Source organism: Apostichopus japonicus, chromosome 12 (assembly GCF_037975245.1).
Source record: "Apostichopus japonicus isolate 1M-3 chromosome 12, ASM3797524v1, whole genome shotgun sequence".
NCBI lineage: Eukaryota > Metazoa > Echinodermata > Holothuroidea > Aspidochirotida > Stichopodidae > Apostichopus > Apostichopus japonicus.
Genome location: NC_092572.1, coordinates 27,579,777 through 27,691,757, shown reverse-complemented (window position 1 = coordinate 27,691,757; position 111,981 = coordinate 27,579,777). Strand labels below are relative to the sequence as shown.

Sequence of the window (111,981 nt, the reverse complement as noted above, 5' to 3'; positions counted from 1 at the left end):
CGCGCCATTTTAAAAATCCAAATGCTTTCATTTAGTCACCCAAGAAATCCTGCAGATGACCAACCATGTAGGCAAGGTTGAAATAAAAATTGTTTAAATGATTTTGAGCAAACGAAACCTACTGTTTTCTGCAGAATTTAAAGGTCATTTGAGGTCAGCAGAAGTCAAAGTCTGAATATCTCATAAAATCTCTAACGTAAAAAGGGAAACTTAGATTTACTTCATATTTAGTATGTTGATCAATGCACTTAATTGCACTTAATGCACTTAGTGTCTACAAAACTAAACTAAGTAATCTCTGAACAGTACTTTACTTTGTAATTGATGCTATCGTCGACCATATGGTAGCCTAACACCACACTAAGTCAATGGGAAAATCTAGCCTAACCATCGGATTGCCCCCCCCCCCCAAAAAATTACACTTTACGTAGGGTTGTTTACAACTTTCAATTAGCTGTAAATCGGCAGGTATGTGCTATGTCTTGAAGAGGGCTTGTAGTAGTATACATACACCATTGCTGTGGCGATGAATGGAAGGTTTTAACTTCAAGTGCTTTTCATCGGTATATATTTTTGTTTTCGGTGATGAGTGATTTTATCCGTACACGAAAATATACATGATTAAAATAAAGAGCACTTTCATGAAAGCAAACCTGCGTTTTTCTTTTTCAATTGATGGGTTCTGGGTTTTTCGTCGTATATTCGGTGGCTTGGCATTAATCGCGATAATAGCCTAACGATCTCAACTTTTTGTGGTTAAACATTTAATGTATTGCCTGTTTTACAAAATATCAACTACGTGAAGATTAAAAGTTTTCGGAATTTCCGATTCACTATGCCATCAAGCGAACGAAACAAACGGAATTGATACAATTTCGTTATGAAATCAAAAATAACAATTTGTAGTCTGAAACTTGTATATTTTTTGGTTATTCGAAATGAAATGGCCTAATGAGACACTTTATTGCTCATAAAATGACGTAAACATTGCACCCACCATAACTGCCGTTAGTGCCATTATTCGGATTCACTTTTGCCGTCATGCCCTTCCCATTTGCCGTAATAATAACTGCATGCCTGGACGGACAACATTAATTTGTAATTGCCAAGTTAAATTAGGAGAAACAATATGTCAGATCTAACACCTTCCACCAAATATACCCTCTGATCATTGTTTACTCCCATTACACACACACCGTTAACTGTTATAGAAACAACGCAATTATAATAATAATTTCTGTGTATTATATAACACTTTACATAAACGAATATCGGGAAGTACTTTAGATGGGGACTTTTGTAAATATTTTAAGAAGTACAAATTAAAGATATATACAGAGAAATAAAATGAATTAGTCAAGGTGAAATCAGAATAAAAACAAATAAGGAAAGCAACCAAGAAACCAATAAATCCATCAGTAATAAATAAGTAATAAATAAATAAGATTAAAACAAATACAAACAAGATCATTCATTAAAGTACATAACAAAACGGTGAGTTCTCAGTTTGGACATAAAGCATTCAAAGGTGGGTAAAAGACGAATTGACTGTGGCTGGGCGTTCCAGAGTCATGGTGCAGAAATAAGAAATGCCCTATCACCATAACTCAACTCAACTAGCCTCTTCGTGCCTTGTGGCACATAAGGCCATCACGCTCTGTTTCCACTTGTCCCTGGCTCGTGCACTTTCCCTTGCCTCATTCCAAGTCTTCCATCCGCCAAGCTTGCTTTCTTTCTCTTTCCACTGTCCTCCTCCACGTTGTTTTTGGTCTGCCAACTTTCCGCTTCCCTTCTGGCCGCCATGTCAGGGCAATCATACAATGGTGATCATTTGGTTTCCTTAAAACATGACCAATCCAATTCCATCTTCTTCTTTTGACTTCTTGACTTATTCTTGCAGTTTGGGTGTATTTATTGAGCTCATCCATTGAAATGATATTGGGCCAGAATAATTGTAGTGCCTTCTTCAAACACTGGTATTGGAAGGAATCCAGTCTATTTTCATCACTTTTGTTCATTTTCCAAGTTTCGCAACCGTAAAGAAGTACTGGTCTTACCAAAGTTTTGTATAGCTTGATTTTGGTTTTTCTTCCGTACTGTATAATGAAGATTGCCACTCAATGGATTGTTCAATAATATTTCTCAGTATCAAGATCTGTTCAGTTGTGCTCTTTCCTTGACGAAATCCTGCTTGTTCTGGTCTAAGTTTCTTGTCAATGCCTATTTTAATCCTGTCAATAACAATTCTTCCCAGTATCTTGCTAGCAATAGGCAGCAATGTTATCCCTCGCCAGTTTCCGCACTCAGTTAAGTCTCCTTTCTTCGGTAATTTCACGATTAGACCTTTCTTCCAGTCTTTTGGTATTTTTTCTTGAACCCAGATATCACATATAATGCTGTGTAACTTGTTGGCTGTTGTATCTATGTCTGCTTTTAACAATTCAGGTGTTAACATATCCACTCCTCCTGTCTTTCCATTTTTCAACTTTTTAATATACTGTAGATTTATTCTATGGTAGGTTAAGCCGGGGTTTTGAACAAAGAATCAGCCCATTACAACCCCATGTCAACAGTTCCACTCAAGTAGGTTGGCACCTTGCCTCTTAAATTTCAATCAAAGCATAACATTTTGGAAATGATTTGCTGCTTAATTGACAGCCAATGTAGTACTCTCCGTAACAGAGTCATCATATCATGGTTCTTGGTTTTAGTGACTAAACGAGCATCAGAATTCTAAATAAGTAGGAGTTTGTTCACTGGGAATCCAAACTTTTGCAATACCACCAGGTGGTATACTACTCCACATGTGCAAATCCTCAAAAGCTGACCCTGGGCGATATGTAGTGTTTGCAAACAACCAGCTCAGCGAAAATCACAGTAGGGTTACGTAAATCAGTTTTTACACAATGTCGATTAAAAAAATGCAATGGCTACTTTTCATGATGCATGAAGTACAATAGTTTACACATGAACGTTGCACCACACAAGTTTGAAGCACGTGGTCAAAGGGAGAGCGAAAAGGTTTGCAGAAAGAAACTACTGTGGTATGAACGTAAATTTTACATTAGCAACTCTCCTTGCGGAGAGAACAAACATAGTCTGAGATGAAAAATATTCCTTTTCAGTATCAGAGATGCTAAGCTCCCTACAAAATTGATAGATTCTCAACTTATAACAATTTCTGATCAGGACAAAGTTTCAAATATTAAGTGATAGTTTCATAAACAATTCAAGTGCATCTTCGTACCACGAGCCCTTGTTGTCGAAACGTACGTACTGTATGTGACAACAAAACATAACCTTATGATATTTGAGCGCACGTATATGATAGCCTATAGCACAAACTTGGCTATCTCTACACAGGGGAAAAGTAGTGTCACATCATGGACTATTTTTAGCATAAATGGAATGGAAATGTTTTTAACTCTGTACCTTGCTGGTCGATTGTTATGATTTATTTGTTTCCAATTAAATTCGATCATCTATAGGATAGGAAGAAATTTGTTTTGTTTTTTAAAGAAAGACAGAAAGATGTTCATTCAAAAATGTTTTTAGTTATCTTTTTCATCGGTCTAGTTGTGAGTGTGTGTACTTGGGGCTCGTTTCTCTAATACAAAAGTTTGCGTCTGCTAGGACACAAGCAATTTGAAACTTTGCTTCCGTGGCTAAAACAATGCGTCCCGCTCTTAGAATCCTGCGTTCGTAACAATGCTGATGTAACAGACTGTGCTGATGTGACAGTGATACCACTTAGCCTGCAAGTGACTGAGAGATCCCTTACCTGTCAGCGAAGCCATGCAAATATCCACAGAGCTACTGTAGAAAAGTTTAGACAACTTGGATTGTAATCTGGAAAGAAAATTGTTGCTTGAAAGGGACATAGATATAACAATTTAATACAAGTGGAATAACATATGAATTTTACAAAGTTCTCCTGTCAGTGAGCAGTGTTCTGTAAAGAATGACTTTGTTTGTTGGGACTGACTTTAAGGTAAAATAAGATTTTATCTTGCTAATTTTATCCTTGTGTTTTGTAATCGCTTTTGTAACTTTGTATTCTGCAATGGAAATGTCTGTTAGCAAACAGGCCTTAGTTAACTTTGTAATACCTGTCTTAAAAAAAGTGATAAGCATGTAAGTATAAGCACATCATTAGGATTGAGATTCTGCAGCATTGTTGCCCATTTTAAAATCTTTACCTCTCTTTCATTATACCTGATTATTCACAAAGCTCACACTATCGTTCTGATCGTCCTGGCACTTCTCTTTGGCCTCTTTGTCTGTGCGATAGGCTGTGACCAGGTAAGACATATCATGAAAGCAAATCAAGATAATTATTTGGAATGAAAAATATATGAAACTGGTCACAAGATCATCACATATTAAACTCACAGTCCAAGTTGGTTATGAAATTATGCTGTTCTTGTTCTTTTGGTTAATCTCAAGGTTGTTTAGAAGGAAATAGGCAGGGCTTGCTATAGTGAAAGTGTGTGGTACTCATGACCATAAACTACCTACATTATATTTAACCTTACCCTCATACTAGCTGATCTGGTTCCATAAGGTGAGTTGTATATTTTTGTGGCTGCTAACAGTTCCTGTTTCCTGTCAGCTATGGGTCTGTCTAGTTGAGGTACATCGTGCCATGCGAACAGGGCAGTGATGGTAACATTTATGAGGTAGCTTAAATCGTTAATGAGCTAGATTAAAATGTTTCAATTAAATACCTTCACAGCTGTAACATATTGTATCATTTATATTCCAAATCCAATAAAAGCCATGGCATATTCATCACATTTGAGACATGTGAAAATGTTTATTATTTTTTAATTTTTAAATAATAGTAAATCAAATTTGGTGAGATGGGGGGGGGGAGAGGGTAAGATGATAATTGCATTGCATTTACTTCCCTGTGCTTCTGGTGAGATGGGGGGGGGGGGGGTAAGATGATAATTGAATTGCATTTACTTCCCTGTGCATCTGGTGAGATGGGGGGGGGGAGTTTAAGATGATAATTGAATTGTATTTACTTCCCTGTGCTTCTGGTGAGATGGGGGGGGGGGAGAGGGTAAGATGATAATTGCATTGCATTTACCCTGTGCATATGCTGACCCTCTGTGTTGTTTTCATTTGTTGTTTACAATTGAAGATATAATGTTGTTAATGTACCCTTCTGCACTTTTTAAATCATAGAGAGTGGCCACACCCCTTGTCCATATATGATATCCCTCCCATCCCCCTTCCTTTCATGAGCCTTATCTAAGCACACAAATCAGTACCATATGCCCCTCCCCTTCACCTCCTTAGTAACATAAATTTAAATAACATGAATGTGTTGAACAATTACGGTTACTGCAGAATCCTTAATGCGTACAAACTCTCATATTTCTATATTTCCGATTATTAGAAGACATCATTTCGGTTTAATGTTGAGTGAGATTAGAGGTAGCACTAATATTTGTGACTTAAATCAATATGTTGTCTCCAAGAACGGCTAAGATTCATAAGTGAAGAACTCCACAAATTTGTTTGAGTCACTTCACTTTGGGAACTTATTGACTGGAGTTGTGACTTGGTACAACATATTTCCATTATAGCATATATGTATGAAAGTGAAAGCAAATATGTAGTGAGCATTGTCCATTAATATCACCACATTAAGAGAAAACCTTGATAATATATGTCACAGTTCAGAGAAAATGACTTTGTCTGCTACAACAATTTGGTAGCAGGTAAAACGAAGACCTTAACCACATTTGCTTTATACGAATCAGGGCAAACATTCTTTATATTTGATTGAAAGTTCAAACCAAGTGTGAGCTTATAACACCAGTTTGGAGAGTCAGTTTTCTCTTCATAATTGGTTTATTCTACTTTTTATCTCTTTTTATGCTTCAGATGTCGGCCATCTTTGATGATGAGACAGCAGTAGAGCAGGTGCAGCATAAAGGTGGTATCAAAGAAAAAACAGAAAAAACAACGATGCAACTACTGAGAGAAGTCTTTGGTAAAGGTAAGGCTTGCACCTAGACTTGCTTTAAGTAGTTTAATATGTGAGGATGTAGCAAGATTCTCTAATAATATTAGAAGATCAGTCATATCATATCATTAGGACTCCAGGGAGAAACTCAAGACGATGTAATGTTTGATCTGAAACTAGTCTGAATTACTCTATAAACATTGTAGTTCTTAAGGTGCAAGTATGTCATGATTTATGAACTTGGAGTGTTAAAGCAGTCCTACAATGTCATTAAAGGGGACACAAACACAACCGTAATCTTTGGCTGATATGAAAGTCATCTTTGGGAAGAACATCTCAAACAGGAAATATCTGGGAGACATCATAGGTTTAAAGTCTTCTCCTTCAATGTCTGAAAGAGGACACAAAACTAACCATCATCTTTGGCTGACATGACAGTCAGCTTTTGGAGAACAACTCAAACAGGAGACATTTGGGAGATATCCTAATTTATAGGTCATGTCTGGAATTGCTCTTACTTTGTAAATCTGTGATGTCATCACAATGTCAATATGGTCTGAAACATTTTACTTTCTCTTTGGTTTCTTTTCATATTTTCAAAGATTGTTATCAGTGTTTCACTGAAACCAGTTGCAACATTAGACCTTTTTAAGAGCTTCAGTATTTAAGAAACATTTTGGCATTTGAAAAACAAATGTACATTACAGACAGTAATCATTTTCAAAATAAAAGCAAACAACTGCAATAAATATTTGAAAATGAGAACACTTCTTTCCCATTTTACATAATACATGTTTTGTCAGATGCCTGCATATTTGCCCCCTTTCTCTCTCCACACCCTGCCTTCATTGCATACTAGTGTCACAGTAAGTCAATACGTCTAAATTATTGTTGTCTGTGGTTGGATTGGTGGACCAGGAGTAAACATTTCATGCAAAGATTTTGCAAGTCTTCATGTGTTACTATAATCACAGTCCCTATTAGTCCTAGGGCTGACTACACTTCGGTGTTCAACCGGTTTGTCACCCCCTTGGCTGATGCCTTTCTTGCCTTTCTACTCCGAGCTTGAAACTGTCATTCAGTTTATATGTTATTGTATCATGTTTTCTTTCAGGTCCTATTTACTGTTGGTTGTTACCTTGCCGTACCACCAGATACCCTTTACTGACACCACCTGGATATGATGTATGACATCTTATCTGGGTAATTGTTTGAACTTTGACATTTGATAATAGAGGATGACCTCAGGTGTAACAAATGAAGCCAACAGCCATCTCTCTGGAGCTGAAAAACGTGGCACTGTTTGAAGCACTTAAAAATGCCGAAAGATGCACCTGTTTCAGCCAGTTTTTGCTTCTCTTTTAGAGGGAAGAGACTGAAAATGACGTCTTTCAAAGTGTAGTAAGATGGTATTTTTGAATGGATTTACTTTGGTTTATTTTGAAGCAGCTGATCACGTGATGATCATTCATGATCTTGTGATTATCTTGTAGTCAAGAGCAAGTTTCACATAATTTGTATTATGTCTTGCACTTAAAGCAGCTCTTTGCATACTTTTCTGTGATTTTCTCAACCTCATTGGCATAAAGACATACATAACTACCTTATCTATTCAAATCTAACTTCAAATGTGGAATATAAGTCGAACAATTTCAAACTAGTGGATTTGGGGAACTGCGTCGATTCATTTTAAATGAGGAATTTGTCGGAGGATATTCCGTAATTACTTGCCAATGAATGCTGTTGGCAGGGGATTAAACTTGGCTAATATCTTAGTTTGCTGTTTTGTGATGAGTTCATGTAAAAAAACTTGACGAACATCTCAAAAGGGTGGGAAAACAAAGACAAAATACAAAAATCTGCTTTAAGTGGACAGCAGCTTGCAATACTGTGTAGAGGTTGAGTGTATTTAATGTGGATCGTCAGCAATGTGGATTCGTCTTAATGAATGTTATCTTTAATGTTAATACACATCTTTGAAATCCTAAGCAATCTATTTATGCTGGATTTAACACTGGGTGATTGTCTTGTTAAGGTTTCACTTGGCCGAACAAAAAGTGCTTTAGTAAGAACAAGTTAATGTGTGTAAACAATTAAGTTTGACTTTAATACTTACAAAGCATGTTTCCAGATAACTCTTCTGTAATTAGTACAATCGAAATTGTGTATACTACTATGATTAAACTCACAGTACCGTTATGATCTGAGACAATCAAAGATCGTGCAGATTTTCACGTGAACTGGATTGAACTAGATAGGACCGATGTGTCAGTGCCCTCTGTTGGTTTTGGGTGTAGCTGAAGAGCCATTAACAATTTCTAAGGGGAATTCCTTAGTTATGAGGTGGATGATTTCATGAGGATATTGGGTCAGGAAGCTTTGCTGTCAGGTTATAAATGAGAATTAGTGTTCTTTATTGAGATTTAAGTGAAGTCAAGTGGTTAAATCTAAGCAAGATGCAGACTTGTCACTGGAGGTGACACAAATGAGAGAGAAACCCTCCAGGGCTTATGTATTACAACTTACACATCGGATGGCTTCAATTTAAACATTTTAACTCAAATTTCAGATGGGAAACTTTAGATTGCTCTTGGATGAAAAACCCATCTCACTATGACCCGGAAGGGTATCAATCCCGGAAGCTCCCTAATGCTATAATGCTAAGCCTTTTTGCTTCAAATGCCACTTCCATTATCCACTCGGCAACAGCACAGCACATGGCCACACTACATGTTGTGTTAAGGGCAGTTTGAGAATAAGGTTCATAGATTGCCCTATTGGAAGATAGATTATAAACTCTCTGCACGTTCTATTCAAAATATCATGTTTGGCAAACCTCTGCAATATGAATCACTATGCCTTAAGCTTTGCTGCCATGATTTGAAAGCAAGTAACTGTGTAGTAATGCTTGCCTACAGGCTTTATACAGACTATATCTATTATTTACATATTTTGCACAGCGTCTCGAAAATAGGAAAGTAGGCAAATGGAAGACCTCTTTACTGGGACTTAAAAGTCCTTGAAGTTGAAATCTCTCTTACCTACCCCTCAAGCTCCTTGGTGAATTGTGTTTATTCCTGCTGCAGCTGCTTCATTAGCTAAGATAAGGAAGACAGCTTTGGATACTTCGTAGATCATGTGATACCCGGGAAATCAACGTTTTTTCCGGGTATAAACCAAGTGATGGCTAACCAGGTTGAACTTGTAATGTTTAAAGATTAAAATGTTGCCAATTAAGACCTTCATCATAATTTATGTTTTACAATATTAAAGGGAGATGCCTACATGAATTAATTGAAATTGTTTTTGTTCAAGAGCTACAAAACTAACCATCATTAAAACATACACTTTTGACAAGGAAGGAGCACAATATAACAGTTAATATATTTATGTAGCTGATTTCTAGCCACAATTCACCGATAAAGCCAAACATGCAGGTGTTAGGAGAGCTGTCATGCCAGATGGAGGACAGTGCACTGAATTGACAGCCTGTCTGTCCTATTTCCAGACATCTGGCCACCCCGATAAAATGTCAGCTAATTATCAGTTGTGTGGAAACTTCAACAAAAATTTGACAGTCACTATCAAAGCGTCTCCTTCATTGAAACAATTTTAGACTTTTCCATATATAATAATAACGTGGGTGGTCAGTGCTTCCATGAAAGTTATTTTGAGTCTTATTGGCATGCTAAATGAGGTCAGCGTACTGGTGATAGTGTTAGTGTTAGTTTGTAACATACTATTACCTCTATTTGAGTAAGGTGAGATACTAAGAATTATTCCGTAGGTAATCCTTTTGCTCATGAATTGATTTGCAATTTGTAAAAGATATCGAGCCCTGGCATCTAATATGATATGATCGGAAAGACTCTAGATCTATGTAACCAAGAATTGTCATCAGCTTAAATAACAATTGAGCAGACATTTTCAGAAATTTTATTTCCTGTATAAGACTTTCTCCATACATTGTCTTCTACATTGTACTTTTTAATCAGTTAGTTTCTCGCCAAGAAATCCAATTACATTGTTGAAGCAAGTTTGTCAACACCTTGAAGTGCAATGTATATTTTTATATGTATCTTTCGTTTATAGGGTGGGGTTAGCGGTAGATTCAAACTCTTTTGTTCTTTGACATATTCTATATGAAACATCTTTTTAGACCTTATGTTGACATTCATTTATGACATTATGGATTATTTTAATAGGTCTTTATTTCAGAATTCAGATCGATGCACGGTGACTGTATTGTGAAGTAAAGGATGTTTGTGGAATTGCTGTGTGCAACCAGGGAGTCGTTCTATAACAACTCCCTGGTGCAACTGACTGGAGATCATAGCTGTCATATGGCTGTTTATTTTGGCATGGTACTGTCTCCTGTTTGGGAAATGTGAATATATATGTATTGCTACGTGTGTTTGGTTTCAGTGTGTTGAACTCAAATGTAATACTCCAAGACAGGAAATAAATGGAAAGTTTCAAAAGTTATTACTAGCAAGTTTTAAGATGCTGACAAATTGAAGAAAAGAATTTAAGAAACATATCAACTGCCTTGAATGGAAAGGAATTGAAAACAATGGAATGAAATGGAAAACAATCAACTGCCTTGAATGGAAAGGTTGTGACAGATTTGCAGTGGTTGGTGCATAGACAGGGAAACAACCTGAGTCTCCAACTCTCAAAATCAACCACTCTCTTCTAAATTACATAACGTTGCTAATATACGTGTATGTGGTATGCCATAATACTTTCCATGATCTTTGGAGATAAAGGTGAGCAATTCAGATATTTTATTATGCTTGATGTGAGTATGCATGTTCGTATGGTTAGTTTAATTTTTAACTGCGTATATGCATCCTCTACTGTGTTAAGCCAGTGGGGATAACTTTTTTGTTCTGATACCACTCTATATTTTATACCGACGTGAAGCTTCAAAGCACTATTACTGACAGAATGAAAAGTTCCTAACCTACATTTGATTCTAATGCTAGTACCACTCTTTACTGTCCTACCATATCATGATTCAATGCGCTCGTACTGACAGTTGAAGCAATTCCTAGCCTTTATCTGATTCTAATACTAATATCACTCTATACTGTCCTACCATATCATGCCTCAAAAAACTCGTACTGACAGTATGAACAATTCGTCACCTTTTTCTGATAGAGACAGGATATAATCATACTGCTGTTACTGTAAAGCGCTTTGAAGGACATTAGCAGGACAAGTATAGATTATGAAAACAATTTTAATTACTTGGTGATTGTTTGTTAAAGGCATGTATGAGTTTGGCGTTTGTTCTGTGATAATTTGAAGAACAGGGTGTGGTGGAATAATTTGATGTTTTATGATTTGTTAAGTCTTGAGAGGTGCGAAACACATCTATGCAAGATGGTATATTCACAGAGTTTGGTTTAGTTTATAGGTGTAATGTATTCTTTAGGTACGGAATAAAATTATAATATAATCTTGACACATATTTTTGAGTATGATGGGTAATTAGCACAAAGAGGTCAAAGGCATAAACGGACAGTTTATAAATATTTAAACATTCTGTCAGTACATAACTCAAAAAGTGTTAGACCGCTACTGTATATTATGAGTCCTTGAAGCCCTGCACAAAGGATATGAAACCCAACAATGAAGCTGGTGTTGTCGTAGCAGTCTCCCAACGATTGTACAGTTTGACAAATAGACAGTCGGGGGGGTTGGGGAAGAGCTTTAATATATGTAAACTGCCAAGAAATATAATTCTAAGTTTCCATTTAGTTGAGCCGGCAAACGTGAGGAAACTATGGAAAGTTGCTGATTTTACTGATGGTTTAGAAATCTTTTTACTGCCATGTTGTTTGTGACACAACCCTGCGCAATATTTTTGGTTGTTACTTATCAGAGTTAATATCATGTAACAAACTTGCCAAGTTATGTTTTCTTATCTGAAGTAAAAGTTACTTACAGTATGCATTATCCAATACTTGTAATCGTGATTATTTCATACTAGTAATAAGAAATTTTAATATGGTGCAACAGATATTTTTGAATTGGTCAGATACAAAAAAGGCAAGATTAACTAAAGACATTTTATCAAACTGATTCCCATTTTAACTCTACAAATATTCTTGCACCAGGACAGAGTATACCAATGTTATATGTAAAGGCTCCTTCCAGGTATGTAAGCTACAATGTTTGCTACTGGTATTTGCTACCACTCATTTAAATAAACATTGTTCTTTGAAGGAAAGCATAGGTACCAGAAAATGTAATATATGGAAATGTCAGGAGCAACGACATTAGATTTATGTTGCAAAATTATAACTGACTTTTTTTTCAGATTTTGCACAAAATTTGTCAGGCTGTTACTTAAGTATTCAAACTTAATTTTAATATTTGGTATTTCTAGGTGTTTTAGCACTGACCACGCATTGAAACCCTGCAGTCAGTGTCGTTTTTAATTGCATGTACAAGTGTATGGATACTTGACTTTAATCTATGATTATTGTTTATGTTAATAGCTCTTGGGTGTGTAGGTCTCGTTTTAGTCATGTTCTCATATTGTCATTACTTTGAAAAGTGTTTAGTACTCAAGACGATTACACAACACTACTGTATGTAATGAAAGAAGATAGATTGAATGGATAATTGGAGATTAAAGAAAAAAGAGAAAGAAAGGGTTTCTCTTTTCATCTTTTGTGTAACTCGTCTAAAGTAACGTATTTATGCATTTTAATAACACGATTATCAAGGAATCCGATAAAAAATTATTCCAACGAAATGTTCGATTGAGCAAAGACACGCCCTTATTGATTAACATTAACGGGGACGTTTTTAAATTATATTTGATCTTCATTATTTTCGTTGCTCGACATATTCTCCTAATAGAGACGAACTGTTGAAAACTACGTCCTGCCACTTTCAGTAACAAATAGTTTCCTTAGTAAATCATGCAGGTTCCAATGTATATCTTAGGGTTTTGCATATGTAACTAGATTTTGATTTCGTTCATTAGAAGACATGTAGTTATAGGACATGAGTGCATTTGATATTAATACTGCTATATTGCAACACAATCAAAGACCGCAGCCTGGGTAGAACCCCTAGGGAGTATTTGAGGAACATCGATAAACATGTATCGTCCAAATGTTACATAGCGGTACCTTGATGGGCGTATATACCAGGGCCTTTTGAAAGAAATGTTAAGTGGATGGGCCATTTCCCAAAAGGGACCATGATGGTCCGCTGAGATAGTACTGTCATGCTGATCATGATACTATCGAAGCAGAGCGCCGCCATCGCTTGGCGCGTAGCGTAGCCCCGAAATTGTTTGCCAAAAATACCTCCTAAATTTCCGGAAATTGCACTTCTCAGATCTTGTAAGTTGCAGGCCTTCTCATGTTTTAATAATCCCCCCCCCCCCCCTCCAAGGAAAAGAAGGTCAAATAGAATTAATATTCGGTAAAATCACTTTGTAGGAGGAAAGAGAGGACTTGACGTTAGTCTTTAAGCTTTGCTTTTTTCACTGTTTTACACAGGTAATGAAGATATGCAGGCACGCTAGGACATTCTGCTATGAGCCATAGCCGATGTATGCTGAGGGGACGCCATTCGGGGGATTTAGGTGTAAATTAATTGTTAAGTTTTGAATTATCATTTTTTGTTTAACATGCCAAAATGGTACCTACTGGAGAGAGAGGGGGGGGGGGCATGAACTGAATGATTGGACCGTGTAGGGACTAGGGGCCGCGATTCCCCTAAAACAGGCCCTGGTATATATACGTAAGTTCACAGTGCCTCAATATTCTTAGATAAAACATGGGGTACTGATATAGGGGCTAACAATGAAATGCCAACATAAAATACAGGATTTAATTACGTTATCTGGCAAGACCCCAGGCCTAACTTTAGGAAGTTGTTGGTTCTATAGTAACAGTTAGAAACAGGCCGCAGTTTTATTGCTAGATTCTGCTAAGCTCGTCTTCAAACAGAAATGCTGACTATATCCTACAGTTCAATGGCTGAAGTTAAGAGCTAGATTTCAGGTCACTTGTCTTAGGCGCCGCAAATTGTGGGGACCCGAAAATGTCAACACTGTTTTTCTTGTAAATTTCCGTCTCAATTGCGCAACCTTTAGATCCAGCAATATAATTAGGGTTAGGGCACTCAGTGCAAGACAGATACAGGAATCGCCTAGTGCCCTTAAACTAAGCAGGCTAAATCTGGCCTATGGGCTAGCAAGAGGCCCCTTCAGTTCTTTCAAAAACATTTGTGTTCTAATTCAGAGCAATGTTCAGTATTCCTAGCTAGACATATATAGTAGAATAAAAATGTTGACTAACTGAAGTGTTGCAACCTAGCTTTAGCTTGCTTTGAGTTCGCGCCATCCCCGGGAGTGGGACGGGTCCCAATACACCAACAACAGACTTCTCGGAACCCTTCTCCTAGTTTAACATTTGCAGGTATAGGTCTAGATGGCCCTATAATTGGTAGGCAATTGTGGAATACCACACGTTACAACTATAAAGTTAGAACGGCCTCCAAAAGTTCAATCAAACAATAACCTAGTGAATACTAAAATGTAAATGTGTGCCGTATCGGGTATGCCTTGGTATCGCATAGCCTGGTTATAGGTCTTACTTTTATAACGTTATAGTATAGCCAAGGCTACCTAGTCCTGTTCGATCAAGAAATATTTGGTCTAGCGTTGGTAACGTTAGGCGTCGAGGCCTAACCTGGCTAGCGACAGTCTTATTGAGATGACCCTGGCCTTAAATAGCAAATGAAGCCTGGTTATAGGCCTTACTTTTATAACGTTATAGTATAGCCGAGGCTACCTAGTCATGTTCGATCAAGAAATGACCCTGGCCTTAAATATGCAAATGAAGCCTGGTCATATTTCTTACTTTTATAACGTATAGCGAAGGCTACCTAGGCCTAGTCATCAGCCTCAGCTCTGATCTCGGCTTCGATCTAACCATTATCAGACAGTTATTTACGACGTTTAAGCATGGAGTTAGAAGAACTCCATGGTTTTAGCGACCACGAATATGGGAGAATCCTGCGAGGGCTAATGGATTACAGGTTTCCAATTCAACACTTTCACTCAAAAGTTTTGAATTGTTTTCAAGTTAGAGTCATTTCAGATGGGGAAACCGTAGGTTGCTCTTGGATGAAAACCCGCCTTACTACGACCCGCCCGGGAATCGAACCCCGAACCTCCCGATTGCTAAGCCACATTTCTTCAAATGCCATCGCCTTTATCCACTCGACTCTGCCACAGCACCGGAGTGCAGTATAGCCCTAAGTGGAAATATATGACAGCACAGCACTTTTGCCATGCGCGCTAGTACATGGAATGTGGATGTATGTGCAAACACGTGCAGAAAGTAGAAACATACAAACGAAAAAGTCGGAGCATAGAAGTGTCCAAGGAGCACAAGTTGAGTCAATATCATGCGTGGTAGGTAAAAGCCCCTTAATGGGTATACTTTCCCTATTGTTTGTGGTTACCGTCTCGTGCATATTTATGAGTGCGTGTGGCTAAACGTAAAATTCTTATAATGTCAATATCTCTTCAATCCTATGTCCGATTTAGTTCATACGTGGTATGGTGATGTCAGTTGATGAAAGGTACATATAATCAAGATATTCATTCTTATCATTGTAAGGGTGTTAGCCACTGAACATAATTGTTTGTTCTTGTAAGATGGTCAGCTCTTACATAAAGTTTTCTTTTGTACCACAGTTTTACTTATTTATTAGTACACTGCACAGTGCTCACTGTACAGAGGGCTATGCATTTGTACAGTATATTTGTATGTTGTCTTGTGGCAGCAAAAGGGTGGTTTAACGCCTTACCTCTTCTGGGTAGCTAGGCACCTATCTTGTTCTTCCTGGAAATTAGCCTTCACAGGAAATGGGGTCTGTGTGTATATTTTATAGGAACAAAAGAGTTTGGTGAGGGGTATAGGGAGTCAGGCAGTTGGCTATGAGTATTGGGGCAAGGCAGTTGCAAAAGAAGACAACGTAGTTTTAATGGCTGGATAGTTTGTTTTAAACCTTAATTTACATAGTTCAAGTAACTGTAGTCCTTATTATTTTATGGAAGTTGTGATATATTCAACTGACAGTCTGGAACACTATTTATTTTAAATGATACTATTTACTATAAAGGATATTATTTTACAATAAAGGATATTCTGGGACACCATCACTTATAAAGGACATTACTACAAAGGAAATTGACATTATTTTACTGAAAGGATACCCTGGAACACTATTCCATATAAATTAAAGAATACTATATTGTTGGGATCGGACATTCATAATACCATTTATTCTGTTCAACTATACTGATGTCGTGGAAGATCTGATGTCGTGGAAGATCTGTACCAGCAGGCCAACTCACCAGAACGGACTGTTAAAGTAAGTGTTTTTACATTAACATTTGGATGCGCACCTCACGACTGTAGGTTATTTTATTTAATTCATTTCCTGTGAGGGCTAATTTCCAGGAAGAACAAGATAGTTGCCTAGCAACCCAGAAGAGGTAAGGTGTTAATCCACCCTTTTGCTGCCACAAGACAACATACAAATATACTGTACAAATGCATAGCCCTCTGTACAGTGAGCACAAGTTGCAGGAAGTTCAAATATGGTGTGTAGCTTGTAGTTGGTGAGTAGACGATCTGTACGTTTCTTCATGAGTGTCAAAGGTCATTTGAGGTCAACAGAGGGAAATAGGGTGAAAATCTTGTAAACATAAAATCTCAAGGAAGGTAGCCTATGCAGGTCTTATATTTGACACGCGGATTTCCTGTAACTAGTTCAGCGAACCTATTATTTGTGGTGGGGGTCAAAGGTCATATCGGGTTAGCAGAGAGCTAAATGTGAATATATCAAAAGTACAATATATCCAAAACCAGAACAGGGAAGGAGCTCATAAATGCGTGGTATCATAGCGTGGGAATTGTATACTTTGTACACGATTTGATGTAAGTAAGTGTTCATTTAAAGTCAGCAGTTGTCAAACTTGAACACTATGATACGGTATGTATGGCTATAGCTTCTCCATAATGTGTACAATAGCCCTATTGTTTGTGATGGAGGTGTACAGGTTATATGAGTGATTATAAAGATAGGCCTATTTCATGTTGTTCATAAAGGGACTGATGGGCAGGGGAGGGAAGGTTAGGCCGGGAATTTAGTGATGGCACCGGTCCCAAAAATCTGAACCATGTTTGCATCTCCGCGGTTCGGTCGGTCCAGCGGGTACGCGTTCATTACGTATTCAATCTAAAACTAAACTCGGCCAATACAATAACATGGGCCTGATGTTACTGCGTAATATAGGCTATGCGCGGGCCTTCCGTGACGTAATGATCATGAATTAAACAACTTTACGTTTAATTAAAGTAACCTGCGAACTGATTTATACATCTAACTTCTGTTCTTTCTTTCCTCTGCACGTTCTCTCGGAGGTTGCGGCTATCTATAGATTAGTTGGAAACGCCGTGTAGAAACTGTAATATTAATCAACCCTTATAATTAAATTGTTGTGTTCATTGCATAGTTACAAGACAACCAGTTGTTGCTTGATTCTTTCACGTAAAGAGAGATTCAGCTTATATATATATGAGCGCATGCTCACAAATGCCGCAACCATTACAATAGATGTTCATGTGTAGACTTTCGAGTAGTGACTAGATATATGGAAATTGTGTTCCCATTTAAGGCTGACACTGTGGGACAAATATACCATATTATGTACCCGTATTAATTCGAATGTATACACGAATATTTGATAAGCCCAACCAGATAGTCGATTTATATAGTTGTTTTAAATCGCATATATGCACGTATTAATTCGAATATACACACGAAATAAATCAGATGATAATACGTGTATATATTTGAATTAATACGCGTATACATTCGAAATTATACGCGTATATATTCGATTTAATACAACCATATAAATCGACCTTCTGATTGGCTAATCAAGTATCCGTGTATATATTCGATTTGATACGGGTACATAATATGGTATATTTGTCCCACAGGGTCAGCAATATGGCAAGCCATGTGGGACAAACACCGCATAATATATCCGAGTATTTATTAAAATATATACGCGTATATATTCGAATATATATGCATATTATTTGCCAATCATTATATCCGTGTATTAATTCGAATATAAACACGTATTAATTCGAATATATATGAGGATTAACTGGAATATGTACACATACTAATTCCAGTAAATACGTGTATTCGAGTATATACACGTATTAAATCATGCTGTTGTCTCTCATGTATTGCCCTGGAGAGGCTACAATGTGATATCACTCTCAACTCGTTTGTGAAAGCTATAGGACATGCCAATTGTCTGAAGTAATTCGCGTATATATTCGAACTAATACGCGTATATTCGTATTAGTACGCGGATATATTATACGGTGTTTGTCCCATATGGCTTGCCATAGTCGTGTGGCTACACAATAAATATCATATATCCATTCTACTGTGAAACTGAATATTGAAAGGGGAAATACAGGAAAAGAAAATCTACAATAGTTGACTTGACAAATGAACCTTTGAACCCAACTGTGGAGCTCAATGCACAGTCTGGTACGTGTACAGTGGGCGTTGTTTATCAGTCACGCGATCAGTATTGATATGTACAGTGCTGTGTAATAATCTGCTTTCATATTGCCTCTCTCACAACTCATTTCTATTTATCGTATTCCCATAACGTCATTCTTACTGCATTGGGGTAACTTCGTCCTCTTCGACTTGCATATCAAGATACTATTCGTGATCAGTTTCAGTGTGTTTTAACTTAGTTGACGAAGAAGGATTCAAAGGATCCTTGGTTCACACGGCAACATCACACAAGTGAATTAGAGAGGCTTTCAATGTAAGTGTTACCCTTTCTGTGTGTATTACAGCAGTACACAGTTATTCGTATTATATTTGTCAATGGCTATGGTTTAGAAGGTAGCGTTATGGGGTACTCCAGTAGCGGGTATACTATGACACACAAGTTTAAAGAGAAAGGTAGTCTATCGTGTTAATTAACAGAGACCACCATCTTAATACACTGCTTTTAACGCTAGATATAGTTATTTCAATGTATACCCTTTAACCGTTTCTACTACAGGAAGTGTAGGTTAACAACTTCCTGCTCATTCTAAGTAATATGTGTTTCATAATGGCAGATGATCTTGACAAGCTATTACAGTCCTGATATATAATGTTAACTAACATCATTACACTTCATAAATTGTTTACTTATTTATTGTATTGTTTTCGTACATTGTGCATGGAGAAACACAAACAATATAGAACTGTTGCCAGATACGTTCATCAAATTTTGTGATGAATTAAGATTTCCGGTGAATATTTTAGACAATGAAATTCAGTTCAGCTATGGGAATATTCTTTGACTGAATAGATATTAGTATATCATGTTTAAGCGTGAAGTTATTATAGCGTTATTACTGAAGCTTACATATCACTCCATAATAAAACATTCACTCTTAGTGAATGGTCAACCTCAATTCAGATGAAAAACTGTAGACTCCTCTTGACGCTCTTGCAGTGTAAGCCTATTGTCAACTCGTAAAATACTTAGTTCATTAATGGAAATCTTAATGAGAGAACTAACATGTTTGCATCAATATTTCTCACTGTTACACTATTTTGTTTATATACATCACACTAGTTATTTATAATACCATTTGATACTGCATTTGAGGTACATTTAAAAAATGATATTTCTACTAAATATGATTTAATTTGACTGTACTTAATTCAACACATTAATTCTTCCAAAGATTCAATCACTTCTGGGACGCACTTATTTTATGCTGTTTATTTCTCAACGTTAATGAAACATTGAATCTAAATTGTGGGTTCCGAAAGTAGCCTTTTGAACATGTCTACATAGAACAACAACGCTGTGCGTATGTTAGACATATTTATATACGGTATATAGTTTTCAAATCAGTATATGTTAAAGGTGCAATACTGCTTACTTATACAAAAGACAGAAACATTTTGCACTTGTATTATATGATTAGTATGAACCTTTACTTTAGTACTATTATTTCGGTTCAGTTGAGCAGGATCGTGCGCAACTTTGAGAAATCTGTCAGAAGATGGACACTAGAAAGCTTCCCATCATCACACCGTAAGTAATACCCTCTCTATTAACCCGCCTTAATCAATTGCCTCTAATGTGACCCTCCTCCCACTTTACCTTATTAAGTCCCCTGTTTAGACTGAAGGTTACACCCATCTCCCACTTAACAATGCGTTATTCTAATATGTCATAAATATATCCATGTGTTCCTTTCAGCGATGCTACGGTTAATTTCTTCCTCGGTTCTTTTTTCATTAAATTAGCGGAGGCATAAGGAATTTGTTTGATGGTGATGTCGTTATTTGTGCGGGTGCGTCCGAGTGTATGCGACACTGTGTTTGTAAACACAATAACTCAAAAAGTATATGATGGCCGAAGTTTATGCATTGTATATGGATTTGTCTTTAAGTTAGTAAAAGAACCCAATTAAAATTGGAGGATGCAAATAGACATACGACGTCAACTGATGTCGAAGTCTGAAAACTTTATAAACAAGATAACTCAAGAAGGAAGACAACGTCGTTAAACTTCTAGCCATAAGCCAAGCTCGGATGGACTTAATACTTAGTGTGTGTAATTACTTTAATGAGGACAATAATTTGTTGTTTTATATGGAGATTAAAGATCACTTGAGTTCAACACAGGTTACAGTCTGTAAACCTTGTAAAAACTATAAATTAAAGTTTAGATGAAATTCATACGTCGTATGTGAATCCATCTAAGCTAGTTCAAGAAACTTATTATGTTCTAATGAGGTCTAAAAATTACAACCTTGTAATAATAATAATAATAATAATAATAATAATAATAATAATAATAATAATAATAATAATAATAATAACACATAATCTTTATATAAACATAACTCCAAACTTAAAACATACGTTGTAAGACACTTTACCGTAGTGAGTACAAAGAAAGCATTTTGTTATGTTGGGGTCAAAGCTCATGTGAGGTCAATAGTGGTCAAAGTCTGATAATGTTGTTGTGACAGTGCCACAAATATTGAAACTTGAATGGGCTGAATGTGTGGTATAGAGATCCATATTAGTGAGTGCAAGAATCATTATGTATTTATAGTGGAGGTCAAAGATCAGTCTGAGAATCATGTAAACACCATAACTCCAGAGGTGCAACTTAAATGAACTTCATAATTTGTAAGTACTGTGTAATATGAATATTAGAAATAATGAGGAAAAATGCGAAATTTATATTTTTTGAAATTCAAAGGGAAGTCTTATAGTTTGTGTGTGTGTGTGTTAGGCTGTTCTGTTGAGATACATTTCATAGTTACAAGCAGTGCATTTGCTAATAAATGTAAACAGCCGTTTTCACTCTCTTGTGAGTTATTCATGTGACATTGGCGGCAATAAGCTGTTTTCAAAGCATCGTTTCCCGACAGCATATATCTTGAAGGAAACCTCACGATAGAGAAGAATATCAAACAAGACTTAGATACTGGCAGCTTTGTTTAACTTCACTAGCTTAGACATAGACATGATGGTAAATCACATGTTAATTTAGCGTCCCCCGCTGTTTTTTGCGAGCAATTTATCGGCGTCTGCAGAAAATATCTGAGCGGTCAAACAAACATCGGGATCTCGATAACTGGTTCATTGATTTACATTAAAAGAATCATCATGTTAACTGCTTAATCGTCAAATATATTAGAAAGAGGCCCGGCGGGGCTTAGAGGGCCAAGCCCTCAGACATTGAAGCGTTTTGAAATATTTAAGTGGCGTATAGCAAGGAGCAACAGCCCCCCCCCCACAGCCCCTCCCCCTAAATCGCTTTACTTACCATTTTGGTGGGTGTACGAAGAGACGTAAGAAAGTGATTTTTTTTAAACGTTGTCTTTGGCGGATGGGCGCAAGGTTATTTTATTTTCGTTGGGATCCGCCTTACCAGAATATTTACGCCGCGGTGTTATTTCTTTTCAAGAGGACCATTCCTTGGGATGTGTTTTTAGCCCTGGTGTCCTGGATCTGTGTAGGTTTGGATATTCTTGTTCTCGAATAGCGCTTTGAAACACACACACATATTACTTTTCAGAACGATTTTGTTTTATATCACTAGAATTTGTTTAATGCCCTGGTGGGGGGGGGGGTGACGAATTCACCGGAAGCTGTTAAAGTGTGAGAAATTCCTTCACAGAGACTTGGAAGCATATTAATGTATCATTTTACTTTTATTATTGATCTTATTGAATAGATGTCATACGGATAAAAGCCAGGTTTATCTATGAATCATTAGCCAGGTTTATTATTAACGTACCATTAATATACTTTGTCGTATAAATGAGGTATTTGTATGATTTGATTTGATTAGTGAACAATGAAGAGCTGTAGATATTTTAAACGAAAGTATAATTTAGCTTTAGGCATTTCTCATGCCATATACAACCATTAAATGTTTTTGAAATATCCATATTATATTGAACCAGAGGAACTTTTCGCAAGACCCCTTCCATAAATCTATTTTTTGTGGTTCGCATTTCGGGTTTGGAGCTCAGAAAACAGATTAACGCCGTACACGGGCAATATCATAAATTTTGGTAATTCACTACAATACTGCACAATATTTGAAATTCCCTTCTGGATGTGCTTCTTTGTGAAGGATATAAGCGTAGACAAGGGGTCCTGTTGTTCATGGAAATGCACTTTCTATATGATATATCCTTACAATTAAGCCTATCTTTGATAAGGATATGACGTCCCCTAATGCGAAAAGCACATTGCGGCCGCTTTGTAGAGTGTAAAACTTTATTTGATAATGAATTGTGGAAGCCCGCCATCTATTTTTACATTTTCGCTTTATTTACATTGGTATAGCGCCATCGATTTAAAAACTTTCGCTCCGTTGTGTATGTTTGCAAAATTGTGCAGAGGTCCTGGATCAGTTCTTTTCTGTTAGGTGTTGTACTTCTGATAGTTGGCCAGGGGACCAGTATCTTCCCACCCGAAATTAATTAATTAAAGCTTTTTGGAGAATTAAGGTCCGTAAAGGTCGGGACCGGTATAGTCAGTATATGCATGCCCCAAATTACAGCACGCTAAAATTGCTATAAGTATTCAAAGTATACTTTCCTTCAGGTTTTTACTATCAAAATTGTTCTCATACATTTTTAAGTAACACACAAGATGACTGAAAATCCGAGTGAGGAAAACTTCCTTGATTGCAATTAAAACTAAGAATTTTGACCAAAGGTGACCGGCATATTTGAATATATAACATATTTGGGGTCAACAGCTAGTATATAAATTAATTGTTTTACTTTTTTTACGTTCTTTTCTTAATTTGCAAGGGGAGGGGTCAGCCAGTTGAGAATATATACATAATCACCAGCGGCTATATATGCCTAGTTTCTGAGTAACCTATTTAAGCCCTCGCGCCTCATTGATCCACAATTATTTTTTACTTAATTTTAAACTAAGAAATCACAGCATATTGTTCACCCGTGATACGGGTGCTCAACGAAAGCCCGTTTTACGGGCCAGTCGCTTATTATACTGCATGTCCTATGAGTATGCATTGATACACTCAATCGTGTAAACAGCTATAGTATACTCCATATAGGGAACGGGCGGGTAAGAAAGATTTTGTATTATATCATAAATATTTCATCGATCGTTTCCATGTGTTGTTACTTTTCAGCACAATGTACGCCCGTGATCTGGGCGCTCGACGACAGCCCGTCTTACGGGTCAATCGCCTATTATATACTGTCATATGAATTAATACACTCAATCGTGTAAACATGTATCTCCTTATCTTATAGCTCGTGTTTAGAGCGAAAATTCTCTCAACAAACTCGATCCGTTAGTGTAATTGTTTGCTTATTTATTGATAGTTGTTTACAATTTATTCTGAATTGGCGGGGGGGGGGGGGGGGGGGCTTCGATCAGGTTCTGTAAATTTTTCCTGTTAATTCTTTTTTACGTTCTTTCTTAATTTGCACGGGGAGAATTTCAGTCTGAGAATATAATACACATAATCACCAGCGGATATGCCAAGTTTCTGAGAAACCTTATTAAGCCCTCGCGTCTCATTGATCCACAATTATTTTATTGTTTGTTTGATAATTTTAATAATTAATAAATCACAGCATAATGTTCACCCGTGATCCGGGTGCTCGACGAAACCCGTCTTATGGGCCAATCGCTTATACTGTATGTCATATGAATTGATACACTCAATCGTGTAAATAGCTATTTCCATATCCCAGAGCTCGTGTTTAGGGCGAAATTCCTCTCAACATGTTCGCAAATATACGATCCGTGAGTTTGTTTAGTTGTTTGTTTATTTCTTTATTTTTTGTTTATTATTTAGTATTGACACTTTGGGGGGAGCTGGGTGCTTCAGCTTCCGTTATTTTCTTGCTTTTGTTATGAAAACGTACATTCTCCAGCGACCATATGCATAGTGTCTGACAACATTCTCGTTACCATGGACACGGCCTTGTAAACTTGACCTAATATTGTACTTTTTTTTGCCTTGTATATAATAGAGTTCATCGTACGCGGTTGCCCAGGTTTACCGGTGAAGGCGACTCACAGCTGCGTGATGTGACGTTGGATTCTACCAAAGTTGCTGTTAGCGGTCACAACCAAGACACAAGGACATCATTCATAGACCTGTTTGCATTAAGTATTCCTGATTCTTCGTCGCCATTTATAACTCGGTTTTATTCTAAAGAATTTAAGAATTCTTCAAGATGGCCGCCTCGTTGTGTTTCATTCTTGGATGATTCTCGTATAGTCACTGTGTGTGGTGATCAGTTGGATGTCTTCAATATCAAGACAGACGACATACCCACACACAGTGATCAGTTACGCGATAGAGGAGCCATTTGTATGACTGTCAGAGAGGGAGAGATATTTATTGGTTTGATGTCTAACGAGGTGATTGTGTTTGATTTTAGATTAAATAAAATCAAGACAATCACCTTGGAAGGATCAGAAGGTGATTATCCTGATGATATAACAGTTCATGGAGATAATCTGTTTATATCTACATACAAGTATAGAGCCATTAGATACAACATGGAGGGAGTGATGTTACATAAATACATCACACCAGGCTTCTCATTTACACACAGTATCACTGTAAGCAGTGAGTTTGGTCTGGTGTTTGTATCATGTTGGTTCCCTGCTCCTGTTGTTGTTGTTGTTTTCTCTCTCTCTGAGAATCATACATTGTTTACTTTCCGAGTTATTGATGAGTCGTTGCGTAGAATCAGGATAAACGATGTAAACAGGTGTATGTTAACAACAACAAGAGAAGGAACACTGAGTGTATACAGCACAGTAAGTACAGTAGGATAGTGAAAAAAAAAGTAAACATAGGAATTTTATTTTACATCTAGAATCATGAAAATAGGCTAGAAAAGCTACCAAGTTAGGTATCAGTGACTGCGAACACTTCTGTAGATTACGTTTATTTGTACTGTTTTTGCCAGTCTTGGAAATAATATGAAATTTGAGACTAAAATTTTAATAGGATTGAAGCAGCAAAACCTCTCATAGCAACACATACATACAGTACAGGGCAAATAAATTTCAAAATCTTCTGAAATTACTTGCATTATAAAAAACTGTGTTGACCTCCAATAGAAACATATTTGGGTTCCGTGCATACGAACATCTCCTAAGAGCACACTTTTTGCTATTTTAAGGCAATATGAATGAATTTAGACAAAAAATGAGAAGATTTTTTTTTATAGGATTGAAGTAGCAAAACCTCTCATAGCAACACATACATACAGTACAGGGCAAATAAATTTCAAAATCCTCTGAAATTTCTTGCATTATAAAAAACAATGTAGACCTCCAATAGAAACATATTTGGGTTCGGTGCATACGAACATCTCCTAACAGCTCACTTGTTGCTGTTTTGTTGCAATATCAATAAATTTAGAGCAAAAATGCGAAGAAAGTGTTAATAGGATTGAAGTAGCAAAGCCTCTCATAGCGACACATGCATACAGTACAGGACGAATAATTTTCAAAATCCTCTGAAATTTCTTGCATCATAAAAAACTGTGTAGACCTCCAATAGAACATATTTGGGTCCGGTGCATGCGAACATCTCCTAAGAGCACACTTATTGCTATTTTAAGGCAATATCAATAAATTTAGAGAAAAAATGAGAAGAAAATTTTAATAGGATTGAAGCAGCAAAACCTGACATAGCAACACATACATACAGCACAGGGCGAATAAATTCCAAAATCCTCTGAAATTTCTTGCATTATAAAAAACTGTGTAGACCTCCAATAGAAACATATTTGGGTTCGGTGCATACGAACATCTCCTAAGAGCACACTTATTGCTATTTTGTGGCAATATGAATAAATTTATAGAAAAAATGAGAAGAAAATTTTAATAGGATTGAAGTAGCAAAACTTCTCATAGCAACACATACATACAGTACAGGGCGAATAAATTCCAAAATCCTCTGAAATTTCTTGCATTATAAAAAACTGTGTAGACCTCCAATAGAAACATATTTGGGTTCGGTGCATACGAACATCTCCTAAGAGCACACTTATTGCTGTTTTGTTTTAATATCAATAAATTTAGAGCAAAAATGAGAAGAAAGTGTTAATAGGATTGAAGTAGCAAAACCTCTCATAGCAACACATACATACAGTACAGGGCGAATAATTTTCAAAATCCTCTGAAATTTCTTGCATTATAAAAAACTGTGTAGACCTCCAATAGAAACATATTTGGGTTTGGTGCATACGAACATCTCCTAAGAGCACACTTATTGCTATTTTGTTATAATATGAATGAATTTAGAGCAAAAATGAGAAGAAAGTGTTAATAGGATTGAAGTAGCAAAGCCTCTCATAGCAACACATACATACAGTACAGGGCAAATAATTTTCAAAATCCTCTGAAATTTCTTGCATTATAAAAAACTGTGTAGACCTCCAATAGAAACATATTTGGGTTTGGTGCATACGAACATCTCCTAAGAGCACACTTATTGCTATTTTAAGGCAATATGAATGAATTTATAGCAAAATGAGAATTTTTTTTTAATAGGATTGAAGTAGCAAAACCTCTCATAGCAACACATACATACAGTATGTGGGTGAATAAATTCCAAAATCCTCTGAAATTTCTTGCATTATAAAAAACTGTGTAGACCTCCAATAGAAACATATTTGGGTTCGGTGCATACGAACATCTCCTAACAGCACACTTATTGCTATTTTGTTATAATATGAATGAATTTAGAGAAAAATGAGAAGAAAGTGTTAATAGGATTGAAGTAGCAAAGCCTCTCATAGCAACACATGCATACAGTACAGGGCAAATAATTTTCAAAATCTGAAATTTATTGCGTTATAAAAAACAATGTAGACCTCCAATAGAAACATATTTGGGTTCGGTGCATACGAACATCTCCTAAGAGCACACTTATTGCTGTTTTAAGGCAATATGAATGAATTTAGAGAAAAAATGAGAAGAAATTTTTAATAGGATTGAAGTAGCAAAACCTCTCATAGCAACACATACATACATACATACAGTACAGGGCGAACAATATTCAAAATCCTCTGAAATTACTTGCATTATAAAAAACAATGTAGGCCTCCAATAGAAACATATTTAGTTCGGTGCATACCAACATCTCCTAAGAGCACACTTATTGCTGTTTTGTTTTAATATCAATAAATTTAGAGCAAAAATGAGAAGAAAGTGTTAATAGGATTGAAGTAGCAAAGCCTCTCATAGCAACACATACATACAGTACAGGGCAAATAATTTTCAAAATCCTCTGAAATTTCTTGCATTATAAAAAACTGTGTAGACCTCCAATAGAAACATATTTGGGTTTGGTGCATACGAACATCTCCTAAGAGCACACTTATTGCTATTTTAAGGCAATATGAATGAATTTATAGCAAAATGAGAATTTTTTTTTAATAGGATTGAAGTAGCAAAACCTCTCATAGCAACACATACATACAGTATGTGGGTGAATAAATTCCAAAATCCTCTGAAATTTCTTGCATTATAAAAAACTGTGTAGACCTCCAATAGAAACATATTTGGGTTCGGTGCATACGAACATCTCCTAACAGCACACTTATTGCTATTTTGTTATAATATGAATGAATTTAGAGAAAAATGAGAAGAAAGTGTTAATAGGATTGAAGTAGCAAAGCCTCTCATAGCAACACATGCATACAGTACAGGGCAAATAATTTTCAAAATCTGAAATTTATTGCGTTATAAAAAACAATGTAGACCTCCAATAGAAACATATTTGGGTTCGGTGCATACGAACATCTCCTAAGAGCACACTTATTGCTGTTTTAAGGCAATATGAATGAATTTAGAGAAAAAATGAGAAGAAATTTTTAATAGGATTGAAGTAGCAAAACCTCTCATAGCAACACATACATACATACATACAGTACAGGGCGAACAATATTCAAAATCCTCTGAAATTACTTGCATTATAAAAAACAATGTAGGCCTCCAATAGAAACATATTTAGTTCGGTGCATACCAACATCTCCTAAGAGCACACTTATTGCTGTTTTGTTGCAATATCAATCAATTTAGAGCAAAAATGAGAAGAAAGTGTTAATAGGATTGAAGTAGCAAAGCCTCTCATAGCAACACATACATACAGTACAGGGCAAATAATTTTCAAAATCTGAAATTTCTTGCATTATAAAAAACAATGTAGACCTCCAATAGAAACATATTTGGGTTCGGTACATAGGAACATCTCCTTATATCACACTTATTGCTATTTTGTTATAATATGAATGAACTTAGAGAAAAAATGAGAAGAAAGTGTTAATAGGATTGAAGTAGCAAAACCTCTCATAGCAACACATACATACAGTACCGGGCGAATAAATGCCAAAATCCTCTGAAATTTCTTTCATTATATAAACTGTGTAGACCCTTAATACAGTATTATTACTAGGTTTTAAAAAGTCTTGAAAACTCGCTCAGAAAAACTTATGTCCCTGCAGTCCATGAAAACATGCCCTTTAAAATACCCGTACATGAACACACAATACTTAGCTATAATGACTCCTGACAAGATGTTGTGTGCCCAACAGAAGCCCATAGTTATAGGTCAAGAAAGAAAAATCAAATTTATGATGAATTTTGTAGCTAATTAACAACAACAAATGACTGTCAAGTTCAGGAGCGGGAAATTTTTCAGTAAACTCTAACGGGGAAATCCCTCATCTAGTAATAGTAACAACAAGTAGCACTTTAACCACTTTGGCCCATTTGCAACTTCTGACTTAGACAACAGGTTGCCATGGCAGCAAACACCTTTGTTTAGGCTGCATGTACCTAGGCAACCCCTTGGACTAAAAGTAGGCTACAAAGCAGAGACTATATCACATAGAATATCAGCTTTATCTGGTCTGATGATTATCTGTACCAATTAGGAGTGACTATTAGGGCTGCTAATACTTGCTAACATTCTAACAAAACCTTAATATAGCCGCAGTCCTATCTACTAAAATATATTGCTACAAATCTTTCAACCCAGAAGTTGATGGAAAGTTCAGCAAATCCTGTCACCATGGCAACTAGTAAAAGTGTAGCATTGCATCATGGGATCTAAACATAGCTCGAATAGGCGACACTTTTACCAACTGAAAAATAAATGTGAGTGCATTAGAGTGACGGGTAAAGCTCGACATAATCACAGCAATACATAATAAAACTTATAAATATCCCAATGTTGTTTCTCAATGGACCAATAACCTGAGGCACTTTCAATTCTCTCACATTAATTCAATGTAGGTTAGGACTTAACCATACGCACATTATGGCTGAGGGAATATAAGTGCCATAATCAACCCTGTAAACAGCTATTAAACAATGTTCAGTTAAAATGATACAGAATTTACACACATTACAATTTAGTAATAACTGTACCTGTAGACTCACTATAGCTGTTACAGGTATTAATTCCTAAATAATAAATTCATTCTTTGTGCATTCTGCCATCACAGGAGATCAATAAACTAATTAATTCAAATTACACTTAATAAGGGCTGCTACTCTGTGTGCACATGGTTATCACAGAACTAACCTGCATAGTGCATACATTCACAGGTAATATACAGAAGGTAGGCACAATTAAACTGACTAGGCTCCTTAGGGGTTTGGGGCAAAGTTAAAAGATGAACTCTTTACCTGTATTGAAATTAATGTAACTAATTTCTTACAGTTTTCTAGCTTGTCTCTACTGCACATGCATGACAGCTTGGAGTGTCTTGGTGAATGGTAGAGTTGCTTGCAAACTTGAGTGTTTTATAGAAATTTAAGGAAAAACAAAGAAGCTTTGAGAGAAATCATTTTCCCCACCCTAGAGACAAGATTTTACTTAAGCCTTGGTCACAAATTCTCCAGGAAGTAGGCAGACTGTCTTCCCATACCATTAACTTATTCCTCCAGAGATTACACAGAACATGAAATAACTGTAAAGACTTAATCAAGAACGAAACAAAGCCTGACCTATGAGTACTGGATTTGGAATTATCATCGCCACAGTCCTAGGGATGTTTGGGATGTTTTCATCCTATGATTCAGGAGAAGTGAATTTTTTAACCTTGCGCCAACTTAATATAATATGAATTGAACATTGGAGATCGGCAGTGACGTCATTGCTTCACTTCGTTGGGGTGGGGGGGGGGGGAAGGCTGCAGGGACGCTATCATTAGCAAGCTACACTGTAGCCAGGAAAGTTAAAATTGCTGAAGCAAAATAGGGTGTAGATGGAAATTTCCCTGTGATGTACACATTCCTGGCCAAGCATAGAGTGAGATCTTTTGTATTCACAGGCATATGCGAAGTCTATACACACTCCTGTGTAGCATATCAAGGCCAAGCCTAGAGTGAGATCTGATCAAGTGTGACCAATGTGATGCACTGACGTCACGTCTTGATGTAGGTTGGTCCTTAGATTCAAATTTTCTGGCAGGAAGAGTCAATGTTTCAAGCACTCTATCACAGAAACTACAATTCATCACATGGCAAGGCTTAATAGTGAAATACAAAGACAAAAGATGATATGACAGGAAGGACTGGCCCCCATTTTTTACTAGAAAATTCCTCTAACAAACAAGTCATAACAGCGCTTGTGTTAAAGCCTGCCAGAGACCACAAAGGGAACAGTGTGCTCCTCTTTAAAGCAAACAATGGGGCTAATGATCACAGAGTCACTGAACTCTGGGAACATGTAACTATATAGAGAACAATAAGGACAAAATGGGAAAAAAATGAATGTCTGCTTTATTGCCTGCCTAAATTTTGTTAAAACAAAATCAGTATGATCAGCACCATCACTTACTGTATATTTACCATTTGAGTTTGATCAGCTGCTGCAATGATCTACTCACATTTAACTGTACAGTTTACATGCAATGTGAACAAGGCTGCAGCATATTCCTTAGTAGCCCTACGGTATACAGTACATGATATCTCAAAATATGAAACATGGATGGATGGAATAATGGATGGATGGATTGTTTACTACTAGTATGTGGATAACTAATATTGAGTAGATGATTTCTCATATATATATTGGAGGGTCATTTGAGGTCAGCAGAAGTCACAATGTCAAGCCAATTAAAATGTAGTAGCCCAACAAGGAAAATTGAATGGATGTCAAACTTAGCAGGTGGATGTCATGAAGATATGAATCACAGTGTTTTTGGTTCCTTGCTTTAGCAAAAGGAACCTATGTAGTCAGCTTGGCATATGTGTGTGTCTGTAACACCTGATTGGGTGCACTGTAACTCAACAAGGAAAAGTTGAACTGATATCAAACTTGGTATTTAGATTCGCCATAGTGAGAAGGGGGGCCCTATTGTTTTCGCTGCTTGTAAAGGTCACCAAAGGTCAGTTAGGACCACAAAGCCAAAATAATAAACAAAGCAATAACTCCCATTGACAGGGTGTGACATGTTTGTTTTAGAACTAGTTGTAAATGGGGCAGGGGATCGTTTCAACCATAACAGTCGTGTGATCCAAGGTCATCAAAGGTCAATTAGGGGTCAAAAACTAGTATTTCTGCAATAGCTCGAGAACAAAATGTCTGAGTTACGCTATTGTAATCCATTAGTCATCTTTGTGACAGCTTCAACCTTCTGTTGACCTCTGGTGACCTGTGTTAGTTTCTTTGGTTATTTGAATTCTTGTGGCCATATTCAGATCTCAAATGGTCTTCCGATCAAAATTGTCCATGGGTTGACCCGTGTGTGATCTTCGGGTGTAAAGTTAATCAGAGGTTAAGGTTTTTATATAAAATATGCTAATTTTTAATAGGAGCTACAGGGCAAAGAAAAACAGTTTGTCAATATTTTATAGAGCTCTGTGTTCTATAGACGAAACGGTTATTAAGTTATTAGGCCCCAAAGGTTGGATTTGATACCTTTTTAGCAATAACATTGTGTGTGTACATTGGAGTGCATAACAATTATGCGAGAATGTGCACATCAATGAGGGGAACTTTTTAATAAAAACAGTCATGTCATCCAAGGTCGCTTATGGGCAAAAAATCTGCCCCACTTGCTCAATTTTTGCAACAACTTCCAATTACGAAATATAAAATAGCTGATATATTGGGACCAGTTGTGAATGAGGTAGGGGCACATTTTCCAAAATAACTGTTATGTAATCCAAGGTCACCAAAGGTCAATTATGGGTTAAATATGTTTTTTTTTTTGGACTAGTTGTGTAAAGGGTAAGCGATCGTTTCCAAACATAACGGTCATGTCATCCAAGGTCAACAAGGGTCAAAAACTCAATCTCCAAACTGATCAAAATTGTCTATGGCTGACCCCTGTGTGACCTTCATGCGGTATTGTTTGGTTTTGAGAGGTGGACCTCTGTTGACCTCACATGACCTTGGAATAGTGCCTCCAGTGACCTGTATTAGTTTTTTGTTGTTGAATTTTTGAATTTGTGTGGCCATATTTTAAATGTCCATGGGTTGACTCCTGTGCAACCAAAGTTATTAAGTAAATTTAGGATGATTCTGCAAGTTTATATAAACAAATCTAACAAAAGTCAACTGATTCTCAAAAGGACCAATCATTGATTTGTGATATTTATGGCAATGATATTGTGTGTGTACATTAAACCCTGAAATAACAATTTTAGGATAGTGCTTCTAAAGTCCTTATAAGCAAGGAACCATAGTGCCCTTGGGCTCTTGTTAAGTAATAAGATGAATCCTGCTTTCATGAAGGTCAAAAATGGGAAATTCTTGTAAAAATATTCAATACTCTAGCCAGTTTCTTAAACTTTACACATGCAGTTGACAATGCCATCTAGACAGAGTTTGAAGTGGGAGAGGGAGTCTGATGTCCCCCTGAAAGAGGGGTCTCAGACACAGTATTGTCCACCCCTTGGATAATTTCTTTGGGTTAGGGGTTAGATGCAAAATGTGTCTATCAATTCCAACATTCTAACTGCATTGTGCAGTATAAGATTTCATGTTTTTGAACAGACTGTGGCTACAGCCCTGCACATACACCAAAGCAACTTGGAGGACGTTCTAGATTAGTTTTGTTAGAAAATGACAGACAATGGCTACAGTACAGTCCTCTGTACACACATTAAAGCATGTTAACTGTAGATGACATCCAACAGGACCAAAACCTTCATAAATTTGTAAAACGTCACAAATGTGCAGTGTAGACTATGTACACTTAATAACAATAAAGCCCTCAACATCTCAATACCTCTATGTATTAAAATATATTGTAATACTTGACAGCATCATGGTGTTTTGCTTCTTCTGCCACATTGCTTGAGCAATGCTCTTGACATATTTTCTCTTGGTACTACGTGGAATCGTTTACAGAATGTAATGTTTTGTAGCCTCAAAGCATTTCAGCCACAAATTATGAGGCAATTATGGCTTAATTTGGTGCATTAATCATCTGTGGTTACATCTCAACTGATATAAGGTTACATCTAGGTGTGCTACAGTTTTGTTGTAACCACCTGGCCTACTGGTTCCAGAAATGCTCGCAAGCAGTAAAGCAATAAACAAAGGATGTTAGGCATCTGAAGTTTAGAGAGCTCTGTGCAAATGTGACCAGTAATACCACCAGTAGCCGGAAGTGTCTTACAGTTTCCTTCTTACCTCGCAGTAAAACCTTGATTTGACAATGGAGTTACAAAAGTCAAACAGCTTAGATTGAACCGTTGCAAAGATATTGTTTGCTTTGAAAGTACTATATATTTTGTGAAATCATATCAAGTTTGAAAGGTCTTCTTTCAGTGAGCAGATAGCTAGTGCTCTTTTGACGATATTTTGTTTGTTGGAATTGGCTTTAAAGCACTGTACATAATGAAGGATATACATATTGTTTGTCCTTAAATCATTCTGTAAAGTAGAATAGATCAGTAATTACTTTTGCACATTACACTGTGTGCATTGAAATGTCTGTTAACAACTATACCCTAAATAATGTATATACATCTACAATAACTTTCTTACTTTCTTATTAGATAGAGGTCATAGGTCAGTTCACCTAAATATCAATAAGTTTTAGAAACAAATGGGAGAACACACAGTTAACTTTAGATGTGGTTTTGTAGATTTTCTTTCCTTCCTTACAATATATGTGATGTACAGTATATCCCATTAAGCCGATCAGAGGTCAGAGGTCAGTAGCTGCTTTGACTTCATTTAGTATGTTGATCTTCTGTGCGAGAAACCAGAATCTTACTCTCTTATGTGGAGCTCAAGAGAAATTCAAGTCTCAGATGAGCTGTTGGTTACATCTCAAACATTGTCACATCTCAGAAATCTTCTGACCAAGGCTAGTCTAAAATGAAAGTTATTGATGTGATTAGTTGGCAAAGAATAACTAACTCATTGGATTGATTGACCCATTTTTTCACTTGTTCTTTTGTAAATTAATTTACTTCTTTGTAAAGCGCTTTGAGCAGTAACTTTTGTTTACTGATTTGGCGCTATATAAGGCTCATTTATTATTATTATTATTATTATTATTATTATTATTGTTGTTTCTCTCTTCCATAGGCATCCATCTTCACCTTCAGCCAACTGAAAGAAGAACTTTCTTTAAAGCTAACCCAAACTGACTGTGGGAATTTAGGCCGCTACTTTTCACTACCACCTGATCAAGTGCAGACCATTATTACAAGTCCCTTGTGCTCAAAGAACTTTCTGCTTGCCCTTGAAGAGAGAGGATACATACACCCTTCAAATGTGAATCGATTAACTGATGCACTCACTGAGCTGAAGATCAACCATACTCACTTATTAACAGAGACTTACATGAAGCTGAGAGGTAGGCCAATAATCACAAGCTCTCTTGTAATTATGTCTTTTGCTTCACCTTTGGTACTTCCAAAATGCACTTACTTAAAAAGCCATACCCCTGCCCCCAACTTGCCCTATCCCCCTTCCCCACACCTACCCCCAGAAAGATCCCACTTTAAGTATTGATACATAACACAGGTGGTGATTTATTCTAGATGCTGGCAACCAAAATGTGCACACCAAAACATAGTACATATGTACATTTGTACAAGTGAGCAAAAGTCACCCTGTGCCATGATGTGGATTATGCATTTATCAGTGTGCCTGTACGTATCTGTGGATATTTAACAAAAACTGGAAACTTAATTTAATGTTTTACCTTAAACATTTCAGATCAAGAAACTGAATACGATAGATTCCTCGCCGGCCTCTCTGCTCATTTGACATTTTCCATAACAGTGAAACTGTGTGATAACTTTGAAGTTACTGATAAGAACAAGAAGACAGTTATCTCCAGTCAGAATCCAGGACTCTCCTTCCTCCTGACAATTGATAAGATGGGTATCATTAATCCTTCTGATGTCAGCAAATTAGAGACTCCTTTAGAGGAATATCGTCTTCTCCAGGCAGTAGCTAAGATACACGAATACCAGTCCTTGGCACTTTCTGACAAAACAAAGGCACAAGATGAAGGTATTGTAAACTCATGTGTATGTTACAAACTTTACACTCCACTGGAACAAGTGTTGTGCCAGTTTTAAGGAACATTCCTGACTTAAGACTTCATAGCTCAAACGGTTAAACACACAAAATGCACTCATTATCTAAAAATCATATGTGTTGATTACAGGATATTTTAGGGATAATGAAGAATGAGATGTCAAAATATGTTTTGAACTGAAGCACATTGATGCAACTCACAGCTTCATAGCATTGTCTGTTGTTGAGAAATATGTTTTCACTTTATTATGATGAGTGCATTGTTCTACTGTGTAATCTGTGATGTCATACAGTGACTATACCAACAGCTCTTTCTCTTGTAAAATTAAAGTTATGATATTAATCCTTTGAAAATGTTTTAGTAGTGTCCCAGGAAGCTGCAGTTTGCAGTGTACTCAAATGACTTCACAATTAAGCACTGCTCCTAATTATGGAGGAGTCCTACTTGATCAGTGACAAATAAATAAGGACAGTATCAATTCTTTCCATTTATGACAGCAATCATTGTGCAATGTTTGTCTCTAAAATAAAAGAAAATCTTTAAATTTGGATTTTTCAATAGTGGTACATGTAGTCTTTGAAAATAAATTGCAGATAGAGAACAGTATCTGATGGTATGAATGAAATATAAAAACATCTGCGTTTCCAATTGTTTCAAGTCTGGATGTATGAAACTATTTGTTATTGCTGTTTGTATTACTGAGTAATTTTTAAACTGACTAGCATGTTTGAGCAATGACACATGTCTTAGTTTGTGTTAGGTGTGAGTTTCCTTTACATTTGAAGATTATACTACTGTAGTTGTTAAGAAATGTTACGAAAGATACAGTGTTACGAGATTGCCCAAACTATTGATATCAAAGCACACTTGTTTTTCAGTATGGTAGATATTCTTTATATTGTCATAAATTGTGAAAGATTTTAACTTGTTTCAATATAAATTGAACTGTGCTTTCTGTTTCCTTGTTTTAAAGACAAAGAGAGCTTATTCCTGAAATGCTTACAACAGAAGATGAAGAGTTGGTTTGAAACAATGACTCCTGTCCCCTGGATGAAGTCTTGTCAATGGAAATCTAATGATCTCTTTATTGCCAGCCGCTTAGTCTTAACAAATTCTGGTTCAAAAATAACTAGCAGAGAAGTTGACCGAAAATGTAAGCTGCACTACCTAGATATCTTTACTGAAGAAAGACTAAAAGCAGAGACTCGAATCATTCTGGAAGGACAGCCAGGCTCCGGCAAGACAATGCTCTCCTCTCAGTTGGCCTATGACTGGTGTTGTGGAAAGCTTATGGATATCCCCATGGTCATCTATCTGCCCTTGAAAATTGTTGATGACATGACAATTATTCAAGCTATCAAGATGTTCTACATCCGTAAAGGCATTCCCATTACAGAAGAGGATATTGAGTCTATGCTTAACAGTGGTAAGAAGAAAGTCTACCTCATATTGGATGGGTTAGAAGAATACAATGGTGGAACCAAAGATGGAAGTCCCTCAGAAGTCATGAGAGTAATGACAAAGGAGAAACTGTCCAACTGCATTGTTATAATCACAGCTAGGACAGATTATGCCAAGCATCTACCTCCAGGTCCAATGTTGAAGATAGGAAGCTTCGGTGAGGATGAGAGGGATGAATACATTGAAAAAGTCTACTCTAATGATGTCAAAAAGCAAGAAGAAGTAAAGGAATTGATTGATAGTGTTCCATTTATTCTTGATCTTTGTAATGTTCCACTACTCTTTGTGCTGTTAGTACATAACATTGATAGATTAGGAAAGTTACAAGTTGGTCAGCTCGACAGGGTTACTCCGTTCGTGAAGGCCATTGTAGATATTCTGTGTTCTGTGCAGGATGAGGAAGACACCTCGGGACATCTTTCATACCAGCAGCAGGAATCAGTTCGTGAAGAGGATGAGAGCAGATTAGAGAGTGAAGTATCAATAGAACCCCACATTACGTTGGAGGAACTTGCATTTAATGGCCTCTGTAAAGGAAACCAACAATTGTTTTGGCAGAAAGACTTTGTGGATAGAAGTGTCACTAATAGCAAAGCATGGATAGATTCTGGGATACTTGTTGTTGAGGAAGGAACTCCATTTAATTCCCCTGATAGAAATCTTCAGACTGACTCAGGCAGTGGAACTCCCCAGACTGATTCCATCAGTGATGAGTCACTGAACACATCTAATGTTACTTCAGAGGTAAAGAGAGGGGTATCCCCTGATCCTGATCTCTCAGCATCTGTCAGTCAATCAGAGAGAAAACTAATATTGGAATCGCAAGAGAAGAAATCAAAACCTTTGCAGAAAGGAAAAGCTGCAAAATATGTCTCTTTACAGGTTAAATTCCTTCATAAGTTAATCCAAGAGTGGTTTGCAGCAAAGTATTTAGCCCACCTCTTCTGGGGTCACAAATCAACTGAACACCATTACAAGTATCAATTGTTCAGAGAACACCTGGCTAACATAGACCCAGCTGATCTCCATTATGTCTTGCGCTTCACTTGTCACATCTGTCCTCCCAGCTTTCATTTCATTGCCAGTTTTCTAATGAGAGACTTTAAAACAGGAGATGGGGAGATTCCTGATTACATCATGAACTGCATCTGTCTTTGTTTTGCTGAGCATGATGAGTACAAAGGACACAAGTTCAAGGACATTGTCACCGAGATCTGTAGAAGAGAATCCATCAACTTCAGCTCTGGAGATAGTCGACTGCTGCTGAGGTCAAAAGTTTCTATGGTGACCTTTGCTTCAAAATCAAAGGTACAGTCACTTGTTTTTAACACTTTCCATTTCTAAAAGTAACTCCATATTCCTTAACATATTGGTAGCATGAAGATGCTTGATAAACATTTTAGCCCGTCGAAAATTATGCTTGAGTGACTTCCCAGTAATATATACTTTATTATGTTTTATGATCAAGTCAGTGTTGAATTGGTTCTCTTAGTGAGTACATTTTTTACCCCAGACCTCTATTGCCATTGTACCTTCCCTTATTCCACGGGGCATTTAAATTTCTCAAATAGACCCTCTGTTATCTGTGAATACTGATGTCAGGTTTTAATGTGTGAAACACTCTGTTCATTTTTAGGTTCCAATAAAGCGTCTGAAGTTTTCAGATGTGGTTGAAAAAGTTACAGACAAGGCCCTTGTCTTACAGGACGATGTATGGCTTGGTATATTAGAAACTCTTGAGGCTATTGAAATGGATCGATGGGACCAGAAACTAATCGACAAAGATTATGAAGACCTTCTAAAATTCATTTTAAATTGTAAACATGTTAATGCAGCATGGTAAGTAGAAATTTAATATCTTTCGTTTATTGAAACAATGAAAACAAAACTGAGAATACATACCTACATGGACATAGAGACAAAAATAGTTGAAGATGAATATAAGTAAAGCCAACAGGAAAGAAATAGTAACTGTTGGTATCTTTCTGTAGGTCACACAGAGTTCATTTGTAACTGTTTTGTTGTTTACATAACGGACCAATGTATGCATTCCTATTTCATCAAGATATAGAAAATATATACACATTCAATATTACTTTTATGAAATATATACAATGCATGGAGAAAAAAAAAGGACACAATGCATTGTAAACACTCATCAAAAACTCAACAGTGAAATGAACAACTAAAACACATGGTTCAATATTTTAACCTTTGCTGCTAAGAACTTCTGTATATAATAACAGTGTATATTGTTTCTTCACTTTCTTTAACCCTAGTTTACTCTTTCCAAGTCCACCGAAGGATGTGACAGATGACAAGATTCTGAAAGCCTTACAATCCCGAAATATTTCAGGTACAATGTCACTTAGTAATTAATGAATACCATTTTTGTTTGGTTATGTAAATTAAGTCCCATGGTAGCATGTTGTAGGTAAATACTTACCACACAGTCAAAGGAAGTAATGTGTAGTCGACTTGACATTTAAAACAAGTAAAATCTACATTGGTTTTCTAACATCTTTGTTTGAAGCACTTTGTAATGTACTCAAAGTATAGAGAAATAACTTGGATCAATTGAGTTTTGATTCCTTGTCAAAGGCAACACAAATCTGCATCATATTGATGGTGTATATATGGGTGAATTTAGAGCTATACTGAGTTTGTGAGAAGCAGTTCTCATTTGAGACAACATGAGTTACTGTAAAGTCTGAATACTTTGTAGAAATGACAAACTTCTCCAAAACTACAGCATCAATGATCTTAAGAATATATGGCATGTGGATTCACTTTACATTGATGAGTGCAAGAACCCTTTTGTTTTCTTTGTGGAGGTCAAAAGTCTAGAAACCTTGTCACAACAAAAACTCCAAGTGTAAAGGGTGGCTGAATTTTTGCACTTCTATGTAGATCCAGTAGTAAGTTGGTTTTCTGGTTGTTTAATGTACTTGATATAAAGAAGATCATGAGAGAGATCAGACTGAGGCTATTCTCTGATTTTCATTTATCACTTACACTTAATTTCTGCAAGCATAACAGTATTTCTCACAAATTGGTAAACAATCAGTTGTTACTTTTCAATCAGTTGTTTACCAAACACATAGTTATTTGCAGATCTAGTCTAGAACAAGATGTTACTGCAATTTCTTGGTAACAAATTGTCACCATTTAGCGAATAGTAAAATCATTAATTTAAGAGAATTGCAGTTCTATTTGCAATAACCACAACAGTTATATGTGATCTAATATGCTCTTTGCAGTTGAATGGACCATTGGAGCCAATGTAATTCACACTTTAGATGTGCACACTGGAAAATGGCCGGTGAGATAAACATAATCTTTTCTTGTTTTTGTCAAATGATAAAGTGTTATTTGTTAAAATGCAAGTTTGTAAGCATTTTCCATCGTATATTTGTTTTGATTGTTGATTTGGAGAAGTTCTGTCAGTTACCAGCAAATCTAAATTGATAATTGTTTCTATTGTATTTATCTGGACATATTTCTTCCTCCAGATGGAGTTTAGACTACACAGTAGGAGCTCTAATGAACCATCAGCAACAAAAGCAGTTAAAGGTGTGTCTAGCTTAAACTTATTTATTTTAAACTTTATGATTCACAGTACCAAGGAGATAGTTAGTGGAATCACTCTTTCTTAGAAAAGGGATCATGATTGACTTATTGAAATTGAGTTAAGAAGAGTTTTACAAAGTAAACATTTTATAAAATATAATTGAAGATGTAATACTGTAGCAATGATGAATAATTGAATAATGTGAATAACAATGGCAGCACTAGCCTGTGACATAGTTTGTAGTTTAGTAGATAGGCTGAGATATGGCAATCTTCAAAGCCTGCAATCTTTAGGGATATAAACATAGTTCGTGACCTTAGTGTGGAACTATCCAGGATGAAAAATGAATTAGGTCTTAGGTAGCATTTTGACACCCACAGAGCCACATGTAGAGAACACGCTTGAGCTGGTAAAGTAAATCAGAACAGTTATAGTATATGTGTGGTAACACCATAAACAGTGTGCTCCATTAGATTCAAGCAAACATGCAATGGCACATGAAAATTTAGTTGGATCGAAGTGGAAAGGGAAGTGACCATTCTCTGTTATATTTCACACTTCTATCGTGCTCTGCGTTACCTAACATGAGCAGTTGAGATTGTTTATATTGCATAAGCTGGCCATTAACAGATGTAGCACTGTATACTGACAGATATGATACCCTCTTTACCAGTTGTTCAACATTGTTTAATGAAATCTTTGATGATGCCTGAACATACAATATCTGTGGGTCTCATACAGAACCATACATAAAGTGCACAGATGGTAAAGCTATGTCTAACTGTACTACTCAGCAAGATTATGAACTTGAATTTGCATAACAGGGTTGTTGACAATTAACAATTCATAATCATGGACGTTAAATATGAATGTGAGAGACTGACTTCGGTCAGCTTGCGGCTTTGATAAGCCAATTAGGCTTCTTCGCGAGTTCCTGCTTGCAGGAGGATCTAATATATGAAAGGGAACCAGCCCAGGGAGGAAGGGGAGCGTCGCGCAGGCCACACCAAACAAATGATGACAGTACAAATGTAGATATCTTGGTTTAAGTTGTCTTCCTTAATTCCTTGACCTTTTAACACGCCAAGGTCAAAAGCAATGACAGTATAAGAAAAGAACAGCCTCTGTAAAATAGAGCAAATAACAAACAGAATATGAGATAACATGATAATAATAATAATGATAATACAAAATGTTCACGGTATGCAGACTACAACGAAACCCAGACTTAATGTCTCATTGTTTGAAGAAGCAATGCACCACTGCGTAAAAGTTATCACACATGTAGCACAGAACTAACAAGAGTGAAACAAGCACCGAAATGTTGATGCAATTTGAAACTATAACTTCAAAGGAATCTACACACAACGACAAAACATCTGGAATTTGAATACAGTTAATATACAACGAATGCCCAAGGTAACTGGAGGTAGATCAGAGATTCACCAAAGTGACCTCAACCCGAGAGAGTGGTCATTAACAAAACTATTTAACAAAATACTTTTAAATAAATAATAAACACTTTGCATAAGAATGAGGACATTTCCATGACAAATAGTTACGTAACTCAAGGACACTGTAAATAGCAATACGTAATCATAAACAACAATGGCGCTTTACCAATAGAGACCGAAAACCATAACTCATGTTACGCACGGAATAGATATAATAAATGGAACGACTGAACAAAGTATGTCACTGACATTAACTACAATTTGTAAACCTCAGACTCAAACCCATGCTTTGTCTATAAAATATCAGCTTTATAAATCCTTTATACAACTACACATCTTAACTCAGCACATGAAAAGGTATCACAAATATTACAAGAAATATTAACAATAAAGACTGATCGTATAACAAGACCTGGTGAGACACGGAATGCGCCTGACAACTGCACCCTATTCAACTTATTACTCACCAGACCCAAATGAATAAGTTTACGGCAACTCCGTTAACCCAAGGACATCCTCAGTGCGTCACGTCGCACAATCTACTACACGACCCGGAGTCTATTAGAAAGAGTAATGTAAACACATAAAATACCTAAAACTAACACTAAAGCAAACTGCGGCACAACCCCTAAGTACATGTTAGACAATGTAGTGTGTCACACCACCTAAGTCATGTGGGACCTAGTTGTCCTATGAGATTACAACATATAGAGTACAATTACACAAGATAAACATAGTAGAGATATAAAGAATAATGAAGGTTAAAACAATAAAACAAGTTGCATATAACAATTAAGCATACTATCATACATGTAGATCAATTACAACAATCAAACCATATAGGCCCACATAGCCATGGTGTGTTAGGCCGCTAGCCCAAACTGACCCTATAGTATTATTGTGTTAGGCCATAACCTAAGTTGGGTCCATAACACCTACATAGCGTTAGGCTGTAGCCTAAGCTGAAAACATAGCACCTACAGTGTGTCAAACTGTGGCCTCGCCAGGAATCCTTTGTTCTAGGTGAGCACATGGGCCACCTCTCTAACTACAATAGCCCCCTCTTCAACCATGTGACTAGAACAACACACTAATACATGTATACCAAACTTAGTATAAAACTTATGAATTAAAATCATCTTTTATCTAACAGCATCTTGAAACAAATCTACACAAAGTAATGATAATTCCTTCAACTCATAATTGTAAAAGGGAATTCCATACTAATTCAACATCACTTCAATGTAGGGAATATTAACCTTATATAATATAAACCAAGATTTAAACAAAATACATTCTTCAAAGACACATTTAATCTACATGTCCTCCTACATGCAGCCTTACATTAAATTAACTCTCTCTCTGTATACCTGGCTACCACAAATATCCCATCCAATTCTACATAATTGGTTAGAATCAGATAAGTAAAATGTATGCAATTGTGAACACTGCAATTTCTCTTGAAATTGGACCCTAGCTACGCTAATTCAATAGGCAGCCTAACACAGTGAAGCCATAGACCCTAAGTAAATTTCGATCTATAACTTATACAGACAAATGACTTAAAACAACATTTTAAACAACAACTTAGTTCTAAACAATACAATACATAATTTTTAATGGTAAACTCACCAGGTAGCACCAACTTCACCACCATTGAATCTTCACGAAAGGCTCAATTCGAAACACTTTTGCACAGCTGAAACTGGCATATTGCTTGGACAACAACAAAGAGTGAAGTGCCCACATGGGTGCATGGCAGTGAGATACTGTACACTCAGTTGACATCATGAATATTCAAAATATGAATAGGCAGTATGTCCTAGGCCTGTGAGAGTCACATGTAAGGCCAATTAGTGTATACCCACACTTAGAAACATTAAAGTAGAAGGATGAATTTCTACTTTATTACATATACATACATACATACATACATACATACATACATACATACATACATACATACATACATACATACATACATACATACATACATACATACATACATACATACATACATACATACATACATACATACATACATACATACATACATACATACATACATACATACATACATACATACATACATACATACATACATACATACATACATACATACATACATACATACATACATACACACACACACACACACACACACACACACACACACACATACATACATACATACATACATACATACATACATACATACATACATACATACATACATACATACATACATACATACATACATAGTTTATATGGCAGCTAATGCATTAAATTAATAATAAGGTCAATGACTCAATAAGGAGTTGTACTGACCATGGAGCTATAATGACACACTGTAAAGAACAAATACACATACTTTATTGAGGCAAGAGTGATACTAGACTACACTGATTGATGTTACAACTATATAATTGGAGATTAATGGCATGTTTATTTTCTCACTAATTGTGGTGCTATTCATGATATTCTCTTTACACTCATCTAAAGATATTGACTTGGACACATCTCTTAGCATACAATCTTTGGTTAACAAGGAAGGAGGGATTCTAGAGATACCAGGGACTGGCGTTAGACTAGAGATTCCTGTTGGTGCTATTGAACAGGAATGCTTGATCCAGATGAGAATCATACCAGTCAGTTTCAGAAGTTTTCAAGAAGAGTCTAAATCATCATTTACCAGTAACTCAACAGTAGTAGTGGAACTTCTTCCTGATAATCTGAAGTTACATCAGTTAGCAAAACTCACCCTGCCTCACTGTCTGCAGTTGAAGAAAACTGGTGAACGTAAAGCCATGGTGTACAGCAGTCACCATGCTAAAGGTACTGTATATATGTAGTGTAGGACTCGTGACTAAGCAGACATGGAAGAGACACCACACCCACAGTATACGTATACTGGATGTATTGTGCATTCCTGGTATGCAGTATCTGTCACACCTACCAAGACTATATTGGTGTCTATGTTGCCTTTAGTGTTATCAACGCACAACAGATACTTGACAGTGTGTTAGGTTTCATACTCTTGATGCATGCAACAGTCTTCACTTGAAGAAATATTTGCTTGCAAAATGATTGTACAATTTCCTTTCTTACAGTAAAGATATGCAGTTGATATTTTAATGTTGATAGCTAATACAGCTGTCATTCCATACATGTTATAAAGTTGACTTTCAGAAATAATAGGAATATAACATTTCATCACAATATTACTCAGTATGTAAAGATGTTAATACAACCATCCTAATGAAACCTAACCATGTCTTCCATAGCATGAATATCTGTCCTCAGCAGCTACTTTTGTGCAATTTTAACTCACTACAAGTACCACTGGGTTGCAAGCAAAAATGATTCTTGAAAGTACTTTATGAAATTCTGCATTATCTGTAAAGTGTGTGCTTGAAAAGAAAGAGAAAATAAGAAATGGCAGTGTCAACTTTTCAGGCTTCTGCTATATTTTGTTTTGATACAGGTTCTAAGCCAATGTGGAGACCAAAACCTAATGTTTTGTATCAGCTGAATGACACAAACTGTGTAATCTGGATTGAAAGCTTTTCCTGGGAGACATGTGAGATTGATGGCACAATTGTTGAATTTAAGCAGATCCAAGTCTATGCTGCCGGTAACCTGAACCCACTTTCTAAAATAATACCCATACATGTTGGCTTCTACCCTAAACTGCCAGGTGAAAGACCGGTGAGTCAAAGTGAATGATTACCATTGTTGCAATACATTGTCAGCTACATCTGTTTGTAATGTAATTGTGTTAATTAGAAGCCACTAACATGAAGTTCAAGTTATTTGCAATGTTATTTATAATAATCACAAACCAACTTACAGTACATACCACACTTATAGTGCAAATATCAATTTGCATGAGTATGATTATGATGCCCAAGTGCAAGTATGAGTACAGGAAACATACATGAGTAGGAGTTTGAGTACAATAAAAACTGTGGTGCTGATTTAAGTGATCTAATACTCATAAACATGTATGATGTTTAATCTCCTTGGTCAGAAGTTTGCAAAGGAAACTTGTTCTAGTTTGTCAGAAATTGATGGAAATCACTAGATCTTTTTGTACATTATCAAGATCGATTTTCCATTTGGAGAGAACTTGCAGGAGGGAACAAGAAAGGGACACAGGGAGGGTGGTTCTGAGAGCAGTGCTCCCAAATTTGTAGTCCAAACAATATATAACACCAATTAATAGTTTTATAGAATTAATGTTGCAAACAACATGTAAGAAAATGCCGTGGCGTAGGAAGGTACTTTTGAGTGGGGGGGCTGAAGACTGATGACCGGCCTGGGGGAGGGGTCTAAGGGGAGGGGGTTTTGCATTTCCAGGTGGCCTCAGATGCAATTTGGTGCAATATAGCACACTTTTTCTGCCTTGCGAAGCGGGGGGCGGAATGATACTTCTGCCCCTCCACATTTTTCACTGGGGGGGCGCCAGCCCCCCCAGTTCCTACGCCCTTGAGAAAATGCAATTTAACAAGAAGCGAGTAACACAATGAAACAAACAAGTAATTGGAAAATTAGACAGCATCTTTAGTTAATGACAGCCCCCAGCCCCCCGGTTCCTACGCCCTTGAGAAAATGCAATTTAACAAGAAGCGAGTAACACAATGAAACAAACAAGTAATTGGAAAATTAGACAGCATCTCTAGTTAATGACACCGAAAAGATTATAAAGACGCAAATAGTAAGCTAGAAGTAGTAGTAGTAGTTTATTGCATCTCAAATCGTGGTCCAAAGGCCAAATTACATAAGAGTAACAGTGAAAAAAATAAAAAAAATACAGGAATGTAACAGTAACTCAATAACACTAAAGGTAGAAGAACAAAAGACACTCAAATACATAATAAATAAAGACAATCAAGGAAATTCAGAAGTAATACCACCCCCTCCCTCCTCCCTTGCTAAAAAGCAAAACAATACAACTAACCATGTAAAAACACACCAAAGTCATTCGTTTATAAGTCTTCGCAAATATGGTATTGCACTACTTCCGTACCTGTTAGTCTTAAAAATTCCTGGTAGGGTTTTGGGTTTCTTAAGAACATGCCAAGCGTGTTATGAGTAGCAGGGAACAGCTTGGCATATCTATCGGACTTAGTACATCCAATGGCGAAATTGGTACAAAGTTCAACTCGCCTATTTGTCAGCGACTTGAGATCAGTGAGTTCCAAGGCCTTGGTGTACGAGTTGTAGTTGTCACCTATATTGATACAGCACGCTCATTTCTGGATACGCCCCAGAAGTTCAATTAAGTAATGAGTAGTACAGGATCGATCGATCGATAGCTACACTACAGTACAGTTGGTATAAATATAGATATATGTTTGGGAAAGAGGGAGTAGATTTGATTAAATGGGTGTGTATGTGTGTGTGCTGGCTGGGTGGGGGGGGGGGGGAGCTCTTTTGATTACCCGAAAGAGAAACATTTTTAATGGTGAAATTAGCCACAGTATGTGCATGCAAAAACATCTCAATATTAAAGAACTTTCCTCCAGGTAGATAACAAGATTTCACACTTGAGCAGCGTTTAAGAGATGTCATAGTGCATATTTTGACAAGATTTTGGATTTCACTTCATATTGTAATGATAGAAATAATAATAATGATAAAGATAACCAAAATTATAATGATGATCCATAATGAAGTGTACACTCACTGCATGCAACATATTGTTAGTTGTTTGAAGTAAAATATATGCAGCAAATGTATCCATACAGGATCAGGGTAATAATTGCAGCCATAATCAATATGGAAATAGACATGTGTGTTTGACTAACAAAGCATGAGAACCAAGTTATTAGTACATGTAGTGAGAACAGTGAGGATTAGGAATATGGCAAAATGTACTCATCTATGAACACAAACTCCGGGAATACAAGTCTGTTACATAATGCTAATGTTAGACATCCGGCTTGTTGTCAAACATAATAGTCTGATACAATATAGAATACCTCTGCTCTATTTGCTTACCTATATAGTTAGGCCTCAGGGTATATGGGCAAATCTGTTTTTAACTCATAACATATAAAAACTTGTCAACCAGCATCAATGTCATAATAATATCAAGTAGGGATGACATTTAATAGAGATTGAATCACAAGTACTAGGTCTAAGCCTGTTAATTTCACATGGATGTATTGATGATATCTGTTTGTTTTATCAATACTTTGCTTGTTTTCCATGAAGAATAATTTACAAATTTTGGAAGAAATTACGTTCCTATTCCGGAAAGAGGGAAACTTGCCTTTGAAGATAATATTTAAAAAGGTACAGCCAAAGTCCTGGAATTATACAGAAGAGGAAAAAGTGAAGGTAATGGTCTTCGATTTCTTCCTTTTGAACAATTAACGCAGGTTTAAGATTCATGTGTGCTTCGGAATGCTTGCTTATTAAGCACCATTCTGTGAAGATGTCCAAGTTGTTTCCCCTGCCAGGGGCTCCATAATCCTTACAACTAAAGTATAGTGTGTCAAAGGTCATTTGGGGTTAAGGCGGGTCCAAAGATAAAAACCTTCAAATGCTTCAGGATGAAAGTTTATGGAGTGGTCGGTTGATGAGTTGGCACAAAAGTTTTACAAGGGTAAGAGGTCAAAGGATGTTTCAGGGAATAATTAACTGAAAAGTGAAATATTTTTCAAATGAATCTTCTTCATTTGGCGTGAATATCATGAAGCCAAGTTGCAGTAATCAGTAATGTAAGGTCAAAGGTTTTATTGAAGCTCTTAGCAAACAAACGGAAGCATGCTTCAAACCTGAATATCTCCTAGATGCTTGTTCAGATTTTCAGCAACCTTGATTTAAACAGTTCAGTGACAGTGCGCCGAATTTGGAAGGTAGGGGGGGGGGCAGACTTTACTGACTGATATTAGGAGGTGTCTCATGGGAGGGGTGTCCTTCCCCCTTTGGAAAGTTTTTGACTTGGAAAACTAGCTAGGCACATAATTTTGTTACCATTTACTACTTTCAAGCTTTTACAATTGTTGAGAAAATTTTTTTTTTTACAGATTATTCATAAGTTCATGAAGAAAAAACATGACTCACTTCGAGACATAGACTTAATTGCTTACATGGAATAAAGAAACAAGAAGGATGAGGCATGTTTGAGTTTCACCCTTGAAGGAGGGGAAGGGGGGGCATGAGTACAGTATGTGATACTGAATTAACACAGAAACGTAATGTGCGGTGTCCTAATTGAAATTACAGCTGATGTACATAAAGGGTAATTCACTGACTGAGTGATATCCCTGACAGTGATCTTCCCCAGACTATCATCATAGGTGGAGAACCCCCCCCCCCCCCATTTGCATGCCACTGTAAGGTGGCACAATATTAAGTACAGCATAATATATCAGGGCCTATTTTGTGCATGTTACAGAAAGAAGACATGAAGTTGGTTACAGTATATAATTTCCCACAGGGTCAAAATTATTCACATTGTACCAAAGCATTTTTGGTAGATAAGTCAAGCCCAGTGGTCAAACTGTTCCCTGGTTTGTCTGTTAAATGGAAATTTGTTTCAAGGGATGGTAATTGTCAAAACTATTTCTTAAGAAAGGACTTGATTCAGTCAGTGACTAAGTTGATCTACATTAAGAGTTTATTGTAATGCAGTGGATAGTTTCTGTCAATCACAACAATTGTCTGCACATATTTGGAGTCTTTTGAGGTGGGGTTGGGACTAAGGTCATTTTTCTCAAATTAACCATTTCATCTCCAAAGTAAGTATTTACTTTGATAGTTTGCAGAAAGGCTCCCATAATCTGGAAGGGGACAAACAGTAGTATCTCAAATCAGTTTGTTATATTTTACACAAAGAGAATATGGTGTTTGAAACTTCATAGTATTTAAAATTTAGTCACTTTGCCAAAGTCAAAAGGGGGATTGTTGGTTGAGGGCAACAGAGGCAAAACTGTCACTTTAGAATAATAAATGCTTGAGTATTGCACATTTCGAAAAAAAGGAAACCTGCCCTTCATCAGATGACTAACAGTTAATTTCACTTTGCTGCAGACAATACCTTATTTATACGTAGCAGCCCCTGTGGTCTGTCGGCGTTCATTTTTCTTCGAGAAGGTTGGAGAAGAAACTTGTTTTTTAGTCTTTGAAGCTGCTCAGGAAGATCCAGTAGAGTTGATTGTCGACTTCAAGGTTTTTGAACAGTTTATATTCATCTTGCCTTTAAGTTTATTATCACTTGACATCATTTATCAGCTGCCTATGTGAATTCGACTTTTTTGTTAAGATGAACTTGTACTTCAATATAAAACTATTGAATATGTTCTACTGTACCTCAGTGCTTGCACATACATTGAAACAACATATATTTTCATTTATTAAGCCATTAAAGCTCTGATGTATTGTTCTAGTAATTATGCTATGATCTATGCATGCTTGAAATTAGGTCTTTAACTGACGCATATTGATATCCTATACTGTACCTACACATAGTGTCCTGGCAATGAGATATTGTACCCTAAAACCGTTGTAGGTTCCTTGCTGGAAGCAAAAAAAACCCTATTCTGTCAGGTTGGCATGTGCATGTGTAAGGGCCTGTTTGTATGTGACACCCTAGTTTGGAAACATGTCAAGGTAGGTAACTTCTGCAGTTCTCATATTATTCCCATGTCTTCCCCATAATTAGTGCAAGATCCGTAATGATTTTGAGGGAGGTGAAATGTCATTTGTTGTCAGCAAAGGGCAAATGTGAAAATCTCCAGAACCTGATCATCAAAGGAAGTTTAGTATACATGGTAGGATATCCGTTGTAGTGTAAAGTATTTAGAGAATTTGGAGTAGTCACAGTTCATATAAAGGTCACCAGGGTCAGAACTTGAAATCCTTGTAAACACGATATCTGCTGATAGGAAACTTTAGTAGCTCTCATATTTAACACTTCTCTTTCAAATACTGACTTCTAGAACCCTTCTATTTTGGGTGTAGGTCAAAGGTCATTTGGGGTCAGCTGAAGTGCCAAAGTTCTGTATCTTGAGAACTTTGCGTACAAAAGAGAACAAATATGCATGCTGCATTACCAAATGATAAATCAAATTGCTCCACAATGTGCTATAGGTGAAAGCTCATTTAAGGTTTACAGAAGTCAAACCTACCCTACAAATGTTCTAAAAGTCAAGTCTCAATGAAGATATGAATCCTGATTTGACTTCCCCATATGTAGTAGAATGTCTTTGCTGTTTTAGGTGGAGATCTAATGGTCAACTCAGGTACTTGCAAAATGAACTTCAGCCAGGATTATCTTGCCAACCCCCCTGTGCTGCATATGTAACGTATTTAAAGGCAAGTAACCACTGGGAGGGGTTTCCCTCTGGTTATATTTTTAGGAATTTTGTTCTAGTTATATATTTAATAGATCAGTTGAGGTCCCCATTTGTCAAATTATAAAAATATTTCAGCATGGTAACTCCAAAAGTGAAGCTCGGATAAAATTCATAATTGGAGTTAACAATAATAGTAATGATGATGACCTCTGGTTAACTCAAATGACCTTTCACCTCTATTCAAATGGATATGATTCTAAGGCAATAATTATGGGAAACTTCAGTAATATAGTTTGCATGACTTTTGTACCTGGAATGTGGATCTGCTTTAGTAAGTACACATATCCTTTCAGTTGAACTCCAAATGTAACGTTTGGTTGAGCTTCATACTTGCTATGTAATGTTGCTCGAGTATAGGAATTAAACGATGAAAGGTCTTTTAAGGTCACGAAAGTCAAAGTATGAACATTTTGTGAATTCACGTTTCAATCTTGTCTGCAGTGCTGCACTTAATATCCTCAATTGTGGAAAGTAAGGATTCACTTTTTAGCCCAATTATAGCTACCTGTTTACTAGTCAATATTATCATAATGTGTGTCTAACTCATTTCAACGTATTAAATTGCAGGACGTATCAGCATCCTCCCTCTCAAGCAGTCATGTGCTATCACAGTCAGCAGATGTCCCACGCTCAAAGAAGAGACGCTTTAATGAATCTACAGCTGCAGTGACGGTAAATTTCAGTATATTTGTCATCTCAGCATATCTTCCAAAGTAATGTTATTTTGACTGTAAAACTATATTAATAGCAAACAGAAAAGCAAGCCTGTAAATGACTGATTACAAGTGACAGTGACAATGTTGGATGTTGGAGTTTAGATCATTTCAGAACATATATCTTATGTTGGAGCTTGAGGAATTGACAACATTGCATAATCTGCACGATGACTTAACAACATTGACATTTCCAGTTTTCCTCATAGAAAATGAAGAAAGTAAAGACATACTTTCCATATTGTTGCATTTCATCGACATGCAATACCAAATTGTATCATCTTTACCAATGTAATTCAGTTTATCATTATTGGTTTAAGTTACTCATATTAAGCTCTTGTCTATACTGAATGATTCATAAATAACTTTTTTAAGAGATAAAAATAAAAAATTAATCCATGTCAAGGCGTGAGTGATAAAAACTAGTTTGAAGACATTGAACAAGTCTGATTGTATCTTTGTATTTCAGAGTCCTGATTCAATGCCAAGCTTTTCTCAAGAAGTCCCAACTGTTTCCAATGTACAGCATCAGAATACCATGATACCAGAATATCATAGTAACCCTTCAACGGTGCCACAAGGTAAATGTGGAATGTAACAGAGTGTATCACCTTACCATTTAAAAAATTACTTTATTTTAGTGAAAAATAGAAAATGTCATTCATAAAGAATTGAAATATTCCCAGTATGTAGCACTAATATGTTGAATTGAACGGTTACTATATTAAAATCGCCATCTTTTTTCAATGAATATTTACTGTTGATCATTTTGAAGACAGATACAGTACATTTGTACATTGAGAGAAGAGCTGCATTGTCAAATTTCTGTGTGGCATTGAGATTGAACATTCCTTGTGCACAACGATACACTACATATCACATTTTGATTATACTTTTGTTATTGTGCAAATAATTTTTAAAATGTGGTTACTCTGATTAGCTGAGGAATGCATTAAAAGTATAAGAAACTATGTCAAATATAAGAAATGGAGGATTTTTAATGTGCAATTGATCATATCCACTTGACCAACACTTACACTCAAAGACAGTTCGGCTGTTAGTAACTACCACGTGACAACCAATTGTCTGAAGCATATTCTTTAATAATAGTTTAGCTACCAGTGTTTCCACAACCAGGGAGTTTCCAACCTCACGCCAGGAGATATCTGTGAGGAAAGAACAAACATGGCTAAATATGCAGCATATCTATTTGCTTACATTTAGGAGAAACCAGAGGTGACAATCAACTTGTAGCTGCACCAACTTGGCCTACAGAGCAAATAGCTCAAAGCATGCCAATCCACACACTTCCTATGGAAATAGAGGCAACGGGTGGAAGCAAGGTAATAACTTTTACATATTATTACACTAACATATTAACTTGAAAGACTTCTGAGCATGGTTTACTACTGTTCATAGCTAATGGTAATGAGTCGTATGATTGTTTGTAACTCTTAACTAGATCATGTTCGTGTAGTGTCCATTGTTTGTACACAATCATCATTGATGTTAGGATGTAGACAAAAGTTCAAAATTCTTTAATGTTTTAAGAGGTTTAAGAGCAAATGGTAATATAGTATAACACACTGGTTATACAAATAAATATTATATTTTGTCATTCCCTTCCTTTAGCTCATACTATTATGTCCATTGTTTATTGTTTGTACAAAACGACTATTGATGTGTGGAGGTGGATCAAAAGTTAAAAATTGTTGTTTTTGAAGTTTTGTATAACTTGTATTATTAATTCTGATCGCAGAAAGTACTGGCTACATCTCTCTCAGGGAGTTCTCAAGCATTACAGCCAAGAGATGTGAGACTTTCCCAACAGACAAGAGTTGATGCATCTTCACCAGTTGAAGATGCCACTTTGTGGGTAAAGTGTTAACAGTTAATAACTTATTTTCCTTTTGGAGAAAAGCTTGGCAGATCCATCATTTAGTATCATGTTGTAGTACACAAGATACTCAGGAGTCTGGATATAAAGGAACTTCGTCATGCTTCAATGGATGTAAATAAACAATATATGGTATACATGATTTGTCATTCTGTAATCAATACATTAAATCCTGTGTCATACAATCTTTAAACTTGGGGACTAATAGAGAACTGGTATGGGTACACAAACTATTCTAGAACAGGGCTGAGTATGAGAACACATAGCTATGCTAGAACAGGGCTGAGTATGAGTACACATAACTATGCTAGAAGAGGGCTGAGTATGAGTACACATAACTATGCTAGAACAAGGCTGGGTATAAGTACACATACCTATGCTAGAACATGGCTGAGTATGAGAACACATAACTATGCTAGAACAGGGCTGAGTATGAGTACACATAACTATGCCATAACAGGGCTGAGTATGAGTACACATTACTATGCTAGAACAGGGCTGAGTATGAGAACACATAACTATGCTAGAACAGGACTGAGTAGGAGTACACATAACTATGCTAGAAGAGGGCTGAGTATGAGTACACATAACTATGCTAGAACAAGGCTGGGTATGAGTACACATACCTATGCTAGAACATGGCTGAGTATGAGAACACATAACTATGCTAGAACAGGGCTGAGTATGAGTACACATTACTATGCTAGAACAGGGCTGAGTATGAGAACACATAACTATGCTAGAACAGGACTGAGTAGGAGTACACATAACTATGCTAGAAGAGGGCTGAGTATGAGTACACATAACTATGCTAGAACAAGGCTGGGTATAAGTACACATACCTATGCTAGAACATGGCTGAGTATGAGAACACATAACTATGCTAGAACAGGGCTGAGTATGAGTACACATAACTATGCCATAACAGGGCTGAGTATGAGTACACATTACTATGCTAGAACAGGGCTGAGTATGAGAACACATAACTATGCTAGAACAGGACTGAGTAGGAGTACACAAACTATGCTAGAACAGGGCTGAGTATTAGAATACATAACTATGATTTCTATCCCTCCCATAAAGGTTCAGGCCCAAACACAAACAGTGGGAAGAAATTTTGAATTTGTAATTTTTTGTTACCCCAACCTTCCATTTTGAGCTATTTATGAGGACTTAAGTTAAAGCCTGAGTATGCCTCTGAATGCACCATTTGACAATTGTTATTTTTTTTTTTTTTGGATTCCATGATTCCTTGCCAAAGTCAAAGTCCAAAAGCCTTGTAAACAACTCACAAAGTAGAAGTTGGATGAATCCATATGTAGCACAATGATGCATGTTATTGAGAGAGGACACATTTTGTTTTTTTAGTTCAAATGCCATTTGAGGTCAACAGAGGTTAAAGTCTGAAAACTTGTGTAAGCTCTCTACTCAAAATGGAATGCATAAATATACTTATTGAGTCCAAAACACTTTTTTTTGTTCAAAGTTCAAAGGTCATTTTAGGTAGATAGTAGTAAAAATATTACAGCTGTATATAGCTTGACCAATGACAGAATAGGTGAAAACTTGCAGTTAGATGATTGTTGCCCCATATTATGTGTACTACCTTCACTTATCCAAAACAAATAATTACAGATTTATACCACCCTTTCAGAAGGTTACACATTAATGTTGAGGAAGGGTGGGATTGCAGCATTCAAATGAAATTTTATTGTTAAATGGGTTAGGAATGGGGTCCATTTCATACTTAGGGCTTCACTGATAATTTTACCATAGTGGTCACCATTTCTGAAATCTACTATGAGGTCCCAGTTCTATATGTCAGAGAGACAAAACATTCAGCACTCATAATATCTGACATCCTGGTGACAGACAACGTTAAGTCTTAAATTGCCGAAATGAAATTAGGAGCAACAATATGACAGATCTACTACCTGCTTACAATATGACTCTCATATCATTTTTTAAATTTTTGACCACAATATCTTCGACGAGTGGCATTCCTATATGTCACTAACTGTAACAGGATTTGACCTTTACTCTTTTAAGTGACAGAGATTTTCCACTTATGACACTGCTGTTGTCAAGTTTCAAAAGATAATGACTTTGCATTGTCAGGTTCTTCTAGTGCTTGTTTCTAGGACATATTTTCCCAAGTTGCTCAATCAATCAGGTTATTCCATATAAATCTGTACTCCAGCACCCAAAGTAAGATGTCACAAGTCTTATTGTGCTTATATTGAATATGCTGTATGCCATTTGTATGTGTGACAGATGGGGATGTGCACCAAATTCCACACTACAAAGATATCTATAGGTGTAAACTCCATTAGTGGTCGCTTTGTCTGCAATCATGCAAGACGAAAACATGCGCCCAGAACGAGGAAATTGCAAACATTTTTAAACAAATCACATGAGCATTGTGCGTGGCACACTGCCATTCCTTGTAGTTATGTGCAAGGGCTACATGGTGCCATGTGCAACTAGGTCATGCATTGCGTATATATTGAGAGTGCTACACACGTCAGTTGGGTGGTGACTCACAACTTGTCACCAATTGTTTGTGTCAAAGTGTTTTTGATTTGCTTGTTCTGGGTCTGCACGCATGCAAAGGAGTTTCAAATTTGTACCTGGGAGAAGCGTTATTTATTATTTTCATCACATCTGAGAGACACCTAGCTAGTGACAACTATTGGAGTTTTTCTGATTTATTCTGCAGTGTGGTCATGGATTTTTTCATAGTCAAGTCATTACCAGTGATTTTCCAAGTCACCATTATCTTAATTGGGGGGGGGTGGGGGTGGGGGACAGAGGAATCCACAAATTCCTTTGAGTGACTCCACTGTTGGAATTTAGTGTCTTATGAGCCGCTTGTTAAGTCTGCCATTCTGTATCATGCTCTAATGTAAGTGAATATATATATATATATATATATATATATATATATATATATATATGTATATATATATATATATATATGGGCAGGGTCAAGGGAAGTGTAACAATTGGGTTGAAATTGGAAATGTACAGAACATGGTCAAATGTGGTATGGCTAGATAGGTAAAGAGTTATATTTTACCACTGTGCTTGCAGAACAAAAATATACTAATTTAATAAAAAGTTATAGACATATATAACACATGCCAATTTACACTTGTGTTATGCCAAAAATTATTGAATTTTGGGGATATTTTTAAAACCAATTTTTTCCTAGTACAAAGATGACTTAGAAAGATTACTTACACAGCCTAGTAGTCATGGTCAATATTATGCATATCACAGGAATAATTCCCCTTCAATGTCTATAAATTGTTAATTAGCAGTAATTGCTAATTACCTGATTTGTCCCTCCGTTACCTGTCCCTCCGTTACCAAAAAAATACATTTTTTTTAATTTCTCAGTCATTCAATGCTGGAAAAATTTCATAATTTGTAGAAAACACTTTCATAGGGTTAACCACTAAAGAAAAGTTAAACCAAGGAGTTAGCTACTTTTATGCTAAAATGAAGAACAAGTGAAGTAGTGTCCCTCCGTTACTGGTAACAGAGGGACAATTGTTTAATGCAAGATTGTGCACAGATTCCTGCCAATGGGAGTTTACTTGCTAAGTAGTTGTGTTCTTAAAATGGAATTCTCGACTTCCTGTTTATGTGAGGAGAACAACAGCTTGACTAACATTAATAAATTCCTCAGAATGTGAAGTTATGGAAGTCAAGAAAAGCTACATTTGAGTTAGAAAAAAAAACACACCACAAACACTGGCTGGAAGGTACAGAATGGAAGTTTTCATTCATACACTGCTGATTGCCAACCAGTTCAAAACTGTGAGCAATATTTCAGCTGTGAGAATCAAGGACATTTTCTTCCATTTGCTAGAGCTTCCAAAGCCACTTTCCTTCAGCAAGAGCAAACTCAAAATTTGTTGATCAGGATTAAAAATAATAGAAAAGTTTGCAGACATCTTCAAAGCATAGTTGTGATTGGAATATTGTCTTTTATTTTTATGATATTGTTGTTTTGTTTTGAGTTTATAAAAAATCGCAGGAAGTTAATTCATCTATAGTTTCTAATCCACAAATATTACATTCAGGCATACTGAACCTCTGCAGTACACTAGCTACTGTAACTGTATCATGTTATGTCTCAAAATGTTTTTGTATTATTATTGTTGATAGTTGTTAAATTTTATAATACCACTGCATTATTACAGTATGGTGGTATCATTAAAGTTAGAAGTTACCTCAGCATTTCACTTTTAAGCCCAGTATCAATTATTGCACTAAGTGGTTTCTGCAAAGTACTAGTAGTATTTGGAAGACAAAATGTGACTGTCATACTACTGTAATGAAATTTCCTTTCTGCACATGGTCCAGTACAGTACCTGTGAACTGTCTATTGTAAATATGTGATTTACTGACTTGTTTTGAAGTGCACTAGCCACCAGCCCTCCTCCCCCCTCCCCAACAGTTGCTAATAATGCAGTTAGAGAGTGCTAAATGATGAAGAGTGGTCTGTTTAAACTTGTTCTTTTAATCAATTTCTTACTATTTTTTCTTACATATTTATTAACAACTAAAATTGCTAATGTTTTGGTGAACATAGCTGTTGGATTAATGTTCTTATCCTTGTTTCCCTAAGTAATATAACTTTTAGTCCAACAGCAATAAAAATATTGAATCTAAGCAGCAAAAACAGGCAAAAGGCAACACTAAACAACACTGAACATTTTGTGTCCCTCCGTTACCATCGGAATTGTCCCTCCGTTACTGTACGAAATCAGCTGTAGATTTGACAATTGATGCCTGTTCATCTCATTTTTCCATGGTGTATGTGAAGCAATGTACCAGCCAACACCTGATATAAGTTACATGGTCAGTGCAACCTAAGAACAGTGGATTTGACATCTTCCAAAAAACGTGTGAAAACACGTGTTAATTTGGTGTCCCTCCGTTACCATGATGTTTATCATGCCATATTTTCCCTACAGTAACAGCCACAAGAATTAAGTTTATGGGTATGAAGCAAGTAACTACCTGTCTAGATAACCACAAAAGAGATTGCAACATACTCCCTCAAACTTATGCAAAGAGAGACAAAATGTGTATATATATATATATATATATATATATATATATATATATATATATATATATATATATATATATATATATATATATATATACTTAATATACAGAAGGTGTCAGCTATCGTATAATTTGTGAAAAATTATTGGAACATGATTGAGGTAACTTTTACTTCACTCTGTAATCAATGCATCAAAAATTATTAAATACTTTAGACAGTGGACCTGATAGAAAACTGATATAGTTTATGTATGTTCAACTCAGATAACACTCAATATACATTAACTCTGATCATATTACAGGATCTCTCAGAGGAAATTAAAAATGAATGGAAAGCTGTAGGTAGAAATCTTGGACTAGATGACTCAAAGCTTTATAACCTTGAGAGAGATTATACCAACCAGGGACACAAGGAAACTGTTTATCAGATGTTGTTGACTTGGAAACAGAGAAATGGAAGTCAAGCCACATTCAGAGTACTGGGAGAGGCTTTAATAGCAGCTGGCCGCAGAGACCTGCAAGAGAAGCTGTATTAGCAAGGTAAGTATATAATTTAATAATATAAATACCTCAAAGGAACTTAGAAATTAATTATATATCTGCTTCATGCATTATCACTTTCTATTAAAGATATCACATATTCAGTAAATTTGATTTCCTCCTGCAAAATTAAATCTTCAAATAAACTGTAGAATCTCACTTTCACAAATTTCCCATGAAATGAGGGGACAGATGGAATCAAATCAAATCAAATCTTATCATACATCTGTTCACTGTAAACTTACAAAGCTGCTGCCTATGTAAGACACCTATTATCATCCTGAACAAAAAAATAAGATTCATTGTTGTGACTATCTTGTATTTTTCATGTCTGTGTAGGATATACTTTTTTTGTTTAACTTTCAGTGCCGAAAAAGCTTCTTTTTATGGGTGTTTATGGGTGTTAAGAATTTTTTGGGCCATCTGCATATAGAACCTATTTGAGCATCAAATTTCATTTTACTAAACTCTTTTTCTTCCTTTTTAGCCACTTTCCAAAATGATAACTGATGATTGTTTAGATCCAGGCAAGTGCTTTGCCAACTGACAGAGGTAGAAATCTTCAGCCAAACTGTTCTGTTTGTCAGAAGATTCTCCAGTTTTCCTCTTTTCTTGGAGGAACGAATGTGACAGTGACTGTCAGTGAGGCAACTTGTAGTGTTCTTTTCAACACATTGACAGATTCTTGTGGAATGGAAAATATGTTATGTAGAAGTAAGTATATTTTAAACATTGTAACTGTACATAATAACTAATATATGAAGCTATATATGAGCTGATCATGGCTCCCTGCAATTGATATGAACATAAAATTATATTTGAATGAACTATATCAAGAAACAAGCAAAACTCAGAATTGTCTTAAAGCAATTAAATTAGTTTATAGTTGCAGATTTTCTTTATTCCTACTTGGATTTTTGTTAATTTCAGCTTTTAAACTAATATTAATAACACACATCAATTTAGAATGTGAGACTTGCATTTATAATCAACTACCATCTTAGCCAATGCTATTAGTGCTGCTTAACGGTTCTAATGTTAACAGAATATCCTTTCATAGTTGACAGTATGAACATCAGCATCTCGTATGGTATGTTATCTATTCATAGATTTGTCAGATATCCAGAACTATTATATTACACTAATTTACTTAAGTGAATTCCTTGCATGATATAATGAATGTGGTAATGTAACTTTGGTTACATGTAAACAGCTGTCATAATATATGCAGTACTATTTACTGCACTTCATGAAAACATTGTGCAGTAATTGAGTCACTAGTAATATCCGAGACCAAAAATATAAAAAAGAAGTATCATATGAAATGTATTTTTATGTATGTTTTACAGATACTGTTTTTGGCTCCTTGCTGAAATCAAGAACCTTTGTAGTCAGGTCGGCCTGTGTGTGTATGCGTGAGTGTGTATGTGTGTGACACTTAAGTTTGTATGCATGATAACTTCACTAGGGAATGATTGATGAATGCCTTACTTGATGGGTGAGTGGTCCACAGTGCTCATATCATGAATATTAATGAGGTCATAGGATGAAACGGCAAAATCTTCAAATTGTAATAACTTGACAATCATTAGTCTCAGTTTCTTCAAACATGAGTGTGTTATTGGTAGGTTGCCTACAAATGGCAATGTGGGTTCCAATATGATAACTGTATTTTTGAGGAAGTGTGGCTTTAAAATATTACGGTTACAAGTGTGTATGATTAATAACTTCACAAGGCAATTATTGACCATTACAATTTTTAGTGAATAGGTGAACCTAATTGTTTTTTGTGCTCATGACATGACTAATGATGAGTATCGGATGAGGGATTATTTATCAAATTGCAGTTACTTATGTAGAAATCATATGTTTGATCTTCAAAATTGGTTCAGTGATATTTGTAGATGGCAGACACATGCTGATGTGTGCTAATACAATGCATGGTTCATTCATATTTATAAAGAGCCCTGGCTAGCATTATTTTGGTAACAACAATTTGTACACATAACTTCAGGAGATGCTTCATTATTACATACTTGGAGTGTTCCCTGTTAATCAATGAGCAGCAGCAAGGAACCATGGAATGTTTTCATTCTGGTTCTATATATGCACTCAACCAAGTAAATGAAGCCTGCTGTGTTTTTATATATATTTCTGTAATTCCCAACATGTATATTGACACCCCCCCCCCACACCTAGTGACTCGTTACTGAGAATGATACAGTAGCTCATTAAGACACTGAACTGGTACCAATCAATTTCTGTACTAAGAAAATAAGACAACATGACAGAAATGCAATACATAGAACTAAAAGGAACTATGAAAGCAATATTTCAAGTTAATATACTCTAGTTGATATACGAATTTTCTGCATCCTTAGATTTATACAACATTCTTGTAGCTCTTTGTATAGCCAGAATTTGACATTTGGAAGGTATTTTTGTGTAAATACAGGCTGCTTACAGCTGAGTTTATGACGATGAAATTGAAATTTAGCTAGAAACTTCCTCTTTTCCCTGTTATACAATATTTAACTCCCTTTTTCTACGAGAAAAAATATCGTTTCTATCTAAAAATGGAGACATTCAGAAAATATATCAGATTTCAAAAGATAAATCTTTAAGAAGATTTTAACAAGGAGAGCTTTTGAAGAATATTTGACATCGCAGTGGTACCGCCACTCAAGGGAAGAATCAAGGGTTCAGCCAGTCAAAGTAGGTTACAATCAGTCAAGTGAATTAATCAGCCATATCTTGATTGAGGGACAAGACATTAAAATGATTTTTTGCAATTAACCAAATATGTAACAGTGGAGCATTTTTTTATTTTCATATAGGTTTTACATTGTTCTTGACCTCAATATCCATTTAAAATGTGGGAATAAGTTTATAATTTCGTTGTCTCTTGGACTTATTTTGCAACCTTTTTTATTTACTCTGTATTAAGTTAGCAGTCTGGATTTGATTGGTGTTTTGATACCAGTTAGTATATCTGAAATCATTCTCAAGTCAGATAGTCAGAAATAGCAAGTAAACAGTAAAAATAGATTGATTGGGTGTGTAGGAATGTGATCCAGGTTGGCCTTCTGGTAGGTTAAACGTTTGTGGAAAAGTGATATCATTATGGAAATATAGATAAACTGGAATAAGGGTAGGCAAAACAGACAGTAACTTTTGACAGATAAATAACCAAAATTTGGAAAGTAAACAGGAGACCATGGCATTAAAAGCTTGAGCAGATTGGGTACCCAGATCTGGCACCACACTCCCCAGGGAACAGCCTTCCAAACTACAGCCCACCAGGTAACTGCAGTCTTCCACAAAGGGGTTAAACTCAAACACACTCCAGCCACCGAGGGACCCTAAACTAGTGGACCTCCCTCGATTTTATTGAGCATCTTCTTTATATCAGACAGTCTGCAATGACAAAATAAATATATAATTATAAAGTTAAGAAGCAGGATATATAAACAGAATTGGTAATCTGTATCTACATGACATATAGGTCATTTGCTGAACTAACATCCTTTTCCAGGGCAGTTCGATAATTAAGTTGGAAATCCATCATTGGAATGATAGTGTCATACTTTCTATTCTTTCTTCAAATTTCAAATGCAATGTTGATATGGTTCAATATAATTGAATTTGGTTGCAATAGCTGTACTACATAACCAACCTCAGATAAAAAGGATCGTTTTCTCTGCAGTGAAGTTATGATGATGGACCAACCGTGATCATTGTTATTATAAATTTGTAGTTTAATCTTACAAATTAAATGTGCTTATATTAATTTATGTTGCACAAAGTAATAGATGTTTAATTCAACATAGAATTGAATAATCATTAAATGAAAACTTACACCAAACTGACAAACTGTGGAATTAATCGATTTGAAATGAATGATTTTTTTTAAAAGCTGGTTTCTTCTTTTTCATAGACAGCTCTTAATTCGATACAATCAGGAGAGCAACATGCCAACTTGAAGGCCAAACCATCCAACAGACCTATAATTTCTAAAGTTTTGTTCCAAGGATGATTGTTAAGGGATTGAGACAATTATGACATCAGAATTGTAAGTCATGGACTCGATGGTCTATCACAGTACTGAAAATTAACTGAGTATCCACAATTGTTGTAACTTTGAGGTCAATAGACAAAGTGTGTATATACGGTTCACTTAACGCTATCTTTATACAAGCTATGAAAAAGAAGAAAAATATTGCAGCAAAGGTACAGACTTTGAATCGAAAGGAAAAGACTTCAAGTGGCCACCTTGTCACCAATTCATTTATGCCTGAGAATTAATCCAAGGGGCACAATGTGAACTGACTGGGCTGGGGGCACCAAATTTGATGCAACATCTGTGGCAATAGAGTATTTCTACTTTGAAGGAACCAGCTTCTGCCATTTTGACCAAAGGCTATTGTCAGGAAAACGCATCTACATTAAGCTGCTATCTGAATAGGGGATAAAGCGATGATAGTATGACCACAGTGCAACTCCCCAGGCTCTCATCTGAAGGAATTATCAGGAAGATTGACATCAGACTGGTCTAAAGACCTACTCTACCTGCAAGCTGCAAGTATGAAAAATGTTATCTATGTTGTAGAAACTGGTAGCGATTAAGTTACAATCTGAATAGGGGATAAAGCGATGTTAGTATGACCACAGGGTAACCCCCCAGGCTCTCATCTGAAGGAGATATCATGAAATTTGACATCAGACCAGTCTGAAGACCTACTCTACCTGCAAGCTGCAAGTATTACAAATGTAATGTATGTTATAGAAACTGGTAGAGATCACTGACTTCATTTACATCACCAGAAAATCACCAGCATTTGTAGCAAATATATACTGCCATACTACTGAATGTACAACAAAGTATATGCTACAGTTACAATGACTTAATAGGGGAGAAAAAGTTGGAGGACTTTAATACAGTATAATTACCACAATAGCAATCAGTTCAGCAAAGAATGTAATGAAGGCGCGTTGGTTATACGACAAGAAGACTGGGAATTTGGTTTTTGTCATATACACAATGCGATAAACTAGGAGTTTTATAACGCATCATTTGTCCATGATAGAATTGCTCAGTTAAATCGGGTAATAGTTTATTGAAATATGTATTTTATTCAATGTTTCAATTTGCCAGTGTTGCCTCTTAAATACTATCAGAGAGTTTTCCCATTCCAGTTTATGTAATGTACGTAGCTCACAGTTGTCAGTATCATATAAACAAGTATGTGCAAGTGGTAATTGCAAGTTGGTAATGTGCTGCCCTCCTTTGCATAGTAAGTCTGATGAGAGAAAAGAACATTCAGAGTTCATGTTACCTGTTGTGTACTATATTAATGTTATCGTTGGTAACATGTTGTAAAGTAAAATTCAGTAGAACCATGAATTATCTAACATTTCACAGAATGCACTTCAAAGAACATTGCAAAGACCATTGATGGTTAGAGGATGTGTTCATTATCACTGTGAAACATATTTTAATACCTATGGTGTATAATATGGATTTTCCTTACACAGTTTCAATTTGCAAGCACATTCTAAAGTTAAATTCCATACCCCATATGAGGAACCCTCAGAATGGGTTCCAAACATTGTCTGTTGCTTATTTAGCATCATCAATGAAGCTTGTGTCATAACAATCGTGTCTTTCTTTCCGTCAATATCTGTTCTCATGTTATTTGCTGGAAATCCGTTTGCTCAATCCTAAAGAAGGTTCTCCAAGTTTTTGCACTCGTTAATGGCCTCATTAATCTATAAAAGATAAATGTAGGGTCATTGGTGTCCAAGGGTTTTAGTCTCTTCCAGGTTGACATTTCTGGCAATGGCTGATTGGAAAGGGCCACCAATGTACCATCTCTCCAAAAGCTTGTTCACATTGCTAGCAAACACGTTAGTAGAAGGCGCAAAAAAAGTACATAGTTCGTCGCAGGTAACCTTGAGTATGACGTTATGTAAAAACAAAGTTGATTAAGATACTACATGCCATTGGTTCGCTCAACCAGATCTTTCTTCCCGAGCTCCTTTTAACACCACTCAATGGTTATCACAGTTTTTATCATAATGATATACTCTGCCAATCACAATTGTTGGAAATGTTTTTTCCTGCTGGATTATATGGTCAAGGTTTATTTCAGTGTATGGTAATATTGTATATTTATATGGTTGAAGTCTACTTGGATGTGTTACTCAATTGATAACTGTTTGGAGTTTACAACAAAAGCAATATTTAAGATGTAGTCTTCCAGTCACAATAGGTCTCGTATGATGGAGCGTTTGCCTTGTTTCAGTAATGAATGGGAAATGGGGCCAAAGGTCATTTCAGTTCAAAGCAGAGTTGTGTTTTTCTTCTAATGGTATGAATACGAAAGTTACTTACATATTTTGAAAATGGACATAAGTAGGACAATCAGCGATGTGTTAAGTTGGCTTATTCCTTGCTACACATTCAGCAACATTGAATGCTGTATTTCATTGTGTAGTAACTATGAACTATAATAGAAGGTGAAAGTAACTTTGCAAAAGTCAACTTAACTGCATTGCGATATCGCTGATGATATAGTAGAAATCAATGGTTCCTTGATGTCAATAAAACAGCACAATCTGGCGTGGTCTTGTAGGCATGCTATCTCTTGTCATGAACCTTTAGATATCAGATAAAAGATGTGTCTAATTGCCCCATCTAAGTCACTGAACTGCATGTTAGACATTACTGTGTAACGAGGTTTGCTAAGCTTTTCTAAATATTTCCCGAGAGTTTTATCTTGATAACAGCAATGCTACTTTCTGATTAAAATCTTGGCTGTAAGTTATGTAACTTTATAACTTTATATTTGCCCATGTAATCAGGTTAACAAATAAACAAATGGAATAGAGAGAAAAGCCTGTGAAATCATGTACAGTGGTTTGAGAACTACTTGTGGGTAAACCCACCCTAGTAAGAGCTCTCTTGCATATTATGAGGTTATAGGTCATTCAAGGTCAATGTAACTCAAGGCTTGAGTCCATTATGTAGTAAAGCGTGAATTAACTTCGTACATTGTATGTTGATCCACCTTAGTATGTGAAAACTCGTGCATTTTCTGGTAAAACCTCATTTGACACACATAGAAGTGAAAGTGTGAAATATCGTGTACATTGTTACATATTTAGTATATAGATCCACCTTAATGAATAAGAGGACTTTATTGCTTTGTGGATATGAATGGTCATTTTCAGTCGTCAGAGTTCAGTCTGAAAACCCTGCAAAGTTAATAACAACAGACGGTATCACTTGAATGACCATACGTATGACGGTACGTTGTAGATCCACCGTCTTGAGTTGTGTTTTTGAATTGCTGATCAATGATCATTTCAGTCAGCAGAGTTCAACAAGTGAAAGTCTTTTAATTAATAACTGATATCGTAAGGTATCCATGTCTACCATACGCTATATGTAGCGCCAATTTTAAGTACAATAAATCCCGAAGTGAAGGTGATATGTTGTCTTTAAATCCATCATCAACTCTACAAGATAGTTTCGATGTTTATTCTTAATTGTTTAAACCTCGTATGCATTACAGCCGTAATGGTTCAGTACAAGAACGGTTATCGTTTTTGCTTTTTGTTGGTTTGTTTGTGAGACATTTGATCTGAGAATGAAGATGACATTCTCACAAACGTTGGGATAGCTCCAAAGGTAAAAGTTGGATGAACGTCAATGCTTGAGATGTAATTTCACAAGAGCCTTAAGTGGAAAATACAACCTCCTGCAGATCGTGTTTGAATAAAATATAACTTAAAGAAATACAAACTCGGTTTTACTTTTTTGTTGCGTACTTAAGATTTATTGTATAATACAGTATTTGCCCCTCCCTTACAAACAATACTTAGTCTCATTTTGAGCAACAAGGACGGTGGTGGTGGGGGGGTGGGGGTGTATGTATCATTCAATTATAGAAGTACCAAAGGTGGAAAAGATAGGGGTGTGGTCAATGTTTGACCGTCTTCTTGCTTCAACGTCCGTCATCCCCTCCATAGCTCTCATCACGCCATCCATACTGGTCCCCTCCCTTCCGTATTATCGTCCCCATCAAATACAGGTTATCATGACTAGGTATAAGCTGCCCAACAAAACCCAAAATGGTAATATAATGGAGGCTATCTGAACACATAATGTTTCGTTAAACATATGAGAACGCTGAACTGACCTCACTGGAAAACGTCACACAATTTGATTAACGGGATAATGTACTACAACTTTGAAATATTCATTTGAATACAAACAAAATGGGAACATGAATAGATACATTCCCATTCCTCTTACTTGTATTTTGTTATCTATTGGAATCAAAAGGGCCTACCACGTATCCGTGCAAAGAAACCCACTGAAGTTTTTCATAATTATGCATATCACAAACGCAATTACCATAAACAGTTTATTAACGTATATGATCCGGGGGATAAAGGAATTAAAGGGATTTGTTCATGTTTATGAGAACTACATACTTTAGGGAGTAACCAGTGTGTGACCGTAATGTGGTATCCACGAGGTCACTGGTTTGAAATTCATTCTAGCCCAAATTTGAAAATCATACTCTTTAATTTCTGTTTAAGATTTGATACGGTTACATCTTGTCACATCTATATATCTATTAAGTGGATGTCAATTTAAACTGTCAAATGTAGCATTCAGATTGTCATAAAATTGACGTAGAACAAACTGCACACGTCTAAAATCTGGCAGTATACCATACACGGCCAATGAATCACACAGGAGGCATACACTTCGACGTTTTGAACTAACCTGACGCATCTTAAAAATCTTGCCGCATTTTGTAATAATGTCACGTAGTTTATATAATACAGTTTCTACGACCTTTTGGCTAAAAAGTGACACAGGAAATCTTTAAAACCCAATATTGTGGACTAAATTTTGACGATCCTTACCATGAAGAACACTATTTTCGCAGGCGCCCTACAAGCGATGTAGGGCGCCTGCTCCCTTACTTTGATATGGATTTCAACATTACCGACCCGAATATAACTATCGCACAGCGTAACGTTATACACTTGTGGATTGAAGTTTTCCCCAATAAGATAACATTTAAAAATAAATAATTCCCTTTATACAAGTTTACACATTTTGAATTTGTAACATTAAAATAACTCTATTAATACTTCTTAAGGTATTTGGTTTTCTTAAAAGCAGCTATGTACAGAATGTACAATAATCTATATACAAATAGCAGTTTTAATAAATATACTTCTTTCATTATATGGAAATCTCTCTTGATGCTATTAACCGCGAATCTGTTTTCCTGCCATCAAAACGCGAATCGATGTTGATGATATCAAACAACTCGATCATATGTTGATGATATCAAACTCGATTATATGTTGATGATATCAAACTCCATTCTATGTTGATGCTTTCAAATCCTCATCTGTGTCGATGTTATCAAACTCCAATATATATATTGTTGTTATTGTTCGTGAATCTCATTTTCTATCTAATGCGAGTCCTTGTTCATGCTATCATACGCGGATCTCTGTTGATGCTATCTAACGTAAACCTCTGTTGATGCTATCAAACGTAAACCTCCATTGTATCTTACAAGAACCTATGATGCTATTGAACACTAATATCGTAACACATCGTAACATTAATCTGTACCTATCCTATTGCACCAGGCGAATCTCTATGGTTCGAACAGTAAACGATAAAGCTTTGTTGATTCTATCGTTATTCGTTGATCCAATATTACGCTATTCTTTTTTAATCATACAGAGACGCGAATTTCCATTGATCTTAATGTACACAAATTTATGTTGAACCTTTCGCAATATTTCGTTGAAAACCAACTGTCAACAATGCCAGGTTCCACGGTTTCTGTTATATGAGTTAATGCATGTTGATTCCTATCTGGCAACGAGTAAACTGCTCAAGTTGCTCACATAGCGTGCCAGTAAATATTTACTGAAAAACAAATTTTAAGATCCGAATTTTCAAACCTAATTTAAATACTTGGCTCGACTGCACTCAATGCTTCATATACACTAGGAAAAGTACAACACTATAGAATATTTTTTTATATTGAAATTGTTTACCAACTATACAATAGTCCATGTACTAAATATTTGGTTAGTACCATTATTTGATAAGAGTCACATAAGTTGATCTGTTCAAAACAAAACGGAAAAGGATCTGTAACAAACACTACTGCTTGCACGGCAGAAGACGTATTAGAAACATACGCATTTGTTTATGTATTCTGATATGAAGTTCTCATTAGACTATTATAATAAATATTATATGCCAACCTAACGCATTACGAGTAGAACCCCTATTGCAAATATTACGTATGACGATTATTGTAAATGTAAGTGGGCCTGACGTTTCGATCCTAGCAGGATCTGCTCCCTCACCCCCCCCCCTTCCCTGTCACCTGCCTTCTCGTAGCTCTCTTCCAATTCTTCCTCTACATTTTTCTGTCTTTGTCCTTCTCTTTTTAAGAGATACTTTGTCCCTCTACAGTTTATCTCATATATATACCTCTCCTCTTCCCCCGGCCTCTTGGTTTCTTTCTTCTCTCCATCCCTAGTCTACTAATCCTCTTACATCTGTCTTTTTTGTGTTCACTCTGCTCATTAACCTGCCTGTATAATGTGCGTGTATTTGCCCATTCTGTTACCGTTACTTGTCATTCAGCCTCTGAATAAAAACTTGCTAAGATCGAAACGTCAGGCCCAATTACTTGTACGCATTTTCTTACACAGGCTCTTTAGTTGATAAGCAGTTTGATAACAGTTTTGTATTATTTTACGTTACGAAATTATCAGGTCACACATCCGGAGTCTATGAATGCTAAGTTCCTCAATGCCGCCCTTATTTCCTTTCGGAGGACACATTTAATCCTATAGTTTTGATTTTGTTTGGCCATTTTGTTTGGACATCTTGCTCGGATATTTGAACTACTGTACAGAATCATCTTCGACTGATTTGTCAGATCACATGGACATTACGATGTTGCCATGAAAGATATTACAGCAAACGAGATTTAAGATTCACCGGGCCATATACTCTAGTCTTGTCGTAGAATTTAGAACTGCACTTTTTGTGTTACCTTCCTTGTAATAAGAACATTCACTTGTATCACATGACCATTTTCATCCGCCTCCTAAGATTCTGGAAATCTGGATAAATTGGACATGCGCATACTCTCCGTGGATAGAGCGGCAGTGTTACTAGACGGGCGCGATTCCCGGCTTATCGTCCGCCTAGTCCGGCTGTTAAGTGTTGCTCTGGAATAGCCTCTTGTGCGTTGTTTGGCTTGTAGGAAAGGACAAAGGGCGGCCTGAAACTCTCGGCGGAACTTAGCTGTTGGAAACAAAATGGTAATATTAGGGTAGCAGGTAGATATTCCCTGTTCGATATATGCTTCGAATTAATATGTTTTAGATCAAGACCGCATTCATCTGCATTTTCAGGTTAAGGCCGTGAATACCAGATTTTGTACAGCGTAAACGAAGTGCTTTCGAGTTTCACTGGAATGCGCCCTAATTCCAATTTAAGACATTGTCTCAGATCTTCATGCAATGGATTTTGCATATTCATTTTAGTGTGGAATTCAACTGTGTCATCATTTCACCGGATGGGACAGTTTTGTTCTATACTGTACTGTCTTGTCCCGCTTCAGAGCTCTCGTACCAACGGTATGAGCAGTATGAATATCATGTGTCTATTAGGTAAAGGCTATGAACTGTTGTACTGTCAATACGAGTGCTCTGAAGCACGGTACGAAAGAACTGTTTAGAGAGGTATTATCATTAGGAAACTGTCACAACTGGTTGAATCATTATTCGACAGTTATGTGTATTCAACTATTATGAATATCCAATTATTGCTGCATACCCTCACATAGCGTATACGTTACATGAGAGACTAATTGTTTTAAGTATATTTACAGGTTTACAATACACACGTGACGACGAAGGCTAGAACGCTCCGTTTCTTACAGTGACGTAATGTACCAGCCATGGTGAGTCATGAGACGTGACGTCATACCGCGGCGTCACTTTATTCTTATGTTACTCCATATTATTTGTATTCTGTTAACAAGTAATGTCATAAAAGCATGGCTGCCACATTCATTATGTAACTAAGCGAACCACGAACTTTCGGGAAGTGTTAAATTTGTGACAGGTTACGTTATAATGTTCAACTCCAAAGTTCCCGCCTTTCTTAAAACAATTGAATAACTGATACTGATCGTTCGTAGCTTTTAGGATCGTACACATTGCAACTTGGTCCGTAGGGTATGTGAAATTAGGGAACATGTTCTTCATAAATCAGATTCTTATGTTGCTTTTAGATTGCTATTCACTGCATTATGTGTGTTAGAAGCCTATGCATATCAATTTGCTTTGTCGCATTTCACGTACAACAGTGTGCGCGTCCCCCGAACACACAATTCCCGTTCAATGGAAAACTGTACGGACATGAACTTTGGAGCGCTCGTCAGATGTCGTACATTACTGATATTATTTAATACATGGATTTTCTTGTACATCCAAATGTACACTACTAATTGGAGAGAAGAAATAATTTAACAATTAAAGTTGTACATAGGGACCTGGATGGATTTCCAGGTCATGTCTTTTGTACAGTGTGTCATGTAATAGTATGTCTGGCCTGCTACTTGAATCTCCAGGTCCCTCGGAGTGCGCGTCGACGGCTTCTTTGAACTTCTTGTTCACTTCTCAACTCTCGGGAAGGACTAGTGTTTTCTCACGCCAATTTCTAATGTATGATATTGTTTTTGCTCTCTGCATGTTACAAGGTTACATTCATGTCAAACTAGGTCAAGTTTACAATGACGCGTGAAGTAATATTATTATATCTTAGGAAATTTGTATCATGACGTATGCTAAGCAGCTGACGTTTTAGATAATAGCTCCTATTGGATAGTTTAGCATTAAGTTCTACACCTTGCACGCACACGTTAATTATTCATTAGTTTACCTTTCCTGCTGACCAATCACACCCTTCCTTGATGACGTAGTGCATATTTATTTGGTGAGCTTTGTGAAGCACTGCGATACCTTAACTGTGGAGAAGCAGGTAGTTGTTCCATTACAACTACATGGTAGAAGCAATGTGAACACGTGCGCAGGCCTAGAACCGCCCGGCTTCTCTGCGCTAGCCGAGGACTTGCATATCTGTCTGCGAAGCGATCACTTCGAAGCACCATTAATTTCAACTTAATATCACTATCAGTCTCAACATCGAAACTCATTTTATTAATTGCAAGTCATTCAAATAAAGAATCATCAGAGGAATCAAGACAGGTATTGTCATCTTCTTTTCTTACGGAAACTTCTCTATCTCTCTCTGATCTCAGCTGCCGAGGGCTCATTTTACTAAGTTCTGCTACGCTATAGCGTTTGACTATTTACCCAACGTGAATTCCTGACTGTGCTAGCCGCCACACAACAAGTGAACAATCGAGTTGAACTTTTGACCGCGTGTTGTTTAAACAAAACTGTCTGGATTGACATAATACATTGCTGAATGAATACGTCGTAGGGTAAACTAGTCAAAGATATCATTTTCTTTACATTTCTGACACTCCCACATAAAGACCTAACCTACCCATAGCAATAAAAACGCCCACAATTGAACAGTACATGTTTGTGTGTGTACGTATAGGTGTGCACGTGCTTGACATCAATATCGCGTACGTACATGTATACACACTCAACCGTACAAGCCCCGCCCATTCAACCAACCAAGATCAAAAATGAGGCAATAGATACAGCTGTGAAACTTCCATTGCGACTCTACCATTTACGGAAGCTTAAAAGTGCCATCAACATAAGAAAAGTTTGCCCCAATAAGTCAACATTTTTCAGTAAATTGTTTAGATAACAAGATAATATCTGTCAATTAAACATTATGCAGAAAATTGTTCAATTGCTCAGCTGGAATGAAGTGGTCAATTCAACATTTTGCAGAAATTTGTTTAATTGCTCAGTTGAAATGAAGTGAACAATTAAATATTTTGCAGAGGAAATGCTATATTGACGAGATCTGATAAGTTGTCAATTAAACAGTTTGCAGAAAATGTTCAATTGCTCAGTTAGAGCAATCCAACATTTTTCTGACTTTGGATAAGATATTATCTTGTTATCTAAAAATTTACTTGAAAATGTTGACTTTCTTATGTTGATGGCACTTTTAAGCTTCCGTATACATGGAAACAAATTGATATGGACTTGAACATATTTCAAGGAGAGGGGGCTGGGAGGACTGAAAGTTTTCCATCGACTAATGATGGAGATGAGGGAGCCCCCTCCCTTCCTCTTCTTGTACACGTCATAACTGCGCACATATTAACAATAACTCGAATGAATTCTGAAAGCTTGGAACTGAAAATTCTTGTACGGAATAGTAACTATGAAAAAACTATGTATTTTACCTACCTCCATACTTGAACTTCTATATTTGATACTTATATCAATAAATATTGACTCACCACTGAGGAAGTTATAGATGATAGGATTGGCGGCGCTATTTACATATATGAGAAAATGGGAGAGTATGAACAGGTACTTCATAACCCGGGTACGTTTGCCCTCACAGTCATGGTCTTCGTACTGAAGCACAAATCTGCGTCAAGAAGAAGATGCAGAAGACTATCAAAAAGAGGGGAAAACAAGACAGAAGACGCTACATGCGCATACAAAAACTCCACGTATTATAGTATAGGTCTACATGATAGACACTGTAGCTGACGTGTTTTCAAAGTAAAATTGTTAGCAGTTTTTCGAGGGCGATTTTTCTCAACACAGCCGGAGAGGAAGTAAATATACGTGCTGAAAGCAGGAAGGTGTCATCAGGTTTGTATTCCGAGGAGATATTCAGCAAATTCAACGCATGCGCGAAGTAAGGAAATACTCTCCCGGCATCGACTGTTTTGAGTCAAAACCTGTACAAGTATAAATCCACCTTGTTCTGGCAGAATCTGTTGAAGGTATCAGTGGCGTCACGTAGTCACGGGGAAATAAATATTATAATTGTTCTTTAAAGAGAACATTTGTTCCTTAGCAAGGTGAAGTAATCATATGCTATCCTATGATCCCAATTCCTCCACCGGGTCAACTGATCCCAGCACACCTTCCCACTTAAAGGATCAATCTTCCCACAGTTACGCATATTATTCTTAATTGATTGTGGTATCATATAAAAGGACTATTTGGACAAAAACTTTTCGACGATAAAATTAACCAAATCTACCTAGTTTCAAACTAAGATTGTAATTATTGATCCAACTAAGAAATTCCATTACATATTTTTTTTTTCCAAATCAAGAATAATGAGATTTGGGATTTCCATATCGGGCACCCCTGTGTAATAGATGGAGTGGTCTATATTACCCAGGATTCTTAGGGTGAGGCAGCAGTTTACCATGTTTACTAAAGAAGTTCGTTGTTAACTTCGGGTGTGTACTCAGTGAACACATGACACCTAACCAGTGTTATAGTTATAGGAGTGGGGGTTGAAGTTGATTAATCTATAGGAATGTGTATTTAGTGCGTGTTGTTGTAGTGCGTTGATTTGAGATTGAGTTCCAGTTCCTAAAGATTCATATAAGAATTAACAGAACACCAATTAATGCTATCTATCTCAATTTGACCTTGTCAAATTTGTAATGCAATTTGTTTTAACATATTATTAAACAAAAAATCCTTGTATTTTGGGGTTGACTTTTGTATTGCATCTGTGGAGTTGACCATTGTAAGTGATCTAGACTTTATAGCCATTTCCGTTGATGGGCTTCTGATTTTAAAGCAAATACTGACAATTTCTTTCTTCTGTACTTTGCTTTATAGAACTTACGAGAAGTATGAACATCCGGTTTCTATCATATATATATATAGGAACTGTTCATACTGCCGGTACGAGTGCTTTGAAGCATGATTTGGAAACACAGTATAGAGTGGTATTAACATTAGGAAGTTGTCTCAAGTGGCTGTTTAATAGGTTTGTTGCTAACTAAATTGATTAAATTAATGTTCTTACTACATATAAGTACATTGATTATAGTGTACACATAACGTACTCAATGTTACCTACCTAGTAAGATTCAGTGCGTGCATAAGGAAGTAACAGACGGCGAAAATGAGTACAAGTAATATTAACATCCGGGCTACTTTCCTCCTGGACTCTTTTTGGTTCTCTGTACTCGACTTTGTACTCTTTGTACTCTGACTTTTACTGTCAGAGTTGAACATTTTCGAGGAACGAATTGTCGATGGCTGTGAACGGGCTTCTTCGGTTGGTATGGCGGACCAGAGACGCATGCATACCTGTGTAAGAATGTTAAGAATAAAACATTTGTGTTGATCGAAGACGGGGCCCGAGGCTTAGTCCTCCTCCATTGAATATTCGTGTTTATTTATCAATATATATATATATTTACATATGTATAAATTATATACCCCAAATATATTTTGGTAAAAAATATGTAACACAATTGAACAATTTAACAGGCGCCATGCGCGCAAGAGTTACACTCGTAAGTTTTGGTTGTTAAAGTAAGAAGTGAGGAGTTTCCCACACTCGCGAAACGTGTTAAGCTTATACACTATGTACCTTGTTTGGGGCAAAATTATGTCGATAGCTAATTTACGTGCCCATGGAAAAAATATTAAGCAAAGACCGGGCATCGGACCCACACCGCAGATCTCACATGAAAGCCATAATTTAACGATCGCATTTCGAATTATGAAAAGAATGGTTATCGGACTATACTTTTTCATCGTAAAAATGCTATGCAATCTTTTAACGTCCCTTGATGATGCGAGTAATAACACTCTCACTAAGTCACTTGAATAATCCTGGTAAAAATAGCGATTGGTTTATAGAATTACGCCAAGGATTAGTACATAACGTTTTTTTCACAATCAGTACAACCCCCCCCCCCCCAAAAAAATGAATAAATCAATATTTATGTACGTTTCATTGATTAAAGTTCTTTTGTAAAGTTTCATCAATGCTTCACAGGATGACTAGCCACTCTTCAGGATCCATTCAGCCATTCGATCATCTACGTGCCATAAACACTATACTGTATGAGAATAACTGCTCTAAACGCAAAATAGTGCTCATACACTATGTGTAGAATAGGCCTCAACTTGTTTTTTTATTGTTTTCCTATTTTAAAAAGAAAGGGAAAGAGATCGTTTGCTCAAAAACTCACCATTGCATATGCAACAGCTATTACGCAGAGTGGTATGACGTACATGATGAATATTAAACAGATGTGGTAAACCTTCGACAGGGATTGTTCGAACCATAAGCTCTTGAATGTAGAAAACGAATGATGAGAGAAAGTGATGAGCCATTAGAAGTCGAGATCATGTTTACAAGTATTATTCATTATCAAGTCAGTTTGGTAAATATACAAGCAAACAGAAGCACATTTTTAAGGAAGCAAGGTTGTGATTACAGCATAGAAAATGAGGTTAATTGGGCAGGGTTATAATCGTAACGACTTATCTACCTTCTTTCTACGTATACAGAACTCCGGAATAGTTAGTTACCGAATGTCTCCCTCAATTTAACACCTCTGTCCGTTAAATGTGCACGTTGGCGGGGAGCCTAATTTTTATTCCTAGGACGGATAAGGGTTTCACGTTTTTCAGGAATTTACAAATTCGTTTGAAATCAGAGTTAGGGTTTAGAAAGTGGCTTAGGGATCCACTTCCTGAACATGAAGGATTGTCGTTCATAATCTGGGGTCAAAACTAGGAAAAAGAGATTCACAACATGTTTTTTTTTTGAGAAAGCGTCGCATGTTTGGAATCCAGGAATTTGATTGGCCGATGCCCTTATTCGTCCTAGGAAAAACAAATACGCTGGCGGGGAGAGTGTTCAAACTTTGTGACACAATATTGGTACTCAAAGAGGAGATAAGCACCAGAGTGTTTGACAATGCTTCACAAAATGTGTGAACTCTAAACTATTTCCTGAGTCATAGAGCATGCCACTTGGAACGTCCTATCTTTGCTTGAAAACGTTTATCTTTGCTGTACTGGGACCTCGGAATGTAATGAATTTGCATGTCAATGTTTCATATTGTTGGTAACATCAGCCAAAAGCTGTTAAACACTTAACAAACCAATAGTTTTTTCGTTTGATCGACTTACAGAATGTCAGAAAGTCATCATTATTGATGACAACCATGATAATCATACACGGTTGTCTAAAATGCTTTGAAAGATGATTATAAGTGAAATGAAATTGTTATTAAGCGTAGGTTATAAGTTCAGTTTGGTTTTTCTCTATTTATGCTATCGCTCTAAGGATTTCCATTGTACTTAAGGCTCGTTAATCAAAGTGATTAGACAAATGAGTTGATGACACTGCTCTGGACACTATGTTTGCTCTTTACCAAAACCATGTTCAAATCAAATAACATGTGTACAATACATCCACAAAATTTCAAAGAAATTATATTACAAGTGTTTTCCTCATTATTTGAAGATAAAATAAAATTTAGAATGCTTCGAAGAAATTTGAAAGAAGTACTTTCCATTGTCTTTCAAAGGCAAAGCGTCGACATCTCATTATTTTAAACGTCATTTCGACTTTCTACAATGGGGGTTTGGACATCTGAATCAAAGGTCATTGAATACTATAAACACGGACAAAAGGTTGAAATAATCATTGGATTTGGATAAATAAAGAAAGTGTCCAATTATTGTGAACATCTTTGGAGAAAACCAAAACGGTAAGGAATAACACACCTCCGAACAAGTTGAAAGCCAAGCAGGGTTTTTGAACAAGAAGCTGAAACTACTCTCCGTGTATTCATAGATTATAATCTGTAATAAACAGAGATAAATCGACATAGTTAAATAAAATATTCTATAACAACCCCGAGTAATAACAGTCGGACTGCGTTTATATGTCATAACTTAACACCGTATTACATCAATGTTAATCCGCCCAGTCGTACAAAACAATGCGAACTATGTACAAAGAAACTCAGCGAGATGACCTTGGTTCTGCCTGGTCTCATTTTGACTCACTTTTAGTGGCTCGCTAATAGTTCGTCACCTTTTTTTTATGCATGAAGAAAATTCAGTGAATGTAAAAAGTCCATGACTTGACTCAAGTGGAGAAAACTACCGGCAATGACCCTATTTGGAATAAATGGAACGCAATTCGAGAAATCTGTAGAGCAAATAGGTTGGAATATTTTAATTTAGCCGATTCACACAGAGATAACAGTAACTACTGTAAATCATGAAACTTCTTACCACAGTAAAAACTGGATTGTGCTGACAAATCTGATAAAATCAGTATAGCATGTACTATTAGGATTACAGTAAGAACTGAGGATATGTGTAATTCCAACATATCCCAACAACTGGATTTGTTGGAATTAAACATATATCCTCAGTTCTAACTGTAATGCTACTGATTCATAGCATGATTCAGTTTATATTCTTGGACAAAGCTTTAAGATTTACTGTAGTAACTGTGTTCTCTGTGTGTATCGGATGTTTAAATTGATGTAAGTCAAAGATATGTGATAGTCAAGTACTTACCAAAGGTGAAGGAATTAATAACGAAACAGACCAGATTAAGGCAATGATGCAAACTGTCCGTGAAGAGCGGATGTGAAACTTTAGAGGGCAGCAGATAGCCAGGTATCTGTCCGCTGCTATCGCTGCCAGTGTAAAGATGGAGACGGAAGTCGAGACATACTGACAACAAAATGAAGAAAACAGATATTTGCATATGCTAGATATTCAAAATGATGGTCACTTCCCAAATACTTCCCATGCATTATTCTGCCACACTCTCACACCCACGTGACAGCGGCGTGAGTAGGATTTCAAAGGTGGGTTGTGTGGGTGGTGATTGGGGAAGGTTGGTGGGCAGAATTGGATTCTAAATTAGGTAGGTGCAAAATGTTTTAATGGAAGAGGCAGATGAAAGACTTTAAAAAGGAGGGGTGGCCCTGTGTATGACAAAGAATCACATGTTTGGGGGGGGGTGGTTGCTTTCCCCACAAGTATTTCTTGACATTACAGGGATTTTTTATTTGGACTATAAAGACTATAAAGCTGTGCCAATAAATATGTGTAATATTTTTGTGGGGTTGAAAATGGGCTATGGAATTGTGGCAGTAGTCGAATTCCTCCCAGGCTGAATAAAAAAAAAACAGAGCCCCCAGCCTCCTTTGTGCACGCCACGTGGCAACTGCTAATTGTTTGCATCCTACTCATGTAGCATTCCACGATTATTCTCATACATGCATGGGAATAATCGTTGAAGGTAGGGACGATGATGAGCCGATAGTTTCGGAGATTTTCAGAATTATTGTGTCTGGGGGTATGTGAGTGCGTCTGCCAGATCTAAAGGAAAATGGGACAGTGTGTTTGTCACGCAGAGGAGAGAAGAGAAAAGACAAAGCAATACAATACATATAAGATACAATCCCGTATCTGCCCCTAACGACACCCATTCTGCATGCTGGAAATAACTGTGCTGGTTAATCCAAAATGAAAAATATTTACCTGAAAGTATGGGATCAATTTGCATCCGAGACTTCCGAAGTACCAAGAAGACAGAAAGTCATCCATTACTGTTGCTGGCATGCAAAGAGTAATCATGAGAATGTCCGAAATGGCCAAGTTGACGATATAATAGTTTGTAACCGTCTGCATATGTTCATTACGTAACACTGCAAAGCAAACCAACAAATTACCTCCAATTGCAACCAAAAATACCATGGCGAAAGTGTAAACTAACACCATTTCACCAATTCCCAAATGCACGAATTTTTCGCGGAACTCCTCACTGTGTATAACGACCTGAAGGTTATAGTTGTAGTCCGCGCTAGTATCGTTATAGTCGATACGGTCGGCTAGGTACGAAACCATTTCATTGGTGCAATTCATGATCTCGATTTACAAGGCGAATTATGAAGAATTTAGGATGTTCATCTAAGCACAGATATCACCAAACTATTTGCTTTAGCAAAATCACCTCTCCATCTAAAGAGAAAAGAGAAAAACAGTAAAGGTTATCATGATAACGCAATAATACCGTAGTCTCACGTAATGGGTATTTATCAATTTGGTGAAAACAGCTTTTCATGTCGATTTTGGTGGATGTTTAATGCTGAATGACACACCATGCATATATTTGATAGGCCTATTGCAGTCTCACTTGCGATTAAATGCTTTGTAGAAACATAGAGCTATAATCACTTCCAAGTGATAGCGAAAATGTCGGGAATCTAGAAGGGCGAAGAGTTGATCGACTGCTTGAGTTTGTCTTGACTAGATATATAGATATTCTGTGTGAGGGAGGGAGGAGGGGAGGGGCGCAGCCCATGGATGGAACCGAAGGGATCCAACACCCGTCTGCACCTATTGGCAGAGAGAATCAAATTAATATATAATAATAATAATCATGATCATCATCATCATGATCATCATGATCATGATCATAAATTCATAATCATGATAATAACAATAATAACAATACTAATAATAGTAATAATAATGAGAATAATAATCAGGCAGTTGTTTTTGACGACGCTTAAGTGACCACGAATATGGGATTAGGGACTACAACTTTCACGTCGGGTGGTTTCCAAGTCAACGTTTTATTTGGAATCTTTGCAATTTAGAGAACCATTTCACATGCGAAATTCGTAGATTGCTCTTGAGAAGAAAAACCCACCTTACTATGACCCGGCCGAGGATCGAATCCTGAACCTCCCGATTGCTAAGCCTTTCTCCATTCGGCTACAGCACCGGTATATATGTAACATGTATATGTGCTGTACAAACTATAGTCAGTCAAACATGCTATCAATGCTACTTCATTGTATTCTTCAGGATATATAACTCCGTTACATTAAAACACCGTCCATATTACTAAATTACTATTACAGGGATTACCCCTCCTCTTAGACATCTGCTCTGGACGGCTAAAGGAGATATAAACCCTCAGTACCCTTTTCTGCTTAGAGCATGGTGTTCGCAGTACGCTTTTTGCGACAGAAGCAACACCAATGCTTGACAAATTTCTTTCAACCCTAAAAATCGATTTTATTGTCACACATGGCCTTCGCCATTTTTTCGTGACGTAGGCGAGCCACATATCGCTTTTCAAGAGGAAAAAAGCGTTGCAAATTCTAACAATAATTAATATTACACAAGCAAAAAGAAAGAAATATGTTTTTCGTGTGTAAATGTGTTTTCTAAATATCGAGGATTTACGACGGCTGTTATTTCACGACATTGAAACCTATCTACCATATCCTACACGCGCCGTTCAAGATAACTAATCTAATATTTATTCAACCATTTCTTCCGGAACACTGGATTTTTGTTTTAAAGGGAGACGGATGCATGTGGACTTGACTGCTATCAATTCGAGCCTGAATATACGGTGGAGGAACTTAGACAACGAGATCCAGAGCTTGCTAAACAAATCTCAAACGTGGCCGACATTGGCAATCATCTGATGCTAGTACTGACCATACTAGTGTAACAGTTCTGCGACGGTGGCAAGCCTGATACTTGTGTGCCTTTTAAAGGTCCTCTTTTCTCTGGGAACCTTTTCCCCGTCAGGAGTAACATGATTTTGTTTTCCATTCCAATCACCTTCCTCGCCTGTTTATACAACCAAATGCTTGGCACTCAGGCATGTTGCATCAACTTCCGAACAATCTCCGACAGCAAGTATACAATTCATACGCAGAAGGGGAAATTGTTTAACTTACGATGTGGCTCGCTGACGTCGCTAATGTGAGGCGCCCTCGTTATTGAAATGAACATAATGGACGCCAACACAGTAGGTGTAAAAAATAATTTAAAAATTCTGGGAAAGGGGATTTTAACTAGTTATTTTACAGAGGGTGTAAGAATATTGGTCTCTACTTGAGGTCACTGCAAGACCACAGGGCTTAGTTCTTCTAACATCTTACCAAATCCTCTCACGTAGAAAAAAAAAGAAGAAGATAGTTTCGCCTCTGTTTCGCGGGTCATGATTTGTTTAAGAATAGAATTGTAAACTAACTTAATTTCTATAATTTACGTCGTTTTTAGTTATAAAACAGATAATGTTCTAGTTTGATCAATCCCGAAATATCCTCTTTAGGCCACTGTCGGTGATAGGTTTGAATAAAATATCCATAAGACAAACCCATCTCTAAGCTTCCTGATCATCCATTTAACAGTGAAAGTTGCATTACTAGATATGCTTTTCGTGTTTGTACAGTATAATACCCATCGCCTGTATTGGTTGTAGCACACGATGTGGCATCAAATGACAACAAATTGTATAAATAATTGAAGAACGCACTTTCACGAATTGTCTGATAGACGCAAAACAAAATTGTACAGAAGTGACACCTTGCACGTGATAATAAATGTCGATACGACTGATAGGTAAGAACCGCGTGACCTGACACTGTCTGAGATGAAAATTGGTAATTTGATGCTAACAGTGGTCGATAAAAATCAGAACAGGGCAAAACTTCATGTTTTACCAGTTTGACCGTGCGGACGTGCCGTTTCGTCTGAATCTCTCATCTTTATACTCGATGACAGACAGATGAGGCAAAAATGAGTTAATATTCGAGATAATCACTTCAGCAACAGTGAAAATTAAATGGGTCATGATTGCCATTTAATGGAAGATATTGTTCCAAATGGAATTAATGTTGTAACACGAGAATGAACAAATTGACAATGGTGGAGGGAGGGGGGCACAAAACTAATGAGAAAAGGCTGTGATGAACAAAGTAGGAGTATATAAACATGATAGGAAGTGAAAAGGCTGCAATGAACCTAGTAAGAATATATATATACATGATAGGAGGCGATGAGGTTGTAATGTACATAGAAAGAGTATAAAGGCATGGAAGGAAACGACAAGGCTACAATGTACATAGTAAGAGTTTTAACATGATAGGAGGCGATGAGGTTGTAATGTGCATAGTAAGAGTATATATACATAATAGGAGGCGATGAGGTTGTAATGTACATGGTAAGAGTATATATATATACATGATAGGAATGGACAAGGCTGTCATGTACATAGTAAGAGTATACAGACATGATAGGAAGCTACAAGGCTGTAATGTACCTAGTAAGAGTATATATTTTTATGAATTAGTAATACTGCCTCTTTGATGTTACCGAAACACTCCATCGAGACACCTTACAGGCCCATTATATATTTATCTAGGTCAAGGAATCAGTTTTCCCACGAGAACTTTAACTATCTTATTGAATCTTGTCACAGGGCCTTTTCCCAACATAGATTCGATGTGTCTGTAGAACATTCGAGAAGGTTCTTCTCACGTGGTATGGAAGTTTCCATAGGAAAGGGGTGGACTTCCAAACTCCCAACCAATCAGGGCAGATCAGTGCTTCCTAGACTAATTTTTATATCGTTAAGTTAATGCAGGATGAGCTTGGCTGCCTTCTGATTGTGCGCAGTGGGATTTTCGTTGGAGTAAGGTTTAAAAGGCGGCATGTTCCCGCAAGTTTTTTACTTCGTCACCATTTCATCACCCCTTCGAATTGCGTAATTGACGGAGTCAAATCATTGTTATTTTATTTAATTAGAGAAGAGAATTGACAGAGAAAGGAATTATAACGAATCACCAAATCAAATCCTATCTTGTCAAGTTGCTTTTCTGTGAACTCATTGTTTTCCTCTATCTTCCGTTCGAGACGTCTCCTGAAGAAGCATAAATACGGCATAAAGATAACCCCAGTACCTTTCTATGGCGAGTCCCGATACAATATTACCTGTCGGAGGAGCCGGGCTCGTCGCAATATTACAATATACATGATAGGAGGCGATGAGGTTGTAACGTGCATAGTAAGAGTATGTAGATATGATAGGAAGCGACAAGGCTGTAATGTACATATTAAGAGTATATAAACATATATATATATATATATATATATATATACATATATATATATATATATATATATATATATATATATATATATATATATATATATATATATATATATATATATATATATATATATATATATATATGATAGGAAGGGACAAGGCTGCCATGTACATAGTAAGAGTATATAGATATGATAGGAAGCGACAAGGCTGTAATGTACATATTAAGAGTATATAAACATGATAGCAGGCGACGAGGTTGTAACGTGCATAATAAGAGTATATATATATATATATATATATATATATATATATATATATATATATATATATATATATATATATATATATATATATATATTATATATATATATATATATATATATATATATATATATATATATATATATATATATTTATATATATATATATATATATATATATATATATATATATTTTTATATATATATATATATATATTTATATATATATATATATATATATATATATATATATATATATATATAGACAAGATAGGAGGGGGCAAGGCTGTTATGTACAAAGTAAGAGTATATAAACATGATAGGAGGCTATGAGGTTGTAATGTACATAGTTAGTGTATATAGAAATGATAGGAAGCGACTAGGCTGTAATGTACATAGTAGGAGTATATAGATATGATAGGAATCGAACTCACTGTAATGTACATAGTAAGAGTATCTAAACATGATAGGAAGCGACAAGGATTTAATCTACATAATAAGAGTATGTAGACATGATAGGAGGCGACAAAGCTGTATATTTCATGTTAGGAGTATAAAGACATGGTAGAATTATTGAGTTTCTTGTGTGGCTCCGTTTAGTTGTCTATCTGGCATCTTTAACGCCGTACCAGTTCTTGCCTTTTGTAACAATGCAAACGTTATAGGGAATTATCAACTAAAATATAGCCTACGTCGTTTATATGTTTAGTTTAGTCGGTATTCCAAACAACACACAACATCATAATGACTAAATGTGTCATGGGATGTATACCAGAGGTAACTCATGGAACAATTCAATATTTAAGTGCATTAAGAGATCTCTGTAAACACGGTATACACACACCGTACACGCCGTGACAAACTAACACTAATTGGTTATGGCGAGTCTTACATAAATGAAGATTCGAGTTACTTGAACAACGATCATGCTTTTGGTTACCATCGTGTGCATAGATGTGGCAGAAGCTGGCGATGCATGGTTCTGGGGAACATTCGCTCTCCCTACTCCCAGAACGTTGTGAAAAGCATTAAAGGGTGTGAAGACTCGCGAACAAACAAGCGTCTCATGCCGGTCATCTTACCTAGTTTCGACTGGGGTGTAACAGAAATGTTAGACACCACCATCGATACCAGAAAATACACACACAGCTTGCTAACGTCGGTAATTAGACACTAGTGTACATTCACTACGGTCAATACCTACAACACAGTGTACATAGCAGCGATGGACATCTCAGCAGGGAGTTGTTATGGAACTCCCTGATCTCAGGTCCAGATAAAAGATAACAAGGTATCACGTTTCATTACTGTCTTCATTTTGTAGCAATAAGAAAAAAACTTCACTTGCAAGCAACGGAGAACTAACTTTTTCACAGGGCGGCACGCGGTTTGGGGCGAGTCTTCAATGCCTTTAAGAAAAACGTTAAAAAAAACGGTATCTAACATGCGGCCTTCGGTTAAAAAATCATAAGGAAAAAAAAGTAATTAAACATCGTGGACAATTTATAAATAAAACGTCATTAGAAAGAACCGTTTTAATGAAATATCTAAATCAAATACTGAAATTGGTGGCACGAAATGCATAAAAGATCCATTTTGTTGCAAAAATATTTAAGGGAGTATTGATCAGTCTCTATTCAAGTCAAAGTTACTCGTCCCAATGCCGTTTGATGTTTGTTCCCCCACCTGTCATTCCAGATCCCGCACCCTTTCCCGCCACTCCTGGAATGTGACGAGGTGGCGAATAAAACAGAACTGTTGTTTGTTGAGGAATGATATTCTTATACGCACGAATGAATATTGTCCGAATTCGTTGAAGCCACTTACGGACAAAGATATCAATCTTTCCGCCTCATTCACGGAAATATGCCCCTCTGATTCTGTTTTTTTTTTAAATATATATTTCTGGATTTATTGAGAGAGGCCGATTGAGAGCTTTCACGTTAATGGCGAGAGAAGTAAAGATTGCATTGCATTAAAACTCGTTCGATCATTAGCAAACTAAACCACACATATCGACTTGAAATGGGCCAAAGAGATCTTTTGACCAGATTTGACAATGGACATGTTCATATGTTCTATAATTTCTGAAGATTCTTCCCACTTATTTAAATCATATTTAATAACAACTGTTTTGTGATACCCTCCAAAATATGTTATTTACAAGGTACACGTATTATTTCTTTTTCACGTATAAGTACTGTCATAGGTTAATCAAGTGCACGTTTTTTCTATGGTTTATGGAATTTGACTGAAACATTGACTAAGATATTTTTTATTAAACTTGCAATTTTCTATGATGCATATTCATAACATTTCGTAATCATCATTAACGCCAAAGGGCAATGTACATGTTTATAAATACCCGGTATCACTATTTGAGAAACTGCAGAAAGCGGAACTTAAAGAGATTCACTAAACATGATAAAATAATTTTTAATAAAAAGGGAATGATTTATAGTAAGTGGCCCTTCAGTTCCACGTGGAGCCGACATGAATTTAAAAATATAGTTTGAAGAATCATAATTCTAACAATATCCTAAGGGTTTCCTATTGCCACTGCATGTCCTGTAAATTCACAAGAGGTTTTCTTAGGCATTACACATTCCAGGTATATTTTGTCGAAACTTCTCTTATATATAAAAAGAGGTGTTCAAAAGGAGGGAATATCAATGCAGTCAACAAACGGTGTAACATATTTTCTGTAGCCAAAATAAATAAAAAACAAAAAATAAATAAAATAAACGTCATAAAACTTTTTGAAATTACGATAAAATAAATCATATGCCACTATTAACATTACAGAAATACTGTTTTTAATTAAGGTCAACCTATTATTTTTCTTCTAATTGAAATACCCTCAATCATTCCATCGTATATTGAATGATAAGATCTAGTTTTCTTGTAGATGTACTAAGAAGACAATGCCAGTAACCTTTGAACTCATCAAAAAGGGGAAACAAAGTCTAGGACTTGAAAGTAAATACAAATTACAGAGCATTTAGTAAGAAACACATTATTTGGTTTCGGTGGTTTTGGTGTATGGTCATACCTTGTTCCAAAGTTGAGATATGAAATTAATAATTTTTAAGAAGTTTATAATAGGCTAATTGCACTAAAACACATTTTTCAAATCATTTAGATAATTACAATAATTTGTGATGCCATAAATGAAAAACATGTCAAACTGTATTTGTGTTTCTTTCTTGTTGACTGTAATCCTTTTATTGTTGTTGATAAGGTTAGTTTGTCAAAGTTATATCAACTTACCAATGATATAACATTCTGCCAGAAGATTAAAGCATTTTCCAAGGTTAAATAATCATTTGTGATATCATACAACTCCCCAAACTGTCTTATAGGATGATGAATTTAGGTACACAATTAGTTATGATATGATTTAGACAGAAGCACTGCGACCAGTGCAGTTTGCATTCCTATACCCGCACGTTTGTTGTGATATGTTCAGTCAAACATCTGATGCTAAATAAGTATACATTAGCTGGACTACTTAGTCTAACACACATATCATCAAGTCAGTTCAACAGATGAGCAACACAACTCAATAGAAAAACACACCTGATTTTCATGGCTTTATCACTCTGAAACTGGTAAATTTTGGTACCCGTTAATCAGTTAAACCTGATGTGTGTTGTAATTTCGTTACATGCATGTATTACATATATGACGAGTTGCTACTAAGAAGGACTTGCAAACAGAAAATACCAAAAGCACAATCGTATGTATAATGTTTGACTGGATGAACCAGACTACTCTACTTTACTGCAAAACTCTTTATAATCTGCATTTTGAACCATATTTACAAGGTATAATTACTAATGAAACATAGGCACAGTTGTTTAGACTCCTAACCAGTCATTAGTTGAAACAGCCTTTGAGTAATGAATTCGTCTGTTAGTAAATTTCCTACAATAGTTTCAGTTTTATACTGATTAACGATTGTCTCCTATTCACAGTACAAACTGATCAAGCCATGTTCATTGGGTGCACAGTATCATCTGCTAACAGGTTTAACATGTGTTACGGTGCTATAACACACTTCAGTTTATAATAATTAACGGTTGTCTCCTATTCACACAGTACACATTTTTCAAGTCATGTACATTGAGTTCAAAACAAGAAGGCAATGGCCTCTGAGAACATATTCCATTAAACAAATTTGTTAAAAAAAACATGATAAGGTGGAGTTATGAGAATCTTTAAAACAACGGATCATCATTAACATTTAGGCCTGCACTGAGAATCTGACGTCATCATCAATTTAGCCTAAAAAGAACATTCCATGTGTTAGCTTCTTTTGATGGTGAATATTTTGAAAACCGAAATAGCTCTAGAAAAATGACCAGCGGTCAAACTTTCGCTGTTCTTTTTCTCTTTGACTATGACGCAACAAATTATGTCCTAAAACGTATTTTAATATGATATGATTTGTTAGATGAGCTCAAAAAAGGTAAACCATAAACTTAATATCACAAATCTACAAGATACTCAGTATTGTCTCGAAATATGCTAGAAAATCAAATCACGGTCACAATATTGTTGATCTTCCCCGTAATTTGCACGCTGTCTGCACCTTGTATACTCTTGATCGGAATAGGTTAAAAATTTCCGGATTTTCTTAACTACAAATTTTATGCGATACCGCATTTAGCGAAATGCACTAGAAGCAACATATCTACACAAGCCCAAAGTAAAGACACTGTCCAGCTACTGCAAACTTCTTGTTCCATTCCAAACTGGGGAGGCCCTTTCCTTCACGTTTTACAGACATTTATAGTGTCACGCTGAGTAATCTCTCCGCTAAGTTGTATTATAGCTTTATTATGGCGCTCTTGATTGCTCCAAGTGCCCTTCTGTACCGCCATGCTCGAATACATTTACTCGGCGTTACTCTTCGCATTCCCTTGGATGAAGTCCGTAGCAAGTTTCGAGGGAGGGAAATGGCTAAATTTTATTCTGGTTCGTGATTTTTCGATTTTTTTTTCTTCTTCAAAGTTGTTTAATGTATATGGAGAACATGTAGAGCACGGCCCGAGGGGAACCTCTCTGAAAATTTTTACTGTTACCTTTGTTAGCACAGTTTGTTGTTTATGTGCGTGTGATCGATATTTCATGTTACAACTAGGAATTGGTTTAATTTAAACATGCACGTTACATGGCATTTTGGAAACTTGAACTTTGAACTTTGAACCCTTACAAATCTATTTACGTCGAGTCAACTTGATAACGTGACGTCATCAGCCAATCAAATCAATGTACTAAATTATATAATATTACTTGAAAACTCATGTCATTTGCATAATTATGTTAGTATGATGCACTCCCAAAGCTTCATCTGTTCATTTAGCTGATATGGTATTTAGCATATTTGTGCTTTACAGTCAGTCTCAACTTTCCCCCAAAAATTAAGCTCATATAAAAATTCACCTTTCCACTTTTCTTAATTTTGTAATACATAGTTAGAAGTTTTAGCCTAATTTCAACAAATATTGACTAAAAATCTGATAAGAATACTAGACAAAACTGATCGTGGAACTTGTATCCAAACATACAATTTAAACGCAAGGCATGTGTGTAGGTGTACCGTGTTTCCATATACCATGGAGCTATCACCGAAAAAAAACCTTAAGCTTGGGTGACGTGTGCATAAGTGCACTGAATAACTTAATTGGGATCTAAACTTAAATTCCACCTGATTGTAAAATACCGCAAAGGAAACGTTTTGCCGTAAACAACTTTACGAAGCCTAAACGTCAACTATTGTTTTCATCACCATCAATATCCCCCATCCCACCCCCCCCCCCCCATCTTTCCATGCATGGACTGTTAGTATACCGACTGTGTTTTCAGTTTGTGTATAAACCTTAAAACTATCTACCTCCATTTGGGTATCGAATTTTTATTAGAAACAACTGCTCCAAGGCTCAGTGGAAGTTGCAAACAAAATTCTAAAGTGAAACGATCGTCACATAATGACACAAGATGGTAAAATAATACGTTAATAGGTCGGGAGAGGTTTAAATCTGTCAGTTGGGCCTCTCGATAAAATCTCCAAAATTACCCACAATCATCTTAAACACTTAAATTTTCCGAGAATAATGTTGCTTCCGCGTGTTCTTCATTTCAACCATAACCCATCTGACAGCGACGTTTTTGTTCTTTATACTCGTTTGTGAAACAAACTGAAGATGTTCAATACGAATGCAATTATTGTAGAGGGAAAACTGATGAGGATTGAACCTTTATATAGTCATTAGGCGTATGAACTAGCTCCATATTGATATAAAAACATATATATAGCTTCCTATAGTCATTAAGCATATGGACTAGCTCCATATTGACATAAACCATATAACTTCCTATAGTCATTAAGCATACGAACTAGCTCCATGTTGACTCAAAACATATATCTTGGTATAGTCGTTAAGCATATAGCTTCCTATAGTCATTAAGATTTTAACCTAGCACCATATTGACATAAAACATATAGCTTGATACAGTCGCTAAGCATATAGCTTCCTGTAGACATTAAGAGTGTAACCTAGCTCCATATTGACAAAAAATATATGGCTTTCTATAGTCCTTGAGCGTATATACACAAAACATATATCTTGATATAGTCGTTAAGCATATAGCTTCATATAGTCATTAAGCGTAAAACCTAGCTCCATATTGACATAAAACATATAGCTTGATATAGTCGCTAAGCATATAGCTTCCTGTAGACATTAAGAGTATAACCTAGCTCCATATTGACAAAAAATATATGACTTGCTAAGAGTATAACAAAGCTCCATATTGACATAAAACATATGGCTTGATATATTCGTTAAACATATAGCTTCCTATAGTCATTAAGCGAATAACCTAGCTCCATATTGACATAAGCATATAACTTCATATAATAATTAAGTAAATAGCATATCATTACACATATAGCTTCACATGTTTATTTATCAAATAGATCCATGTGTGCATTAAGCATACAGCTTTATAAAGTCATTATTGCATGCAGCTTCATATACTGATTAAGCATATCACTTCATGTACCTATTAACCATATAGTTTCGCATTGTCTTTAAGCATATCATACAGTCGTTAGACATGTCGTTTCATTTAGTCCTTAACCATATAGTTGTATATGGATGCATTTCGCAGAACTCCCAGGAAACCTTTAAAAAAAAACTTTGTTTCAAAAGCAGATCTGTATTGAAAATTCTCCTTAAAACCTTTAACAATTTTGGTTAAATTTTGATTTAGTTTAGAGTTTTATAAGATTTAGTTTAGAGTAGAAATATTGTATTCAGTCATGCTAACCATTGGCCATTAAGTTTTTGTGGACAGCCAGGCATGATTCATGCAGTGATACAAAAAAGACTCACAAACAACAGTTAATGTAAGTCAGGTATTTTAACAAAGGGCCACAGGTGATGTAAAAATGGGTATAGATGGTAAGTATGTTACAAATTAACTTCGTTTTGTACCTTTGAAATCCTTTATTTTCATATTCGAAGCTTTTAAAGACCTTTTTTTCTTCATTTACAACCTTTAAAAAAAAACCTTTATTTGTTGAAGATCCTCTGGGAGGTCTGATATCAGTTCATATAGTAATTTTTAAGCTTCATAAATGTCGATTAATAAACAGATATTTGGTCTTAAGGAACGTCTAACTCTGAAAAGCAAAGATAAACAAAAGAGCTTTATCTTTGATTAACCTTATAATATATTTTACTTGAAATGAACATAAAATATTAGGTTTAGTATTGTTAAATGTAATATTATGTTAAATGTAATATTATGTTAATGTATTTAGTATTAGATCATAATATGTACTATTAAGTTTTCTTTTGTACAGATTAAAGCTAGACGAAAATTAATCATCATAGGTGAGGTATTATTAAGTGTAATATTATGTAATACATTAAGTATAATATATCTATTGTAACATTAAACATTTTGTGCAAAGCTAGAAAAAAATATGAACTAATTCACTAATTTTTACTATTAAAACTGGTTGTGTTTTTTTCGTTGTTGCTGTTGTGTTTTGTTTTGTTTTGTTTTGTTTTTGTTTTTTGTTTTTTGGGGGGGGGGGGCTTTCACAAACTTTTATTCAAGACTTTTTACAGAGCTTATTGCGTTCGCAGTGAAATATTTCTAGCTACCGAACACCCTTGAACGGCAGGCTTTCCACGTGATAGTTTTTTTGAAATACTATCAAATGAAAGTATGTTCGAAATCCTTCAAAACTATAATATTTTTCAACATAAATGAGGAATTGATATTCTAGATCAAGCGCCCTTTCTCTTCAAAGATAAAAAAATCTCTGTGGCGGCGTGCACAGGATTTGAAAAGTTGCCCAAGCACTAAACTTCCCCAGGCTGATTTAGGTATAGGATCATGACATTTCATGCATATTCAAAGGCGAACGATGAAATTGTATAAGAGGATGAGGCCCTGTGATCGTTTAAGCCGCAAGACTCTCATGAAGGGGGTCTGGGATGCGTTCCCTCAAAATGGTCGTTTAAACCTAAAATGATGCGTTCTCTGGCAATATTAGGCTTTTAAAAGTCATTAAAAATAATCTTCCGACTGAACAATTCCCCCGCCTCTACAACATATCCAACTTAATTTCGTATGGACTAAATCCATTCTTAGTGTGGTTGCTGGGTTTGACATACAAGCTGGACTAATAATGGCGGTTTCTATGGTCTACAACATATCCAACTTAATTTCGTATCTACTACATTCATTCTGTGTTTGATTGCTGGGTATGACATACATGCTGGACTAATAATGGCGGTTTCTATACGGTCTACAACATATACAACTTAATTTCATATATACTACATTCATTCTTAGCGTTGTTGCTGGATTAGACGATTGATTCAAGTGAGCCTACGTGAGCTTTCCCGAGCAGAGGTTTACATAATAACATAATATTTGGCAACTATTAATTACGGTGGTCCAGTCCGGACCTGATGGACGATGAAAGGTGCGGGTGACCACCCCTCCCCTCCCCATTTATAGTTTAATATAATTTGCTGATCAGCATCTGGGTTGAAGCCATCTTCTTTGACCGTTGAAGCTATAAAAGGAGTAAAATACATTACATGCGACGTTTTAAACGATAGTCATTTGGAAAGTAATAAACGTTGTTGCACAGAAATTGTCTGATTGAAAAATAGTGAAACGTGACAAGCTTGGATAAATGTTGTTAGGTGCAAATATGGGGCAAGAAAAAAAAAACGGAAGATATAGTTCAAAATATCAAATTAAGCAGGCCATCAAATGTAGCAAAAAGATGCGTTGCTTGATGGTATAAACCTTGTAAGAACTTAGTCGCCATAATGTGAACACACATATTGCCGTAAAAAATTCTATAAAAATAGGCTACATTTTAATAATTAAAGCCGTCGAACGAAGAAAGGTTAACAGTTTGTTTCAATTAACTGCTACAAATTTATGGCCATGTTAGCAACTCCCTGGCGTATGTATAGCATGCGTACCCCCTGGCCTGTCGCGTAACCACGTATATTTCTTGAAAAGGGCGAGCTTAAGCTCTGCAGATGGACGACATAACATATTATACCCCGGTAGAAACATGGTGGATGTACCCCATGCAGACCCCTGAAATGAACGCGCTATACATTTTCACCTATAATTAATGGAATTTATTTGCCAATTTGGGAAAGAAGAACTGATCATTCACTTAAAGCACCACCCCCTCCCCCACACACACACAAACCCGGCGCACCATATCTCGTCAGCTACATTTATCGGTCATGATACCTGGAAGGCTCGAGAAAGGTAAAGTTCCTCAGCCAACTTCTCAGTTTGTTATTTGCCCCATTACATTACCGTCGATAAGTAGAATTATACCCAAGCTATCAAATACTCTTCAAACATATAATGGAACTTTAAAGCTTTTCAAGTTTTCCCCTTGGATAATAAAGGAAAAAAGTCTTATATTTGCTGACCACGGGCAATGTCCTTCGTCAGAATGACACTTGGTAAAATTTTAATTTAAAGATGTACATAAGTCATTCCTTCGACAGAGCCAGCAAGATCTTTTTTAGTATCTGAGCCCTGTTGTTGTCTTGGTAACTAGTTTTTTTTTTTATAATTAGTATGAGGTGTTAGAAAAATGTGATTTCGTTCATAGAAATATTTTTAAATGTGATTGTGTTTATCATGTAACAAAGCTATTAGTTAAAAAAAGTACATACACTCTGTGTTCCTACTTTTGAGATTCTGAGGAGATGTGTCGAGGGTCATCGTGCTAGAGGTATTTCATTCTCATTTTACTTCTGATATTTCAATGCTTATTTTCCCACAAGGAACTCGGGTGATATTTATATACAATTTGGACTAATAATAGCGGTTTCTGTACGGTCTACAACATATCCAATTACATTACGTATCTACTACATTCATTCTCTGTGTGGTTGCGGGGTTAGACATTTACGAGTTTGATACTCGTTATTAAGTAAGCAAAACAAATAATAAAGTAATAAGCATAACATGATAGAAACGATCGAGTAAATCTGAAGATAACATTTAAAATAATTCTTCTCTAACCTAACAAATATTGTTACTGGTATAGAACTGCAAGTGGTTCAAAACTAGGACATCTTACTATATTGTTACATCAAAGGAAGGAGTCTTAAACGCATCGTTCCTCAACATTTCGTCAATTGAACACTTTGAGGCTAGTATTATTCAACACATTTTAAAGCATATTTCAAACAAAATCAGAAAGTTTCACGTGTACTGCAGTATTTAAAATGAATGTTGTCTAATCAAGCTAGGTACTTATAAGTTGTTATGGGATTTTAAAATGAATCGTAATCGAATTTATTGGTCAAAATCAATTCGTAAATTCGAAGCTTCTATACCTTAAGTGGAGCTTACAGACACGGGTAATGTTTTTTATCCTGGTTCATACTATGTCACGTTGTTTTCTACAACGTAGACTAGCGATGAATATGCATGAATGTGCTGTATATGTTTATGTAATTTCAAAATCTATCCGTTTGAATTGGCTTTGCTTAGTCAAACTGAATAGAAATTAGCATTAGAAGAATGGAATGCATAGAATCTCATTTCTCATCAGTATTGACTCGAAATATGTTAGAAAGTGAAATATAATGGTCACCCAAGTTCAAATATCAAGTCCGCGCTGTCTACAGTATTGCAACTTTCAACCCATTATGTTGTATCCACACCGTGATTTTTTTTACAGTTATTGTAATAAGTTCGGATTTAAATTTTCAGGGTTTAAAGTCATCAGCATTGTTCGTAAATGCAAGAAGTCCAATAATGGTCGCACATGTTCAATTTTCAAATTAATTTTAATCCTACCCTCGGAGCCTTAACCTTCTCGTAGACATTGAAATGCTATCAGTATTGGCCCTTAATATGCTAGAATGTCATTTAATGGGTAGTCAGTTTCAAACTTCGACACAGCATTTTACTGCCACTCTAAAAGTAGGTTTCGTCACTGGGAGATTTCATCGTCTACTTAAACACTCCTAAATGGCTAGGACTAACTTGGATGATCAGAGTCGTAAGGAAAATAATTTTTAAAATACTTATTGCCGACTTAAGCTAAATGGGGGTTGTATCATCCTTGAACTGTTAAACAGGTGTGGGTTTATTTACATATCATGGACACCTTTTTCTATATCGATGTACGAAGGACTTATGTGTTAATCAAACTTTCTTCCATCTTTATTCTTATTCGGTTTCAAATCTCTGCGAGATAAAAGGATGAGCTATGCCTGAGATAGCGTAAAGCACGAGTCCTAGAGGAAAATATGAAACTGAACTGTAGCCTATATCCGTCGTGTCATGATCATAGAAAAACTTTCCGAAACACGTGAGAAATTTGGCGATAGAGAAAGTAATATCTCATCTCCTATTTCCCTTCTTAATATCCCCCACGTGCCCACAGTGCGTACTCTAACCACTCACTCACACAAACACCACATAATATAACAAAATACCACTCTTTTTAGTTTTACAAACTCTTTTAGATGATAAGCCTCCGGTTAAGAAACAATTAAGCTGCAACAAAAGAGTAGAAAAGGCCTCATTCTTTTTTTTGTCCTGAGATGGGAACGGGAAATTCCTTTTTATATTACGAGTAAAAAGCCAAACCAAAAGGAAACTACTTTGCTTGCAGCCAAAGGGCAAACTTTCTTGATTTCTCTTATACAAATTTACGGATAAATTAGTCTTCGTGCAAAGTCGAATGATAGATAAAAGTGAAATCAAAACCGCCTCTAACGTCGTTGTTAATACATCTTCTTTTTTTTTAAATGCCACCTCTTGCCAACCTTTATCTACATAATGTTTTAGGCTGTTTAGACACTTTTGAGAATCCTTAGCAGGAAGAACCTTTCCGCAATTCGATCCGTCAATGTAATGTATTACGTTAGTGCATCGTTTATTTATACATTTATTAGAACATCTCGGGCGATATATTTCTTCCAAGTATTTTGCCACTGAGAAAGTTTTAACCTTCACCTTATTTTCCAAAATTAAGATAACAACTGTTCCTTGTTACTGAATCATTGCATGTTTCTATATTTTGTCACTGAATACGACCCTCGTTTTTTCCCCGAGAAGAAAGGGTAAGCCCAGGGGTAATGTCCCCGGGCCTCATTTTACTAATCTGACCTCGCAGCAACAAAAACAGTATCTCCCACACACTCTTCTGGCCCGACTGAAGGTATTGTTACATTATTAGTCCCTTTATACAGCTAAACTACCTTTGTTTTATAGTTGGAGGGATATGCTAATAACATTTTCCTGACAGCGGGAATGGTTACGTAAAATCCTCCATTAATCATTTATACCAATTATATATTCTTTAATTATATATTCTTTCTTTCTTTCTTGTATTCTATCACAATTCCTGAACTTAAGCTCATTTTATTGATGCTTGAACTTGTCAGAATATTTATCAAACGAATAAGAAGATGGAAGCAAGCAGGTATAAGGCGTCATAAACCCTGTTTAAAAAATTTTGAAATGAATAAAAGTAAAAGGGCCTGCACATGGCGTTTCGATCCTAGCAGGATATTCTTTAGAGGCTGAATGACAAATAACGGTAACAGAATGGGTAAATACAAGCACAGAATACAGACAGGTTAATGAGCAGGGTAAACACAAAAGAAATGGATGTAAGAGGATTAGTAGACAAGGGATGGAGTGAAGAAAGAAGCCAACAGGTAGGAGATAAACTGTAGAGGGACAAGGTGAGGATTAAGGGAAGAGGGTAGGGATCCTGAGTTTATCCAACAAATGCTTCAACGAGAGGAAGATGAATGACGAGAAATACACCCGCCCCTTCATTGGCTTTAGCTTAAGTTTTACCTTCGCTTTCTTGAAAAAAAAAGTATTAACTACAAACCTGTAAGAATGGAACCCTCAAATTTTGTCCCTTAATATTTTGTTCATGGCGAATTGAAAAAAGGACATAAAATGACAGAAAGCAAACCTCTGTCGTTGATAGTCTGCATCTATATGACGCCTTATACCTGCTTGCTTCCAGCTTCTCATCCAATAACAAATTTTGAAGACGAAAAGATACGTAAATCAAAATGTTTCTTCTGGGTTAAACACCTGCTAATACGTAATCCATAGGTGAGCTCTGACCCGGTAGACCTCTCAGTCGACTGACCCCTCTATGCCTAGTTTCATATTCAGTTTTCGATTTGGTCAACCACAGATGTGATTGAAACGTCACGCCCTCTATTCATACAAAGATCTGAAAATATTACATGCATGGCTGCCGTTTCATTTTCAAATGAAATGTAAAATATCTTGCTGAATGGTTTCGTGGTGGCAAACATGTTGATGGAGTTGAATTTTTCATATGAAATGTATCTTATTTGGCAGGGCGCCACAACAACTATATTTGATTGTAGGCCTTAGATGTTATGTCACACTTGGGTAGGAGTGTAATCGGCTAGTTAATTTAACCATTAAATTAAAAAACAACGTTCTTTTTCGTTTGACAAGAAACTAATGATATAGAACGTTTTTTTTTTCATTATAGGCAAACCTTACTTCCTTATTAACGCTTTTTTTGGACATACAAGTAACCATTTACTGTATTGTCTTTCTTTCGTAAACGGTTCTCAGTATGCTACCACCAGACTGTGGAAAATTCAGCACAAAATTGTAGCTTTAAACAAAAAAGCAGTATTTTTTTTTTTTTTTTTTTTGAGCAGCGAACCTCTCATAACGACTTTTAAACATTTCTATTTAAATTTAAATTAACAAGAAGTAATTAAGACCTTATTAATAGTTATTATACTATAATATTTAAAAGGTATCGTACTTTTGTTTGAATTTTCTGTTGATATCTGTCATGTCCTTTTGTATGGCAGATTAAAAGGGTAACCTGATATCTTCTTATCGATAGAAACTAGGTGGAAATAAGAAAGATAGCGTTTAAATAAAGTTCTCATCAACTTTAGCCTTGCAAATTGTCTGGGTTCTTTATGTATTTTAATTTCCCCCCTTGAATCCTCTTAAGTTTGTCACGAAATCGTTCCGTGTGTTCAACGAGTTCAAATAAAGTTAAGCCGATGTTCGTCGGATTCAAGCAATCGAAACACCGTAACTTCGCGGGGCCCGATTTACGCAAGCCTTACTTTTTGCTTTTACACTGCATTAAATGGAATTGTGGAAAGTGAGAAAAAAAGTGATGTAAATTGGGGAGTTCACATGCGTAACATTTCAATGGAAGGGGGTGGGGTGGGGGTGAGGAAAACATGGGGCAGAGCACCACTCTAGAGCTGACTGAGCTATCAAACGTTGTGTTTATCTAACAGTCTACTTTACTGAGGTGTCGGTCACGATTATAGGGCAACGTTAATCACAACATTGACATTTTCATATGTTATATGAAAACCGTGAAAAAAAGACTGCTATCTGTCAATGATGTATTTGGAGACTGCCTTTAACTTGTGAGAAGTAACCCTTTGAATGACACGGTTTGGCTGAGGTATTAGCAGTTTATCGAATAATATATCCAAATATCATGTTCCAATTTAAGAGAAAGCTTCACTTTATTATTACTTAAATCAGTAATTCGGTCAGTAATTTCAGCCTAAATTCTGACAAGATGGTTTGCATCCTTATACTTCCTCCTCCGCCTTGTACGGAACGAATTCAAACGAATATTTTTAGTAGGAATTTTTCCAACTTTATTTGGATTCAATCAATTTCGGTACAACTGCATGAATCAAGTTTAACACAATCGATCACAATCTCGTTGCCAATGTACAGAGGTTATCAGTCGTTGCTCCAAATATGCTAGAAAGTCGGATAATGGTCACCTAGAATTATCTACCCTGTTATCCACACAGAGGCATTTAGTTGTCTATATTCGAACATCCCTACATCTCTGGGAATCATTGGGAGGATAGGAGACTACCTAATAGGAGACTACCTAATAGGAGACTGCCTATTTTTTTTTAAACTTATGTAGCACATGTTTAAGCCTGAACATTCTACGGTCAATATACCGATGACCGTAAACAAAGAATGAACTGAATCGCAAGTTGAATTATGCATCAGTGGGACCCGCTGCTTAGATAAAATCCTACTTTAAATATAAGAGATTTTTTTCCGGTCGCAAACAATAAAACACTTATATTGCAGAGAAAGGTATTCCGCACTCTTATAGTTGAAACCCCCATCTCAATATTTTACTCGTAACTCGAAATATGGTCGTTTTTGACTGAGTTGGATCACAGCCGGGCATTTGTGATGTCATCGGGGCAATTGCTCTCCAGCAGCTTGTACTTAGGCTATTATAATATTAACTTTCAATTTATCCTTGAAACCTGATACATTTTGTTTATCAAATTAGCTGTCAATTTTCTCAGTCTTTTTTTTTTGTTGGTCATTTTCTTTTTCAAAAGTTTTTTCTTTGTAGAAATATTATTTTCATCTGTGGATTAATGATTTAAACGTTTATAAAGACATTTCCCAACTGAAGTGCCCTGATGACGTCCATTCTGCTGTTTGCCAGATGCATTGTTTTCTCAAAATTTGAAATATTGATATCTAAATTACGATACAAAAGGTTATAAAGATATGGTTTTCGCAATAAATGTTTCAGAAATGTGTCCGCAATTTCGCTAAACAAAGAAAGCTTACTACATAACTTAAATACACATAGCTCTTCCGGCAAGACAACATATTTCGTTTGCTAATATTTTTTTAGTTTCGCGTTTAGATGCGTTGGTTTTAGTAGCATTATTTACATAAACCCCATTTGATTGCACACTGTAGCTTATCCCAAGGTACATTATCTTACAACGAGAACTAACCCCATTGTAACTAGCAATCAGCCTTTTCGCAAACTGGTCGACTTTCTGAGTATATAACTAAAATTACAAAAATATTACATTTTATTAAAATAATACATCGGAGTAGGCTTCTAGATATTCCACGAACGGAGTTTTAATTAACAGATATTTAATAATTTTGCCCAACTTCTAAACAAAATAATACAATTAAGCAAACATATAATTGTCGACCAGAACCTTCCTCTATAACGTTTAAAACTTTAAGATATACGGTAGTTACCGTAATCTCGTCGGCTGAATCGTGTGACATATGGACTTTGAAGTATCTACAATTTCCTTTACTATTAAACAATTGGGAAATCAAAACAATGAAATTGTCGCCTATCCCATTAACGAAATCTTAGGTGGAATGATAATATCGCAAAGCATCGAAAATTGATACAATTTACGGAAATTTTCAATGAAGCCACAAGATTCGTGAAACTTACAGGTTTTTCTTTTCTTTTTCGAATACGAATTCAATCGGAGTACCATGCATGATTGACGCCTAGGAAGGGGGTCCTTCAGGGGGAAATGAACGATATCACATAGCCTACCACATACGGTGGGCCACCCCAGGGAAGAATCGGGGGTTTAGCCATATCAAATAATCTAATCAACAATGTCTTGAGTTAGGGTCAAGATTTAGAGAGTTTCCAACTACCACTGTAGAATACTTCTCATTTGCATATCGGTGCCACTTTTTTTTCACCAGAATACCCCTAAAAAGGACACTAACACCCAAACCCCCATCCCCAAGAAAAAAACAAAAGCACACACAGACGAAGAATCGGATATTTCCTAAGAGTATTCCTTGCTACCATTTACACATTTTCTCTCTCTCTTGGATTAAACAAGATATCGTTCAATTGAACTGATTCACACTTTCCACGAAATAATCAATTTTTCAAAACGTCCATGGAGTCTTGTTGTTGTCAATGTTAATCGGTATTCAACTTATAAATTATATAAAAAAAATGTAATAAACGTTATCGCTAAATTGCAACACAAAAAGTAGTTTAAACAAAACAAAATTAAAGGAATTGCAAAAGTTAAGATTGAGAAGAAAGATAACAAACCTGATCTGTTCCTTTCTTTTTTATCCTCCAAAGCGTGAAGAAGGCCTCAATTGTTTTAGCTTAGCATTTGGAAAGTCCAAATTTAGGGCAGGATTTTCCTTTTCTGACAAAGAAGTAGACGCTTACGAAAGATGGAATCCTGTGCTCATAGATATCTCTTGCAGTTTGCGTGCACTCTATCGGCAGAGATGAAAGTCGATGTGAGCTTGTAATAAAATTGTCTACACAAAATGATACTTTTTCCCCCCGATCTGTGCTTCTGTTTTAATTTTGTATGCTGACCTCTGATTGGTCAATATAGAAGCCCTGTAGGGTGTCTACCGCAAACGGTGAAAAACAAGGAACGGAGTCGAGAAGCAAATTATTTGCTCTTTTCTGTAAGCAGATCAGTCTTACACGTTTCACTTATTTTTCTTTTAAAAATGAAGATTCATTTAGTGCAAAAGCCAAGCAAAGAAGAGCTTAACGTATAGTTCCGTGTATCTTCGTTAGTTCGTATCTACTTTAACGCTTTGGGGGCTAAATCGGATCCACATTACCAATAAATGTAACAATTGAGGAAACGGAACACGTAATCGTAGTCGGACGATCAATAAATTTACTCGCCAAAATTTTATGTAAATTTGTTTCTTTTTTTTTTGGCGGGACTAAGACCGATAGTATACGGTGTGATAAACCGAATTCTCAATTCGCAGATTCTGTGATGACATAGGCTACTAACAACACAATGAATGCATAGCGTTAAAAGCAGAAGAAGTTACATTTGCAGTCAAATGCAAAAGAGAAAAAATAACAAAGGAAAGCATGACAAAAGTTTGTGGGACACACACAATTTCCTCATTGGATTTAACAGTTCATATTATGGGCGAATTTCAGGATTTTAAAAGGGTGGTGTGGCCTTATAGGGTCTTGAAAGCCGTCTTCAATGTAGAGAGGGGGTTTTCCGCAGGGCCCTCCTTCGAAAAAAAAAATCATTTTGATGTAAAATGGTGTATTCTGAGGCATATTTAAGAGTATGCCATGCCTATAATTAGGTCTATACATACAAGGTTGTGATACTGTTTTGTTGTTATTTGTGTGGGGTTTAATTTAAAGGGCGAGGGGTTGTGTTTAACCCCCACTCCACTACCATGGATCCGCGCATGCTTATTACCCCGGTAATAAGGAGCTGCTTAATGTATCGTAACCATGCAATACATCCGTTAGCTACTGTAAGCTTGGTGACTATCCATATAGCCTATGTGTGAAAATAACATACATCGGTCGAATTCAAAACATACCATATGAATGAAGTGGTAACAGTACATTAACCCCGCACATACAACAGATTTTGTGGTTGATCAGTAATTTAACATTACTTAGAGTAATATTTTAGCTAATCAATATAATACATTTCAAGCAAAATGGTTGTAGCCACTATATATTTCTTATTTATATTGAAGTGATGTTCTAACAGTGTCCACAGTGTCAACGATAATGGGTGAAACACTTATAAACAAAAGTTAATTACTGAGCATTCAATGAATATTTTTTAATATAAGCTTCATCGCCCAGATGTTATCATACAATATTTTTTACATGCATTAGTATAGACATTTTTCTTCTTTCCACTGGCTTTAATTCTTAACTATTCGAATTTAAAGTTAACCTCTACTTGCGGATGGTTTGGACGGCGGAAGTGGTATGTTTTTCAGCTATACGAAGACCTAACTTGTTTAATTATGACCCCTCCTCGCCCTCAGTGGGAAAACATTTTTGTTCAATCTGCTGTCACCCATCTTCTATTGGAAACAAAATATTTGTGTTTTTCTGTAAAGAAAAAATGACAGATCTTTATCATCTTGTGACACCTGCGTATAAGCAGAGAGGACCAATCAGGGATATTATACTAGTTGAAGTAACCAATCACAAGCTTATATTAAGATTGAAATGAGTTTTATGACATGGCAGCAGGGTTTCTCCAATTAGGCTGCGGATTTTTTTAGTCTCCCTCATTAGAGGCAAAGCATAACCATTATTTGTTTTTCAATGTGAAGTTGTAAATGTCGAAATTCTGCAAAAAGAAGTCCCGAGGCATTGATACTTTCTCCCTAGGAGAGAAATTACAGAGATCATTAACCAGTGAAGAGATAATGTGAGACATCAGACTACAAAAACTAAAAAACAATTTTCACTAATAAGGTGTTATTAGTTTATTATTTAGCGGCATAAGTAGAAATTTGAATCTCAAGGGATGTAGTTATATACAAAGAAAGTTTTTGTTGTTGTTTGTTGCATAGAAAGAGAAATAAAGAGAAAAATCTCACAGGGAGTAGAATCGTAAATAGATTTCTCATTGTAACGCTTTTCTGGGGGGAGGGAGGGGCAGGCAGATCCTATTTTCTAAACACAATGTTTTTTATACAATTGCTATGGGGGGGGGCGGGTGGGGGGGCAGACACATATTTAGGCCCCGCTACTACGCCACTGACAATGAGATGTATACATCATTCGTATGATTCTTCGTAGATATATATATATATATATATATATATATGTATATATATATATATATATATATATATTTATATATATATATATATATATAGATATAGATGTATATATATATATATATATATATATATATATATATATATATATATATATGTATATATATATATACTGTTGTGATAGCGATCGCGATAGCGATAGCGATATCTACTATAATTGAGGAAATATTTGATAAGAATATATATATATATATATATATATATATATATATATATATATATATATATATATATATATATATATATATATATATATATATGTATATATATATATATATATATATATATATATATATAAATATATATAGATATATATTCTTATCAAATATTTCCTCGATTATAGTAGATATCATCGATCGCTATCACAACAGTATGAAAACAAATCGAAAAGAAATGACGATGTAACTCTTTGATGGTAGTATAACAGAGCTTCCAACGAATTTATGATTTGGAGGAAGCAAATACTACCGATTGCCAATTCACACGTAGCCCATATTGGTACATTTGAATAATGTTTCAGGTATGACAATAGCAATACTTGCGTGACTATTTGATGTGCAAGATGACTGATAAACAAACAAAGCTTTTTGCCTGTGGATTGCACTGATAAAAGCGAGGAATGTCAGCAAGTTTAAACAAGTAAATCATTTACAGTGACAAATCAGATAAACGCTGATAAACTATGTTAGAATGTGAGGATGTGTGTATAGGGGGGGGGGGGTGACTTCGTATCCTCAAATTCACGAGTGACAAACGGAGTACATTACAAAAATCTGGGAGTTGTGAAAAAATGTATTGCCTATTTCTACTTCTCATGTGGAGTTTTCTTTAGTAATCAATATCAACCTTTATCAATAGATAAGGAAACTTAAAAAACTGTCATGAACGAGACGATTTGGGAAATGAATATTTACATACCCCCAATGCATGTATCATACGGGAGCTGGTTGAATTCATCTCAAACACTGACAGTCCAATATTCACAATGTGAATAAATTGGTCAATGTGTTAAAATAGGTACCGTAATTCACTATATAATCCAATGATGTATGTAAGCTTATGAAAGTTTCACCCCTCCGAGGCATTAGATGTCCCCTAGATCGAGAGAATAGATACTGGGGCTTATTGATGATTTGCAGGATAAAACTTTCGTAGCCTCTGAAATAATGGGCTTTTGAATTACATTATGTAAGTCAGGGGTGGCCTTTGCCATGTGTCAATGACGGTTGTTTGCAGTATTGACTAAAAACAAAAGGTTAATATTTGTTTTTAAATCATGGTTTCTTATAGATATTATAATAACATAAGTATTTCAGCCGATTCCCATGGCTTTATCATCTAAAACTATTACCCGTTAATCAGTTAAAACTGATGTGTGTTATAACTTCTTAACATGTGTTACGTTTATGACCAGTTGCTACTGAGTTTGACTTCCAAACAGAGAATACTGAACACACAATCCCTTATGCAATATGATTGACAGGACTAACCAGGCTACTCTAAAGGTTTCGCCAAACAATTTTGTCCACATTTGTAACAGAAAGTGGATGACAATTTATTTTACTGCAAAAGCTTAAAATTTGCAACTTGAACCATCATTACAAGGTACTAATCAAACTTTTAGACAATTGTTTAGACTGTTAACCAGTCATTAGTTGGAACAACCTTTCAGTATATGAATTTGTCTGTTAATAATTTCAGCACAGTAGTATCTGCTGACAGTTCTAACATGTGTTACGGTGTTACAACACACTTCAGTTTATACTGATTAACGGTTGTCTCCTGTTCACACAGTACAAACTGATCAAGTCATGTACATCGGGTACACAGTAGCATCTGCTAACAGGTCTAACATGTGTTGCGGTGTTATAACACACTTCAGTTTACACTGATTAACGGGTGTGTCTTATTCACAGTACAAACTGATCAAGTCATGTACATCGGGTACACAGTAGCATCTGCTAACAGGTCTAACATGTGCTGCGGTGCCATAACACACTTCAGTTTATACTGATTAACGAGTGTGTTATTCACAGTTCAAACTGATCAAGCCATGTACATCGGGTACACAGTAGCATCTGCTAACAGGTCTAACATGAGTTACGGTGTGATATACAATTCAGTTTATACTGATTAACGAGTGTTTTATTCACAGTACAAACTGATCAAGCCATGTTCTTTGGGTACACAGTAGCATCTGCTAACAGGTTTAACATATGTTACGGTGTTATTACACACTTCAGTTTATATAAGATTAACGGTTGCCTCCTATTCTCACAGTACAAACTGATCAAACCATGTACACTGGGTGAGTATTTATAAGAATAAACTAGTTCCTTAAAAGTAAATGTGCTAAACATCGCAAAAAATAAAATAAAAGCATGAGACAACAGTATTTATTTGATGAAACTTGACAATATTTTCTTTATAGTTTGGGTTTACTTTTGAACAGTATACACCTCACTGTTCCTCAAATGTCGCTGGTAAGTATACAAAACTAAGAGGTCTCGAGAGGATCGAAAATGTTACGAGAATGTTATTCAGATCATTTCATTTTGGGTGTAACATCACGTTGTTTCCAGCTTACATGACAGTGCTTTCTGTTTGCTAGTGCCCTTCATATGGTTTAATTTCGATATTGCTATATTTTATACTGTCCCTTCACGTGACTTGATGGTTGTATGTGTTTTCTGCTATCGAACACTTGGCACATGAAGGCCCGTCTTCCACGGTCTCCAACTTGAAACAACAAAAACAGCAACATGTGCCTTTGCAAACTCTAGAATTGGAATGTTATTTATTGTTTGATGTCAAACTCAAGAACTAAAGCTGCACAATCAGATATTCTCTCTCTATATATATATTAATACTCCTCAATAACCCAATGTCACAGCTAGTGAAGCCAATTAACAGCACATATCTAACATCACCACAGTCAACCATGATCTATAAAATAAGCCTATACCTTAGAGTGTAGACACATCACGTAGTAGTATTAACTTTATAGTTCTACTGGAAACCACCATTTATTCACTCTCTCTGGGATTATCTTCTGTTTATCTGTTTCTCTCCCCCTCCCTTTTATTTATTTGTATGTTTTGCCATGGAGAAGTACTTGGTAATTTTTAAGAAAGCTTTTACAAGGGAATGAGATGTTTCCAAAGGATTTTTTTTTCAATCCCTCCATTGATACATCATATCTTATGCAAGTTAAGTTAGATAACATCATCATGAGTGGATATTTGGTTATGATTACCCATCTATTGAAGACCTATCGATCAAAACAAAGGCCGTGAGTTGTCTCCACTTACATAATAAGCCTCATAAGCCGTCAGACCTTTAAACAAATGTCTTCATTGCGTGATTATCTTTTAAATGACGTCATTCAATATGACGCCACATGTGACGTCACAAAATAAGAGCGCTCTCAAACTGTCCTTTGTTGAATGTTAAAATTGAACGTCAACAATATAATAGTTGACGATATGTAAGTTGACGATATGGAACGTTTAGAAATATGAACATTCCTAATAGGAGAGATAATGATATGAAGATTAATAACATTGAAGTTATCACTTTTAACGTCAATTTATATCAATTTTAAATATTTGAAAGATTTTTTTGTGACTGAGTTGACGAATATTCGATATTCATAGCATTTTTTGTTGCTGCAATGCTGGTGACCAATAATGCTGACGCAATGAGTGACATTCATTAATTTTCTTTATAGTTGACTTAATTACCTATAACGCGGTCAAGTTTAACTTTGTATGAAGTATGAAGTTGTACCAAAAGAGGCTAGATAAATTACACTTACACTATCATTTGCATACCTATACAAGGTGGAGGCAACACTTGCGTCTGGTTGGTGGCAGGCGGTCATGTGAAAAGTTTCAAAGGAATCCCTTTTCATATAGTACAAGTGCCCCTTTTTGCTATTAAAAAAGTACCCTTATTTATTTGTGAGGTACTTTTTTATTAATGTTAGGGAAAACAGTCTGTTAGGTATTTTAATCAAGGCCCTTTGCGGTAACTCAAACCAAACGACTGATATAGCAAACCTAAATGTCAAAGAGGTCATATTTCATATTCCATAGATTGTGTTTATCACTGTTATACTACAGACCTAATAAAGTAGACCCAAAACCCACGCTGGCCTATAGCTTTGTACTTTATTGTTTTGTCTGCCCAGGTAGGGTTATGACACCTTTCACTTGATAAAGTCAGAATATATTTATTAAGAAAGTGCACTTTTCAAAGAACGGACGAGCTACCGCAAAATAAATTCATAAATAAATGTGTGTACCCATCACTCATCACAAAGAGATATGCACATATTTGTGTAAACTATGTTGGTTTACTCTCAGGTACAGACCGAGCTTGAGTACGTCATATCTAGAACAAATCATTTTGTGAGCCATCATTTTCTTAACTTGAGACACGAATCCAAAGTCCAACATTCCCCAAAACAAGTTTAGAAAGCAATTCGTATTCCAATAGTTAGTTAATACATATTTAATATTTCCTTCCCACACATCATTGAGCCACATGTGCTTCAGGCTTTGTTATGTTTCTTCAATATATAGTTATTACCATGTCCGTTTTGTGAAATAGAGACTGGTGTGCACATTTTGCATCTTAAGCATCTTTAAGCTGTTTACATGACCTAATGATAACACTGACGGTCCAGTGTTAGAACTGTTAACATTCTACGGAGAGAGAGATTGAGTTCAAACCTGACGACACTATGACATCACATGTTTAGAAATTGACAGCACCACGACTCGATTTGAAACTATCGGATATCTCCCAAACTAATCAAGATTTTTTTTTTTTTGTATGGGGAATTGTTCATCATAAAGATCTGTCATATAACTTAGATATGATAGTTTGGATTTGTGTTCCCATTTATATGTGATTTATTCAGTGTTCATGCATCTGAATAGCCCCTGTCTAATTTACTCGTTCCTGTTGCGATTTTTGACAGGAGTATAAAAATCAACGATTTTGTAGTTATAGTTACAAGGTCTTTCCTTAAACGCGGTTGGATATGGTATCACCATGGCAATCCCAGGATAATAAATCAACGGTTTGACAAGAATTGACAGCTTCAACATTAGACTGTTGAGTTTTGTAGGGCGGCTTTTTGGCATAAAACCATTAGACCGTAATAATTGCTGTTCTTCTGCAGATATGCTTTCAATTAAAGGCCTTTAAGTTTGAAGATGTGTAAATCCTGACACAACCACCAAGACCTCCGTTGGTGGCTAACGTTATGCATTGTTTATGTGTCCCAAGGGACCAATTACTTTGGATAATTGCTTGATAATTAGAAGGTTTGAATTATCTTAAATCCTGATCTTCCTGGCCCACTGTTTTTTTTTACGTGGTCAATATACTTACAGCTGTAGGCCTAAATATAACAGGGACGCACTGGTCGTGATCTGTCCCCACCCCGCCCCTTCCCCGAAAGCCAAAACGGCCATTAGTTTCGCTATGTGAGAGGTCATTCCTTCCCCTTCCTACGACAACGTATCTACATTTATACCAGTTAAAGTACCCTAGCATGGATAATGGCCAAGAAGGAAAGAGCTGCTGTCTTATATAATATAACTTTTATAAAATCCTACTAACCTGCAAAAGACATTTCATATCAAATAGCAAGTCCTGTCATTGATAATAATGATTATGATTGTGGTTGTGATGATGATGATGATTTTTATTATGATTATAATTATGATTGTTATTGTTATTATTATTTCCTATTATTATAATTGTAATCGTCATTGCCCTTTACCTGCATTTCAGTCCGCATATAGACAGCACTATTCCACTGAGACTGCCTTGCTCAAGATTCATTCAGAAATCATGCAGTCTATTGATAAACAAGATGTTGTGCTTATGGTACTTCTAGACCTCAGTTCCGCCTTTGATACGGTAGATCTTTTTGTTTTGGTGAACATTTTGGAACATGACTTTGGTATTAAGAACACTGCTCTCAACTGGTTCATCAATAACCTTGGGACCAGGTCACAGTTTGTCTCGCTAGATGGTTGTATATGCTGAGGAAATCCCTGTCGAGCATGGAGTTCCACAAGGCTCGTGTCTAGGTCCGCTGTGTTTCACGCTGTACACTGCATCTCTATTCAAAGTCATTTCCACACATCTGGACACAGGATTTACTTATGCTGATGATACTCAGTTGATTCACAGCTTTAAACCGCAGCATAACACCACAGAAATTGATGCTTTCAATCTTATGCAAAATTGTATCTCTGATATTAGGGATTGGATGGCTGCTCATAAATTGAAGCTGAACGATAGTAAAACTGAGTTCATTATGCTCGGCACTCCAGTCCAGCTCACAAAGGTCGTCAATAAGTCTACCAAAGTTGGTGGTGCTTCCATTGCTTCTTGTGATCAAGTCCGCAACCTCAGGGTTATTTTCGACAAGCACATGAAAATGGATAAACATATCAGTAAAGTTTGCAAGACT

General features: G+C 36.1%; 2 protein-coding genes and 2 long non-coding RNA genes across 4 annotated transcripts; 2 read left to right on the top strand and 2 right to left on the bottom strand.

Annotated features, from left to right (window-relative positions):
* Positions 1-4,229: 4,229 nt before the first annotated feature.
* On the top strand, positions 4,230-11,491 carry LOC139977214 (uncharacterized). Its single transcript, XR_011796474.1, has 3 exons — positions 4,230-4,302; positions 5,899-6,013; positions 7,095-11,491. It is a non-coding gene; the product is annotated as an uncharacterized lncRNA (long non-coding RNA).
* Positions 11,492-18,735: 7,244 nt separating this feature from the next.
* On the top strand, positions 18,736-67,987 carry LOC139977175 (uncharacterized). Its single transcript, XM_071986406.1, has 21 exons — positions 18,736-18,893; positions 20,096-20,168; positions 24,628-25,426; positions 35,184-35,454; positions 35,820-36,119; positions 37,121-38,916; positions 39,245-39,447; positions 39,888-39,964; positions 40,869-40,930; positions 41,121-41,181; positions 45,136-45,468; positions 46,118-46,341; positions 48,853-48,978; positions 50,677-50,814; positions 52,569-52,673; positions 53,184-53,295; positions 53,939-54,057; positions 54,474-54,590; positions 59,999-60,236; positions 60,724-60,950; positions 64,174-67,987. The coding sequence occupies exons 2-19, from the start codon at positions 20,137-20,139 to the stop codon at positions 60,230-60,232; spliced, it is 5,109 nt and encodes a 1,702-aa protein (XP_071842507.1). The 5' UTR covers positions 18,736-18,893; positions 20,096-20,136; the 3' UTR covers positions 60,233-60,236; positions 60,724-60,950; positions 64,174-67,987.
* On the bottom strand, positions 42,216-45,123 carry LOC139977212 (uncharacterized). Its single transcript, XR_011796473.1, has 2 exons — positions 44,266-45,123; positions 42,216-43,191 (listed from the first exon to the last, which is right to left on the bottom strand). It is a non-coding gene; the product is annotated as an uncharacterized lncRNA (long non-coding RNA).
* On the bottom strand, positions 64,669-103,135 carry LOC139977195 (orexin receptor type 2-like). The gene is made up of 8 exons (XM_071986438.1): positions 102,937-103,135; positions 80,826-81,305; positions 79,851-80,009; positions 79,044-79,121; positions 77,495-77,596; positions 76,369-76,601; positions 74,768-74,901; positions 64,669-71,610 (listed from the first exon to the last, which is right to left on the bottom strand). The coding sequence occupies exons 2-8, from the start codon at positions 81,207-81,209 to the stop codon at positions 71,411-71,413; spliced, it is 1,290 nt and encodes a 429-aa protein (XP_071842539.1). The 5' UTR covers positions 81,210-81,305; positions 102,937-103,135; the 3' UTR covers positions 64,669-71,410.
* Between the last annotated feature and the right edge of the window lie 8,846 nt (positions 103,136-111,981).

Excerpts from the sequence above, each read along its gene's own strand:
- LOC139977175 (XM_071986406.1), top strand. The coding sequence starts at position 20,137 with ATGGACACTAGAAAGCTTCCCATCATCACACC. Across the intron at positions 38,917-39,244 it reads CCTTTGCTTCAAAATCAAAG|GTTCCAATAAAGCGTCTGAA; the intron begins GTACAGTCACTT and ends GTTCATTTTTAG. Across the intron at positions 45,469-46,117 it reads CAGCAGTCACCATGCTAAAG|GTTCTAAGCCAATGTGGAGA; the intron begins GTACTGTATATA and ends GTTTTGATACAG.
- LOC139977195 (XM_071986438.1), bottom strand. The coding sequence starts at position 81,209 with ATGAATTGCACCAATGAAATGGTTTCGTACCTAGCCGACCGTATCGAC. Across the intron at positions 79,122-79,850 it reads TATTAATTCCTTCACCTTTG|ATTATAATCTATGAATACAC; the intron begins GTAAGTACTTGA and ends TGTTTATTACAG. Across the intron at positions 77,597-79,043 it reads GGCTTTCAACTTGTTCGGAG|AGCTTATGGTTCGAACAATC; the intron begins GTGTGTTATTCC and ends TCTACATTCAAG.